The 144179-nt window shown below is 41.0% G+C and overlaps 1 protein-coding gene, 1 non-coding gene and 1 pseudogene across 5 annotated transcripts; all 3 read right to left on the bottom strand.

Annotated features, from left to right (window-relative positions):
• Positions 1–14533: 14533 nt before the first annotated feature.
• On the bottom strand, positions 14534–20684 carry LOC114691873 (annotated as a pseudogene).
• A 41580-nt stretch (positions 20685–62264) lies between these two features.
• LOC114691794 (ATP-binding cassette sub-family G member 3-like) lies at positions 62265–131799 on the bottom strand. 4 transcript variants are annotated; one of them, XM_037209245.1, is made up of 17 exons: positions 131470–131798; positions 129270–129340; positions 113508–113729; positions 111376–111432; positions 110559–110673; positions 109882–110034; positions 104121–104257; positions 98834–98985; positions 95239–95340; positions 94054–94304; positions 90877–90959; positions 81867–81956; positions 79837–79958; positions 72794–72942; positions 66581–66670; positions 65712–65797; positions 62265–63434 (listed from the first exon to the last, which is right to left on the bottom strand). In XM_037209245.1, exons 3-17 carry the CDS (start codon positions 113708–113710, stop codon positions 63260–63262), a joined length of 1965 nt encoding a protein of 654 aa, XP_037065140.1. In that variant the 5' UTR covers positions 113711–113729; positions 129270–129340; positions 131470–131798; the 3' UTR covers positions 62265–63259. The 4 variants fall into 4 exon arrangements, with proteins under 4 accessions (XP_037065140.1, XP_037065142.1, XP_037065141.1 ...); XM_037209247.1 differs by lacking the exon at positions 81867–81956 and having other exon boundaries at positions 131470–131799; XM_037209246.1 differs by lacking the exon at positions 129270–129340.
• LOC114691884 lies at positions 129250–129352 on the bottom strand. The gene has a single exon (XR_003734285.1). It is a non-coding gene; the product is annotated as a U6 spliceosomal RNA (small nuclear RNA).
• Positions 131800–144179: the final 12380 nt, after the last annotated feature.

The following is a 144179-nucleotide window of genomic DNA, read 5'->3' as shown; positions in this document are numbered from 1 at the left end:
GCTGTCTGTTCTCTGACCCCAGATAAATTTATTAAGGTACACAATATTTTGGAGAACACAATACCACCACATTTCCTCTCTTTTTGTCTAAAATTAAAGAAAGCTTATAACTAATACAAGAAAAACTATCCAATAAGTATATACAATATATACAGCCAAAAATTACATTAATGATGTCTAGTCCATTAACATTTGACAGATTCAGATAAAAACTCCATTATATATATTAACAATGTCCAGTCCAGTAACATCTGATAAACTCAGACCAAAAAATTTTCATTACTTATCTTATTTAAAACAAGTAGTTTTTTAAAAGTAGATTCCATAATCTCCCTTTTTATCTTATCATATCTATATTTTCTCTTTTTTCTTTTCATAATAGATTCATTAGTCTACCTTTTGTCATTTTTATATCTTCCCCTTTTTCTTCAGTGTAGATTCAGTGATTTACCTATTTATCCTATTATTTCTTTATCTTTTTTCTCAGAGTAGATTCGATGATCTACCTCATATCTATATTCTCTTTTTCTTTTTGCTTTCTAGGGGTGAAGATATCTTTAGGGAATCTTGAAAAGAAAATTTTTGGGTTAATTGTCAAGTCCTGTATCATTTGTCCATTCTCTGCATAAAAGGAAAGTTCAGGGCTTGTTTCAAGTCCTTGTTCAAGTAGTCTGTCAGGCTGTTTCATCTCAGCTAGTCCTCTCGAAATTGTCCTGACCAGTTTGTAGTCCAAAGTCGATTTTTCCATGGTGTTAATCAGCTTAATGGCTTTATCATAGTCCATGTGGAATCATCGTTGTAGGATCCTGTCATCTTTTTAAAGATTTCAAAGTCACTGTTAGGCGTGGTCATGGTTTCCCACAGACTTTTTTTTTTTTTTTTTTTTTTTTGCCTCCTCTGTGGTTTGGAGCAATCACAGTCTGATAAATGTCTGTCTCTCGGAACCATGAACATTCTTCCCTAGAACAGAAAATCTTCACAGCAATTTCTCCCCACCATTTGTCTTGCCAAACTTTTCCAAATTGACCTTTGCCGATGCTTTCTTGTAACACGATGGTCCTGGCAATTCTTCTCTGAACCAGCAGCAGTAAACCCTTCGTCCCAGGTAGCAGCATCACCGCAGTCACCAACACGATGAGAAGGAGCTGGCAACGTGGAGCAGTAGCCACTGCTTCCATGGTCCCACCACTGTTTGTGGCTCAGTCCAGGCCAAAGCTTCTCCTAAGCCTCCTAGGCCGGCCTCAAACTTGGGATCCTCCTGCCTCTGTCTCCTTCAGCAAATCCTACTGGTGTACGCCACGACAACTGACTGAGTGTAGTTTGGGCCTGAGCTGGGGCTCACAAGGCCACAGGCAAACAACTTTTTCATGAATTCGTAACACGAACGTTGGGTGCCAGATGTAGCAGGATCTTTAAAGTTCTTATTAATAAAATCAAACTCGAGCCGAGTTATTGGGGTCCATGCTGGTAGATCAGAGAGACAGGACAAGCCACAGCTATCTCACCTCACCGGATCCTCAGCTGGTCTTGTCTCCTCAGACTGGAGGCTTCTGAGTCCTCATCCCAATGGCTTTCAGCTGAATTACTGCTCAAAAGCCTGAATGCTTAACCAGCCAAAATCTTAACCAGCCAAATGCTTCTAGTTTCTGGTTCTCACGCCTTATATATCTTTCTGCTTTCTACCACCACTCCCTGGGATTAAAGGCTGGCTTTCTGGGATTAAAGGCGTGTCACCATGCTTGGCTATTTCCAGTGTGGCCTTGAACTCACAGAGATCCAGAGGGATTTCTATCTCTGTAATGCTAGGATTAAAGGTGTGAGTGCCACCATTTTCTAGCCTTTGTATCTAGTGGCTGTCTGTTCTCTGACCCCAGATAAATTTATTAAGGTACACAATATTTTGGAGAACACAATACCACCACAATGGTAGATCATTGTATATACTAGTAAACAAATTTAGTAAAATAGCAACCTTAGATAATTTGCATTGTAATTTGTACTGTTATGGATTCTTACATGTTGATACAAATGTAAACTATTTTTATATTCCTGTTTAAGGTAATTTGTACATTGATACAAATACAGAACTATATTTGTTATAATGTACATATATTTCTACTCTTATTTGAAATATTTTTATATTGATACAAATGTAAATTTATATCTGTCATACTTTATGTATGTTCTACTTCTTTTTAGGATATTGTGTATATTGATATATATTTAAGATTATTGTCATATTGCATATCACACTATATATTCCTACCTCTGTTATAAATATCTTGTCTATTGTCACAATTTTGAAGTCATCGTTCTTTACCATACATTTGCTTATAGACTGTTTACCTTGTTTACGTGAAGCCTTAGTCCTTAGGTTATTTCGGTAAATAAGACTTATAGATTTATAGTCACCTATGCCTGTCATCTCTATAGTTACGTCAGTTAAGTTATCCAGATTTACAGATACATAGGTCAGATGGACAGGTAATCTTCAAACACTTCATAGACCTAGAGAATATGGCAATTAAATAACTTAGAATTCTGTTGACATGAGACACAATTGCTCCTGGCTGCACCAATTTGATCCTGAGAGAATGTTGGGTTTCTAAGACATTTCCATTTGGAACTTTGTCTTCTTGGCCCAAAATGCCCTACTGGGCAAAGAACTGCCCTTGTCTTGATGGCTGATGGTATGAATGCAATGCTGTCCTTTCTGGACAAGCGGGATACGAGGAAAGCAACCACTGTACTCTGCCAAGACAGGGTTAGATGGTCTTTCAGAATTCCTGCTTCTGAAAATGGTCTGTCAGATACTCTAGGCCTATAGCCAATTGAATGCACCAACAATGCTGAGAAACATTAGGTGACTGTCCAGGCTGCCAGCTGTCTTGGTCTACTCTTCCAAGATTCCTGAAAGTTGCTTGCATCCATCTACCATTTCTCAGGTACCATTATGTTCCTTCTTGGGTCTTTGATGGAATTGAAGACTAGCAGTTATAGTTACAACTTAGTATATATAATATCTTAGATAGAACATATTAAGTATTAGATTCTGGTTCTTTAGGATAGGACATCTTTTGGAATGATCTTTATAACATGCCATTTACCTATACTTCTCTGGATTTTAGTATGTGTTTCTTGCTTGATATTGTTTGCATTGGTTGTAGTTCCATCTTATCTAAGTCACTATGCCTCATTATTCCTGGACAATATTTGATAACCATCCCTTTGTATATAGTCTTATATTAGTTTAGAACCTTCTTATTTAGACAAAAAGGGGGAGATGTAGTGGGTAGCCATTCCAGCTTTGGTCTGGAAGTTCCAACCCCCATTGAGACTCTGGCAACTATCATGCCTACAAGACAGGGCCAGGGGAGGCACCTGGAGACCCGAGATCTGGATGGGTGGGCGCACTCTGTTCTTGGACCCTGAAAGGTGGAGGTGGACCAAGCAGAGCTCCAAAGAACACTGCTGGACTGCGATACACCTTCCCCAGGCCCCGCAACCTAACTATTCCTTAATTTGTAAGTTATGCCATTAAATAAATATCCTTTTAACTACGTGGAGTGGCCTTAATAATTTCACTGATAGTATGTAGAACATTTCTGTGTCTCTAGAATGAAGCCAGCTCAATCATGATGAAGAATTGTTTTTACGTGTTCTTGAAATCAGTTTGCAGGTATTTTATCAAGAATGTATCTATGGTCACCCATCATTTGATATTGTTGTGCCTTTGTCTGGTTTTAGTTTCAGGGTAACACTAGCTTCATAAAATGACTTGGGAATTATTCCTTCCTTTTCTACTTTAGGGAATCTCTTGAGAAAACAAACTTATCTACTTTGAAGGCCTTGTAGAATTCTACAGACTCTATCTGAGCTTGGACTTTTGGAGCTGTTGTATTACCACTTCTATCCCATTTATATTCTTTACCTCCTCTGTATATAACTTTGCTAGGTCGTAAATGTCTAGAAATTAATTAATAACTTTTGGAATTTTTCTACTTAGGAGAATATAAGTTTATAAGATATGCCCTTAAGATTTTCCAGATTTTATTAGTGTTTGAAGTAATATCTCCTCTTGGTTTATAATTTTATTAACTTTAATTGTCTCTCCATTTCCTTTGGCTAGTTGAGCTAAGGAGTCATTGACCTTGCTTATCTTTTCACACAACAGCTCTTCATTTCATTGTTTGCTGTTGTAGTATTTTATTTTCTGTTTCATTTCACTAATTTCTACCCTGATTGTGTTTCTTTACATCTGTTTCTGCTGGGCTTGACATGTCCTTGTTTGCCCAAGGACATAAAAGGTGCATAATCAAGCATTACTTTAAAAATAAAGACAGAGGAAAGCATATAGCAAGGAAAGGGGGATTCAGAGTTTAGATCAAATGTCATGTCAACAGCATATAACCATGTCTCACATGAAGAACATATAATATATTCCCAGACAATGACATTTTTCACTATATCAACATTACCTCATAATTGGGAGAATGAAATTCAACTCTGACCTAACAGTTGGAGTTTTTCAAGTCCTTGTATTTAAGTTTTTGCTGAAACTTGTATCACATTAAATAAATGAGTTTTTATTACAAGTAACTAATGAAAATCTACTGTAATTCTTAGTGAGCTTTTCCGTGGGGTCCAGTGAGGAATGGAAGGGGATGATAATCAGCAGGCAACTCTAGACACCCAACACCTATTGATACAGGTTCCTGAGTGTGTCTTTAACCTCCTCTGCAGACTCCAAGGATAAACATTGTTGAGGCACTTACTCCATTCCTCTACTCTGTATTACAGGATGAAGTGATTGACAAGGTCAGGACCACAGAAGGCCACAGAGTCATGACAGGACACACAGCGATCACTTCCTTCCAATGCTGAGGCTGTGGGAGATTCTACTTTCAATGTTGCTCTCCTGGGATTTTGGTTCTCACACCTGTTCTCCAGCCAATCATCCAGGAAAAAAGAACAGGACAGCTGAGAAGAGGGAGAGAGAGGGAGAGAGAGAGACAGAGAGAGAGACAGAGAGAGAGAGAGAGAGAGACAGAGAGAGAGACAGAGAGACAGAGAGAGAGAGAGAGAGAGAGAGAGAGAGAGAGAGAGAGAGAGAGAGAGAGCATGCCTGCTGGGGTCACAGAACAACTTTGTGCACATGGTTTTCTCTTTCCTCCTTTATACATGTTCTGGGATCAAACCTGGCTTTTGTAGCATGTGTTTTTACTCACTGAGTTATCTCAACAGCTCTGGTTCTGCTTTGTTTTTGTTTTTGTTTTTGTATTACAACTTATGGTCTTTTAGGACTTAGAAGGCATTCATCGCTCCAAGCTCTTCTGGGTTTCAAAACTTCCAAAATTTCCATTAAGAAATCAGCCATTGTTCTAGTGGATTTTCCTTCCTATGTGACTTGTGTTTATTCTCTTGCAGTTTTCGGGGCACTCTCTTTGTTGTGTGTACTTAGTGTTTTAACTATGATAGGCTGTCGGGAGTCTCTTTTCTGGCCTTGTCTCTTTGGTGTTCTGTGTACTTCTTGTGTTTGTATGGGTGTGTCTTTCCTTAGTGTGGGGCTGGAGAGATCGATGTCTCACTGCTAAGAGCATTGGCTGCTCTTCCAGAGGTCCTGAGTTTAATTCCTAGCAACCACATGGTGGAACACAGCCATCTATAACGGGATCAATTCCCTCTTCTGGCATGTAAGTATACATGCAGACAGGGAACACACACACAGAGAGACCAATCTCAGTGTGCTTTTATATACAGATAGTTATCAAACTATAAGGAAATTACATCCGTCCTTATATACTCACAGTAATCACCCCAAAATGGACCTAACCTAAAAGACATCTGACTCAATTTTTTCCTTTTTTATTAATTTTTTCATACACTAGGCATAGTGGCACACACCTTTAAACCCAGCATTGTGGAGGCAGAGACAGGTGGATCTCTATACAGATTCATTTATATATGTGTTACTATCTAAAGTCCTGAAGATTTTGAAAAAGATGCTATATATTCTCAAGTACCTTACTGTGTAGGTGTTCAAGCAGTGATAAGACCTAACATGATTAGCTAATGCGTAACTGTTACATCAGTTACTTTTGCTTCAAAATGGTCTGTAGCTAGAGTTTTCCTGCCTTGCCCACAGTCAGGACAAATCTCTGTCTACCACCAGTCCCACAGCCTCTCAGACCCAACCAAGTAAACACAGAGACTTATATTGCTTACAAACTGTATGGTTGTGGCAGGCTTCTTGCTAACTGTTCTTATAGCTTAAATTAACCCATTTCCATAAATCTATACCTTACCACGTGGCTTGTGGCTTACCGGCATCTTCACATGCTGCTTGTCATGGTGGCGGCTGGCAGTGACTCTCTCTGCCTTCCTGTTCTCTCAATTCTCCTCTCTGTTAGTCCCGCCTATACTTCCTGCCTGGCCACTGGCCAATGAATGTTTTATTTATTGACCAATCAGAGTAATTTGACATACAGGCCATCCCACAGCACTTCCCCTTTTCTTTTTTTTTTAAAAAAAGAGGAAGGTTTTAACTTTTACACATCTCCAAAGCCAACTTGGTATATTTGGGAATTTGGGCATAGCTTCTCTTACTACTTCCTGCTGGAGGGGGGTCACTGTATCTTATGGGGACACAAAGAAAATTTTAGGACTATGGAGTAGTCCGTGAGGGTGTATTGTCTGAGCCAGTTGCCTTGAAATTGTTCTGGATGTTGGATCATCTGGGCCTTAGTGTCATCAGAGACTTTTCAGGGGGTTTTGGCTGGTCAAACCTGATGTATCTTAATCTGGAACAAATCCATAGCCTCTGGATTTCTGTGGAAACAAAAGCAGAGCCTCTTTTCCAAAGCAACATATCCTTATATCCAAATTTTGAAGTCAAGGTACCTTTAAAACATACATTTTGGCATAACTCAACAGCTTTTGAAATCAAATGTTTTTCTTCAGTTACAGATATCAAAGAGAACATAATCCAGATTCTCTGTGTGGTAGCCATCTTTACGTGGCTTATTTTTTATATTACCTTGAGCCTATTGCTTTAAATGCAGCCTTCTAAGCCTGAAACGGCGCTGGCACTGTGGCTGCTGGCTCTGCCCACTTCAGCTTCCCAAAATGGTGGTGGTACATTTTCCGCCAGCCCTAGGAGCCATCAACTCTCAGAAATAGTGGGTCTATACTTCTATCAAAGCAGCGTGCAGCCCAGAAACCTCTTTTTGTTTTATATGAGCAAAGACTAAGTCCACCATGCAGCTTAATGTGACACTTGCAGAGGACTCATTCCCACCATACTGCAGGTCAAGCACACCAGGAACCCACCATAGTAGATAATAGCTCAAACATGCACACTGCCTCTAACTTGAAAGAGACAACTAGGAACTGTTTATAGCTCCGTTTTATAATCTTTTTACTCAGATTTTAGGTGGAAACTCTTGCCAACACATTGGGCACCATTTGTAGCTAGAGTTTTCCTGCCTTGCCCACAGTCAGGAGACATCTCTGTCACCTGCCAGTCCCACAGCTGCTCAGACCCAACCAAGTAAACACAGAGACTTATATTGCTTACAAACTGTATGGTTGTGGCAGGCTTCTTGCTAACTGTTCTTATAGCTTAAATTAATCCATTTCCATAAATCTATACCTTGCCACGTGGCTTGTGGCTTACTGGCATCTTCACATGCTGCTGGTCATGGCGGCAGCTGGCAGTGACTCCTTCCACCTTCTTGTTCTTTCTTTTCTTCTCTCTGTTAGTCCCGCCTATACTTCCTGCCTGGCCACTGGCTAATCAATGTTTTATTTATTGACCAATCAGAGTAATTTGACATACAGACCATCCAACCGCAATGGTCCATTAAACTTAGTGACTTAAGGTAACAGTTATTTCCTTATCTAGCAATTCTGAGGTGAGGGTGTCAGTGGGGTGGTTTTTCTGCTGGTCTGGCTCAGGCATGTAGCTGCATTTTGGTGATGGTTTAGCCTGCTCTCTCTCCTGATTGTAACATGAATCTTAAAAGGTCTTATTAATAAAAACAAACCAGGTGCCAGTTATTGGGGTGAACACTGAAAGATCAGAGAAGTAGAACAAGCCACATCCAGCCTCACCTTGCCAAGTTCTCAGCTGATTTTGTTTCCTCAGACTAAAAGCCTCTGAGTCCTTATATGAATGGATCTCAGCTGTACTGCTGCTCAAAAGCTTCAAGCTTAACAAAAAGGCTCTAGTTCCCTGGTCCTTATACCTTAAATACCTTTCTGCTTCCTGTCATCACTTCCTGGGATTAAAGGCATGTGTCACCATGCCTGGCTGTTTCCATTGTGGCTTTGAACTCACAGAGATCCAGACAGATCTCTGCCTCCTGAATGCTAGGATTAAAGGCATGTACTACTACTGCCTAAAACTATGTTTAGTATAGTGGCTTTTCTGTTCTCTGACATCAGATAAGTTTATTAAGGTGCACAATATATTGGGGGACATAATATCACCATACCTGATTTTACTTTTTTGTAGGATATTGAGTCACTTCCCCCTTTTATTTGTGGCTACATTAACTGACTTATAATTCACTGTGGACTATCATCCCTACTTCTTATAGAGTGCTAACTCCATCTGAGAAGGAAGAAGGAATCTATTTGGCATCCAGCACCAGGTTTTTTCATATCCATGTTGAGTTAATAATATCAACTATGATTGAAACACCGTGGGTTGAGCATTTAGGAGTAACCAATCACTTTTCCACTGGATGTAACACCTACTCAATGAGATGGAACCCATACATGACACTACTAAAGTGACCAAGAACCTGACTTATTTTGCCATGGCCCTGGGGGAAAACCAGATACTACCACTCTGCCAAAGGAACATCGCAATAAAATGGTTCCTTATGACATACTGCAATACCCATGGTTCAGAGCTTTGATCAATCCATACAAGAGAAGCTTTCTCTTACAGTAGATGGAAAGTGACACAGAGTCCCACAACTGGACAATGTGCAGAATGAGGGACTTTGGAACCCTCAGTACTACATGGATGTCTTCATCAAACCCCTCACCTCAGGGTTCAGGGAGCTATGTGGAAGAGGAAGCAGAAAAAGTGCAATAACCAGAGATGATGGATGACTCCAAGGACTCAGTATCCTCCAGACACAGCAGGAGTGACACACAGAAAAACTCACAGAGACCATGACAGCACTAACAAGGCCTGCACAGGTTCAAGCCAGACAGCGTCACAGTACTGAGAGGGGGCAGTGGACACTGGTCCCCACCCCCACCAAGAAGCTATCTGCAATTGACACCCACTTGTAAAGGAAAATCAGTTTTCTTTAGTGGATACAAACCACACTTAAAGGTAGGCCCCATGCTCAGCAGTGGATGGTCCACACAAACAAACTCAATGGTGTCTTTGTGCTTTTTGTCTGATATTGCTTTGCTTGAGCATTTTTTTTTTATCTTATTGGGCTTTTTGTTTATTGTGGTTCCTGGCTTTTTGTTTTTATAGAGTGTTTGTGTGTGTTTATTACGGCTTTGTTTGCTTGTTTACTTGTGTTTGTTTTCTAAAAACAGAGAGGAAGAAGAGGCATGGGTTTGTGGGTGGGGAGATGGGCAGGAGCTGGAAGGAATTGGGGAAAGGAAAGCTTGATCAGAATATGTTGTATGGAAAAAAGTTTTCAATGAAAATATTTTTTAAAATAGAAAGTGCTACAATTTTCAGTGAGCATGATGAACTTCATGATGTAATCTCAGCTACCCTCACAGAGGGTTCTGAGTTTTCTATTTATGCACCTATAGAGAAGATGATCAAAGAGACATAGAAAATGATTGTAGACTCAGAAGCACAGAGGTGATTTACCTGCAAGGTGGGGTGGCAGCCATCATCAGTTGTAAGGTTTTACTCCACATTGCTTACAAGTCAGAACACAGGCCTCATTTTGGCGTCTAGATCATTACCTCTGTATATTCCCCCAGCATCCCTCATCTGTAGGCATCTAGCCCTTGTATTTCCCCAGCATCCCTCATCTATATTAAACTAAATACAACAAACAGAAAAGACAGATCATCCTCAACATACATGTCCTGAGACTACACTCAGCCTTTTGCTCCATCTTATTCCTGGCATCCTGAGTGTCCCAATCCCCTTCTTCACAGAATATTTTAGGGCCTGTTTCTTCTTCCTCTGCTGTTTCTCTTCTTTTGTTGTTTAAGTCTTTTCAAGTTTTTATGTTCTTATTTATGGCACCACCCTCTCCGAGGTATGTCAGAAGATTTTATAAACATTAGTACAATCCTTTTTATCAAGAATTTTCAAGTTGTGTTTTAAAATAATAAGCTTCTGATTTTGCCTTTTTATTATATGTAGACAAATTTCTAAACAATCTTGTTAAATAAGAAACACAGAGCCAAATACAGAGGTGAAAGCCATAGAGATCAGAGAAACAGTGAGAGCCTTCAGCTAACCTTAGCTCACTATGCCACCGTAGCTTCCCAAGGGAACCAGCAACTTCCTGTCTAACCTGTGCTTTTATTGCCTGTTCTGCCTTCTCATTGGCTCTTAGCCCAGCCACCTCTCTTCTTTGTCACTGCCTGTCTATACATACCTCCAGGTCTCTATGGTTGGTACTGGGATTAAAGGTGTGTGTCACCATGCTTGGCTGTGTCCTTGAACACACAGAAATTCTGCCTGCCATGTGATCAGATTAAGTGTGTGTGCTACCACCACCTGACTTCTGTTTATGGCTGGCTATGACCACTGACCTCTAGGCAAACTTTATTTATTAACATACAAATACAACAACACCACATTTCCCCTTTTTTCTAATAAAAATAAAAAAGAATTAAAAGTTATAACTAATATATGAAAAACTATATACAATAAGTGCAATAACTATATATAATAGATGCACGCAATAAATATCTCAACAATGTCTAGTCCATTTGCATTTGACAAACTCAGAGAAAATATAACTATCTAATCTTCAACTCCTTCAGAGACCCAAGATGGAAATATGACTTAATAAAACAGGAAGTGCACGCAAGCAGCTTCCAAAAAAATGTGAGTTGACAGAAACAACCAGCTGCCTGGACAGTCACCCAAGGTTTCTCCTCAACATTGGGGCATCATCTTCAGTCTATAGGCTTAGCATATCTGACAGACTCATTTGTGAAGTAAGATGTACACAAGGCCTACAATTTGACCTCACATTCAGTGCCAGTATTCCATGTACCAGAAACACATGAGTCCCACTAGTGTCGTGTCATGATTCAGGATTTTAAAATCTGGAAATTGTTGGTATTTTTGCAATTCAGCTTTCCACTCTTCTTGGCTTGTGGGTGGCTTCATCTCAGCATCCCATTTTTCTCAGCTTGTGGGTGTTTTCATCTTGGTTATTAAATGCCAGTCTACCATTGAGAGGTTAGACTCTGTCAACATAGTTACTCTTTCAAGAATAACTATTTCAATTACTGCTCTGCTGCACACCAGAAGCCATCGGTCCACTGCCTATTCACCTGCCTTAGAAGAAAGGGGCACTGTATGTTTTATGGATTTCAAAGCCACTTCTGGGATGGTGCTGTATTGTCCTAGCCTCAGAGGAAACCTGTTGCTAAAGCCACAACTACACCTATCTTGGCAAGGACCAGTAGTCCTTTGTTTTGTGTCCTGTCTGTCCATTTTGGATAGCATACTGTCAGCAGTCAATTCAGGGGTACTTTGTTGCCCGGTGGCTAACTTTTGCCACAGTAAAAGTTAACTCCATATGCAGTTTCTTCAATGCCCATATCTTCTCTGAAATAGATTAGTGCTGCCAGGAGTCAACATGTCTCTTAGTCATAAAAAAAAAAAGAAAAAATTCTAAGTTATTAAAACATTTTAAATGCCATATTCTGTAGATCTCTGAAGGGTTTGAAGATGACTTTTCTAATATATATCTCTGCTTAGCCTTGAAACCATACCTAATATGACTACAAGCTTGACTATAATGTCTTAGTACTAACTTTCATTTGTTTATATCCTAATAGTTGGGAATAATAACATTCAAGGATTAGCAAGTTGCATTACATTGTTAAATGAACTGTATAAGTACAATATCCTGAACAAGATTAGAAATATATGTACAGCATTTTCTAACAATATCAATCTCAATATATATAATTTATATACAATATATAAAAATCAAATCCAATGTAAAGTATTTAAAACTAGTAATTGTCTTTTAAAAGTAGATTCAATAATCTACCTTTTTATCTATATAGTATATAACCTCTCTACTTTTCAGAGTAGATTCAATAATCTACCCTTTACTTTATCATTCCTATACCTCTCTTTTTTTTCTTCAATTCTTTTCCTTTTTTCTTTTTATTAGAAAAAAATGGGAAATGTGGTGATATTTTATTTGTATGTTAATAAATAAAGTTTACCTAGAGATCAGAGGTCATAGCCAGCCATAAACTGAAGTCAAGTAGTGGTAGCACACACACTTAATCTGATCACATGGCAGACAGAGTTTCTGTGTGTTCAAGGACACAGCCAAGTGTGGTGACACACACCTTTAATCCCATTACCAACCATAGAGACCTGGAGGTCTGTACAGACAGACAGTGACGAGGAAGTGAGGTGGCTGGGCTAAGAGCCAATGAGAAGGCAGAACAGGCAATAAAAGTGCAGGTTAGACAGGAAGTTGCTGGTTCCATGGGAAGCTATGGTGGCATGGTGAGCTAAGATTAGCTGATGGCTCTCATTGTTTCTCTGATCTCCGGGCTTTCACCCCTGTATTTGGCTCTCTGTTTCTTATTCAACAAGACTGTTTAGAAATTTGTCTACAACTATGTTTTCCCAGTGGCTGTTTTATGACAGGTGACAGGGAGGCTGTGGGAGAGCACGGACAGTTGAAAATAACACAGCTCCCATGATTTCAGAAGCCCTGTGGAGACATGCACCATGGAGGGTAGTGGAGACAGCAGACTTTAAGGGACACATTGACCGTTGTGAGGCTTTGGTGAAGTTCCCAGCCAAAACCACTGGCCATGAAAAGAAGCTGTTCTAGGCTGTGAAACATAGATATGCCCTTGGGAATATGTGGTTTCTAAATATGTTCCACAATTGTACACCGGAGTGTGGAAACATGCATCGATCTGTAGAGCCCTTGCCATTCAAGCATGAATGCCTGAGTTTGAATCCCCAGAATCCATGGGAAAGCTCATGCTGTTTTGTGCATATGCTGTCTCAGTGCTAGTGTGGCAAGGCAAGTGGCAGAGACAGAACAATACCCAGAAACCTGTGGGCCAGCTTGCACAACTTATAACAAACAACATGGGGAGCACGGACCTCCACAGCAACGTGGCACACACGACCTTCCCTTACACACATAGACAAGCACTCACACAAACACGGACACACACATCATGAGAGAGACAGACAGTTTTTAAAAAACAAGAAAACTGCAATAGGGCTAAGTGGGTTAATTGCCTGTGTACTTTAGTTTTGTAGTTGCAAACCTCTTTAGAGCTGAAAAGAAACTGCTTTCCTGTTTTGCTAAAAGGAAATGAGTTCCTAGAAATGCCCCAGTTACAGAAAAGGTTCAGCTACTTTCAGTTTCCACCAGAGTTACATGCCAGAAAATGCCTTTTCAGGGGTGGGCTTTGGCAGCTAGAAGTACATTCAGTTTGGAGGGAAAACCCTCAAAGGTCAGATCCCCAGACACACCCACCCTTTCTTGCTGCCTTTCATAGCAGGATAAGGCTCTCTTTTAAAATCTTTCTGTGATCAGACTGCATGTAGAAGGGCCTGCTACCATGGCCAGACAGAAATGCTAAGAAAAGCTAATCAACATTTTTTAATGTCTCCAATATGGTGGCATAAAAGAAAAAAAAAAAAGAATCATACCACCTGCTCAGAAATCTTAACCACTTTCTATTGCCCCGGATAAATACCATCTGTCTGCACACCGCGCTCTGTGACATCTTATGCACTCTGACCCCTGTGGCCCTGTTCTAAGCCTTGTTTAACTCTGGGCAGAATTTCACTCAAGACAACTAGACACCTGCACACACATGCACATACACATGCACACACATGAAAGGTTGATCTAGAGTGGGATGTTTGGACAGCATTGCAAGGCTCTGATTTTGATCTCCAACACTGAAAAGGAGCTAAGGTGCCTTTATTTCCTCAGGCTTTATTATTCCTTTCAAGTGGTGCAGCATGCTGACACCCATGAGACTCCTCCTCATGCTCTCCTCAGAATTCCCTGCTCCTCACCTTCATCCCTTTCCTATGCCCCCTGTTCCTCACCCTCACCCCTGTCCTGTGCTCCCTGCTCCTCACCCTCACCCCTGCCCTGTGCTCCCAGCTCTTCTCCTTCACCCCTTTCACGGACACCCACTAATAGTCATGCTCAGTCTTCTCTAGAGTGACCTCCAGCATGGAAAACATGGAGGCTGACAAACTTTCTGTTAGAGCCTCCAAAGCCGAGTCAGCTCTCCAGCAGTATTTCACAGGGGTCTCTTCATTCTTCTGCACAAATCCCCTTCTTTGCTATGGATTTCTGCAAGGAAAATGTGCAGAGATGTGACCAAATGGGAAGAACAGAGAAACTTTCAAAGAACCCAGTAGGAAGTCAGTTTGACTATTTCTCATGAGGAGAGTATTGTGATGTAAGACCTGAAATAAGTCAAAAATCAGAAAACTTGACTTATTCCCGACTAAGAGGAGAGCACTGGCTTCCTCCTCACAGGCTGTGTGCACACCCAGCAGGTCCTGGAGCGTGTCTGTGGGGAGCCTCAGTCGCTGGGCCATCTGCTCACTGTAGTGGTCAGCTGCCTTCTGCACAGCTGCTGAGTTCTCACACTGGGCCAGAGTTGTCACCGCGTCATCCAGACAAGGCACAGCTCCACTGTTGATGGCATCCACGTAGGTCGTCACCAGAGTCCCCAGTCCTTCACGAATCAGGAGTTTTAGGGGATAAATATGAAGTTGTAAGTGAATGGGATCCAAGATTTTATGACTCCATTTCTGAATCTCTTACAGCTACACATGCACACTCATACACACACACACACACACACACACACACACACCTCCTTCAGCAAGCCAGCAATTTCTTTTTGTATTGTCCCTTTGTTTTTGTGGCTTTCTAGTTCACAATGTTAAAAATTAATATCAATCATCACCTAATAAATTCAGATATCTATGAAAAATATAATTATGCATTTAAATCTTTAAAGGAAAATTGATTATATCAACAAGGAAAACAGATTGTATAACAAGGAAAAATATATCATATTATTTCTTAAAAGTATAGATTTGCATAATTTAAACACTACTGTTTATGTAGAAACTATTTCAATTTCTAAATTACATTTCGCATTGTCATTCCAAAGAATAATTACTATACAAGACATCCCCTATGAAAATAGAATATATCAGCTTTAGTGATTTGAACACTGATTTTATAGTTGATTAAGTACCTTTTCACTGGTGACTTTATTATCAGTCATGAATTTTATGTAGGTATGTTACAGTCATATACTAGTGATGAAATCTGCATTTCTAAAGGATTTATAATCTATAATTAATTATAAAACTTGTTCAGAGTAGAGACACAAAGATTGTTCAGAGTAGAGACACAAGCACATTATCGTTGTATAGATAATTTTTAAAAACATACAAATGCTAGTAAGTTCAGCATATACTGCTCTATACAGAAGTGTGTTTAAAAAAAACCACTCACGGTTCCCAGTGACCTTAATTCCCTCTCTGAGGGTCTTGATCTTTGCATAGGTAAAGATGTAAGAAACAAAGGCCCTCATTTGTTCCTGGAACTTAGGCTCCAGTTGGTCTTCTGAGATAGTCTCAATTTTTCGTAAGAGTTCTTTGTCATTCGTTGGCTGGTCAAAGACAAAACACTTCCTTTTAGGAAAGAAATGTCTGATGCACTCCGTGGGCAAATTGGATGCTTGGACTCTGGGATGGTTGCCTAATGTCGGGGGAAACAGAAAGCAATGGGAATAGTCTTAGAGCAGACAGCAAATGATGGAGGCTGTGAAGTGTTCTGCACTCACAGGTCTCTTTACCATAAACATGCAACACTTCTTTGCATGTCAAAAGTATAGCAAGTTTGTACTTGGTAGAAGTCTGGTGAAATATTTCAGGAGACACTTGACTCCACTGGAAGAGCATATGGCTGAAATCCACAACCTGAACATGGTATCAAGTAGTGGTGTGTCCTGTTGACCGAATGGCAAAAGGCTTAATGTGATTTCTGGCCCAATCATTTTTAGTAAAGGAGATGTGGGACCTAAAAGAAGAGCCACAAATAAAGGGTAATAGAGTATTAGAAATAGAAACAGTGGCATTTCTAAGAATGATGCCATGGTTAATGAAGGAAAACTACTTTGACTCTAAAAGAATTCATTTTTTTGTGAATTCCAAATATGCACTCATCGAAAACAAAAGTGTTCTTCACAGCTGGGGAGGGAAGGTGGGAATCTGAACATATGGAGGATATGTGAGTGTAGAGATCTGATGTGCAACATTCAGACAGTACTTCAGGAAACTGCCATATTGGGGATTTTCTCCCTTTCTCTCATATAGATATGTGTGGTGTTTGTATGCATGTTTGCCTGTGTCTGGGTATATGTGTGTGAGAGGACACATGCATGTGTCTGTATGGGGAAGTCAGATGTTGTCTTTAGTAGTCTTTTTCAGCCACTTTCCACCTTTTCAATGAAGCAGGATTTCTCACGTCAAACTGGAACTCTCCAGTACAGCCAGTTTGTCTAGCCAGCATGCTTCAGCGCTATCCTATGTCCTCGGCCTATGCACTGGATTGGAGGTAGACTATCCTACACACCCAGTGTGGGAGCCCATTTTCAGGTTCTTAGTGGCTTTACCAGCAGGTCTGCATAGAGAGGATGATTGGACCATGGGCCTGAGTGCAGGTGTTTGAGATGGTCTGCACTTGGTTGTGCTGGGGGAAGGCCTTTTGCTCCACCCCTTGGTGTCTCTATAAATACCCTAGGTCAGAAACAGGGCCAGTTGGAATAGGTTCCAGGCCCTCTCAAGGCTATCCTGTATTTTCCATCTGTTTATTTCCACACTCTAGATCCTTCTATCTAATATTTTCTACTACTCTCACTCAAGAAAACTCTGGGGTAGTGCCCCACAACCCAGCATTTATCTAAATTCTGGAGATCGTACCTCCAGTCCTCACACTTGGGTGACACATGCTTTAAGCACCAAGTCATCTCCCCAGCTCATGCATTAGGAATTTTTATTGAATCCATTTTGGCTGTTCATTTCATGAAAATTAACAATGTGAGAAGATAGATGTGCCATCTGCTTCATAGGAGTAACCGCCCTAGTACCTACATGTGTTCTAACTCATCCAGTTACAACATTCAAGTACAACAATAAATGTTTTCTGAAAATTGCATACAGTACTGTCAACCTTTTATCAAAAATTATGGAAGAGGATCTCAATGAGTTTGAAGATATGTCTATAGGGCATTCCAGGCAAGCAAAATCTACACTGTGAGATCTTGTCTCAAAAAGATCAAACAAAAAATCAAACAAACAAATAAACCAAATTTGTATGAAAGGAAGGAAGGAAGGAAGGAAGGAAGGAAGGAAGGAAGGAAGAAAGAAAGAAGGAAAGAAGGAAAGAAGGAAAGAAGGAAAGAAAGAAAGAGAAAACAGAAAATGAGAGGAAAGCTGGGTGGTAACATACACCTTTAATCCCAGAACATGGGAGGCAAATTCAGAAGAAACTGAATTCCAGGCTAGCCTAGACCGGGCTACATAGTGAATACCAGGCTGGCTAAAGGCTACATTGTGATATCTTGTTTAAAAATAAGCAATAATAGAAGATCATAGTGAAAGGACTCTGGCCAGTGTGGTGAGCATGGCTCTGGCAGGCCTTGCCCTTCCCCCATTCCTTCTACCTTGCTAAAGATCTTCAGACTACATTCTTAAAGCTAGCTACCGGGGTCTATTCCCTATTTTGGCCATTTGCTTCTCCTGAATGACCAACTACCAAGGTCCAGCTATCAATGTATTGAAGCCCAACAATCAAAAGCCCCCTTTGGCTCACCTAATTAACATGCTCAATTAAAATTAAACACCTCATCCTAATATGGGGGTTCCCCTTTTACCTTTATAAACTCATTTGTCTATGGGTCATGTCTCTCTCCCCTCTATGCAGAAGTATCGAGGTTTTGGGGGGTCCAGGCCCTCAAAAGCCCCCTCCCAGGGTCTGGGAAGAATCTACAACCAGCTGATAATCTAATCTTTATTGATATTAAATGACTCTATGCACACAAAATTCTTTAGTCCATACACTTTATTCTTCTGAGTTAGTTCTCACTTAACTCCTTTCTTGCCTGATCCTCTCTACAGCTTTCTGCTAGTTTCTCTATGTGCTATCTGAATTCCTTCATCTTAGTTCTGCCTCATCTTGGTCTTTCTCATTTGTCTAGTTCATTCCCATCTAGCTCCTCACCAGTCACCTTCTCCCTCATCTTGTGCTTCCCCATCTGGCTCTTCCTCATCTTCCATCTCATTCCTCTAGTACTCTCTTCTAGCATTTTAAGCTAGTTCTTCTCTAATCTAGTTCTCTTCTATCTGGTTCTTCCCCATCTCAGTTCATTCCTCTCCAGTTCTCACCCATCTCCATTCTCTTTGTTCTTCTCTGCCCTTGCTCTGAAAATAAAACTGCCTTTTATCCCTTTGGCCTTTATCCCTCCAAACTATCTTTGCTCCTGCAGTTTCTGGCAAGGCAGGAGAAGTGTGCTTAGTCACTAGGCAACTTGGCTAGGCAACTTTCACTACAGCTAGATGTACCTGTAAGTAGGAACACTTTAGTTCTGAGTTAATTGTTAAGGGTGGATCTAAAACTAGAGATAAGACTTTGGAAAGGAGAAAGTTAAGCTTAATTAGCACATCCACCAGGCCTTCTCAAACAGATAGTCTGGATGCTTAAGTCTATTCTTAGAGAGTATAGAGGTATCTCTGATAAGATACTTTGTCTGTTTGGGGATGGACCTGGCCACATGCTGCTAATGATGATAATTACAGAAAGGTCTGAAATTATGGATTCTGGCTGCATTACTACACAAAAGGTTATCTAAGTATTCCTTTAGTAAAGGGGAAATAGTGCCCAATAAGTGATGGAAAAGCTACAATAGCACATGAGAAATTCATAGCAGGAAACGACTGATAATCAAAAGCCAATATCACCAAGGCTCCTTGAGCCTCAGCTTGACTTCTGGAAAGCCCTTGGCTTCTTCCAGGTATTAGCTTGTCATAGTCAGCTGAAATCCTACTTCATATTGTTGCAGCCTGTGTCACAGAGGCGGTCCTGTGTCCTCTGGAACAAGTGTCCCTTCCCCCTCTCCCTTGTCCCTTCCCTTTCTCACTCATCCTCTGTTTCCTGTCTTTGTCTCTTATTCTTGCCCTTTGTCATTCTGAAGCAAATAAATCTCTTTTGTGCTGAGAATTTGGTCTTGGGGTGTCCTGGGCTGGATACTTTTCTTTTCAGATGTAGCTTTAGGCCTGTGAGTACTGGTTTCACAGGCTGCTTTCCCACCTACTATGTTCTTTATGTTTTCAGACAGCAAAGACAGAAAAATGAAAGCAGTGAACAAATCAGAATTGCTATTCCTCACAAGGCTTCATCAGCTTCACACCCGGGATAATAATGTCCATGCAAATAGTTTATAGACGGTTAGTATCACTGATCCTGACACTGTAGCATGAATAAAAATGGATTGTTGTGATGAATTATGATGGATACTGAGAAGGCATAAACCAAAAAGACACATCTGTCAGTTTACTTAGAACACAGCTGTTTTGAAGACAACAATACCAATCCATCATTTAAAAGATCTATGTTCCTTTTTGTGAGTAATAATTGTGTTGCCATCTATTTCTTAAAGGAAGGCAGACACATAAACAGGCAATACAAATGTCTGGACTTGGAGACGTTTAGAAGCTTTATACTCCAGATGCTAAAGTATAACTGTAAAGAACTTGGCTTTGAATAATTTTGCTGTGCTCTAAGCTCTAATTTTCTCAACAGAAATTAAACACCAGTTCCCAGACATAATCATCCAATGACCTATTAGAGTTCATGGAGATCTCCATCCCACTGCAAATAAAAAAGGACCCCACAGAGCATGGGAGCAGCTCATCAGATCCCAGCCCTTCCCAGCCCCCCACCCCAGCATTCCCTATACCTGGGATCAGCTTCAGTTCATTCTCCAGGTACTGGTCCTCTGTGATGTCTTCTCCATTTAACTTCTACTGCAGCATGAAATCCCGAACAGTCCAGATGAAGTCTGGAAAGAAACTCACAAACTCTGAAGAATTCTTTATTCCGTCAGGATTTGGGGAAGACTTTGCCCTGATCAGCTTAGTGAGTTCTGTAACATAACTGGCATTCAGTTAAGGAAAAGTGAATTCATACGCACATTCTCATGATTCTCTTATTAAAAATAAACCGCAATAAACACTCTTTTCTTCCCCAGGTCTGCTCTGCCCCACCAAAAGCCGCACAGCAACAGGGCATGTCAGTGCCTCCATATGCATTCCGGAGCACTCAATGAAACATGGCGGCTCAGGTCCTGCAAGGATACTGCAGCTGCTCCAGGGCCTGGTGGTTGATGGTGTTCATGCTGTTGTAGACAAAGGTGCAGCTCAGAAGCACAGCCAGGGCAAAGATCCAGGAGTCATTCTTAGGGTCACCCTGGAAGACACATGAGGGCAGAGGGATGAGGAGAGCACTCCTCAGGAGTCTATCTGGACTGGCTCAGGGGCCTTGTTATCCCAGGAAAATTGAAGGTCAAAGCAGGGGCAGCAAGAGTGCTTTTTCTGCCTTGAAGAAGAATCCAAGTTCAGCCTGAGAAACTTAGTGAATCCATATCGCTCTGCATTGTAGTGGTAATCTAATTGTACTGAAATGTGATTTTGATTGTATGTTAATAAATAAAGTTGTCCGGGGGTCAGAGCTATTAGAGCCATAGCAAGAGTGTGGCGGTGGTGGCACACGCCTTTAATCCCATAGATCTCTGTGTGTTCAGGGATACAGCCAGCATTGGAGACATATACCTTTAAGACCTAGGGCTGTACATTCAGACAGTGACGAGGCAGTCATGTGTTTGGATTTACAACCAATGAGAAGGCAGAACAACATACTATAAAAAAAAAACGAACAGACAGGAAGTAGCCCTCTTTCGGGCAGCTGGAACACCACAGGCAGAAGGGTGAGATTTTAGCTCTGAGCTCTGACCTCTTGGCTTTCTCTTTTGCATTGTTTCTGTGTTTCTTATTTAATAAGACGGTTGGTTACATCTATATCTGGTGCCCAACCTGAGCCCCAGCTCAGGCCCAAGCTACACTCAGCCGGTTGTGGTGGCGCACGCAGGTTGGATTTGCTGAAGGAGGCAGAGGCAGGAGGATCCCGAGTTTGAGGCCGACCTAGGAGGTTTGGGAGAAGCTTTGGCCCAGACTGAGCCATAAACAGTGGTGGGACCATGGAAGCAGTGGCTACTGCTCCACGTTGCCAGCTCCTTCTCATCATGTTGGTGACTGCAGTGATGCTGCTACCTGGGACGAAGGGTTACTGCTGCTGGTTCAGAGAAGAATTGCCAGGGCCATTGTGTTACAAGAAAGCATCGGCAAAGGTCAGTTTGGAAAAGTTTGGCAAGACAAATGGTGGGGAGAAATTGTTGTGAAGATTTTCTGTTCTAGGGAAGAATGTTCATGGTTCCGAGAGACAGACATTTATCAGACTGTGATTGCTCCAAACCACAGAGGAGGCAAAAAAAAAAAAAAAATCCGCAGGAAACCATGACTATGCCTAACAGTGACTTTGAAATCTTCAAAAAGATGACAGGATCCTACAATGATGATTCCACATGGACTATGATAAAGCCATTAAGCCGATTAACACCATGGAAAAATCGACTTTGGACTACAAACTGGTCAGGACAATTTCGAGAGGACTAACTGAGATGATCCAGCCTGACAGACTACTTGAACAAGGGCTTGAAACAAGCCCTGAACTTTCCTATTATGCAGAGACTGGACAAATGATACAGGACTTGATGATTAACCCAAAAATTTTCTTTTCAAGATTCCCTAAAGATATCTTCACCCCTAGAAAGCAAAAAAAAAAAAAAGAGAGAGAGAATATAGATATGAGATAGATCATTGAATCTACTCTGAGAAAAAAGATAAAGAAATAATAGGATGAATAGGTAGATCACTGAATCTACACTGAAGAAAAGGGGAAGATATAAAAATGACAAAAGGTAGACTAATGAATCTATTATGAAAAGAAAAGAGAAAGAATATGGATATGATAAGATAAAAAGGGAGATTATGGAATCTACTTTTAAAAAGGAACTACTTGTTTTAAATAAGATAAGTAATGAAAATTTTTTGGTCTGAGTTTATCAGATGTTACTGGACTGGACATTGTTAATATATATAATGGAGTTTTTTGTCTGGATCTGTCAAATGTTAAGGGACTAGACATTCTTAATGTAATCTTGACTGTATATTGCATATACTTATTGAAGATAGTTTTTCTTGTATTAGTTATAAGCTTCTTTAATTTTAGACAAAAAGAGAGGAAATGTGGTGGTATTGTGTTCCCCAAAATATTGTGTACTCTAATAAATTTATCTGGGGTCAGAGAACAGACAGCCACTAGGTACAAAGGCTAGAAAATGGTGGCACTCACACCTTTAATCCTAGCATTTCAGAGATAGAAATCCCTCTGGATCTCTGTGAGTTCAAGGCCACATTGGAAATAGCCAAGCATGGTGACACACACCTTTAATCCCAGAAAGCCAGCCTTTAATCCCAGGGAGTGGTGGTAGAAAGCAGAAAGATATATAAGGCGTGAGGACCAGAAACTAGAAGCTTTTGGCTGGTTAAGCATTTGGCCTGGTTAAGCTTCAGGCTTTTGAGCAGTAATTCAGCTGAGACCCATTCCAGATGAGGACTCAGAGGCCTCCAGTCTGAGGAGACAAGACCAGCTGAGGATCTGGCCAGGTGAGGTGAGATAGCTGTGGCTTGTTCTGTGTCTCTGATCTACCAGCATGGACCCCAATAACTGGCCTCAGGTTTGATTTTATGAATAAGAACTTTTAAAATTCCTGCTACACTGCGTAGAACAGAGCTCTAAGTGGAGCAAGGACCTTGGTGTAAGAATCAGACACCCTGAATCACATAGAAGAGAGGGTAGGGAATAGGCTTGAAGTCATTTGCTCAGGAAAAGACTTTCTGATTAATTAATAAATAATTAATAAATGGGATCTCATGAATAGTAAATAGTCTGTAACAGTTACACATCTGCCAGATTGTCAGTATTCAGAATATATAAAGAACTAAAAACAAAAACAAACACAAAAACTGAACATCAAGAAAACAGATAGCCTGATTTAAAAATTTGGATAGAGAACTAAACAGAGAGCTCTCAAACAGTGAAACAAAAAAGGCTAAGAAACACCTAAAAAAAGGTTCAGCATTCTCAGCCACTGGGGAACTGCAATTAAAACTGCTTTGCGATTTCATTCTATGACAGTCAGAATGGCCAAGGGCAATAGAACAAACGGTAGCACATGCTGATACACACATGATCTCACAGAGACTATGGCAGCACACACAGGGTCTGCACAGGTTCAGAGTAGACAAAGTCCCAGCTGAGAAGAGAAATAGACAAAGTCCTAACAGAACATTAGTTTCAAAAATATGATTGTTGCTTCACAGATGGCTTCAAAGTACTTACAAATGTGCCAATGACATCTTTATAACAAAAAATCCTAAAATTCACATGAAATCACAAAAATACCCTCTTTAACCAGATTAATCTTAAGCAAGAACAGCAGAACACATCAGTAGCTAGTGTTTTCCTGGTCCTGCCTGGCACATGGTCAGGAAAAATCTCTCTTACCCTCCAATCCTGCAGCCGCTCAGACCCACCCAAGTAAACACACAGAGACTTATATTTTTTATAAACTGAATGGCCATGGCAGGCTTTTTGTTAACCGTTCTTATATCTTAAATCAATCCATTTTTATTAATCTATAAGTTGCCACGTGGTTTGTGGCTTACCGGTATCTTATCATCTGTTTCTCATCATGGCAGCTGGCAGTGTCTCCTGACTCAGCTTTCCTGTTCCCAGGATTTTCTTTTCTCTTTGTCCCACCTATACTTCCTGCCTGGCTACCAGCCAATCAGTATTTTATATATTAACCAATCAGAGCAACACATTTAACATACAGAACATCCCACAGTACACATCCTGATTTGAAACCAATTACTGGGTGATAGTAATCAGAACAGTAGGGTTTATTCAAAACCCTTTTACAAAGTGCGGTTAACAGATACCATAAGAAGACAAAAGGAGGTGACAATGCTGCAACACGAATCTAAAAGGTCCTATTTATTAAAAAACTCAGAGCCAGATATTGGGATGAATGCTGAAAGATCAGAGAGACAGAACAAGCCAGCCACAAGTTCTTACCTCTACAAAATCCTCAGCCTCAAGAGCATGGGTTCCTGTTTCCTCACACCCGATATACCTTTCTGTGTCCTGTCACCTTACTTCCTGGGATTAAAGGTGTGTGTGCTTCCCAAACAAAGGCATGAGATCTCAAGTGTTGGGATTAAAGGTATGTGCCACCATGCCTGCTCTGTTCCCAATGTGGCCTTGAACTCAAAGAGGAAATGCTGAGGGATGTCTTCCTGTATGCTCTGAATGTAAGTTGTCCCTATTGGTTAATAAATAAGCTGCTTTGGCCTGTGGCAAGGCAGCCTAGAGGTAGGCAGGAGAGAAGAGAGACAGGAAAGGGAAAGGCAGAGTCTAGGAAGACACAAGCCAGCTGCCCAATGAGCAACATATAATGGATTATGCCATGTTTCAGCTAAAGCCATGAAACATGTGGCAAAACATAGATAAATAGAAATGGGTTAAATTATAAGAGCTTGCTGGTGAGAAGCTTGAGCCATATGCCATCCAGTTTATAAATAATATAAGCCTCTGGGTGTTTACTTGGGGCTAAGCAGCTGTGGACTGCAGGGCCAGGCAAGACTGGAAAAAACTTCCAGATACATTTGGCTGCCCAATGTGTTGGTTCGACTTTCTACCTAAAACTTGAGAGAACTTAAAAAGAAGTTCTAAAATTGAGCTAAGAACAGCTTTCTACTTCATGTCTCATGTGGGCTGAGGTATAGAATCACCAAGGTACCGAGACACCAGATCTCTGTCTTCCAAATGATAGGATTAAGGGTGTGTGCCACCACTGTCTGGCCTCTATGTCTAATGTAGTGACTGATTCAGTCCTCTGATTCCCAGATAAGTTTTATTGGGGTGCACAATATATAACCACACAATGGACAGTGTCAGTCTCAGAATATCATGGTGAATCCCATTAATTTATATAATTAACCTGTGTCAATGAGTATTCTTAAAGTCTGATAATAATAAAACAAGTATATAAACCAATGGGACAGAGTAAGAGGCTCAGAAATAAATCCATGAATTAACTATCAATTGATCAATTGACAGCCAAGGCTGTCAAGAACACACAAGCAGGAAGATGGTGTCTTCAAGAAATAGTTCTGGGGAAACAGGGCATCCACATGTGGAAAAGCAGAGTTAGATCCTATGCACACTCTACACAAAAGTCAGCCAATGATATAGAGTCAAGTGTGAAGATGTGAAACTGGATAGAGATCCCACCAGTGTGCATGTGCAAAGGCAATCTGACCAGCATAGGAAGGATTAGTGCAGGGTTCAACGCCAAGGCAGGGGCTCAAGCTGGAGAGATGGATGGACAAAGAAAACATGCTGTACATTTGCAATGGACTCTGATACAGACATACAAAAAAGAAATCCTGTGATATAAACATGTAGATGAACATGGCATGGATTTAGGAAAGTGGAATGACCAGTCATAGAAAGACAAATGCCATGAAGAACCCACACACATACAAATCTAAAAAAGTTGAATGGAAATAGCAGAATGCTGGTTACCAGTGTCTGGAGGAGGGGATACTTCAGAAGAGATTGGACAAAATTCATGGAATTTCAGTTACTAAAGAAATGAACAGAAAGCATAAAACCATGAGAAGAAAATTTAGTTTCTAAACATAAATCTGGACAATGGCATTTTTAGCTATGACACAAAAAGTACAAGAAACAAAATTAAAATTAGACAAGTAGGGTGGAATCCAACTAAAAGAAGCTCCATGCCAGAAATAGAAATAACCAAGAAAAAATACAAAACAGAATGGGAGATCAATGTTTGCAAACTACATGTTTTCTAGGAGATATTCAAAATATATATATATATAATCATGCAACTCAACAGAAAAACAAATTCAATATGCAATTAAATATGAGAAAGAACTTAAATATGCATTTCTAAAATAAAATCACACAAGTAGCTAATATGTTGATGGATATTGAACATCACTGATCTTTAGGAAACTGGAAGTCAAAATTGAAATGGAGTATAATCACATGTTTTAGGGTGACTATCAGCAAAAAGGCACAGCCATGTCTAAATGCTGCTAAGAATGTACTCTTATCTTGGACATATGCCCAACTAAAACCTCCATTATTTTAGAGGCAGGAGAAAACAGACCTGGTGGGAATATTTAAATATATATCCTGAAATTTGTATACCCAGAGTCTCACCAACACCTAACAGACAGCTAAATCCAAGGTTCATAACATTAGCTTGGCCCTCCAGATGTCATCTGGGTGGAAAGCATGGTCTACGAGAGGAGGGCAAGAAGTCTGACCTCCCATCATTCCTCACAGACAAGACAGTTCTGACAACAGCCTCGGGAAGAATTCAGGAAGATTTTTTAAAGAAAAATTCAGAAGGATTTTTTAAAAATTTAACAAGAATGCATAAATCAATGACAGTACAACTTATGTTTTCCTTTAAGCCTAAAAGTACCCAGTACTAACTCTAAGAAGTCACAGAAAACAAGAGTAATATGAACAGTTGATACCTATAGATTATTAAAACTATTCGGTTATTAATAAAATTCCTTACTTCCACAAGCATGTTGATGTCTACACACAGTAAAAATAAGAAATGATAAATCTGAGAAAGATAAATATGTCTCTTCTGCTTTTGTGTTACCCCTGTCTATAAAGGTTAAACTATGTAATACAACATACATGGGCTAAGTGTGGCTACTCGTGCGTGCATGCATGCGTGTGTACACACACACACACACACACACAATTTTAAAGTGAATACAGTTTATCCAAATGAAGTTCAGGAACTTTTATGTCCGTTCTTGAAACCAAGTGTCAGGTCATCTTGGCTACGATGAAACTGTGAAGTGATAAGGTCACAGTGAGACTGCTGTCTAGGTGGAGAGGCCTTTAGAAAATGTATAAGGTGTGTGTGCATGTGTGCCTGTGTGCCTGTGTGCCTGTGTGCCTGTGTGCCTGTGTGCCTGTGTGCCTGTGTGCCTGTGTGCCTGTGTGTATGTGTGCCTGTGTGCCTGTGTGCCTGTGTGCATGTGTACCTGTGTGCATGTGTGCCTGTGTGCATGTGTGCATGTGTGTATGTGTGCCTGTGTGCATCTGTGCCTGTGTGCCTGTGTGCATGTGTGCATGTGTGCATGTGTGCCTGTGTGCCTGTGTGCATGTGTGCATGTGTGCCTGTGTGTATGTGTGCATGTGTGCCTGTGTGCCTGTGTGCATGTGTGCCTGTGTGCCTGTGTGCCTGTGTGCCTGTGTGTATGTGTGCCTGTGTGCATGTGTGCCTGTGTGCATGTGTGTATGTGTGCCTGTGTGCATGTGTGCCTGTGTGCCTGTGTGTATGTGTGCCTGTGTGCATGTGTGCCTGTGTGCCTGTGTGCCTGTGTGTGCATGTGTGCCTGTGTGTATGTGTGCCTGTGTGCCTGTGTGCCTGTGTGCCTGTGTGCCTGTGTGCCTGTGTGCCTGTGTGCCTGTGAGCCTGTGAGCCTGTGTGCCTGTGTGCCTGTGTGCCTGTGTGCCTGTGAGCCTGTGTGCCTGTGTGCCTGTGTGCCTGTGTGCCTGTGTGCCTGTGTGCCTGTGTGCCTGTGTGTATGGATACAAGGAAGAGTGATAACTTTCTATTTCCTCTTCATCTCCATGAAAGCATTTTCCACAGAAGACTGCTAATGGCCTCTTACCAGTTTACTGAGACCCCCACACACCCTTCAATATTTAATATAGTGTCACTTATTCATAAGAACCTCTCACCTGACTAGGAAAGGCCTGCTTGTCGCTGGGGGCGTGTGACATGGCACTCTCATGGCAAGCAGCTGGGTCTCCTGTCAGGGATAAGTTTGCAGAGCCTCTGAAACCAGATGCCCAGGAAAAGCAAAAACACAGAAAATTATCCTTAAAAAAACATAAAAAAATAAGATTTATGTAGGAAGCAGATACGTTTACTAAAAGGTAAAAATGTGGTACCTTCTGAAGTTTAAATCTTGAACATAACAACTTACTATATAATCACTCACTACCAAAGAACAAATCATGCTAAACGCCCAACCACAGAATCTTACAGAACCCTACCCTTTCCTAAAGCAGGAAGATAAAGTCTGTCATATAAACATGAGTGCTCTGGTTCCCAGTGGCAGCATAAGAAACATCTTTCCCAAACTGAAGCCAAGCAATCTGGAAAGTGAACTCAGCTGGCCAGAAGCCAATGGACATTGAACTTATGGTTAGACCTCTGTTAAACAATACTGCAAGTCGGAGAAAGAGGTGCCAGGTCCAATAACCCCCTCCCTCCTAGTGGGTGGGCCACACCCCATGTGGATTAAAGGCTGGTGTTGACTGAGGACAAGGGGCTCCGGAGTGAAGCCATGTTGACTGACATGGGTGTGTCGGGGCCACAGATAGACTAGTTACTTGCTCATTGTTGTATGCTGTTGCCTTCAGGTATCTACATTTCATGACACAGGAAGTAGATGGCAGATTAATTATACAGCTCTTTGCTAATAAAGTTCTGTGATTAGGCTCTGCCTTTCCCTGTTTCTCTAAACACTGTTTGTCTTAAATTACAAGTTACATTTTCTGGGAGTCATTAATCTCTCTAATTCATTTCTTTCCATCCAGAGATCCATAAATAAATGGACCCCACCAATAAGCAACCCAAACAGATGGTGGTGATTCTAATGATCCATTTGTAGTGGTTTTTCATAGGTGGGGCCTACAGGAAATCTCCAAATTACTAGGTCTACCTCTATTTAAAAGAAAGATAAGTGCTACTAATATAGGAACACCATGTTAGTGGAGTTAAGGAAAGGAAAGTGAATGCCATTGTCTTGTCAACTTGGCACAATCTAGAATCAACTGGGAAGAGTCTCAATGAAGGCTTTCTCATGGGCTGGTCTGTGGGGGGGTTGTCACAGTTATGTTCATTGATGTGGGAAAATCCAGGCTAAAAGTGGGTGATGTCATTTCCTAGGTTTGGGTCCTGAACAAGCATGGAGGAAGCTAGATGAACCGGAAAGCATGCATGCCTGTGCGTTCATTCTTCTCAGCTCTTGACTCTGGGAGTGATGTGACATTTGAAGTTCCTGCTGCCTTAACTGCCATGTTGTGATGGACTGCAGCCTGTTATTGGGAGTGAAAATAAACCCTTCGTGCCCCTAATTTTCTTTTAGTCACCTTTATCATAGCAACAGAAACTAGACTAGGGCAGTGGAGTTATGTACTAGATTATTAAATATTTATATATAACATTTCTATTAATTTTAGAGTAGGTATCTTAGTTAGGGTTTCTATAGCTGTGAAGAAACACCATGACTATGGCAACTTTTATAAAGGAAAATCATTTAATTGGGGTGGCTTACATTTTCAGAGGTTTATTATCATCATGGTACTACAAGGTGACATGCAGGTAGACACAGTGCTGGAGAAGTAGCTGAGTTGTCCTACATCTTGACTTGCAGGCAATAGTAACTGCTCTGTCTCATTGGGCGTGGCTTGTGCATATATGAGACCTCAAAGCCTATCTCCACAGTGACACACTTCCTCGAATAAGACCACATCTACTCCAACAAGGTCACACCTCCTAATAGTGCCACTCCCTTTGAGGGCCATTTTCTTTCAAACCACTATTACTATTTCTTTTACCATTTATTATAATATAAAACTAGGGGACAAATGTAAGATAAAAACCTGAGACAGTCACCATGGCCATGACACACCTGCCACTGTTCACCTCCCAGCTCCAAAACGGCTGTGCTACCTTCTGACCCCTACCCTTCTTTTTCAGGACCATTCTTTATCTCATCCTGAGTCTTCCAAGGACTCTGTGACCCATTCTGACCAGCCGAATGGGAACCCCACCTCTTGAACCAAATGCTCTATTCAATTGGACATTATACCACAACATAAACAAAATTCCGGTAACATTTCCCCCTTTTCTTTTAATTAAAAAGGAAGGCTTTAATTTTAACATAGTAAAATTATATATAACGAAAACAGTTATCAAGTAAGAATTACAGTTACAATATTATGGTGATATTTTATTTGTATTGAAATGTGATTTTATTTGTATGTTAATAAATAAAGTTGCTTGGGGATCAGAGCTAATAGCAAGCCATAGCAGAAGCCAGGCAGTGGTGGCGCATGCCTTTAATCCCAATCACATGACAGGCAGATCTCTGTGTTCAAGAATACAGCCAGCATGGAGACACATGCCTTTAATCTCAATACCAACCATAGAAGACCTGGAGGTCTGTATAGACAGGCAGTGACAAGGAGGTCATATGGTTGGGTTTACAACCAATGAGAAGGCAGAACAGAAAGTCAATAAAAAGACAGACCCACAGGAAGTACGTCTCTTTCTGAGGGGAAGGACAGCAGCGGCAGTGAAGGGTAAGAAAGGGTTTTTAGCTCTTAACTACTGCTCTGACCTCTTGGGCTTTCAACTCTGCATTTGGCTCTGTGTTTCTTATTTTAAAAAGACTGTTACACCTACACAATATCCAGTTAATTTGTATTTGGTAAAACAGGAGAAAATATTTTATTATCTATTTTATCTTTGTGAATCTAAAGTTTTATACCTAATTTACTTTTTATCATAACTAAAGAAAACTATAAGTTTAGTTATTTGTCTTTAACTCCATCAAAGACTTCAGAAGGGTGTAATGTTACCTAACAATAGGGAATTCTGGCTGCCTGGACAGTTACCCCAAGTTTTTCTGTAATATTGGGTCATCCAACTTTGGAATATAGACCTAGTATATCTGACAGACATTTTTGAGAAGCAGGAAATTTTGAAGAACTTTCTTACCTAGTCTTGGCAAAGTTTGGTGGTTGTTTTTTGTTGTTGCTGTTGTTGTTTGTTTTGTTTTGTTTTGTTTGTTTTTTTGCATCCTCCTGGTCCAGTTTTGCCATAAAGAAAACAAAATCCATATGGAGTTTCTTTGATGCCCATCATCTTCCCTGAAGTAGATTGGTGCTGCCAGGAGCACACATGTCTCACTGTCATGAAAAGTGTTAGCTTATTAAACATATTAAATGCCATATTCTGTAGGCCTTGAAGTGTTTGAAGACCATCTATATATCTAAATAGATCTGTGTGTGACCTTGAAAATGTACCTAGCAGGATTATAAGTTTGATTATTGTAGATGACTATTAATTTGTATTTCTTAATTATATATTACATTTTAAAATGATCTGCATAAACACAATACCCTCAACAAGAGTAGAAACATACATATAGCATAAAAACTTAACTTTAAATTTGTATCAATATACCAGAATCCATACCAATGTAAAATATTTTGATATTAATTGTTGTTTTTTGGATTAAAGTAGATTCAATAATCTATACTTTTATCTCATCATTTCTATATCATATCCCCCTTTTTCCTTTAGAAAGAGATCTTTGATTTAACTCTTTTGTTTAGCTTTTTTGCTAAACTATGAACAATAACAACTTGTAACCAATGATTTTAAATGATAAACATCTATAATCAATCTTTTGGGAATGTGGGCATTGTTTTCTCTAGACTGCTTCCTGTTGTCTGGGGCCCTGAAATCATTGGGGGAACCTTCAGAAAATCAGGAGAATTGGTAAGTCTTGGCTGGAGTAGTCTGTGAAGGCGGGATCATCTCAGCCAGCAGCCTTGAAGCTGTTCTGGATGTTGTTGGATCATCTTGGCCATCTGTTTTTATTGGTGTTTAGTCTCCTTGTTCTGAAAACATAAACTTTTAAAGGTAATATACATTTTTGTATTCATACAACTATCGGCTGTATGTTGTACACAAGTTAGCCAAAGATGATTTTTTTGTTGTTGTTTTATGTTTGAGTAGGTAAAATATATGTTACATGTTTTGTAATTTTTCTAGGTTTATTATGTCTGTAGTCAGGATTTTCAGGGTGTCTTCCCTGATCAAACTTGATCCATATCAACCTGGAATGAATCCACAGCCTCTCAATTCCTGTGGAAATAAAAGTCGACCTCTTCCCCAGAGTAAGATAACTTTTGACTTATATTTTGAAGTCAAGATATTTTAAAAATCCAGCAGTTTTCAAAATCCATTGTGTTTTAGCAGCTGTCATTCCCTCATTAGCAATCAGAAAATCTAAAGACAACATAATAACATACAGGATGCAGACTCTCTGTATGTGTCCCATCTTTACATGGCTTTTTCCTCTTAATATTATTTTTTGTCTTTAAAGACTTTATTATTTTTAAACTATTTTTTCTGTGACTGTCTATACCATTCCCTTTTATCTCCCTACCCTATGTACATGTTTAAACACACCGTAACCCATCTGGATCTATCTTTACTGCATATCATGCGGCTTAATTCATGGCCTGCTAATGGGGCAGTGCTCACACCAGTGACTCAAGCCTACCGGTAGCAGCTGGGAGATGTGTCTCTGTACCACAGCTGGCATGAGAGACATGGGACTAGGAAGCCACATTTGGCTCTGTTTTGGGGTAATTAGAAACTTTTTTAAAGCTTTCTCGGGTCTTCTATGAATGTAGGTGCAGGACATTCGGGCTCCATTTGTTGTGATTTCTGTTACCATTTATGGCCAGCTAAATGTGAACCCCAACTCTTGAACCAAGTGCTCTATTCAACTGGACAACCAGACCACAACATAAACAAAATTCTCATAACAAACCACCACTGTAGACATAGTAGAAACTAAACTGTGGGTCTTCATGTAGGTTTCCTGGCAATCTGTACCTAAAAATGCCAATAACTTCAATTAGAAGGGTTTTTTTTATCTTCATATGTCTTTATTTTGCAATTCTATCAACAGAAAATTTATCGGTGCAAAATCTTTTAAAGATATTTTTAAATCAAGTAGTTTCCAATTTCATGTCCATAAATATTGATATTTGATCATTATAACATAGACACGTGTTGTGTTAATATTTCTATACATTGAGTACAAAATAAATGCATCTTTTTAATTTTAAAATTTTAACCTCTTCCAAAATCTTTATATTAGTAATATAGAAATATCTAGTTGTATGATTTTTAAGGCTAGATTTTAGATCCTCACAGCAATATTTATTAAGCATCCATTATTGCCAGCTAGTGGGGTATTAGGATCTCAAAGCAGAGATAATCTTCTGGGGGCAGGAAGAAGCTGGAGAGCTGTCTCAACAGTTCAGAGTACTGGCTGCTGTTCTAGAGGACTCACATAGTGACTCATAACCATCTCTTAGTCCAGTTCGAGGGGATCCGATTCCTTGTTCTGGTCTCCATGGGCACTAGCCTTCTTCTGACATTCAAAGGCACCAGTCATTAATGGGTTGTACAGACATATATGCAGCCAAAACATCCATACAAATAAGTAAAAATAACATTTAAAATCTACTGGGGGACACAGACTTGAGATAATAAGACATTCATATGGTCAATGTGCACTTTAAGCAATAGAATAAACACTGTAATCAGTTTAGTAATTCATGGGCTTCATTTTTGTGAAACATAAACATTTACACTAGCCACAGGGCCCCGTAGGTCTGTGGATCGGGCCATCGCATCAGTACCACAGTGTCTGTTTCCCCCTCCATCTCTCAGCTTCCCTGTTTTTGGAATGGCATTCTTCTGCAGAAGATATATTTCAACAATTCCAAATTCACTGTCACAGGAACAGGAACATCAACTCATTAGTTCCTGCAAATGTCAGGGTTGGCTCTGGTTAACCGTTCATAAGTCACATGTCCACTTTCCATCGTCAGCGCCGTGGGATCGGTGACACACCATTCTCAGTGGCTCTCTGCTTTTGTGGACTGAGCTAGGGATGGGTGAATCTCTAAGAAGCAATGAGGTGCCAGTGGCTGAAGAAACAGAACAAGTCTCTCACGTGGGACCATCAATTCTGTTAAATAGCAAGAGCTCCCAGGAGGGCTTGTCGGATGACTTTTTGGTTGTACAAATTTCTACTTTATACCAAATGCAACCAAAACTGCATTTTACAAGGAAAGATCTACACTACCTTATTTGAGATGAGCAAACAGGATCCCTCTAAGGAAACTAATGCCCATCAAAGACCTGAGCAGTATTTGTATACCACTGAAAAGCTCAAGGCAGGAAAAATACACGGTGAAAAACAAGAGACTGGTTTCAGAGGATTAGTGTCAAAATGTAAGGTGGGAAAAAGAAAGCACTGTTCAAAAGAATTGTAAAGAAAATAAGAAGATTGATGGTGGAATCAGTGGTGTTCACTCCCAAATTCTGCAACTGATCATCTGAAGCTCTCTGTCGCCAGCTGTAGAGATGCCTCACCAGCACAGAAACATAAGTGACTAGTGTAGAGGTGGAGGAGATGCTGAAGAGATGGCCCAGGCGGTAAGAGTGTGTGCAGCACAAGCATGAGAACCTGAGCTCAGATCCCCAGCATCCACATAAAAATTGAGGCCTGGCAGTGTGCTCATCTGGAACCCCAGTCTTGTAGGGGATGTAAACAGGAAGATGCCTGAGACTTGCAGGTCTCCAGCCTGGCTCCAGGTTCAGCAGAGACCATGTCTCAAGGAAATAGGTGTAGAGTGGTAGAGAGGACACTGGACATCTTCTTTTGGTCTCTCTGTGTGTACAGGAACAAGCAAGTACATCTCCACACACACAGATATACATTGCAATGGCTAATCTTGCTTGTTGACTGGACACATCTTAAAAGAGGGAATCGTAACTGAGGAATTGTTTCGATCAAGTTGGCCTGCGACCATGTCTATAAGAGACTTGGTTGCTAACTGATGTAGCAGAGCCCACTGTAGGCAGTACCATCCCTAGGCAGGTGAGCTTTGGCCATATAGGAAAGGTAGCTGAACATGATTCTGGAAGTGAACCAGTTTGCAGTGGTTCTTGCTTCCATGGCTTCTAGTGGTTTCTGCTACCATTTCAAAGACTGGAATATTATTGCAAATATAATAAAATAATATTGCAAAGGTGAGAAATGAAGGGAGAAACGGGCACTGAATTACTGGTTAATGTTCTGCTCTGACTTCTCTCAATGATGGGCAGTGACCTGATAGCAAAACTTTCCGCCCAAAGTTACTTTTAGGTGTATTTATCACCGCAATGGAGAGCAGACTACTGAGCACATGTGCACACTTGCACGCACACCAACATTTAATATAATAATAAGTTACCTTGATTTCTAAGTGCAGTGATTAAAAGTTTCCAAGCACAAAGAAATGTTTTATGGCTTTCATATTTTTGTCTTGTATAAATAAACCCATAAAATAACAAATAATTTTTAATTGGAATTCATTCCTTCTTTGAGAAAAACATTTACTATTTTGGAAAACAACTTTCCTCATTTTTTTTTTGGAAATATTACTTAAATAGTCTTTAACAGGGCAGGTCAGCTACATAAGCAGGAAATAAATTATCAGTAAACACATAACTGTGTTTTTCTACCAGACCAAGATGTTCCAATGGTTTCCTAGAATATGAGTTTGCTTTATTGAAATATATTTCCATAAACCAGAGGCCATTGCCAGTCACTGACACCACAAGTGTGCCATAAATAAATCAAAACAGAGGCACATTGAGAGAATACTATAATAGAAATCCAAGCTTACAACAGTCATACAACAAAAGTGAAGGATACCATCTTTTGTGAGTTCACAGATCTTTCCAGTGTGGAGACAGCCTAGTGCTTATATTAAAACCTAGCTGTTTCCCTGTGTTTACAACATTTGTGTGTCTGTTACAGCCTTCATGTTACATTCTCATAAAATTTCTTATGCCCACCTTCTCGTGGAAGATTTATGACAGTTGGCATTGGTGTGTTTTCATGTCTGCCTTTATACCTAGACTCTGAGCTCAGTAAGGACAGAGACTAAGGCACATTTATCTTTCTATCCCTAAACACTGTGAGTAACACCTGCTAAATACTGAGTGAAGTAAAAAAACAAAAACAAACAAACAAACAAAAACCCTAACAGATTCTTCTACCTATGACTTCCCAAAGTCCTGATGATCATCTTTGTTAGATTCCTGTGTTAAGTTCCTCTGAGCTCAGTTTTACATTAATCAGCCCCCAAGTAATAAGCCTGCTTGCAGAATTAGATGATGAGTCATTAAGAGGGTGGCAGGGATGGCAACTTGAAACCAGATATAGTTGGCAATGTCTGCTGTATTCCCCAGATAAACTTGGGGGAAAAACCAAACCAAACAAACAAAAAGCTCTGTTGGTAAAAGACATAGATGGGGGCGTCTACTAGGGGTAGAAAGGAATCACTACGATGGAAGAGGTTGGTAATGGAGACTTAGGAGGAAGCAAATATGATCAAAGTGTGTTATATACATGTATGAAAACAACACAGTGAAGCTCATTAGTTTGAATAATTAACATACACTAAAAAGGCAGCTCTATCTTCTCTTGGGTGTTGACCTATACCAATATGTTTGGCAAATTCTTGGCTCTCCTCTAAGGATGTTTTAGGGAGGAAGGGGGCTCTGATATCTTCTGAGAAAGAGAATTAATTCCAAAGGAAAAAATAATCCAGTATGACAAATCATGCCAACTATGTCTTCTTAACTGTGGTCCCAAAGGGGATTCCATGGTCAATCATGGCGACCACTGGGTCTACTCTGCCAGTCCTACTAGAAGGCCATGGGAGGCCATGCTTTCCTAAACACTGTCTGACATGGAGGTGTGGAGTAGAGAACCTTGGGGTCCCTCCTGTGGAACATACAATAAAGCTGGGTCAAGTGGCCACCTCCACCTGCCTCACAGCACTTTATCCCATTCAACCCAGGGGGAAGAAATTCCTGGCCCCAGCTTCTCTTCAGAGACCATAGGATTCCTGACCTTCTTCCCTTGGAGCAGTGGCTTTTGATGGAATCTCCCAGCATCTCTGCCAAGAGCATACCTGTTTCCTTGGGAAGCCCAAAGGAGCAGCTTTGACAGACAAGACTGCTCCTGCCCATATCTCTTACTCTTTATGCTCAACACTGGCACCCACTTTTCAAAGCTTTCTCTGTGTCCTTGTGATAAAGCACAAAAGAGGTGAGCTGACCTCTGACCTTTGTATTCTGGCCAACCAGGAGTAGATCTGGTGAGACAGGCCTGTGATCCCCTTTTACCTGACTGAGGGATGACTTTGTTTGAAAGTCCCTTTATCTCTGATTCTTCGAGTCCATACCAGCCTACAGATAGCTCCATATGCCTAACATTAATGGGGATGCTGTGTCACATTTTGGCTTTTGGTCCAAATTACATCCCCAGTTCATACTTCCCATAGTTTATGAGGCCTTTGGACACTTGGCCAGTTAGCTAATACATCTGATTTCTGATAACTCTGCATGTGGCCATCTATTAGCTATTGTAAGATGAATTGCTAATTGCTACAAAAACACGGAGCCAAGTATTGGGGTGAATGCTAAAAGATCAGAGAAGCAAAACAATTCACAGCCAACCTCACCTTGACAACTCCCCATCTGATCATGTTTCCACAAATCCTCAGACTGAAAGCTTCTGAGTCTTTACCCAAATGGATCTCAGCTGAATTGCTGCTAAAAGTTTAAAAGCCTCTAGTTCCTGGTCCTCATGCCTTATGCCTTATATACCTTTCTGCTTCCTGCTATCACTCTCTGGAATTAAAGATGTGTGTCCTTCCCAAGCAAAGACATAAGATCTCAAGTGCTGTGATTAAAGGTGTGTGCCACCATGCCTGGTTTTGTTCCCAGTGTGGCCTTGAACTCACAGAGATCCAGATGGATCTCTGCTTCCCAAGTAATAGAATTAAAGGCATGTGTGCCACCACCATGTCTGGCCTCTATGTCTAATCTAGTGGCTGTTCTCTTCCCTGACCCCAGATAAGTTTTACTAGGGTAAATATATATATATATATATATATATATATATATATATATATATATATATATATATGAGAGAGAGAGATTGGGAGACACAATATCTCACCACAAGCTATCAGTTCCTTGAGTCTGTGCTAACTGTTGGAATCAGGATGGATCATAGCCCATCTTCCACACAGGAAAGCACCTCTCTAACACTGCAGAGGTACTGAGAATTCTGAGATGTGTCCAACATGGCAGTGGCACAGTAATGCCATGTACCCTCCCAGCAAGCCTGGTAGACTTGATACACTGATGAAGCACCAAGCACTCACTACCTGCTGGAGACACAGGAGAGGCCATAGAGGTTCCTGAGCAAGATAGAGCAGCAGTGTCCTGCATACATCTGTCCTGATTACTTGTGTGAGAAAGAGATGGTGCTAGGGACTCTGGGAAATATTGGACAACGCTTCACTTGGTCCTTTAGTACCTTTCCCTTTCAGGGACCAAAAAAAAAAAAAAACAAAAAAACAAAAAAAAAACACGATCAAAAGTGACTAATAGGTGAAAGAGCTTATTTGGGCTTACCGTTCTAAAGAGAGAATCCATCATGGTGGGTAAGGCGTGGCAGCAGGTGGCAGCAGCCGAGCTGTGGTGACCACATCTTATCTATGCACAGGAAGCAGAAAGCAAGCAGAGTAAATCTCTAAACCCTCAGATCCCACCCCCAGTGACTTACTTCCTCCAGCAAGACTCTGCCTCCCAGAGGTTCCATAATCTCCCCAAACAGTGCCACAGCTGGGGACCACGTGTTAAAACATAGGGAGCCTGTGGGGGACATTTCTCATTCAAACCACCACACCTGACTACTGAGCTGCATTGTTAGATGAAGCCAATAAAAATGAAACAACTGTTCTAAGCAAACTCATCCATTTTTACAAGCTACAGGATGTATTTTCATTCTCAATCTGAGAGTGAAAATGGGGCTGGATTAATTTATTCAAAGGGTGTCCTGTCCATTTCACATATTGCTGTCTAAAGAATATTAGTTGAAATAAGAAAGCTGCTGTTGTGACAAGTACTAATATGCTAGTGGAAGTGTGTGTGTGTGTGTGTGTGTGTGTGTGTGTGCGCGCACGCATTTCTGTGAACCCAGAATTTTGAATATGATAAAAGATAAACCTACAAGTCAGAAGTGATTACTTACTCCTTAAATCATTTTTCAAAGATGATGACCTTATCTAATGCATTTTCTCTGTCACGAAGAAATTCTCTTTGCAGATCAAAACTGCTTCTGTTCAAAGTGAATTTACTTCAGTGATTATTTCAAAAGATAATGCCAAATCCACATGCAGTTTATACTTAAAAACTGTTGTAAAAATGAATGCCACTAAGCACTCTTTTAAAAATTGGACTCAGTCCCTAAAATATGAAAATTGGCACATTACTACATAGCTTCTATTCTGTAATAAATAAACCTCTCCATCTACAAATATTTCTCCATCTACAAATAGATATTTCTCAAGTTTTATCATTTATTTCTGTAGCAAACAATTACTCATTTTCTTCCAGGTAGTAGAAATATTTATTCCCCATTTTTTTTTTTTTTTTTTTTTTTTTTTTGGTTTTTCGAGACAGGGTTTCTCTGTGTAGCTTTGCGCCTTTCCTGGGACTCACTTGGTAGCCCAGGCTGGCCTCGAACTCACAGAGATCCACCTGGCTCTGCCTCCCGAGTGCTGGGATTAAAGGCGTGCGCCACCACCGCCCGGCTTATTCCCCATTTTCTGAGTTATTTATATACCTGTGAAGAGTTACTTTTCTAAGGATGGGAAACTGCAAGCAGCTACTTTTTCACCCTTCTGAGAGTCACTTGCTCCTTTCCAGTAAAAAGCTGAACTTCGAGATGAATGAGTGTCTCCAGTGGCCTAGGTACCTTGGCAGTCATTCTGAAGTCTGTTGGTATGTCCACTGGATGGTATGTTAGGGACATGGCCCTATCTCAGAAAGGCTGTCTGCGGTTTGAGAAAATGAAGATTTTTTTCTGTCATTTCCAAACCCCTGCATGAAGCTAAATTCATTCTAGAGAAGCTTGGGTGTATGGATTGTCACTAGTCACTCCATTACTGGGAAAGGTGCTGTTCTAGAAACACAGTTAATTATCAGATTTGTGCCAGAGATTTAAAAAAAATGTAAATTAGATTTATATCTTTATAACTTTTAATGTTGGATAAAAGAAAACACAAATAAATTCAAGAATATGTAAATTATGAAGCACAAGAAAACCCAGCCCCAGGTGAGGAGCTAAACTACGTGCTGCCATGACACCATGTGCACCCCCTTCTGTCTCCTCTATTCCCTCCAACCTTTGCACACAGAAGACTAACTCCTCTGTGTTGTTGTCCACTGTGTGGATTTCTTCGAACTGCTCTTTCTGAAAAGATGGATCACTATTAATAATTAGTGTGCTATTAAATGCTACCTGGTGTTTGGGCATCACAGTATCATTTGCTTCACTCTGCATTATGTTTCGTCCTTCCAATGTTATGTTTCTGAGATTTATCTAGGTCTTAGAATGTAACTTAGTTCTGGGCCACATGCTTAACTGTGTGAGGTCCTGGGGTTAATTCCCAGCACCATATATAGATAAATCCACAAATTAAATTTTGGAGGAGGGAGATTTTGAGACAGGGACTCTAGAACCTTTCTCTCTTGCTTAGGAATAGAATTATTCTAAGACGGAACTCTAGTCTCCAACTGAAGCGAGAAATGTTATAGGAAGAATGAAGAGCATATTTTTACAATTATGAGAACACCAGGTCAGCCTTAGAGCATTAATTAAACTTTTTACTTGACCTCCCATTCTTCTTCAAAAAGTAGATTTAATAAAACAGAAAAATTTCTCCCTGCAGATCTTTTAGTTTTGATTATCTTTTATCTTCTATATATGAATTTATTAACTAGTTTGAATTCATATCCAGAAAATTGCCTTGCTTTTTAAATTTTTATCTATGTTTGCAAATCGTTAGCTGTCTTGTAATTTTATTTGAGAAACTGTTCATGAGGAGAAAATGTTTATTTTGTAAAGCCTTTGGCAGTTGGGAGGAGAACTCAATGGTGGGCACGTGCCTGTAATTGCTGTGGTAAGGAGGCTGTGCCTGTAATTGCTGTGGTAAGGAGGCTGAGGCAGCGTCATTGGGTTGGAAGCCAAAGTCCTGAGGAGATAAAAAAGGATGAGATGATTAGAGGCAATCCACCCAAGTTCAGAACCCAGCACTTTCGTTGACTTTGTGTGTAAGTTATTTGAGCAAGTTCCCCTCTGTTCCCTCATCTGTATAACATAGACGTGAGGAGCATTAAGCAAATTGGCGTAGATAAGTACATGTACTGGAACCAGATGTTGAGCCAAGGCTCAACTCATTTAAGTTCTTGTACACATAACTGTGACCTTTTATATGTTGCTACATGTTTTACTAAATAACAACACATGACATCCTTCATACTGTCTAGCTACCTAAGACCATATTTTTTTCTTTTTGCTTATAAATATAAGTAAAGCAGTATCTGTTTTCCTGCTTGGGGGACTACATTCCCAACATAACTTTCCACAAAGCTTCCATAGTTGGCCAATGCGATGCAGTACCTGAAGCATCACACCAAGTTGGTACGTGGGTATCAGCCATTATGATATACTCTACTAAGGAAAGGTTGTCTAGGTACCATTATTTGAGATGTCTTATCTTTCTATTGAAAGTGGATTTGATTTTTCCACACATACGGTGTGATTTATGGAGTCTCAAAGATCTTATACTAAAGTTTGCTGATGGCATTTTTCATGAAAGAGATAAGAATTCAGATCATATCACATTTGCAATTTTAGCTTCTCCTTCAGCAAAAAATGTAAACAGATTTCCCCCCTTGTTTACCAAAGAAGCAAACTGCTCTTGGTACTGCTTTTCAAAAATAAATGTTAAATAAAATAAATCCAGACACTTCCATTTTCAGACCATTTAATGTGTACTTTCTTTGGCGAAGTATAACTAATTACACACTTAAGAAACTTCCTGGGAAGAGGATATCCCTTTGCAAACCAACCCTCAGATGCCAAAACATCTGAGGCCATCAGCGCACAACAGTGCTGTTTTCACTGATCAAGTTCCTTCCATACAACTTAGGATGCACTCTGCCATTTTCTCAAGCCATAAGCTTGATGCAGTTTGTCATTTCAAATAACATTATCACATGTAGGAGTGTTTCCTGTGTTCATTTGCTTCCACAACTAATTCTAAGCCCTTGAATCATGACGAAGCACATACTACTCATAACCTTTTCATGGGGACCGCAAAAACCCTAAGGCTATAATATTTGTTAAGTCAATATTGACTGATCTATCAGTTGAAAGCCATATAAGCAGGCAGTGGTGGCCTAAACCTATAATCCCAATATTTACGAGGCAAAGATAGAATAGGGCAGCCTATGCTACACTGTGAAATTTAAGACCAGCCTGGGCTACACAGCAAGGTCTTATGTTAAGTAACCAAAGGCTGGAGATGCACGGCTCAGTGGTAGCCCTGGGTTCAACCACCAGTGGTATAAAAGCAAAGAAAAACAAACAAAACCCAATGACAGCTCACTCTAGAGCCCAAAGAGACAAGACCCATATGTCCTCCAAATGAACTGAGACCTCACAGAAGAAGGGTTTTCACTTTTTCTTGACTAGATCCAGAGGCTTCTCTGACCCACTGGGACCTGCAGACACAGCAGTCCGTGGAGAAGAAGCTCTGATAGGTCTGAGGTGTTTGGACTGCAGTTCCAAATGTGAGCAAGAACTTTGACCTCTCAGCACCTCAGGGTGTTTTCATCCATAAAATGGGGGGCAGGTGTCTGCGTTTATAAACGAAAGACTGGAGAAAATGTTTCATACAAAATACCCAGCCTTGTTAGGATGCAAAAAATGGCATCCTGTTAAACTCCTGTTTCGGTATGGGTGGTGATTTGATATTTGCTGCTGGGTTCCTGGAAGCCTCCCACTCCATCTAAAATCAAGTTTATATGACCTTTTCCATCCCCAAACCCAGGGAATTCACCTGCAGGGAGGATGACACCATCCGTCTCATTACACAAACCAAATTCTCTGCCTGTCTCATTTCCTCCTCTCTACTTCCCATTTCCAGACCCACTCAAACTCGGGTCCCTCTGAGCCCCCACCCCCACTACCCACAACCACCATATTTGCAGATTTCTTTTCTCAGGCTGACATATTACAAACAACTGAGCTTCCTACATCCTCATGCCTGGCTCCAACCTGCTCAGAATACAAGAGCAACTTACATTGGAGAATATGGATCTGATCATGCCATCCTTTGCTGTCTATCACTTTTAGAAAAACTGATAACTGGATCTTTCGCTTGGCCAGTGGAATCTGCTTCCTATCATGCAGGATATTCTCCATCACCTTAAGATCCACTCTGACCTTCTCCACCCTGCTCTCTGCCCTAGGGAGAGGTAGGGTATTATACTATATAATTTCCTCCTGGACCTCCCTCTGCTGTGGAGCCTCAGACTGGGTCCAAGTCTTTACAGAAGGCCACAATTACTGCGAAGTAAATTATGTCTGTAACTATCTTCTCATTGGCATCCCTGCCTTCCACAATGGTACCCAGGCATGGCTGTAGCTTTTCATTCTTGTTGCACTGGGTACTGTACATCCCTTGTTGATTACTCTTAACCATTTAGACACCACAATAAAGAGCCCTTTAATTAAACTGTCCTCAGATGGCCTGAGTGTTTCTGGCTGGGATCCTGGCAGACTGGACATCTCCCTCCTTGGGCTAATCTTGTTTTTCTCACACTCCACATTTCCTTCTACCTCTGCCTAGATAGTCGCTACTCACCCTTAAAGTCTCAGCTCAAATCTCACTCCCCATTGAAGATCTCCTGCCTCCACACAGGCGGGGTGACTGCAGCATGCCTTCCTAAGTCTGCTTAATTTTCCATGTCCTTTGTGACACGATAACAAATATGAAGCTAGTTGTTTAATTATGAATGTAACCTCACACCAGTCCCTAACAGGGGGCATGTACATGTGAAGGTTAGAACATATGTGACACTTAATTTGCTGGTCCTTAACCTTAACTAACCAAGTAGGCTAGTTGTAAGTGTAATCTGGTATTGGCAGTATTTATTATTTTGTAGGGTAGTGTCACACAGGCTAATTATATTTTGAGCAAATTACTTTGGTTTTTGTTTGTTTGTTTGTTATTTTGAGACAGGGTCTTTAACAAATAGTTTTCCTTTTCCAATATTTTTAGTTGTAACTTAGGACACCTTTCCACCTCAAAATCCTTGTAGCTGAATTCTTCACCTTCTTCAAGGTTTTGCTCAAAAATTTGTTTGGTGAAGCCTAAGCCAAACCCGCCATGCCTTGCCCTGCTTTTCAGTGACCTCACCATCCATCGTTGCTTTCTGAGTTACTGTACTCTCCTGACTGTCTGTAAAACCTGTGTACACAAGCGCTCATACTAGTGCCTGGTGTACAGCAAGCCTTTGGACACAGTGTCTCAGAGGAAGTAATTCGACTTCCTGTTCTCAACCCTGGGTTAGGCTACAGCCCTTCATTCACTTCCAGTGTTTTTCTACAAACTGAAAGATTCAAAGACACTCGCTTGCTTATTCTTTTACCTATCTAGATGAAACTTTAAAAAATAATATTGAGTGTGTGTGTGTGTGTGTGTGTGTGTGTGTGTGTGTGTGTGTGTGTGCATGCACGTGTGTGCCATGACATGTGTGTGGAGGTCAGAGGACACCCTACAGAAGTTGGTTCTGCTCCTCCCCCTCTATGCAGTTCCCAGGGATTTAATTCAACTCAGGTCTTCAGGCTTGGCAGCAAGCATCCACTAAGCCATCTCGCTGGTCCTGAGTAAAACTTGCAATGTCAAAACGTTAAGAGAATTTCATGAAACTTGAAGGCAATGTCCTTTTATACATATTTCTTAAATTCTTAAATAGGCAACATGAACACAGAGTCAATATCATTTTGAGATTAAATGCCTAGGACTTGGTAAATATTTTCTCATGAGAGTAATAATAACGTGGGCAGGTGATAATGGCTGTCCATAAGGGTGTGAGTGAACTACTAACTTCTAGTTTCCAAGCAGCTAATTTCTACCTCTGTATTACCTGCAAGTCACTTTAGAAATGGGACATGAAAAGCAGATTCATTATGGAATCTAACAGAAGGGACCTCTCATGAACTCACACTCTGGGCGTTCTGTGTTATTTTCATTATTTATATACAAAATGATTAGTCAAGGCTCATTCTAAAATTGTTCAACATCATAAATAATGTTTGAGGTCCATATTTATTGCCAACTGTTTATCCATACCCTTACTATATGATTAGTCTTTAGTAACTGAAACATCCCAACCAACCAAGCCACAGAAAATGTCTGGAGTACAGTTAGCCCAGCATTGTTTTTTAAGCAGGACATTGGACTCACGGACATGGTAGATGCTTGACATCTGAAAATGTGGTTATTTAGATGACACTGAGGCCTGGTTGTCACCCCTGGGAGTCCCCACACCTCTAGGACACCGTCTCTCTCTGATTTGTTCTTCTCATGATTATTCATGGGGAAAGTTTGCTTGTTTTCCTCCTTTAGCTGAGACAGGTCAGAAGTTTGTATGTGAAACACTCATGTCCTCTTTGCTCTCTCTTTACACTGGGTTTAATAAAAGACAATTAGGTCTGGGGATGAGGGGGATCATTTCCTGTATTTCATCACTAAAATGAAACACTTAATTTTAAAACAAATGTATTTTTAATTTTTTTTACACAGACCATGTACAGAGAGATAAGAAATGTCAATAATGTTGAACTAGAAAAAAAGAACAGCCAACCCTATAAAAGTTACATCTAAGCCGGGCATTGGTGGCGCACGCCTTTAATCCCAGCACTCGGGAGGCAGAGCCAGGCGGATCTCTGTGAGTTCGAGGTCAGCCTGGACTACCAAGTGAGTCCCAGGAAAGGCACAAAGCTACACAGAGAAACCCTGTCTCGAAAGAAAAAAAAAAAAAAAAGTTACATCTAATAAAAATCATACCCAAAAGGCTTTCAAAAAGTGAATGAGTGCAAACCTAGCCACTAGGGTAAACATTAACAACTGAAGTGTCATTTCTACCTGCTGGGAGAGGGGAAATCAGTGTTCTCCCATGGAGTGACACTGGGTACATCAGCCACTCCAGAGCAGGCCTGGTGTTCAGCAGTACCTGACAACAGATAACAGACTCCAGAGATTTTGGTTTTTTAATGAGCTTTTATTTGGTTATAGTTTGGGGAGTTTTTGTTTGTTTCTTTTTGGGTGTTGTTTTATTGTGTTTATTTGGTTGCGGGTTGATGTATTTTTTAATTTTTTTTTATGAGGAAGAATGAAGTTGCGTGGTTAGTGAGGGGAGAGGATCTGGAAGGACTTAGGAGAGGGGAAGAATATGATCAAAATACATTCAAATTTTAAAAATTGTTTTACATAAAAAAATATAATAAGCCGGGCAGTGGTGGCGCACGCCTTTAATCCCAGCACTCGGGAGGCAGAGGCAAGTGGATCTCTATGAGTTCGAGGCCAGCCTGGTCTACCAAGTGAGTTCCAGGAAAGGTGCAAAGCTACACAGAGAAACCCTGTCTCGAAAAACAAAAAAAAAAAAAAAAAATATATATATATATATATATATATATATATATATATATAATAAAAAAGAAATAACACTAAGACAGAACCAGTATTTTAAAATAACTTAGAGTACATAATCCATTCCTTTGTTGTAAAAAATATTCCCCTCTTGCCTCCTTTCTTTAGTCATATAATACGTTAGCTATCCACTAGGGTTAAGGTTAACAACAAAACTGTCATTTAGAGTCCATGATTTGCTTCCCCCTAAACTGAGAACTTTCAGGGAAATTAGTTTATGATCCCAGGCAGCTTTGCCCGGGGGAGGGTGCCCAGTTGGCCCTAATTATTGCATTTGTTTTACAGTCCCACTGAAACAGCTGACCTTTTGCTTGTTCTCTCCCTAAATGGCCTTCTGTGTGTAGATAATGACCCCACTCTCCTGAATGGGGTCTCTCTCTATGTGTTGCAGCTAAATGCATCACTGGGGAAACAAAGCCAAGAGAAATTGCAGTAAAATGCTGCACAGACCTCCTGCCTGGGTGGGCTTGCCTACTCCCTTCCAGTCCCTTCTCCCATATTTTCCCTCCGCACAGACACTGCAGAACACAGGGTGGGGGCTGGTGTGTGTGTGTGAGAGTTAAACACAAGAGCTGTCGGGGTTGGTTGCTGCTGGGTCTGCTGGGCTCACTTCCCCAGGGGACTGAGTCGGCACCAGCCTAGACCCTGTGTCCCAGGCTCTCAAGGTCATGTTTTCCCGTGCTCTGTTTCTGTGGAATCTGGCTTTCCCGTGTCCATGAGCCTGAGCAGCCTGGACACAAAGAAAGCTCTCGAAACCCCACCGCCTAGTGCCACTTCATAGGTCTTTTGCCCCCTCCCTCGATAATAGGATTTCTCCACCGACACAGTAAGCCAAATCAAACCGAACTGAAAAAGTGTAACAACAGGTTTATTCGAGCAAAGCAACTCCTGGGTGGGTTCTCTAGTCCCAGAGATAGAGGCCAGAGGAGCCGCACCCACAAACAAAAACATGGAAACTTTCTAGGTTGTAGGCAAGGAGTGATGGTGTGTCTGCCACTAGCTGGGTTTGTTCCCAAGTATGGTCAAAAGCTGAGCACTTTGGGCAGGGACTTAGGCTGCTGGGAACTTCAGGGGAGGAGCTGCCATAGCCGCCAAGTATGTGGAACTGGGCTTTTTGGTGCCTTTCCTTTGTTTGGAGACTATGAGTGGGTAGGATTTGGAGAGAGAGACAGGAATGGGCTTCCTGGATCATGCAGGGTGTAAGCTGGAGGTTCCAACCAAACAGGTCCAAACTGAGAAAAATCAAAATAAACTTGTTTTCCCACAGTATATCAGAAATAACGATGCCAAAGGTGGAGAGTGGGCCCCCTATTTTACTATTCTAGGTATCACTGTAGTCTTCATGGTTTTATTATCTCAGGTTAACAAGGCAATTTTATGACCTAAAGCCCTGGCCTTGAGTATTAGTGAAACCTTCCTATCCAAGCCAATTTGTTACCAGATATGGGGATCACAGCCTGTGCCCCAGCAAGACAGGGTTGACCACCTGTCCTCTATCAGCCAGTTAAAGGAGCCGTTTGTGTGTGTGTGTGTGTGTGTGTGTGTGTGTGTGTGTGTGTGTGTGTTTAAAAAAGAAGAAGAAAACAAGATTTATTCAGTATGGCCACATTGGGAAGAGGGAAAATAAAGTTCAGTGGCCCTCCTAAGTCCATCTTCAGGGGTCCTGACATGAGATAGGGTGAACTAGAAGGAAAGAGATGTGCATAAATAAGCAGCCCATCAAAGAGGGGTCCACTGCCTACCCTGGTCTCAGCTCCAAGTCTCTCCTTCAAGATCACCTGACAACTTGTGAATCTTTGTCCAGAAGACAAGTTCCTCCTCTGGTTGCCCCCAGGGCATCAACCATTTCCTCTACACAGGAGATCTCTGGGGGTACAGTCTAATGCCCCCCCTTACACACACACACACACACACACACACACACACACACAGGGTTTCTCTGTGTAACAGCCCCTGGTTGTCCTGGAATTTACTCTGTAGACCAAGCTGGCCGTGAACTCACAGAAATCTGCCTACCTCTGCCTCCTGAGTGCTGGGATTAAAGGTGTGTGCTACAACACCCCACCAAGATTCTAATTTCTTAAAGTCCACTGTTCCAAAAGTCTGATAGCCAGAGAAGGGAACACAATTGTCTCTTTAGAACATATTGGCCCATTTCATATCTCTACTCTTTGTTTTAACACCTCAGTCTACAGGGGAAATGTGTGTGTGTGTGTGTGTGTGTGTGTGTGTGTGTGTGTGTGTGTGTGTGTGTAACAAATATGAAGCGTCCAATTCCCATGCACACGAACCATTTCTACTTCACCTCTTGGCTTTTAGTTACTTCGGAAGAGCTGTCACAAGCCACTTGAGCGTGTTGGTTCGAGGCAGGCTCTCATCATGAAGCTACCTTTAAACCTGCTTTTTAAAGTTTACCTTTTAAGCCTGCTTTAAACTTTGTCCTTCTCCGGGTTTCCAAGCACTGGGATTACAGCCAAGCACTAGCGCGTCCAGCATTGGCTTCAGTGCAACTCTGACAACTCCCTGCCCTGTCCGTGAGTAATCGTTTCTGAAGACATCATGACTTAGAGCTGGCGGTTCGTTCAGTGTCCCTTGTAGCTGGGATCAGGTTTTGTCCCCACTGGTCTGATTGTATCCCATATTTCGGGGAGGGAAACGACACTTGCCAAGGTGTTAGTGGCAATAAACTCCTTCGGCCCAAGTGTAAACCAGTACAAGGTATAGAAGGAACGGCCCTTCTGCCAGGCACGACTCAAGTCCAGTCTATGCGCCCTGTGAGCAATGTCCCAGATTCTCAAAAATATCTTCCGGGTTCCTACGTCAGAAGCCTGGCTTCTGTAGCATGTTGACGATTAGTTACATTTACAAAAGCAACCAATGAGGGTAAAGTTAATTTGAAAGTCAAGCCAACAGATTTATAAACAGATTTATATCAGTCTTTTGAAGGCTTATATAGTACTAGAGACATCTGTATGTATAAAAGTGCCAATAATCATTACCCTCCTTACACAGAACTATGTAGAAGCCTGTCGTATATTGTTAGTTTCTACTTCTAAAGCAATATTTAGAGTCTTTGGATTGGTAAGCTAAGTCCATAGTACCAATTTTTAAATATTACATTAATTCAAAAACAGTGTTAGTTACTACAAGCAGATAATGCACAAGTGGATTGCACACATACAATAACACTGTGTCCATGCTGCCAGCAGCACGTGGTCCATGGACTAAACAGCCTGAATAACCAAGTGCTGTTATGATCAAAAGTGCCTTCTTTAGTATCACTTTGACTACAAGAACTTTTGTGAATTTGCATAAAGAAAAGAGAGAGACAACCTATCTATAATAATCAATGGGGTTGGAGAGGCAGCTTAGCCATTAAGGCTAGGCTGACAACCAAAACTTCAAAGTATGAACTCATGAGTCTGAGGGGGTTACTGTCACAAGTTTTGCTGCAGTCATCTTATTAGCTTTACTTCCCTGCTCTGTGACCCTCAAACTTAGTGGGTTAAAATAGCAAATATTTTGTAGCCAACATAAAATTAACATTTTTTATATTTTTTAAAGAAACAGAATGATATTGGAAGAGGAGACATGAAAAGAAAAATTTTTATATGGCCATCTAAGGGTAATAACAGAAGAAGGTGCCTTCAATATTTTCTTCTTCTTCTTAGTTTCACATTGCAAGAAATACAAATGAAGTGTAGTCTCTTTTTAAGGATTTACCACAAGTTCCAGAAAAAGTTCTCAGCTTGGTGTGCCTCTCTCGCTGTCTCTCTGTCTCTGTCTGTCTCTGTCTCTGTTTCTCTGTCTCTGTCTCTCTGTCTCTGTCTCTCTCTCACAGACACACACACACACACACTAGACTCCTGGCCTTTCTCTTCTGAGCGTTCATTTTAGAATTTACAAACACAGCCTCTTCCCATTCTCAAGGCAGTTGCAATTATCCCCATGGTCAGGTTCTGAGTCTCTTGTGTTAAAATCTCTATGACCCTCCATGTCACTAAAGAAGAACCCTCAAGTCCTCCTCAGAACCTACCAAGTCCTAGAGTGGAAGCTCAGAGGAGCATTCTGGCCCCTGATTATTGGAGCCCTGAGAAATGACTGGGCATGCACATTCTGGACCCATCCCAGACGTAAAGTCAGAGTGTTAGGATCCAAGTGAATTTCAAGCAAGGCCCTGTCAGATGCACACGTTCTCCTCATTGAATTTCCTGCTCTCAGTTATGGTGTTTGCCGTCTTTTTCAGCCCTACTACTCATTCTCCCTCCCCAGGATGCTGCTTCTTCTGACTCAAATCATCCCTTCACAGAAACCCAGGAATTGAATTCTTCCTTTGAAATGTTATTTCACCAATGTGACTAACCAGTAAAGGGCTTCCTCAAGCATGTTATTATTTTTAATTTCTTCTTAATATTTTACATCTGTTCTACCTCACATTGATTTTGCAATTTTACCTCGATTATATTTTTTCCTAATAAAATTCAAAACATCTTCTGATTCTGGATTCTTTGCGTGACAACCTGGACTCCTCTGCAGCTGCCACTATGTCCATGCTGTTCTGTACGTCTACACAAGGCCCGAGAAACACCTGCGGGAGGCTCTTCATGACAAGTCATGTGTTTTATGTCACTCCACGCAGTTTTTTAATTTTAGATTTTAATGTAGCAACAGATACCACTCAAAAATGAAGGTCTTGTGTTCCTGTTCAATGTCACATGAAGTCCTGTGGATGGTGAACTCCCATGTTCTATATTCTGGAGCATGGCTAACCTTACAGTCTAAGAAGAGACACTTTTCCTTCCACAATGTAGAGAGATAAGACAGAGGTTACTGGAATGAACAGTATATTCTACCATGAGGTATTTTTCCTCAGTAGACTACTGATTAGTTCCTAGATTTCAGAGGAGAAAAATCCAGCTCCCTGCCCAAGATGGGCACATAACTGGTCATGGGTTGGAAGAACAGTTTCAGGACACAGGAAAGAAAACTGCATCTGTTCCCATGACATTGGTATTAGGTCATATAGATATGATATTTAAAATCAATATTAGTATCCTCATTTTTAAATCTGAACAGATTAGTTCCTCAATAAAGTAGGGAAACTTTCTAACTCACTCCAGCAATGTAGAAGTCTTTCTAAACAACTCTCATGCCAAGTTAATGTTGGAATGTTTGACATAGAAGCCAAGCAAGGAGCTTTAATTCAATCTTATTGTAACATAAGGGATTGATTGAGAAAAAGTCATGGCTTAAATGCAGACACTCTCTATAGAACATCAATGCCCATATTCAGTGCAGTATTTAAAATTGCATTTAAGCATATTTAGGGTGTTTCGTTAATGATGTGAAATTAAATTTAAGAAACAACATGGTCTTCTTATTAAATGCAGAAAAAGCCTTTGACAAAATCCAACATCCCTTCATGATAAAAATCCTGGAGAGATCAGGGATACATACATAAACATAATAAAGACAATTTACAGCAAGCCTATTGCAACATCAAATTAAATGGAGGGAAATTCAAAACAGCTCCAATAAAATCAGGAAAATAAGACAAGATTATCTACCCTCTCCTTATCTTTTCAATACTGTATTTGAACTTTTAGCTAGAGAAATAAGACAACTGAAAGATATCAAGGGGATACAAATTGGAAAGGAAAAAAATCAAAGTATCATTAACTGCAGATGATATGTATACCTTAGTAACCCTAAAAATTCTACCAGAGAACTCCTACAACTGATAAACACTTTCAGCAAAGTGGCTGGATACAAGATTAACTCAAAAAAGTCAGTGGACCTCTTATATAGAAAGGATGAATTGACTGACAAATCCTAGAAACCACATCTTTCACAATAGTCTCAAATTATATAAAAAATCTTGAGGTAACTCTAACAAAGAAAGTAAAAGACTTGTATGATACAAACTTCAAGTATTTGAAGAAAGAAATTGAAGAAGATGGAAAGCAATCCACAGATTCAATTCAATCCCCATTAAAAAATCCCAATTATTTACAATTGAAAGAACAATTCTCAACTTCATATGGAATAATAGAACAAAACCAACCAACCAACCAACAAACAAACAAACAAACAAAGAATAGCTAAAATGATCCTGAATAATAAAAGAAGTACTGGGGCTATCACCATGCCGCTTTCAAGTTGTATTACAGAGCTACAGGAAATATCAGTTGCACTTTATTGCCATAAAAAATATTTTGTAGCCAAGCATAGTGGCACAAGCCTTTAATCCTAGCACTTGGAAAGCAGAAGCAGGCGGATCTCTGTGAATTTGAGACCTGCCTGCTCTACATAGTGAGTTCCAAGACAACCAGAGCTACATAGTGAGATGTTGTCTTGAAAAAATATATAATAAAATATTTCATCTTACCTAATGATTTCATAATTATGTTAGTCAGAAATTAGGATAATGATTCAGTCAGCAACACAAAGGAGTTGTCACCAGGGCCCCATTCTCGACTCCTCACGGCTTCATGGCTCTGGGACCTGCAGTGACGAAGGTCAGATGGGACAAAGAACGTGGTGTCGAGGACGGGCACCAGTTTGTTGCCCAGTAGAAGGGAACCACTCTGCAGGGGAGAGCTGAGGGACCCAAGGTGTTAGCACTTGACCGTGTTTGCCCTCAAGGCAGACTTCATCCTGCTCTGAAAGTCTGCAGAACAGGTAGTGTTGTCTGGGAACCTGTTTCTGTACACAAGATTGACAGGTCCTGTGGGACTTATGCCTGTGGGAGGGCCAGAGCGCACTGATTGAAGAGGCTGTGGAGACAGCCCTTCACAGAGCTGAAGCTCACATTCTCTCCAGACCCTTCTGAGTGACTAGCTTGAGGAATTCATGGAAGGCATCAACCATGCTCCTACCTAGACAAGCAGCAGCTCAGGAACACCAGACAAGTGTTCAGCCTAGTTACGTTTTCTTCTACTGATTTTTTTCTATGCACATACTCTTGGAAAGTACTGAAGTTGTCAACCTGGATATCAAAACACATTAAATGCCAGATGAATATACACTAAAAAAAGATATATATCATAATATATAATTGTGTTTTATGTTATATATACATATATATGTATATATATACATATATACATTATAACTGGATGCTTTTTTCTCAATTGCACTGCACCTTATTCTTTGAGTCAGGACCCCTTATTGATCCTGAAACTTATTGATTCAGCTAGACTAGCTGCCCAGTGAGCTCCATGATCCTCCAGCATCTCTGCTCCATTACAGACATGCACCATCATTCTGGCTTTTCTGTGGGTGCTGGGGATCTGAACTCAAGGCCTCCTGATGTACAGTGGGCACATTGCCAATGGAGCTGTCTCCCAAGTGCCCATTTACTCCATTTTAAAGTGTACAAGTCAGTGATGTACTCACGATGCTGCACAATACCACCATGATGCATTACTAACTAAAGTTTTCCAGAATCTTAAATGAAGTCTCATGTTCTTAATTATCACATTCTCTTTCCTCCCCTGTCCAAGTCTGTGGTACTCTTAACTCCACTTTGTCCATGAATGATGACTCTAAAGGCATCATGTAAGGAAAATCATACTATTGTCCTTTTGTGTTGTACCCACCTCACTTGGTATAATGTTTTCAGTGTTCTTGCCATACCACATATGTAAGATATTCTATATCTTTTAGGGTGAAATAATATTCCATTGTATGCTGTCATCACATTGTATCGTCCATTCATCTACTAGTCTTCCTTTTTTTTTTTTTTAAAGATTTTATTTATTTATTATGTATACAGCATGTATGCCTGCAGGCCAGAAGAGGGCACCAGATCTCATTACAGATGGTTGTGAGCCACCATGTGGTTGCTGGGAATTGAACTCAGGACCTCTGGAAGAGCAGTCAGTGCTCTTAACCGCTGAGTCATCTCTCCAGCCCATCTTCCCTTTCTTATAGCTTTCCAAATTTATCCAACTTAACAGGGCCATGGACCAGCTGTCTACAATAATATCTCAGTGTGCCACAGACCCCTTTGGTTTCTCAATGGAAAAAAATATATAATGTACACACACAGACACATGCACCTCACTCAGTATATAGCACACACACACACACACACACACACACACACACACACACACACAAAAATAAAATTGGGAAAGTGGTAAATTTTATGCTATGTATTTACCTATTACGGAAAGAAGGGGATTGTATCTTCCCTTTCTCACTGAGCCCCACCCCCAGCACAGCAATTTCTGTTTTATTATGCAGGAAGCATGCCCATGTCATGACAAGAGCTGCTCTCAGGGTGGAGACCACAGCAGCAGACTGAGCATGGCCTCCATCTCCTGTTGTTTACATCTCACATGACCATTAGAACAGCAAACCAGCCCCTTGCTGTGCACTTGAGGATGTCTGGGAGAAGTTGGCACAGGTGTCTAGCTCATGAAAGAGGATGGACAAGGACTCAAGGAGCTTCTATGAGAAGCTTTGCTGTGACTGAGGCATCTGAAGAGAAAGCCAAGGTTCCAGTCTCTGTGAATAAACACACTTCCTCCCTGTTTCACAAAGAAAACTGAGAAAGGGAGTAGGGTCGGGAAACACACCAAGGTGTGTGTGGGAGGGGGGGGGATGGGTAAGAAGCCAAACAGACAAGTTTCTAGAATAATAAATGCATTGGAACCGAACTCTAGAGACCTGAGACACCTAGCAAATTTGACAAAGATGTTGAAAAACACCCATATTACTGATGAGTACTATCCTGCTGTGGAAAAAGACTGAATCAAGGACTTGTGAATTTAAATTATAGAAACATAAGGGAAATAATGACCTGTGACGGCACAGATACAACAGCTACAAAACCATAGTCTGTAATCTCTAGGAATGCAAAAGTTCTTGGGAACCAGCAGATCTAGGAGTGGGCAATTATTCCAAGAGGCAGTTTCCACAGATACTGATGTGCAAGGCAGGGCCCCAACATCTGTGTCTCAGCAATGTTCCTCAGGAGAGCCTCTTGCCAAATTCATATCCACTGAGTTAAGCTGTAACTTAAGGACTTTCTGATCAGAGTCCCCCTGAAATGTCACAAGAGCCATTTCATATCACAAGAACCCTGTCTTTACTGCAAATATAGCCAAAGCCCCCAGTCAAGACTCCTCAGCCACTACATCACCACCGAGCAGTATCCAGCTGTTCTGGCTGGTTTTATGACAAGTTAACCCAAGCTAGAGTCATCAGAGAAGAAAGAGCCTCAGTTAAGAAAATGCCTTCATAAGATCTAACTGTAAGGCATTTTCTTAATAAGTGTTCAGTAGGGAGAGACCAGTCATTGTGTGTGGGGCTACCTCTGGGCTGCTAATCCTGGATTCTATAACAAAAAGGCTGAAGGAAGCATGTGAAGTAAACCAGTAAGCAGCACCCCTCCTTGGCCTCTGCATCAGTTCCTTCCTCCAGGTTCCTGCCCTGGCTTTCTGTAGTGATGAAGAATGATATAGAAGAATAAGCCAAATAAACTCTTTCCTCCCCAACTTACTTTTTGGTCATTGTGTTTCATTAAAGCAATAGAAACTCTAACTAAGACCCCATCCATAAATCTTATTTAATAAGCTCATCAATGATGTTTTATGGTCACTAATTATGTGTGTGTGTGTGTGTGTGTGTGTGTGTGTGTGTGTGTGTGTGTGTGTGTGTTAGTTTTTTTTTTTGTTTTGAGGTTGTGTCTTTTCTAGACCAGGGTAGTGTCAAACATACCAAACTACCTGTGGATGACCTTGAACTCCTAATCTTTCCATTTCCCAAGTGAAGACACTGTATGCATGCACCACTATCAAGTTCATTGATTTTTTTTTAAACTTAGAAGTAACATAGGTTTTTATAACATATTTTAGAACCATGCTTTTAAAACGGAATCAATACAATTTTAATGGGCCAGAAAATGGCCAATGATGGATTCATTCGCTATTATATTTGGTGGATGATTACTTATGTTCTCACTGTAAAGATGAAGATGTAAAAATGTAAAGAATGTAGGATTTTTTAGGACAAAATTTTTCTTTTCCAGGTAAAAGAAATTTGATTGATTGCCTCTCATGATTGTTGAGACAAACTAATATGCAATAGTTAATAACATTACCTTGAAGCTTAGATTCTTTTACATATAATCTAGTTGGTGAACTTAAAAAAAATTAACCATTGCTGATTTACAGTATAACAGAAACCAAATTTAAAAAATTTTCATTAGATACTGTTCTTTTATATATTTGTAATCTTTATTTAAAAGTTTTTGACAACTCCACATGTGCACATAGTAATTTCAGCCATCCTCCCTCCCACCTTTATTGTTTCCCTTCCAATCCCTCAAATGCCCCTCTTTACAAGTCCCTTTCTCACGGTCATATCTTTGGGTTTTATCTTGTGACCCATAGTTTAACCAGAGCTATTTGTGCGACCCTGGGTTTTAGAATATCCTCTGGAGCCTAGATGGCTCTCCTGAGAGTATGTATGTGAGATCAATGACTGCCTCTACCCATAATCTACCAGTAGCAATAGTTCAGCAGAATGGAGTACTGTCCTGTTGAGTCCCTCTCTGACACTTGCTGTGCTGATGAGGAACCCAGTCTTGTGCAGGCAGCTGTAGATGTTGTGAGACAGACCAGGGTGGTAATGACTATGTGTGTCTTGCCCACAATATAGCATTTCCAACCTTTCTTCTCATCTTCTGGCCCCTGTTCTCTTTTCACCCTCTTCCACACTGTCCTAAGCTTTAGAGGAGATGGTATAGGTGTCCTGTTTAGGGTTAAGTGCTCAAGTGTCACTTACTCTGGTACCTTGAGCAGCCATGAGTCTCTGCTTTCACCACAGTTCATTACCATGAGAATCTTTTCTGGGTAAAGATAGCTGTAGCATTTGTCCATGTGTATAAGTATATAGATGTAACCGTCTTGTTAAATAAGAAACACAGAGCCAATGCAGAGATGAAAGCCTAAGAGATCAGAGCAATAGCTAAGAGCTAAAAACCTTACCCTTCACTGCCACTGCTGTCCTCCTCAGCAAGAGACCTACTTCCTATGTGTTTGTCCTTTTTATTGACTTTCTATTCTGCCTTCTCATTGGTGGTAAACACAACCACATGACTTCCTTGTCACTGCTCATCTATACAGACCTCCAGGTCTGCTATGGTTGATATTGAGATTAAAGGTGTGTGTCTCCATGCTAGCTGTATCCTTGAACACACAGAGATCTACCTAGTTCTGCCTACCAAGTGCTAGGATTAAAGGTGTGCACCACCACTGCCCAGCTTCTGCTATGGCTTGCTATTTAGCTCTGACCCCCAGGCAACTTTATTTATTAACATACAAATAAAATCATTTTTCAGTACAAATAAAATATCACCATATTTCCCCTTCTCTATTTTAATAAAAAGAAAAAAAGGAAAAAAAGTTTAACTAATATAAGAAAAACTATATACAAAAGTACAATAACTATATACCATATATAAAAGCAATGAATACCTAAACAATGTCTAGTTCATTTGTATTTGACAAGTTCAGAGAAAATAATTACATTATCTATCCTGTTTTGGTAAGTCCAAAATGTACCTAATTCACTTTCTATCCTAACTAATCTGCAACTATAACTAACTAATCTTCAACTATAACTAACTAATCTTCAACTCCCTCAGAGACCCAAAAAGGAAATAATATTACCTAATAAAAAAAATAAAAACAGGAAGTGCACGCAAGCAGCTTCCAAAAAAAAAAAAAATGTGAGTTGACAGAAACAGCCAGCTGCCTGGACAGTCACCGAAGGTTCCCCACAGTGTTGGGTATCATCTTCAGCCTATAGGCTTAGTGTATCTGACAGACTCATTTGTGAAGTAGGATGTACACAAGGTCAACAGTTTGACCTCACATTTGATGAGAGCAATCCATGTACCAGAAACACCTGAATTCCACTAGTGTCCTGTCATGTTTCAGGATCTTAAATTCTGGAAATTGTTGATGTTATTTTTAAATTCAGCTCTCCATTCTTTTTGGCTGTGTATATATGGCTTCATCTCAGCATCCTGTTCTTCTCCACATCCTTCTACTAAATGCCAGTCTACTATTGAGAGGTGTGAGCTTAGTTACTCTTCAAGAATAACTGTATCAGCTGCTGTTCCACCGCACATCAGAAGCCATCGGCCCACTGCCTGTTCAGCTGCCTTCAAAGAAAAGGGCACTGTACCTTTTCCAGATTGCAAAGGCCACTTCAGGAATGGTGCCATATTGTCCTGGCCTCAGAAGATGCCTTTTGATAAAGCCACAACCACACTTGTTTTGGCAAGAATCAGTAGTCCTTTGTTTCATGTCCTGTCTGTCCACAGTTGATTCGAGGATACTTTGTTGTCCAGTGGCTAATTTTTGCCACAATGAAAGTTAACTCCATATGCAGTTTCTTCAAGGACCATATTTTCTCTGAAGTAGATTGGTACTGCCAGGAGCCGACATGTCTCATAGTCATAACAAAACAGAAAAATTTTCTAAGTTATTAAAACAATTTAAATGTCAATTTCTGTAGATCTCTGAAGGGTTTGAAGATGACCTGTCTATCTAAAATATATCTGCTCAATCTTGAAAACATACCTAATATGACCACAAGTTCTATTGTAATGTCTAACTACTAACTTTCATTTCTTTATATCCTAATACTTGGTAATAATAACATTCAAGAATCAGCAATAGCATTACATTGTTAAATGAACAATAAAGTACAATTAGAAATATACATATAGTATTTTCTAACAATATCAATCTTAATATATATATAATTTGTATACAATATAAAAAAATCCAATCCAATGTAAAGTATTTGAAACTAGTAATTGTCTTTTTCTTTTTTCTTTTTTTTAAACAAGAACCTTAAATCTAATCTCCTTTGCTTAGCCCTTTTCCTAACCCTTAACAACAACTTGTAATTAACCCTCCTAAGCAATGAAAATTATCCCAGACCCAAAACACATTAAAAGACCAAACAACCACCCTCCCCACGCCACCTCTTTGGGAATGTGGGAGTGATAGTCTTGAAATTGCTTCCTGCTGGGTATGGGTGAAGATATCTTTATTCTGAAAAGAAAAATTTTGGGTTAATCGTCAAAGTCTAGAAAGGTAACTATATCCTTTGTTGTCCAGTTTGAGCATAATGCCAAAAGTTCAGAGTTTATCTCAAGTCCTTATTCAAGTAGTCTTTGAAACTGGATCATTTCAGCTAACCCTCTCAAAATTGCTCTGAGCACTTTGTATCTAAGGCTGATCTGTAGATGATATTTGTCAGCTTAGTGATATTATTATTGTCCACGTTGAATTGTTGTTGTTGTGGGGCCCCATCTTCTTCCTGGAGACTTCAGCTGATGTTAGGCCTGGCTGTGATTTCCTGCAGAAAACTGATAAGGGACTCTAACACAAAGACATACATATGCAGCTAATTGAAGCTTTTTTTCTAGAATTGGTTAGTACTCTATAGGACCATTCATATCTTAACAAAGTTTAAAATGTATGTACATATATATATATATTAATCTTGTAAATTTGATATAAAATTCATGCTTTAAGAAAAGTTTAAAGAATCAGTATAGAATCAAAGAATTGAGATTAGTAGTAATAGAATAGTCCGTTAATTAATTTGTTTTTTTCTCCTCTCCCATATCAGAAGATGGTTCTTTTCTTCTGGCATGATATAGGCAGTTTGCATTTTCTGAGTTGAGCCTGGGCTCTGGCTTCCTTAAGCTCTGACCATGTGCATTGGCGTTTCAGCCAAAAGCTGTGTGTAGCTCCTGCAATTAGCGGTAGCTCTGGCAAGGCAGGCCTGAGTTGTTTGTAGCACCAGCTTTAAGCAAGTAGTTCCAGCTGTGGGTAACTGCTTGTAGTTACAGTCCATCGGGCCTGCAGCCTAGACAGAGCTAGGCCTGAGCTGGGGAGCCAGGGAGTCAGTGCCGCCAAGCAGCCATAACCGGCTTTGTGTAGCTCAGGTATGGCAGGCCACAGGCAAGCAGCTGTGCGTACCATGAATGTTGGGTACCCGATGTAGATGTAAACCATCTTGTTAAATAAGAAACACAGAGCCAATGCAGAGATGAAAGCCCAAGAGGTCAGAGCAGTAGCTAAGAGCTAAAAACCTTACCCTTCACTTCCACTGCTGTCCTCCTCAGAAAGAGACCTACTTCCTGTGTGTCTGTCTTTTTATTGATTTTCTGTTCTGCCTTCTCATTGGTGGTAAACCCAACCATATGACCTCCTCGTCACTGCCTGTCTGTACAGACCTCCAGGTCTTCTATGGTTGGTATTGAGATTAAAGGCACGTGTCTCCATGCTGGCTGTGTCCTTGAACACACAGAGATTTGCCTAGGTCTGCCTCCCATGTGCTGAGATTAAAGGCATGCACCACCGCCCAGCTTCTGCTATAGCTCGCTATTAGCTCTGACCCCCAGGCAACTTTATTTATTAACATACAAATAAAATCACTTTTCAGTACAAATAAAATATCACCATATAAGTATAAATATTTGAAAGCAGTTTACAATCACACTTCTTTAAATAACTGTAAAAAAACTTTCTACCAAAGAACCTAAGACCCTGATTGTTGGTTTTTAGGCTGTATTTGCAAAACAACAACAGCAAATTAAGTTTTGCTGCTGTAGAAAGCAGCCTTCAGCACCCCAGGAATTGAAGGGGAGCCACAGAGTCTGTGGAATAATCACTCCATTGACTTTTCTATCTGAGGGAGTAAAACTTATTTCTCTTGGGCCAAAAAAAAGGGGGAAACAAACATTAACACTAACACACACACACACACACCCCTCCAACATGTCAGGTTCTCACCTAGGGTGTTGATGGGTGGCAGCCTTCAGCAGGTCAGAGAAACTGAAGAGGAGATGCAGAGCAAGTGAGCTAACAGACAGACAAACAGACACACTAGGACTTTTCTGAGGGTCAAAGCTTAGATCTTCATTTTATTATTGTTTCCATTGCTTGTTCTACTCTATCGTTTTTCTGTCTGTTCTTCTACCCTGACATTTCCTTCTTTCTCTTTCCTAGTGACTTCCTTCTACTTCCTGATGACTTCCTTCTCACTACTTCCTGATGACTTCCTTCTCATTACTTCCTGATGTCTTCCTTCAAACTTCTTTATTTTTTCCCTTACAGCTTATAAACCCCAGTAGAATCTTTCAAGCAATATAAAAATTACAATGTCATTACATTCTATTTTTAAGTAAATGATTACAATGAATACCAGTAAAAAAAAATGAGTAAACATTTTACATATTACAGGTGAAAAACAAATAGTCCCAAAGTACTCACATACAGTTAACCATTTATCTTTTAGAATTCTCATAGATCAGGAGCCTTTCAGCCATAACTGTTATAAAGGCAGTAGTTTTTATAATTGCAAGAAATATGGGTTTAAATTTTAAGAGTTCTTCCCAATTATCTTAACTAACTATCCAACTTTTTTTTTCTAGTTACATGAAGTATTATTTAAAGCTTTGTTTTAGCTATGATGCACTCCAAAATCCATGAACACATTTCCCAATATCAAAAAGAACTTAAGCTAATTCCTGGGTCTTGATTGTTTTTCTTAATCATTCACCTAAACCATAGTCTATAGGACTCCTCAAGAGAAACTCATAAGTCTTAGCTGCATGACACTTCCTTGGTCCAAATTCCTATCAATGCAGTCCCTGCTTCATTGGGGGAAGAGGGGGGACAACACTATATCTTATATTTACCTATAATAAATTTCCCACTAAACTCACCTCTATCATAACCCCTTACTACATGTGTTAAAAACCCTTCGTCAAAATTCTATTTAAACTACCACTATTACTGTATAAAACCATTACTTCAGTTAAACAGTACAGCTTAAGAAGAAATCATCTTCATAATAATCTACAGGAAAAATGCCCAGTAGAATGGGATATTTCCACAAGATAAGCATACAACATTAAAGGCAGTGGGTATTCTCCCAACCCCCATTCACATAATTCATTCCAGAAAAAAAAAATGGCAGCAGCAAACATGTGAAGGCACAGCAGTAGCAAGAGACATTCAGAAGCTCAATCCCTCCAGGTCTTGCCTATCAGAGATTCACCCATCAGTGCCTTGCACTCTGGTGACTTTCCTGAAGCTTCAGTGCCACCTGCTGCTCCTCTGACACAGCCACACACAGGGAAAGTTTTAATTTCTTTTCAATGTCAGATGAATTCAAAGAAAGTGGAGGAGTGATTTTAAAAATGTCTTTTTCTTAATAACTAATAATTGCACATAGGTAACTGATAAGAAGATAATCATTATACAAGCTAAGGCCACATGATTCTTCCAGAAGCCCCATGATGAGAGATCGATGCCCTGGATCGTCAAGAATTCTTCACCAGTACATCTGTAATTCAATACACACAAAAATAGTGTCAAAGTTTATTCAGTACATTCATTGTTGCTTCCTTTTAAAAACTCAGTTTCTACACATCATTAAAATTTTCTTCTTTATATTTAATTGATATTATTAATGATGTATTTACTATTTTGTGATATATTATGTCAATCTAAACTACCTGAATCAGGTTCCTTTGTTAATTTCAAAAACCATCCAAAGAGGCATAGCTATCACATCTATTTAAAACCATAGAGGAAGTCGGCTCAGTAATCTAGGCCGAGTTTAGAGAGTCACACACTAAGATCCAACTTTGTAGTGTTCACTGTACCATTCATTTCTAAATCTGCAATTCTGCCCTCTCCTCAAAGGACAAAGGCATGGATGAAGTACTTGTTTCTCCTGAAGTGGAAAACCTCAGCTTCCTAATGACACACAGACTCTCTAAAGTCAATCTTTGTGCAGTTCTGCTGACTCAGTACACAGTTGTGTAAAAGAACACAGCATCAAATTCTAGAACCAGGATCAGAGGAGACCAGGGATTTCTGGCAGGAGTCAGTCAATTCCTGTCAGATCCTTTACTAAAAGAGCAGTGACAACCAGGGATGCTCAGCTATGGAACATCCCCAGCAGCCCATGGCTACAGATAGAGCCTGGGTAGCAGTTGGAGCACAGCAGGATTCAGGGGTCCAGACACAGGTTAGAAAAGCAGCTGCTGCTAAAAGTTCTGGATACACTACAATCACCACCTGTGTGTCTCCATCCCTGTGTGCCTCCATCCCTGTGTGTCTCCATATCTGTGTCTCCATCCCCTGTATCTCTTAGGATTTAATAGTTTTTAAATCCACTGAAATTTCTTCCTCTTGTGAGGTCTGTGGATGACCCACCTCTGGTTTCACTTTACCCATATGTTTGTGGAATATTATTTTAACATGTGTTACCTTTGTTTGTGGAACATCTGTTTAATGATGCAAAGATGCAATGCATTCTTTTATGCTGCATTTGTTTAACTTTGTGAAACTGTTATTTTGCCTGTCTAAAACACCTGATGGTCTAATAAAGAGCTGCCATGCCAATAGTGAGGAAGGAGAAAGGATAGGTAGGCCTGGCATACAGAGAGAATAAATAGGAGAAATATGGGGGGAAAAGGAAAAAGCACAAGAGAGCAAGGAGAGGATGTTGCTAAGGGCCAGCCACACAGCCACACAGCTAGCCACAGAGTAAGATTGAAAGTAAGATATACAAAATAAGAAAAGGAAAAAGCCCAGAGGCAAAAGATAGATGGGATAATTTAAAGTTAAGAAAAGCTGGCAAGAAACAAGTCAAGCTAATGATGGGCTTTAATTATTAAGTATACGCCTCTGTGTATGATTTATTTGGGAGCTGGGTGGGGGCCCCCTAAAAGAGTAAAAACAACCAACAACACTTTCCACATTCTTCTGACAAGAAGCTAGTAAGGAACTTCTATTAGGATACAGAACACACCAGGAGAAACGAGATATGGGAAATAAGATACTCCCTCATACTTGTTTTCTTATCAGTAGTTCAAACATAATTGGGTTACTATTATTCAGTATTATTTTGAATATAAGGAGAGATTGAGCATATCAGCATGTTCCTCTCTCATTTATACATCAAAATCAAATCAATGAGAGCAATTGTAGAAAGGGAAGATATTGAAACTTTAAAACAATACACTTTAATTTTATTTAAAAAATTGTTTCTATTTTCATGGTATTAGACAAAAATAATATCTCCTTCTCAATACACTGAAATACGTGTTTCTTTCATTGCAGGTCATATCCTCTGGTAAGATATTTTACACACACACACACACACACACACACCAGTCTTTGATTTCGTGAAGTCCTCTAGAATGCAAGGCAAAGGAAGGCCCTGAAATCTGACAGGTAAAACTCACTCACTTTAGTCCTTGCTACCCTGATGTTCTTGGGCTCTGCTCACAGGTACCATAGTCTATACATGTAGAAACTGTACACCCTTGTTAACTATCTGAGTAGCCTAGGTCAAACTCAAGTGTTCTGAATCAAGGAACTCAAATCCACAATCAAGACACCAAAATCATTTTTAAATGCCCCCAAAGAACCCTTTCTGTACATTCTACACCATAGAACAGTAGGATCAAAACACATCCATGTGTGCACTGGTTACAGTGATTCTCTCTGGGGAACCAGGAGAGGACAGTGTTAATCCTGAAAGGATGGGTTTCCCCTCCAAGTCTAGGAGCATTCTCTGTCCCCATTATGACACTGAACTCAAGCTTACATTACATAGTTCTGACATCTACTGACTTCTGCTGCGTTATGTTCTGGACAGAAGTTTTGTTCCAGGAATTCACTGTGCTGCAAAGCCTGTAACACAAACAAAATCAGAGAAAGGCAAAGAGTTCAATATTTCCATAAGTTTCTAAAGAATAATTACAGCTATAAATTCAAGATCAGTCTGGACTGTAATTTCCAAAAATATTTTTAAATGAACAACCTCCACCAAGTTCAGTCTGCCCAGCAAAGCAGTGCTTTGGATTGAAATGATGGTGCTTCCCAACTACTAAGAGGTGGACTCTCCAACTAGATTACCTCAAGCACCTCTTTCTCTGCCCAGTCCATAACCATGTAGACACTGATATTAAAACAATACTATTGATTCATAGTAACAATATTTCTTGTTTCTTTTCATCAAAACCAGTTGAGATTATGGGAGTAAGAAAGTCTGTTAAGACACACTTTACTGCAGAGAAAGCTTGGCATAGCCAATATGGCTATGGTTATCACATGATTTTTATTCTTTTAATTTCCTGATATAAACTATATATCTTAGTCCCGGATCCTTTCATTATTCCTTATTGGGTAGAATCACAATTGTATGCTTTTCATCATATCAACTATCTTCTCTCTTTACCCTGAGATTTTTCTCACCCTTCATGTCTCTCAAATAACATATGACTGTGGAAAATCCCAGATGACTCACTGACCTTTGGCTAGAATTAACATGAAAGTTCTCATCTTTTGCTCCTGGAAGGAAAATCCCAGGCAGCTGCTGGTTAGAGATTACATCTGGGGAAAGGGCTGGGTTGGGATTCATTTCAGTTGCTACAGTTGGAGACCCCAAGTACAGTGACAGACAGGACAACTTACTGTAAATCCATAATGAGGAATGCTGAAGTACTGAATCCATGAGAGGTCTTGCAAGAAGTTCGTGTAAAATAGTGATAGACCTGAGATAAACTACAAAGAAAAGAAACAACAATTAGAACCAGTCCAGTGACTAAGAATTCTAGACAAGATCCTCATGCTTCAAGAGTTTTTTCTTCTCAGACCAGCTCTTTAAAACATTCTTTCAATAAACTCCAAACAGAATTCTTCTCTCTTCGCAAAGGCAAGGGTCTCCATGGTTTTTAAAATAAAGACCTGCCACCCCACTCTACAGGAGCCAAACCCTCAGATGCTTGTGTTGTTTGTCTTTAAAAGGGGCATGTAACCTATGCGTACCCTTTAAACTTCAAATATATCCATCCTTCATATTTAAAAGATTAATAAGTTCATTATAATATCTAGCTTATGTAGATATTATAATGATGAACAAGTGTGAGCCAGGGACAGCTCTGAAGTTCACATAAACCTTGTCCTATCCACTCTCAAGTACAGTAGAATATGCAAAACAATGACTGTGTGTGCATGCAGACTGCACCTGACCAAATGCTTCTACAGAAAATACAACAATTGGCATCAAAACTAGTTTTCAAACTTTATACAATAACCAGTTGTCTTAGTTCCTTTCCTGTGGCTGTGATAAAACACCATGACAAACAGACAAGTCGGGAGATTTTCTAAGTACAAATTACAAACATAATGGGAAAGAAAAGAGGAAAATAGTCTCATTCACAAAAACCCCAAAGAAGAGGGTGAGTGGATGGGAGGGGAATCTTGGAATAAATCTAACCAAATGAAATACTTGTACAATAAAAAGTTCAACACATTGAAAGGAAAACTGAAGTTACTAGACAACAGACCTCCCGTGCTTAAAGATCGGTACAATAAAAAATTTGAAAATATCAATCTTACCAAAAGCAATCAACAGATTCAATGCAATCCTCATCAAAATTATAATACAGTTCATATAAATTGAAAAAAACAATACTAAATTTCACATGGAAATACAAAAGTCCCACATTAGCAAAACAAGCCTGAACAACAAAACTGTCAGAGGTATCATCACCCATTGGTGAAAGAATCCATCCCCCTTTTGTGTGAGGAATAATTCATCTTCTCTATGGATAAGAGGATTCCAGTGGACCTGTCTGCACATCTGGGAATGAGAGCAACAGACTCTGGCAACCTTCAGCACCCCATGTGTCCCTCTCTCATAAAGAGGTCAATATGCCATTTGCTCTGGTAGGGCCATGGTCCCATTCAAAGGAAAAGGACACTTGAGCCCAGGGATGTCCTGCCACACAATTGTAGCAATCCCTCCTTGGGCACATGTGCTGTGCTGTGCAGTGAACACGGTTTACCTAAGTATTCAATTCTCTACATCAGTTTTATAAGTACATTTATAAAAAGTATAAACAAAGTGAACCCTACAAACATGTACTTTAGGTAATGAGGTATTGTTAGGTTCCTTTTCAGAATTAATTTTAAAGAATGCCTGAATGATCCAAAGGGAACAATTTGGGACATATGTACTTGTCCATCCAGGAAAGCTTCCTGACTATATTTTTTTTTAAGTAAGTGTAAGACTAGACACTCATCAAATTGATCTTTTAACAGAAAAACTGTTTGAGTTACATTAACAAGTTTTTATTATCATTTAAAAATTAATAAATAATACTTTCAAATCTTAATTTTAATGATTTTTCCTTGTGCTGAGATTGTGCGTTTCCCCTGGGCAATGATGTCAGCAGCCTTTCTCTTGGGTGTAAAGTGTCCCACCTCTTCAACCTTCTGGACTGTGCTCTCAGTTAAAGTCACAGGAAGGGGCCTCCCAGGTCTCTTTCAATTTTTTTTTTTTTTTCAGATTTTTAGCAGCATGTGGTCCCCAGCAAGAAACTGTGGGCTGTTAATTTTAGCAGAGGAGTCTGGGTAAAAACTTTGTAGCCTAAGAGAAAGCAAGGTGGAGGAGAGCTCCTCAACACAATTGATGAGAAACTGATTTTAGTTTCCCTGGTGGTAAGGCCTGTGGACTCCCTAAGATAGGAGACACATGTAACATTCATGTGGAGAGAGGTCCCCAGCCCTTCTGAGAAAAATTCTAATCTTAAACAAATCTCTTTCATTCTGAGTTACTCTAAGGTAGTCTCCATCATACCAGCAGCAGCATGGGGAAGGACGGAGGCCTCTATCCATCTGAGGAGGTGTGCATTCCTACCAGTGCATATTAATGTGTTCTTTTATTTATTTACTTGTTTCTCTGGTATTTGTGTAATTTCATCTGGATTCTAACCAAAGGCCAATCTAGTTCATAGAATGTAGGGAGACTTCCAGGAGCCAGTTTATCATCATAATATCCCATGTACTCCTTCTGAAATTTCCACCCATATATTCTCTCAAATAAACTTACTCTTTTATGAACCTATATTCCCTCTTAAATATATAATCACAGGTGGGAAGTGAAAAGAGGAGGGGGTCACATAGGCCTCACCCATCTTACTTATATATACACATTTAATCCTCTTTAACCCTCCACCAAAGCACTGCAGTCACTGTAGAACCGCATTTCACTTTTTAAAATCTTCTGTAACAATGCTCAGGCAGTCCTGGGCTCTGGAAGGTGTCTAGGCTTCCCTTCTACACTCTGGGGTAGAATGACCAGAACCAACAATGGGCAGAACTCCTTGACATGGTCCCTTGGCCTTGTTCTTTCCTCTGTGTTGTGGGATCCTTGCTCTGGGATGGCAGCAGAGCCAATCTCCTACAGATGAAATGGTCCATAAGTGCCATGATTATCTACTGCTCCATGCCCTGAGAGTCTAGTACCCCAGTAATGAGGGAGGTGAAAACACCATCACTATACCCCAACAGGAGTGCCCAAGGATGTTTCAGACTTTTAATTCTCAGAATCAAAATGCCAAGGCTTCCTTTATAGAAACTAGTCTACAGTCCAGGCTAGCAGCCATAGAAGAGGACTCTGAGTCCAATTCTGAATAGGATGGGGCAGAATATTCCATCAGTTTCTATTTGTCTCCTGTCTGTGGTGACTTGCATCTTGATTGGGTGTTGTCACTATAGGCAGTGACCTAGAAATGCTGAATTATTGGAGAGGGGTCCCAGGAGACATGAGGTGAAGTTACAAGTATACTCAAGGACAGTGACCACACCACCTGGCTCCTTTCTGCTTTTCTTTTTCTTGGGGGAAAGAAGTACACAGGGGACACTGGACAGACAACTACAATGGCAGTGACCATCCATTCATTTCTGATTGTATTTATGGCCTGCTCTATGAGATGGAAATCATGTCTGACACTGTGGCTAGTGGGGTCCCAGGTCCCAGAGGAGAATCTACTGTTGTTCTTCTGAATGGATGTGGTATTAAACTGACTTCTAATGAGTTGTTTTGACACCTATATATTAGCACATCTCAGACTTTCATCAGAGAAGCTTCCTTTTGCAGGAGACAGTGATTAACACAGACTCACCAGAGGTCAACACACAGAGAAGAGAGACTACAGAGGATCCAGCCCTGAATGAGACATCTGTGTATCACACCCCTCCTCCCAAGGATCAAGGATCAGGATGTAAGAGGCTAGAGGGATTGTAAGAGCCAGAAGCTGTGGACAACTACAACAAAACAGGGTTCTCCTGTCACTATTGGGCAATGACACCTAGGAATGCAGTGCAGTGTGACAACATGGGGACACATGTACAAGATCAAGTCAGAGAAGATCCCTGCATGGAGGGGAGAGGTGGACATGACCTCCTACCCCTACCTGAGGAGCTACTGGCAGTTGATGGCTGCTGGGGGGGGGAGCGAGTTTTCTTTAAGGATGTGGCCCCCGAGAGCCTACCCATGCTGCAGTAGATGGCCCTAAACAGAGGCACATGTGGGCAGTGCTTAGTAGACCCAGGGATTTACAAAAAGCCAAACAAAGGATGAGTCATGGAGAAGAGAGTGGAGAGAGTGACAGGAAATGCAGCTGTTACTTTCCTGTTGCTGTGATACAGCACCATGATCAGGGAACTTGTAGAAGAGAGAATTCCTTTGGCCTCATGTTTCCAGAGTGACAAGAGGCCATCCTGGCAGGGAGGCATGGCAGCAGGCAGCAGGCTAGGAAGTGGGAGAGGAAGCTGAATGCTCACATCCTCACGTGACAGTGCAAAGATGAGAGGGAAGAGGAAGGGGACAGGACTATAAACACCCAAGACCCTCCCCCACCCAGGGACAGACTCTCCCATAGACGGATTTCTAAATAGTCTTATTAAATAAAAAACACGGAGCCAGAAATTGGGGTAAAGGCAAGATGGTCCTTCAGGTTCCTGCTTCACAGAAGAAACTGTCAGACATTCTACAGGACACAGAGAGAAGTGACTTGAGACTCAAAACCTATGGGCTGAAGATGGATGCCCCAACTTTACAGAGGAACTTTGGGAAACTCTCCAGACAGGCAGTTGTCTCTGTCACTCTAGATTTTTGGAAGTTGCTTAAATGTTCTTCCTCCTTACTTAGGTAATATTATATGTTTCTGGGGTCTTTGATGTAGTTGAAGGCTGGATAGTTACAATTATAATTTTCCTTGATTATGATAAAAGATAAATTAGATATAAAACTTTAGACTCAGAAATATAGGATAGATAGAATATTGTCTTTAATTTTGCCAAATACAAATAAACTAGATGTTATAACTGTAATTCTTGCTTGATAACTGTTTTTGTTATATATAATTTTACTGTGTTAAAGTTAAAATCTTCCTTTTTGATTAGACAGAAAAGGGATTTCATTCTGTATGCTGTGAATATGTGTTGCTCTGATTGGTGGATAAATAAAACACTGACTGGCTAGTAGCCAGTCAGGAAGGATAGGCAGGGTGAGCAGGTGAGGAGAATTCTGGGAAGATGAAGGACTGAGTCAGGACTCGCCAGCCAGATGTAGAGGAAGCAAGATGTGAATGTCTAACTGAGAAAAGGTAACAAGCCACATGGCTAAACATAGATAAGAATTATGGGTTAATTTAAATTTAAGAGCTAGTCAGTATTAAACTTGAGCTAATGGCCAAGCAGTTATAATTAATATAAACTTCTGAGTGATTATTTTATAAGCAGGCCACAAGACTGTGGGGGCATAGTGGGACCAGAGAAACCATCTGACTACACTTTTCCCATCAAGTCTCCACCTCCCAGTGATCCCAGAACCTCTCCAACAGCACTACCAACTATAAAACAAGTGTTCAAGTCCCTGAGCGTTAGAGGACATTTCTCATTCAAAATTCCACAGGGAAGGATTTGGGAGGGAGAAAATAGCATGGACTTCATCAGAACACTTTATATGTATTTAAGAATCTCTCAAAGAAAAATTAATTAATAACATATTTATTGAAGATTTACATTACTGGATGTCATATATATATGGCCATATAAAGAGGAAATATAAACAAAACTTAGCACTTTCTCAATGACATGCATCTGCCATTGTCAAGCTACAGTATGCTCTTACACTAGCAGAAAAAAAAATATGACTATGAAGATACTAAAAAATAGTTTTATTTACTTGATATGCTTTTTGGGAAATGGGGGATCTGGTTCCATTAATCAGTTGATTCATTTACATTAAGTGTGTAACTCATGGGCATGAAAGACTAAGACTGAATAACCAATTACAGACAGATGAGAATTATGCTAATTCAGGAGACTGATTACTACTTAGGAGTCTGGAATCTTCCACTATTTCTAACACTTTTCAGAACACAAATGAACTCTGAGATATACTCCTCCCACTGTACACGACCTTTGATCTCCCACTGAAGCTACTAAATAAACCAAATCACCTCTGCTGTGGTTAAAACAGCAGGCAAGTCTCTCACACCAGCATGAAAGAAATGCAGCCATCTGTCTTGCTGTGGGGGAAATTAGCCAATCATACCACTTTCTTGAAGTTCCAATTTATTACGGTTTGTAATATGATCCCAATAAATGTCTGGTAAGAGCTCACTAGAAAGGGCATGTTAACTACATCACAGAACTGACATCAGAGCAGGATCCACAAAGCCTAGGAGGAACGGCGGCTCCCTCTCTCCTACAGATGACAATAATCTTTAGCATAAGACCTCATGTCCCAAGTACTGATGTGTCAAGCATGTACATGTGCAAGAAGGAACACAAGGAAAATTTTCCTCTCAGAAAAACACAATTCACACTCACCAGCATGAGCATAAAGTAGATGATTTGTATTGGTACAGTTGGTCCATTCATCACTGCTCCTAAAGACAGCAACAGAGAACTGGCAGAACAAGCCAACATCATGACAGTAAGTATCATAGCGAAGAAACCATTCACATCTGTTTTTCCTCCTTAGAAAGAAAACAAGTGGGGTCAGTTCAGCTACCAAAGTCCAGACCATTGTACAGTTTTCAAATAATACTTCAATCACCAAAACATCTAGTAACAATTTTACAGCTACCCTACTGTTCTGGGTCTCTAATTTAATTGTTTCCTTCCATGTGACTACATAAAATTGTCTTTATTTAAAGGTTTATTTGATTTTTATTTATGTGTATCTTGTGTGTTGTGGGAATGTATGCCATATGTGTGTAGTTGCCTTTGGAGGCCAGAAGAGGGCACCAGATCTTCAAAAGGTGCAGTTACGGGCAAATGAAAGCTGTCTGATAATGTGGGTGCTTGGAACCAAATCTGGGGAGTTTGGAGGAGCAGCTTGTGCTCTTAACCAAAGAACCATCTCTCCAGCCTCATCATATGGCTTTATTTTTATACTTTCCATGAAATACCTTTCTATATAATGCCTATTCTCTTTTCTACATAATTATGACCAATTATGAGATCCTAACATGTACAACTGGCCAAAACTCTATTGCATTCCCTCACAAGAGAATCAACAATAGAAGATGTTCACATCCACATTTCCCTGTGTTTATTATAATTGCATTAGTTTAAAAAAAATTGGCCAGGTGGTGGTGGCACATGCCTTTAATCCCAGCACTCAGGAGGCAGAGGCAGGAGGATCTCTGTGAGTTCGAGGTCAGCCTGGTCTACAGAGTGAGATCCAGGACAGGCACAAAGCTACACAGAGAAACCCTGTCTCAAAAAAAAAAAAAAAAAAAAAAAAATGGGATCAGGACTGTGCCAGTTAGTTTTTTGTCAACTTAACACAAGCTAAGGTCTTATGGGAAGAATAATCTCGTTAAGCAAATGCTTGGACTACTAACAATAGTGGAGAGGGTGCCTGAACTGGTCCATCCCAGTAATCAGATCGGTGAATACCCTGTCATCATAGAGCCTTCATCCAGTAACTGATGGAAGCAGATGCAGAGATCCATAGCCAAGCACCAGGCTGAGCTCTGAGAGTCCAGCTGGAGAGAGAGAAGAGGGATTCTATGAGCAAGGGCATCAAGATCATGATGGGGAAGCATACAGAGACACCAAGCCAAACCAGTGGGAATTCATGGGACTGGACTAGGCCCTCTGCATAGCAAAACAGTTGTGTAGCTTGTTCTGTTTAAGGGATCCCTGGCAGTGAGATCAGGATCTATCCCTGGTGCATGTGTGGGCTTTTTAGAGCCCAGTGCCTCTGGTGAGACACTTTGCACAGCCTTGGTGCAAGGGAAGGGCCTTGGACCTGCCTCAACTGAATGTACCAGGCTCTGCTGGCCTCCCATGGGAAACCTTGCCTTGGAGGAGCTGGGAATGGGAGTTGGCTTGGGAGGAGCTTGGGGGCAAAAGGAGGGAGGGATCTGTGGTTGGTAATGTAAAATGAATAGATAATTTCTTAACAATAAAAAAGAATAACAAAAAGAAAGAAAATGCTTCCATAGATTGGCCTGTAGGCAAGCCTGTGGGGAATTTTCTTCATGAATTATTTATGTGGGAGGTCTTAGACAACTGTGGATGATGCCATCCCTGGGCAGGTGGTTCTGGGTTCTATGAGAAAGCAGGCTGAGGAAGCCATTAGGAGAAAGCCAGTAAGCATGACTCCTCCATGGCCTCTGCTTCACTTCCTGCTCCAGGTTCCTGTCCTGAGTTCCTGCCCTGACTTCCCTTCTAGAAGTACATTGAACTGTAAGATGAAATAAACCCTTTCCTATCAGAGTTGGTTCTGATCATCATGTTCATCGCAAGGCTAGAAACCTAACTAAGGCAAGAATTAAACAACCTTGCAGTGGTTTTAATATCTAGAGGACAGGAATTGCCTCCAACTTTAGTTTTCCCTAGGAAATCATCATGTAACTGCTATGAAGGAAGGCAATGGGTTCCATAAGCTGATTTGTAATCTTAAGGAGCTAAGGCCATGAGTCATACACAGTCCTGTGTTTTCATAATAGTCACAAGGACACAGAGTCTGGGGGAACTGAGTTCCATAGCTAATTGTTTTCTAAGTTGTTGTTATGATTAAGATGGTGTTCATAGCATTATGTATGGGTATAGTTGTACGTTTATCATGATGTATACATGCCGTGGTGTTCATGTGCCATGGTATGTATGTGTCATGGTCATAGTGTATATGTTGAGTTGAAGGAAGGACATCTTTCTGGAGTGATTCATTCTTCCACTGTGGATTCTGAGGATCAAATTCAGGTTGTCAGATTTTTTGGACAAGCACATTTCCCATAATCACCCCATGGCTTAAATGACTGGTTCTGAATGATAAATCTTTTATAAAGCAAAGTCTAAGCTGTATCAGTGCTTATCGTTGAAAGTGTGAGTGTGTGTCTGTGTGTCCGTATGTGTATGTGTATATGCCTGTGTGTGTCTGTGTAAGGATGTGTTCATGTCTCTGTATGTGTGTATTTGTCTGTCTATGTTGGTGTGCCTGTGTATATGTATGTGTTTGTATGTGTGTGTGTGTGTGTGTGTGTGCATGTGTGTTTGTGTATGTATGGAAATTACAGAATCTAAACAGTCTAGGATGAAGCCTAACCATATGCACAGATGAGTCTGTGCACATATTTTAAATAACATTTATATAATTTCTACAAACCCCAAATTCACTGTCCTCTCTTTGTAAGATGGTAGAGGCAGACAATGTATACATTTAAATATTTTACACACTTGTAAATATGCAAGAGATATTATCCACTTTTCTATATTGTATTTACATATAGAGACACTTACACAGAAACACAGAGAAAATGTGCAGCTGGGCTAGAGAGATGGCTCACTGATTAAAGCATGTACTGTTATTACAGAAGCCCTGGATTCTGTTCCCAGCAAGCTCTTGGTGGCTCACATTCTGTAACTCCAGTTCAAGGGGGATCTGATGTCCTCTTCTGGCCTCCCAAAGTACTACATTTACTCAGGGCACACATACACAGACACACACCCACACAAACACACAAATAAGCCAAAAAATAAATCTTTTACAATACCTATGGATAGATATCTAGTAATTGATCTTGCTCCATTGACACTTTCTCAAATGTATAACTTAGTTATTAATAATTATAATACACAGAATCTCTTAGTAAAATCACAGCTTTATAAACAGATTTTGTGAACAAGACTTGGAGACTTTCCTTACACTGAACACCTGTTTTAGATGGCACACAGTGGAGACGTGCTTTTCTACTTCAGGCTTGCCACAGTTGTACAAATCAAAACACACTCCCCCAAGATTAAAAACACATTCTCTTGCTTTGTCTCTTATGGGAACCCACAGAAGTTTCCCTGTGAGATCTGAGTTTGCCTGAGAGGGCAGAGCTGCATAAGGGGATGATTTGACCAGGGACAAGGTTGCCAGGTGGTTGAAAGGATCTGCCCTCAGCTGTGCCTGGGTAGAGGTCTTTTGTTCCTCCCTTTGGCATACCAAGCCCTTTGGCAGAGACAGTCAGGGCCTGAAGGATGAGGATCCAGGCCCTCCTGAGGATATTCTGTTTCTCTCTCCAGCTATATTTCTATCTGATATCCCCTGCTGCTCCTGCTCAGGAATACCCTGGGGAAAAGTAGGGGTGGGATGGCCCCCCCACAGATGGTGCCAGTGAACAGGGACAAAGACAAAGACTAAAAAGACAAAAAAATCCAGGGACTTGGCAAAAGTGGAAGTTAGGTCCTGCAAGAAAGCAGTTGGATCCACCTGGTTTTGTAGTAAAAAAAAAAAAGAAAAAAAAAAAAATGTGGCAGGGGATAAAGGGAGCCGAGTGGGGCAGGAAACTGCTGGCTTGGAGGAAGCAATGAAGCCGAGCCTTTTGGTTAGGGCAGCCGCTGTGGCATCAGGGACTTTGTTTCTCAGTGGGCATCTGTCAGAATCGAAAAGTCGCTCATAATCTCCCTAGCACAAAGATACCCTGAAGCAATGCAAACCCTCTCTGTTAGCATTCTATCTCCGCTTCTAACTAGCAAATGAGAAACAATTAGCAAGGGGCCAGAGAGCCAGCACCTCTGCATTTGAGTGCATTCCGGGAATACTAAGATTCCTGCAGAGGTCAGGCAGCGTCAAGAGAAGCAGTGCTGAACCAGGAAAAGCTGAGGCAGAATCCGGACAGAAGCCCCTACCTTCAGAAGCAGTTAGCAGAGGAACAAAGCCGCTGCAGTGGCTCTGGAGACTGTTTCTGGGGGAGGGGGATGAGCTGGAACCAAGCCGGGAGCTGTCTGGGAGGGAGTCTCTCTGAAGGAGCTGTGGGAAAGCTTTGTTTTGAGTGCCTTCATTTCTTTTCACTGACTGGCTGGGCAGATGAGCAAGCCCCAGGGAAATTTTGGTATCAGGGTGCCTCCTGCCTCAATGCCAATTGGGGCCGGTATCAGATAAAAGAAAAACACCTATTAATGCCAGCTTAAGGATAACAGAACTCTTTTGACTCAAGAAACCTCCCATAGTGAAGAAAAAAGTTTGTGTGCTCTTGATTGTTAATACGAAAACAAGCCTGGTAAAGAGGACTGGATGATAGACCTGAAAGGAATTAAGGGAAATGTAGTTTTTTGCTAAAAATGGCAGTACTGCCAGAAACTGGTTTTTTTTTTTTCAGCTCAAAATGAAGTTTCTTCCCTAAGCACTGCTAGAAAGCTTAGATTTACTTCCCAAAACTCTGAGAGTGAACAAACAGCTTGCCTCACAGGAAATAATTAAATCGCTAATACTGTTCATCAATAAGTCATTTAAAACCCTTTAGAAAACAAGGGAAAATGGTCCTTACACTGGGAGATGGGTTCAGGTGTGAAAAAAGCTTATGAGATTGAGTTGTGCCTAAGATTCAAGAGAGAAACATTGACATTATTTTAAAAATGCTCATGGTAAACTTAAAACAGTTTTAAAATATTAAGAAGGGGGAAAATTGTCTGAGCACTTGGTAAGGAACATGGAACGGAGGAAGGTCAGCTCCAATGATGCTCCTCTAGAGGAACTGGAATGAAAGTAGCTGAACCAATATTCCTGATATTTGAGGTTCCCTCCTGCAGTCTGGAGAAGACAGGAGACTTGGGGGACCCTCAGACTGCTGAGGAGTTAGGGACAGAGGTTTCATCACTGGTTAATACAAACTGAAAGGAAACAGAGCTTGGAGCTGCACCGATTTTGACCAGTGGCAGATGGATCCATACAGGCTCCTTTAAGAAAGTGCCTTATATTGCCTAATAGCTGCACAGAGTTTTTTGTTTGTTTGTTGTTTGTTTGTTTGTTTGTTTGTTTGTTTGTTTGAATTCAGTAGTCTCGACCTCGCCCTAAAGCAGGTTTTTTTTTGTTTTTTTGGTTTTTTTTTTTACGGTAGCTGGGTGAAGATAGCAATGGCGGTCTGAAGTGTGTAGATGGGGGAACGGTGATAAGCTTGGGGAAAATGACAGTCCCTAGTTAAGAAGCCATCTACTGCAGGGTACTTCTCTGCTGGTTCCGGAATGGCTGAGAGAACCTGGTGGGAAAGGTGAGTGGGGAAAAATAGCTTTACTCTAAGGATTACAGACTTAACAATGACATTATATCGTACAAAGAGCTACATGTAAGGGCAGTGAAGTCACTTAGAAATACATTCTGGGAGGGGAACCTGCTGAATAATATAGATTTGGAACCCCATTCCAACTTAGACCAGCATGGAAAAATGACTGTTGTACAATTGCTACCTGAGCAATTCAGAAAGAGAATGCCCTTTAGGAGGTTTTTCTTCTCATTCCCTTTTCTTCCTTTTTGGGTTTGATAACTAACAGACAGTTTATTCTTATTTCTATTTCCTAAATAAAGTCCAGAGAAAATTACTCTGTGTCTTGTTGGAAGATAATGTAAATAGTTCAGTTAAGAAATTCCTTTTAGGTATTGGTTAGAAAAAGTTAGTTCTGCCAAGAAGTTCTTTCTAGTGTAAGTAAATTCTCTTAAGAAATTCTAATACTTCTATAGAGTTTCTTCTTCAATACAGTTCTTCTAAGAGATCTCTTGTAGATAAGTGCTGATGTTGAAGGTGAGTTTAAAAGAAATGTACATGTTAAATGTAAGTCTAAATGCTTAATGTAAGCTAGCAAAAAAAGTGTAAATATGTATATCGGTAATAGTTCAATTAATAGAGTTTTAAATATGTATAATGATGTTTATACCAGAATTATGTTGATGCTAATGAACCAGAGTTTGGTAAAAAGCTAAGGGAATCTTTTAGTTGGATGTAGTTTATTGGATGCAGTTTGCATCGGAGTTCAAGTTGAAAAGGGGCTTGGCACAGCTAAAACTGTTTTGGACATCTTAAGACCCATCCAAAAAAGATATGCCATCTCTGTCATCCTCTACTCCTGTGCTGGGAGGTGTGGCAGCTATGGAGATCACTGTGGATGTTTGTAAGCTTAGTGGAAACGTGGGCAGAACTGAGATAAGCTTAGTATCCCCTCCTGCCAGAGGCTGAGTACCCAGGAAGACAGATCTCAATCTACCTGAAGGGTCTGGGGGGTTCTTTAAAAAATTAAGAGGGGGGGGCCTGTAGGAGCCCACAGAAATTTCCTTGTCAGATCTGAGTTTGTCTGACATAGCAGAGCTGCATAAGGGGATGATTTGACCACAGGCAAGGTTGCCAGGTGGTTAGAAGGGTCTGCACTTGGCTGTGCCTGGGTGGAATCCTTTTGCTCCTCCCTTTGGCATTCCTTTAAAAGCCCTTTGGCAGAGACAGTCGGGGTTCGATGGATAAGGATCCAGGCCCTCATGAGACTATTCTATGTTTCTGTCTGTCTCTCTCTCTCCAGCTATATTTCTACCTAATATTTCCTACTGCTCTTGCTCAAGAGTACCCTGGAGAAAATTGGGGGTGGGATGGCCCCCCTGAGTTACTTACCTGCTATAATGAATACTATAATAGTAAATATAGTACTTGGCAATAGCCTCCTGGGTACCAGCTCAGCCAACTTCCCAAGGAAATATGGTGACACTCTGTAGTATCCACTGGTATGCTCATGTCTACAGAGAAAAGATGACATTATACATCCTTAGATTAGTCCAGAAGGCACAGGTTTGATGCTGGCTACCCTGACTTCTGCCTTGACAGGGAGCCTAACAGGACAGTGTCCCCTGTGCTCCAGGCTGACTCCCATACACGTCCCCATCTTAGGGACCAGCATCCCCAGGCCAGCATCCTGATGACATTCTCACTAGGATTCTCCCCATCAGAGAACTCTCCCCTGTTATACCCACTCTGGCCATACTACAGCCCCTCCAGGGAAACAGCCCCTCCAGGGAAACAGCCCCTCCAGGGAAACAGCCCCTCCAGGGAAACAGCCCAATGTGTCCACTATCCTCAGAGTCTCTGCCCTCTGAAGCTGGCTCCCTGAGGAGCAGCTCATTCCTACCTCACCTCAGACAGTGGTCATGGAGACTTCTCTCCTTCCAGTTCTCATGAAGAAGGTGACACTGTCACCCTGAGGTCACAGTGCAGCTTCAGGACACTACATCCTTCTCTCCAGCTACTCTCACTTTAGGACAGATCTCTCTTCACAACTGTGAATCTTTACCAGATACTAAATCTAATCCTTTCCCTTCCAGCCCTTCAAGATCCCAAGCCCTTTTCCTCCCAGTGTCTTCATTTCATCTCTGATCCTTTTTTGATACAAGATCACCAGTGCTGACTGGCCTTAAATTCCATATGTACCCAAGAATGACCAGCCTCCTGTGTTGGGGAATATTATTTTAAGGTGTGTTACCTTTGTTTACATTGTATTTGTTTAACTCTGTGAAGCTGTGTTACTGTGCCTGTCTAAACACCTGATAGTCTAATAAAAAACTGAATGACCAATAGCAAGACAGGAGACAGGATAGGATGGGCTGACAGGCAGAGGAAATATACAGAAGGAGAAATCTGGGAGAAAGAAGTAGCCAGAGAAGGAGGAGAACGCCAGAGGCCAGCCACCCAGCTACACAGCAAGCCATGGAGTAAGAGTAAGATTTATAGAAGTAAGAGAATGGGAAGAGCCCATAGGCAAAAGGTAGATGGGATAAATTAAGAAAAGCTAAGGCAGGGCATTCATAATTAAGAATAAGCCTCCCATGAATGATTTATTTGTGAGCTGGGTGGCAGGCCTCTCAAAAGAGTAAAAACAACCAACAAAACTCCTGCCTCCCCCCAACTTTTGGGATGACAGAAATACAGCCATTCTCAGGTTTATGTGTGTGGTACTGTGAATCTAACACAGGATTTCAGGCACACAAAGCAAGCACTCTACCAACTGAGTGAGGCCCTCAGCTCCTCTCTGATGACCCTCTCTTTGGTGTGCACTTGGAGGCAAATCTTGGCATTCTTTGAGAGCAGTGAATCCTAAGCATAGGCCACAAGGGAAAGGTTCTTCCATGTTTTAAAAACACAGGAGAAGAACAGCTCTCTTACACTCAGCTGCTGTCTGGCTCTTTCCAGCCCCCATCAAGAGGAGACTCTCATTCTTGTGCAGCTGTACTATGCAACCCCAATGTGCTGCTGCTAAACCCTCTATACTTGAGCTCTGTGGAACCCCTGACATCTTTATTTGGGAAAGGTTTCATGAATTTCTGGTTATTTTCAGCCCCCTACTACTGTGTCGTCTGCAGCACTGAGATCTGGTGACCACACCCCAAATCTGAAGCTTTCTCTGAGCAGCAGATATCTCTGCTCCTGATTTCCCATCCATTTTTCATTGATATTAGTAATCTTTTTACATACTTCAAAACCTGGGTCCACAACAATGATGAACACAAACTTTCATAGTTTGTTTACTTTTCAACTAAACAAATAAGAAAAGGAAAAATACTGGTATTTCATAACATCCTAGGGCCAACTATGAATGTAATCAACTTGATCACCAGCCCCTGATTTCTGCTTCTGGAGAAGGGGTTACTCACAGAAAGCAATCCCTTTTGATCATAACATGCTCCGAGTAAAACAAGCCTGTCATACATCCAAAGCCTGTGAGCACGAGGAGCAAGATGGCTCTGTAGGGAGAGAATGGAGGCAAAAGCAAACAGCAGATTCAACATTAGAATTAGAATGATTTTTCCGCCAACACAACTTGTTCCATAGACTAAATAACATAACAGAGTTTTTTTTTTTTTTTTTAAAGGCAGGACTAGAGAGATGGCTCAGCAGTAAAGAGTGCTTGTTGCAATGGGAAATTGTTCCTTTCATGACCTTGCACTAACTGGCCTGATAAAGGTCATGCTTCTTTCCTGTCTATGTAAGCTCTTAAAAGGGAAAGGGGAGGGGTTTCTGAGCTCTCTATTGGACTGGAAGGCTTCTTGGTGCATGGTCCTGGTGCATGGATCAGGCAGTGTGAAACAGTCATATACATCCATGAAGAAAATAACCATACATATAAAAATAAAATATGATTAAAAAGGAAGGAAAATGAAGAACTGTTCTCATTAAAAAGATCAGGAAGTATGAATTCCATGAGTTATTTTTATCTCTGTCTCCGTAGCAGCATCTATTAATTATTGTGCCCTCTAAAATCCAACAATTGGATAATGACCCTTAATGTAATGATCCCAGAGAATATAATTTAGAAGTTAATTGGTTTTAGATGAAATCATGAGAGTCGAGCCCCATAATGTCATCTGTGTCCTCATCATGGGAAGAAACAGCAATGCAGTGTCTGCCAGGAGAGGACTGAGAGAAGGTGGCCAGACAGGAAGAGCCTGGGAGAGAATCCTCACCTCAGGCTCTCCCACTGCAGTGTGGAGACACATTTACTTTTAAATCCACTGAGTCTGTGATATTTAGTCATGGCAGCCCAACCCATCACTTCAATCTAACCAACAAAGTTGGTAAGCATCATTCCTAATGTATAAGGAGAGAAACAAAGATTAATAAAACTCCAAGGAGTTTTCATATTCAGTTGGCTGTGCTGATTTACAGAAGAGTAAGAATGAAAACATGAAACAGTGGAGGGGATCTCAACTCAATAGCTTACTACAGACATGGACTGTATAGATATCTTTAAAGACTTGATGGTTATCCACAAAATAGGCCAACAGCTTCCTGCATGGTTTCCAAAGAGCTCAAAAAATAATTCAGTCATGCTTATTTATGAAGAAATAATTTGTGCTGGTGTGGTAGGGTAAGGTAAGCACGAAGAAGGGGAATAAAAGACCCTCTGCGGTTATCTGTTTCCTGGACACACATATCAGGTTCCTCTAGACAGATGCGTGATTGAGTCCTAACAACCTGCTACATAACACCTTCTCAACTGACAGTCAGAGGTCAGTGACTCTCTTTATTTAGGTACACAGTGGTGCTTGGAGATCCAGATCAGATGAGGGGGGGAACCTCAGTAGAGAATAGTTTCCTTCTACACTAAAGAAAAATTCTATTTTACAGCCCACCAAAGGCCAGATTAAAGAAAAAGGTTGAAAAAAAAAACAAAACATTTGAACAAGTAAGACTCTGAGAAGGGCAGCAAGAAAGACCTCCAAACTCCTGGACTTGGGAGACAGAGGCATGAGGACTGCTGCAGACTGAGACCAACCTGGGCTACATGACAAGTTCTGGGCTTGTAAGGTCACAACTGTGGCCCAGCCTCAAAGGTTTAAACAGAGTAGAGTACCTAGGCACCCAGTGACCAACCATAGAACCCAGGACCTGGGCACCCCATGACCAAACAGAGCAGAGGACTTGGGATTCCCCTCTTCTCCTAATGAGCCAATCTTGTTTTCAAGGCTCATCTGTTTAACTTTACTAAATGTACAACTTTTTCTCTCCACTCTATTCCCACACACAACCATTCTTTGGTACTCAGGGCATTTTCTCTCTATCTCCAATAAGTTGTCCTCAAGTTCTGTTTGTGTTTACTTTCATATATTTTATCAACAAATCCAAGTACTTAGAAAGGGAACCTTATGGCCCTGGCTATACTTAACCATATATACTACATCTACTTTCTCATCTGGCTTTTTAGATAAATAATTGTAGATTGACAACCTATAGCTACACATTTAAGGTCTAACCTAATATGTTCCATCCTGGGATCATCTGTAACAGTCATCTCACTGAAGACTAACTTCTGATCCACACAGAAGGCAATTCATAGAAGAACTGACTTTTATGTTTATTCTTTCCTTCAAAACTAGTCAGTGTTTCCACACATCAAGACAGATTTGTAGAGCTGTGGAGCTGGCTCATTCAGGAAAGTATTTCCATGCAGCCATAAGGACATGAGTTCAGACCCTAGGACCTATGGTGATATTTTATTTGTGCTGAAATGTGATTTTATTTATATGTTAATAAATACAGTTGCCTGGGGGTCAGGGCTAATAGCAAGCCATTTAGCAGAAGTCTGGCAGTGGTAGCACATGCCCTTAATCCGATCACATGGCAGGCAGAGTCTGTGTGTTTAAGGACATAGCCAGCTTTGAGACACATGCCTTTAATCTCAATACCAACCATAGAGACCTGGATATCTGTATAGACAGTCAGTGACGAAGAAGTCATGTGGATGTGTTTAGAACCAATGAAAAGGCAGAACAGAAAGTCAATAAAAATACAGACACACAGGAAGTATGTCTCTTTCTGAGGGGAAGGATGGCAGCAGCTGGTAAGCTAAAGGCTATTCGCTAGTGCTCTGACCTCTTAGGCTTTTAACTCTGCATTTGGCTCTGTGTTTCTTATTTAATAAGACAGCTCAGAATTACATCTACAAGGACCCATGTAAAAGTACACAGGCACCGATTTTCTCTTCTGTAATTCCAGTGATGAAGGGTACAGAGTGGATGATTGGAGCTCATTGACCAGCCAGCCTAGCCAAGTCAATGAGCTCGAGATCCAGTGAGGGACCTGCCTTGAAAAAGAAAGTGGAGGGTCACAAGGAAAACCTGGCATCAACCTCTGACCTCCATATGCAGACATGTGCATGCTCACCAACATACACCTGTGTACACATCCACATAAACATGATTGAACCCCACACAAACCTGGGCATATAACACACAACACTACATACACATATACACACAAACACCAAGTAGCAGAACTTCCATGGAACACCAAGTAGCAGAACTTCCATGGTCAAGTCTCTCTGGCCATTTGGAGGTACTCTAAGGCTGTGGGTGTCAATCACAGAATCCAGTTGAGCAAAGAATGGTGTGCCATATATAAATTACAATGAAAATTGTGATCCTGATGAGAAGCAATGTTCGGAACATGCTATAGTCATTAAAAAGGTTTACCTTGAAAGCATATGGTTAAAGCCACATTATAGCTCAAACTAGACAAGGACCACAAAGGTAACATCTATAAGACAAGTCAGGAAAAACCGAATCCCATCCGATTACCCGACACTCACATTCAAAGAAATCTAATATATTCAAGAAAATTGGTACCAAAGCAACAAAAGAATAAATAGGTAAACTAAAAACATTTATGTACAAAAGGCATTATCAACAGAATAAAAGGCAACACACAGAAGGGAAGAAGTATATGTGGATCATGTGTCTGCTGGAGGACTCACATCTCAAAAACAAAAATCACTGTAACTCAACAGCAAGGAAAGATTAAGGGGCCAATGAGATAGCTCAGCAGGTAAGATGACTGCCACCAAGCTTGATGACCTTGAGGATAATCCTGAAACCCATGTGGTGGAGGGATCAGCTCTTGTAAACTGTCCTCTGACCCCCATGTACATGCTGTGGGACACGCATGCCCTCACGCTAATATACACTAAGTAAAAAAAATAAATAATTTTGGAGTGGAAAGGAAACATTCCAATTTAAAATGGGAAAATAGGTTCTACAGACACTTCATAAACTATCCAATGTATTGTAATTTATTTTTTCTTAGACATCTTATTCAAAACAAGAAATAACATAAGTTTGGGTGAGGATGTGGACGTATTGGAGCCCTTGTATTATGCTGGTAAGGATATAAAATAGTATAGTGGAGTTGGAGGCAGGGTAGCAGTTCCTCAAACAATTAACACAATGGCCCATGATTTGGCAACTCAAGCTTTCTACCTTAAAGAGCAAAAGTCCGGGGCTCAAACCAATGTACTTGCACACTCAGCAACATCATTCATAGCAGCCAAAGGTGAGAGCAAACCACATTTCCAGCCACAAATGAATGGGAAGCAACACAGCACACACACACAATGGGCTATTATTCTGCCTTACTGTTGTTCAAATCTTAGATGTCTTTCGGTAAAAAGAAATCCAGAGCCAAATATTAGGGTAAAAGCAATCAAGGTAATGGCACTTTCTTGCCCAGTGGCTAACTTGCCACAATGAAAGTAAAATCCATAAGAAATTTCTTCAATGCCTTTCATCTTCTCTGAAGTAGATTGGTGCTGCCAGGACCAGACATGTCTCATTGTCACAACAAAAAGAAAAAAACTATGTTATTAAAACAGCTTAAATTCCATATCCTGTAAATCTCTGAAATGTTTGAAGATGACTTGTTTATCTAAAATATATTTCTGTTTGACCTTGAAAACTTACCTAATATGACTACAAGTTCGATTGCAATGACTAACTACTAACTTGCATTTCTTTATATCCTAATTAGTTGGTAATAATAGCTTTCAATGGCTACCAATTTGCATTACATTGTTAAATGAACTGTATAGGTACAATACCTTGAACAAGATTAGAAATATATGTACAGTATTTTCTAACAAAATCAATCTCAAATTTGTATCAATATACACAAATTGTATACAATACACAAAAATCCAATCCAATGTAAAATATTTAAAAATGGCAGTTGCTTTTTAAAAGTAGATTCAATAATCTACCTTTTTTGGTTTTTTGGTTTTTGTTTTCTCTTCAGTGCTGAGGACCAAACAAAGGGCCTTGCACTTGCTAGGCAAGCACTCTAGCACTGAGCTAAATCCCCAACTCCAATAATCTACCTTTTTATCTTATCATAACCATATTCTCTTTTTATTTTCAGAGTAGATTCAATAATCTACCCTTTATCCATGATTTCAGTATCTTATTTTTCAGAGTATATTCAATACTCTACCTTTTATCTTATTATCTATATCCTCTTTTTTCTTTTTACACAAGAATCCTAAATCCAGTCTCCTTTGTTTAGCCTTTTTCCTGACCATTAACAATTAACAACTTGTAACCAACCATCCTAAACAATGACAATTATCCATACCCCATTGAATGCCCAAAAACCACCCACCCCACCACTTAGGAATGTGGGTGTCATGTTCTTAAAATTACTTCCTATTGTCTGGGGAGGAAGGCATATTAAGGGGATCCTGAAAAGAAAATTTTGGGTTTGTCAGGTCCTGGGAGAGGTAGCTGTATCATTTGTTGTCCAGTCTCTGCATAATGGGAAAGTGCAGGACTTATCTCAAGTCCTTGAGTACTCTGTGAGGCCAGATCATCTCAGCTAGCCATCTTGAAACTGTCCTGAGCAGTTTGTAATCCAAACTAAGACAATTTTTCTGGATGATTTTCCTTTTTCTTCAGCTGTCTCATTTGTCCAATGTTCTTGAGATTCGTTAGCCTTCATTTTCCTGAAAGATAAACTAAACCCTTCCCCAATCCTAACTTTGGGGAGGATTACTTTCTAATCTTTACCACTTTTAATTTATGGTTTCTCCTGAATTTTTTCTTCTCTCTTCTATAGCTGTAATATCACCCCAAGCAGTTTAGTTTTTTACAATAGGTATTAGGTTATCTAGCTGCTCTTGGAAGGGGTTTCTTACATGATGGTAGGGAAGGACTGAACTGATTTTGTCATGGGGGCCTGGTAAGAGGCCCCTCAGGGAGTTTCTCAACAGCAAAGGATTACCTTGTCTGTCCCTTGTTGATCTACATTCGTTAGTCCAATGTTTGTCTTCTGCATAATAATAATTCTGTTGGGATTATTCCTTGAAAAAGCATTGTGTCTAAGAATGCCCTGTTTACATTCTCTTTTAAGTGACATTGTTTACCATATATGAAACATCTGACATTACTATTTTTCTTCAGACCTCTGGAAATCACCTCTCCTATCCAAGTGTCATTATGGTCATGAGATTCAATATTAATTTTATCTCAAATCCATTCTTCCAAAGGTGCTGATCTTGCCTTTAACAGCCTAATTATCCTTTTGCATTGTGCATTGGCATTTTCAAAAAATTGAATTATTATCTGGCTAGCTTCTGAATTTAGTATCATTATATTTACTGCTAAAGACAGCCTTTATAAGGAATCTGTGAAGGTTTCTTTTGGGCCTTGTATAACTTTTGTAAATGACTCAATTTTCTTTTCTACTTCTTCAATTCTGTCCCAAGCATTCAAGGCTGCCATTTGGCATGGAGCTAGTGTGTAGTCATCACATAGAGATTCCCTTTTTATATTACCATAATTTCCCTCTTCCAAGAAGTTGGTCTTGGGAGATTTCCATACCTCTAGCCCTACCTCATTGTTCAATGGTCTTAGCCTCATCCTTCCACCAGGTCCTCCATAAGAATTGTGACTCAGCCTCCAAGACAACAATAATCAAATCTCTCCAGTCTTGAGGGATAATTCTATTACTAGTTGACCACAAGTTTAACATCTGCTTCACAAACAGGGAATACATACCATATGACACTATAGCGTCTTTGAATCTCCTCAAATCTAACATTTGCACAGGATTCTAGTTAGCTCTTACACAGCCTTGAGCATTTGGCAGTTCCTGTAGGGTTACTGGATAGATTAAGATTGGCTGTTTGAAAGCCTTAGGCTGTTTCTCTGTAACCTTATAATGCAATGCTGAGATAGCTTCACCTTTAAATTCTTCTATCTGGATCTGAATTTCTCTAAGATTTGTTTTAACAAGGTTTTCTAAAACTTTTATCTTGGCACTCACATTAACCAACTTTTTTTTTTTTGAGACAGGGTTTCTCTGTGTAGCTTTGTGCCTTTCCTGGAACTCACTCTGTAGACCAGGCTGGCCTCGAACTCACAGAGATCCACCTGGCTCTGCCTCCAGAGTTCTGGGATTAAAGGCGTGTGCCACCACCGCCCGGCTTTAAAGGATTTTTTAATTCTTTTTTTATACGTAATTTATTCTATGGACATTGGTGTTTTGCCTGCATGTATATCTGTATGAAGGTGTCAGATCTCTGAAACTGGAGTTACAAACAGTTATGAGCTGCCATATGGGTGCTAGGAATTGAACCCGGGTCCTCTGGAAGAGCAGCCAATTCTCTTAACCACTGGGCCATCTCTCCAGGCCCTCCAACTTTTTTAATGATAAAACAAAAATGATCAAACAAATAGTATTTATATTTGACATTACATAAATCCCATCTATATTAATTATCCTCTCATTTAATTGTTCCATTTTCAGACTGCTTAATGTCTAGTCAAATAAAGACCAAACACCCTTCATTGTAAAAATGTTTCCCATTTTTAATGTGGGAAAAATTTTTTTGTTGTTGTTTTTTGTTTTTTCAAGACAGGGTTTCTCTGTGTAGCTTTGTGCCTTTCCTGGATCTCGCTCTGTAGACCAGGCTGGCCTCGAACTCACAAAGATCCGCCTGCCTCTACCTCCCGAGTGCTGGGATTAAAGGCATGTGCCACCACCGCCTGGCCGGGAAAATTTTTTTAACTAATTTCTTCCTTTAAGAAATCCCAATTGTCTCACCAAATCTGCTGACAATGACAATTCAGATGTGAGGCTGACTGCTTCTTGTGTAGAACAGTAGAAGCTGGAGTGAGTTTCAAGGCAGCTACCTAGTATGGTAGCAGCCCAAGTTGGAGATCCAGGGAGAGCCCACAACTCACCAGGAGAGAAGAGTCAAAAATCCAGCCATCTGCATGAGGGAATTCAAGAAAGCAGCTAACTTCTATGGTTTTTGGAGTTTGCTGCAAAGAGACTGCAACAAAAACTTTGCCAGTAGGTTAGAGACTCCAGCCTACATGGGGTGCATACTCCGACTGCATGCAGCTTGGGCCTGAGCAAGAGTCTGCAAGGCCACAGGCAAGTGGTTCCCACCCCCCACCCCCACCCCTACCCTCATGAATTCATGCACCACAAATCGGATGCCAGATGTTGTTCGAATCTTAGATAGTCTTTTAATAAAAACCCAGAGCCAGATATCAGGGTGAAAGCTGAAAGATCAGAGAGGCAGAATAGCCAGGCACTAATTCTTACCTCTACCAAATCCTCAGCCTACAGAGAGTGAATTTCTGTTCTTTCACGCCTTATATACCTTTCTCTGCCCAGCCATCACTCCCTGGGATTAAAGGCTTGAGTGCTTTCCAAGAAAAGGCATGAGATCCCAAGGGCTAGAATTAAAGGTATGCACCACCACTGCCTGACCTCTATCCAATCTAGTGACTGGCTCTGTCCTCTGATCCTCAGGTGAGTTTATTAGGGTACACAATATATCACCACACCCTACAGACCCAAGAAATACACACACACATGCCACACTTTGATGAGCCTTGAGGATATCACACCAAGAAAACAAGACAACAAAAACAAAAACAAAACAACAGCGAAACACAGATAATTTGACTCTAATTCAGGGTTCCCACTTTAGTCACATTCAATGACAGAGAGTAGGATGGTTGATGCCAGGAATCGGGAGTGGGTAGTATGGAGAGTTTTCTTTCAGAGCTATGGGATTCCATTCAGGAAGATGAAAAAAATGCCCTATATTTAGACTGTGGTGATAGTTGTACAACATTAATCTACCCCATACCCCAAAACTGGAAAAATGTGAATGTATGGTGTGTATGATTTCATGCTATCTACACACAAACATATGTGGAAAAGTGAGTTCTTTCACTCAGCCTTCAATGTACCAACACACTCTATCACATGATAAAATGTTAACTTTGTTCTTGTCACAGATTCCAATTCTTAATGGGTTTATATAAGCTTGAACAAAGTGAGAGCATTTTCTCAAAATCAAGATCAAGGTTTGCTTACCTTATCTGGACTGCATGACAATCATTTTGTAGGAAACGTAAAGCACTGCCGATAATCACAGATAGTAGGACTGCAACAATTGCCTTTAAAAATGGGGGAAAAAACTAATTCTCATTAGGAATAGAAAGTATTTTACGCATTGTCCATTATTTTAAGATATGTGGTTTCGGGCTGGAGAGATGGCTCAGCAGTTAAGAACACTAGCTGTTCTTCCAGAGGTCCTGAGTTCAATTCCCAGCAACCACATGGTGGCTCACAACCATCTGTAAGGAGAAGGAGATCTGGTGCCCTCTTCTGGCCTGCAAGGATACATGCAGACATTACACTGTATAATAAATAAATAAATAAATAAATCTTTAAAAAAAAAAAAAAGATATGTGGTTTCATAGTCAGATCTCTCCCATGAGATAAACACTATATTTTGACCAGAGTCCATAGAAGAATATAAAACATACATGTTAATAGACTGCTTGTATGTTAAACTGAAAATTAAGGTCTCTGCAGTCTGAGGCTCTGACAATACAGACCCTGGAAAAGCTAAGACTTCTCTCAGTGCTCCACCAGGAACAGCCAGTGAAGGGCTCAGTTCAGGTTCTGAAACATGGATGACACAGGGTGGAGAGAATGCAGGCACCTGGGGAGGTTACGGGACAAACCAAAGTAAGAGACAGAAGTGTTCACCTAAACTGAGCTCTCAACTCTGGTGCAGTGAACATGTGCAGTTTCTACTTCAAGTGGTTTGAAGAACTCGGTCTTTCTTTACTCTTTAGTTAGAAACAAGTTCACCCCAGGCCAGGGGACAGCTCAGTGGCAGAGCCCTGCACAGCATACACTAGACCTAGCCCTGATCCCCTCAACTGCAAACCAAATAACAAAACTGAAAATGACTCACAACCCAGTTCCTGGCTGTGGGATTTTGTGTGTTAAGAAGGGGTGAGCTGGTCCTCACCTGTGTCTCCTCTGGGACGTCTGTGCCTGTCTGGGAACGAGCACTATTGCTGTCACCACAGTGTTCAGACAGCGTCCTCTGGGTCACCTGATGCCCCATTGCCCCTCATCTCTGTCACTGCTGCTCCATCAACCTCAGTCAGAGCGGCCTGTGCTCAAGTCTCATCTAAGCTGCCAACTCCTCCAGACCCTCATCTACCTCCATCTACTCAGTCCATGCAGACAGTCACCAGGACCTGCACTGCTTTGGTTTGGGGTTAAAAGGGCTTAAAAAAGTGCTTCACTTAGGAAAGGAGTAAGGCTACATAATGCTGTAACTTATTTGAAGGAGTCTAACTATTATTCCTCTGATGATGTTTTAAAAGTAGAATATTATGATCTAAGGGAAAGCATCCTACCATGTAACTTGATAAATTATAAACCAGATTCCCGGGGCTTGGGGTTAAGGCTCAGCAGTTAAGAGCACTAGCTGCTCTTGCAGAGGACCTGGGATTCAGTTCCCAGCACCCAAATGGCCCCTAACAACCTTCTGTAATTCCAAGTTCCAGGGGATCTGATGTCTTCTCCTGGCCTCAATGGACATGCCTATGATGCATAAATATAGATGCAGACAAAACAGATATACATAATAAATAAATAATTTAAAAAGTTAGTCCTTAATTACTAGCATTGCTAACACACACACACAGACAGACAAACAGACACACACACACACACACAACTTACCTCATGATACTGCCTCACTGTTGAACAATGAGTAGCCCAATTTGATGAATGTAACTCACTTTTTCCCAATCATATTGAATCTTTTTTTCCCAAAAACAATGGACATAATAATGCCTCTTTTATGACACAAGTGCCCAAGTAAATGACTAAAGCATTTGGAGCAACAGACAGTATAATTCAAATGGTAAGAATATTCACATACATACAGGGAAGGAAGCAACATTGAAATATGAAAAGGGCAGCACACATGTTAGGAAGTAAGTGGTGTTTCATTACAGCCAACAACACAGGAACTTTCAGTATTCAACAGAAACTAAATCCCTAAGAATAAAGTAACAACACACTAACAGCCGAACTGAGTATAAGGTCTGTTTTACAAGGACAGAGATGTAGGTCCATGGTAGAGTGATTGCCTTCTCATGGCAGAGGCACTAACAGAGCAAAATCATCAACATCATGAATAAATATAAATGAATAAGTGATGGCCCAATGAGCTGGAAGAGCCACATTTCTGTGTGACATTCATATTAAAATAACAGAGATTCCTTTTTTTTTTTTTGGTGTCCCCCCCAAGACAGGATTTCTCTTTGTAGCTTTGAGCCTTTCCTGGATCTCCCTCTGTAGACCAGGCTGGCCTCGAACTCACAAAGATCTACCTGGCTCTGCCTCCCGAGTGCTGGGATTAAAGGCATGTGCCACCACCGCCTGGCTAAATAACAGAAATTCTTAAGGCATGATGATCCTTGTTACAAAGCCAGTTTAAAGAAAAGTGGAACCTCACTTCCTCCCAGTTCCCAGCCAGCTGACAGGGAAGAGCACTGTTCAGTCCCGTCATTATCTGTGTGTGAACTGCACTCTGAGTGGCTTCTGCTTTCACCCTGGACTCCAATAAGGAACAGCACTCTGCAATGGGCTCATCTCTCAGGCAGTGCATGCACAGGCTTCCTCAGAAGGGATCAATGGCCCTGTTTCCTCATCCCATGATTTCAACTATAGATCAACCCCCTTTCCCTCCCCAGTCACCTCCACCCTTCCTACTTAAATTTTCTCCAAAGTCCATTTTGTCATCTGACATGCTACAATTGTATCTGTTTATTCAGTTACCATCCATCCACCCACATGAAAAGTTACATCAGAACAAAAGCCTTTGACTCCCTTACTCATTCCTGGACTTTGAAATTGTAGGATGCACTGGTGAATTAAAGTAGACAGGTATGAGGAACTCCCAGGTGTGCTGAATTTCTTGTTACCTTCCCTGAATTAAATTTTCTACTGGGATTAGTCATTATAGTTCCTCTAAATACAAAACAACCACTAAAAAATGTTTTCTTTAAGTAAAAAGTTAATCACGTTCTACTTGCTTTATTGACTATATGCCGAGTGGAGATGACAAATATATGGAACAGAGTAGAAGATAAATGTGACCTGAAATAGACTGACTCAGAAACAAATTGTTCCCACTTGAGTTTTTCACAATATAATTAAAATAATTCATCACATTACCTGAATCATAGTGACTTGTTGAAAATTCTTTAAATTTTTGAATGAACGATGGATAATCCACCCAAGCTGATTCCAGAAAGGGGTGACACACGTGATCTCCTCCAAGGCTGAGCTCCTCTCTGCCCTCTGTTCCCCCAAGAGTGAATCCAGTTCAGTTCTTGTTTCTCTGTATAAGGAGGACTGGGCATACATATTGGCTAATTTTTGGGGGATTTGGTGCCATCTCTGAGAATGCTCTTTATACTTGTCAGCTTTCGGATAAAAGTGGATAAACACAAGAAACAGACAATAATTTAACTGATTTTTCTGAGACACTTTTCATGAATAATATAAATTATGTATCAGTTCTTCTTTGAGACAGTCTCATGTACCCTAGACTGGCTTCAAAGTTGCTATGAAGCCAAGGGTGATCTCAACTTCTGCAGGTCCTCCTGTGTCTGTCTCAGGTGCTGTGATGACAGGCATAGACTTCACACACAGTTATGCACTGCTAGGAACCAAACTCAAGACTTTGTGCGGGGCAAGGACGCTACCAGCTGAACTACATCTTCAACCCACCAAATTTTGAGAATAAAAAAATAAATTACCCCTGTGTAATTCCTTACAGATTAGAAGAGTGTCCCTAACTGACCTGACTACTGCCATTATCCTATGGACACAGAAAACTGAATGACCTCTTCCCATCTGGACCCCAAGTCTTAAAGTCTTCCTTCCCTATAGATCTATACTTCTTAAAATAAAAGTCTGGTCCCTGCTTTTTGATACATGAGAATGTATATGCAAATGTATAAACTGCCAAGTATCTTGTTTTTAAAATGTTATAAATAAAGCCAAACATGGTGACATATCTCTGTAATACCTACACTTGTTAGGTGAGGTAGAAAGAGCACATATTCAAATCTAGTCTGACTACATGAGCAAACTCTATCTAAAATAAAAACAAGAATAATATGACAAATAATAAGTACATTTACTTTTTAACAGAAATTTCTCTTGTGACAATATCATATAAATGTTCTTTTATAAGTTAAATAAAAAAATACCCAGCACTAACTTACAGCAATGGCTATTAGCAAACTTTAAGACAGTTATTTAACATAACAAATTATATTCTAATGAGACTCATCGTTGTGTTTTCATGAAATCAGTTAAACAAAAACCTGTGTCTCTAGAAGACTCACATACCATCTTGGCCTTCTTCCTCTGTGTCTAATATACCAGAGAAACCTCCATTAATGATGTCCAGGAAGAAGTCTGCAGGGTTGTTGTGGGAATCATATTCATAACCTACAAAGAAGTTGGCCAAGAACACAAACCTGAGGACCCTCTTTCAGAGAGTGGGATGAGGAGGGGAGACAAAATCTAACAACTTCTATTGGGGAATGTTATTTTAAGCTGTGTTACTTTTGTTTATGTTTCATTTGTTTAACTCTGTGAAGCTGTGTTTAGTGTGCCCGTGTAAAACACCTGATTGGTCTAATAAAGAGCTAAATGGTCAATAGTGAGGCAGGAGAGAGAAGAAGGCAGGGCTGGCAAGCAGAGAGTGTATATAATGGGAAGAAAGAAATGGAAGGGGGAGAAGAGAGCTAGGAGCCAGAGAAGGAGGAGGACTCCAGGGGCCTGCCACCCAGCTACAAGGTCAACCCACAGAGTAAGAGTAAGATTTACAGAAGTAAGAGAACAGGAGAAGCCCAGAAGAAAAAGGTAGACGGGATAATTTAAATTAAGAAAAGCTGGCTAGAAACCTAGCCAAGCTATGGCTGGGCATTCATAATTAAGAAGAAGCCTCCCTTTGTGATTTATTTGGGAGCTGGGTGGCAGGCCTTCCAAAAGAACAAAAACAAACAACAACAATTTGTGGCTGCATTCCTGCTGAGCCCCTGGCCTGGCTCCAAAGAGCAGCACCTGGCCCTAACCTTCCTTTGTTTAACCACACCTTTTGTTTTTTATCTTGTTCATAGATATGTGAACTCTTCCTGTGATAGAATCATTTGAATTTGGTTTATAGACCTATGTGAATCTTGTCTGAGAGTCAAAGTTCACAGACTCTCCCAAGGATCAAAGGCTTATGTAAAACTTGGTTCAGAAAACCCAGAAAACCATGGTACCTGAGAAGTCAAGTCATATGCACTCGGCATTTTATCTCTAGGAGTTCCTTTCAGGTTGCTTTGAAGATACAGAATTTAACTGGCTAAACTGTAATTAGAGAGAAATAAAAATGCCCTGGGCAGAGGGAAAGTGCTTCAGTCCTTCTAGGCTGGATCCCCCTACAGCCGTGAAAGGCTAGATTCATTCTTAAGATGCCTCTGAGTCTTCTTTCCCTGGAGTTATATAAACACATACACCTGTGTCTTTACACACAGCGACAACAATTTGGAGCCCAACATGAAGTATAGCCCAATTTTGAGAAACAGAGGGTTAATCATGAGCAGGAATGAACCTCATTTCTTTTTACTATAACATGGCTGTAAGAGATCAATATCCTCTCAGGACCCCCACGATTGAGTTCTCAGCACAAAGAAGATTCATTTGCCCCAGAAAAGGGAAGGTAACAACAAGGGAGAAGAGAAAAGGGGCAAGAGAGAAAGGGAAGGGGTATTTAGAGGAACAAAGAACTGTCTTTGGATAGAGAGGAGACAGGCATGGCTCATGGGCAAAAAGTGGCTTATAAAGGCAAAAGGGGACCCTCCTGTTAGAACGAGATATTTAATTTTAACTGAGGATGTTAGTTAAGTGAGCCAAAGGGAGCTTTTGATTGCTAGACTTCAATATTTTGATAGCTGGACCTTGGTAGTCAACTTCAGGAGGAGGAAGTAGCCAAATAAGGGAATTATAGACCTTGCTGCCTACATTTAGGAATGTAGTTTAAAGGCTTTTTGGTGTTCTTTTTAAAATTATTGCTGCCTTTTAAGCCACAGCTATCCAAATCAGCAACTGCAACTCCACCACTAGCAGCAGCGGTTAGGCTCCAAGGGCATAATCAGAAGGAATTCTCTTCCCTCTGGCTCTGGCTTTTGCAAGGGTAGGAAGGAAATTTAACTAATCCTCTGTCCCTCTAAAGAAAGTATTCAAAGGTTAAGGTGGAATTCTGCCCTTCATAGAGGCTGAATAGCAAGTAGCTCACCTCCTCTCCTTGCTCTCTTCCTCCAAAAAGCCTTGATGCTTCTCCTTGCCCCTCCTTATAAATCCTTTCTCACCTGGCTCCTCTCTACCACTTCCTGTCAGCTAGTTGCTGACTCAGCCTTCTGACTGCAGGTGAATTTTCTTTAATCAAACACATCTTTGCATCATTAAACAAATGTTCCAGAATGAAAAAGTAACATATCTTGAAATAATATTCTACAACAAAATTGTTCCTCTTTTTGTCCCTCCCCCACTAATTTACCCTTTCCTATTTTATATATATATATATGCCCATAATATTTCAGCAATCTCTGCTTCACTGACTATTGTATATGTGTGTGTTTATATTGGTGATATACATACATATACACATAAGCATACACAATGCATAGACATAGAATAGACATAGCCTAGACATAGACAAAGACAACTAGATAGACACATAGACTAAACATAGGAATAGACTAGACACAGATATGGTCATAGACAAATCTAGACATGGGCACAGAATAGACCTAGACTGGACATAGACATGACATAGGCATAGACATAGATATGTGAACTCTTCCTGTGAAAGACTCATTTGAAATTGGTTTAACTTTTTATTGGACTTCATAGACTCACAAATGTTTGCACATTTTTAGATGACAAAGATTAACCAAAAACAAAGAGTATTGTACAGCAAATATTAAAACCTATATTTGTAGTCAAAGAGAATCTTCCATAACTATATTCATATTTCTCTAAGATGAAGCTGACAGCATGAACCATTGCAAAATATGTCATCATCCAATCTGACTCTGAACAAACCGGGTAGATGAAAAACATGACATGAGTCCACAGAAGCCAGAGTCAAGCCACTCTAGCCCCTGAGCATTGCCTAAACCAGAAATGCAAAGTTACAACTGACTTAAGTAACATCTCCACAGCTCCTCAGAGTCAGATCACACTAGGGGAAAACTGAAAAACACCATCTGCTACCTGAGCAAGAACAGGATGATGCTGGGCTTTCTGTGGGAGCCCGTTCTGGGGTTCTTCGTGGCTTTACCCAGCAGGTTCGAATAGAGGATGATCAGGACCTGAGTGCAGGTGTCTGAGATGGCCTGCACTTGGCTATGCTGGGGGAGGAGGTCTTTTGCTCCACCCTTTGGCGTCTCTATAAAAACCCTGGACCAGAGACAGTCGGCCCATTGGAATAGGTTCCAGGCCCTCTCGAGGCTATCCTTTATTTTCTATCTGTTTATCTCCGCTATAAATCCTTCTATCTAATATTTCCTGCTGATCGCACTCAAGAAAACTCTGGGAAGCTGTGGGGGTGGTGGGTAAACGCCCCACAGCTTTCTAAAGCTGTTCCAGTGACAGATAACTGGGCTTGAGGCCAGCATGTTAATTAAGAGGGTCACCACAACCGGGAAGCAGGACAAGAAGCTCAGGAAAAATACTGTGACCCAGGCGTGACACAGGACGGCAGAAAGAAAAGAGAGCTGAACCACAACCTGTGCTGCACAGCTAACAGAATCCTGTCACCAAACTAACCAAAGGTATTTAAAATGGAGAAAACACACACAGTAAGTCTGCACCAGGGTCAAGCAGCACTCCCTGTTCTCTTCCCAGATTCCATGAATGAAGGAGCTCTCACAGCAAATGCCAGCCATACCTTTGGATGTGAAGTACTCCAGTGCCTCTTGTGCAGGGCCATGATACATGACTTTTCCTGAGGCCACTAAGGTGAGGCTATCAAAAGTTCTGAAGATGGAGTACTGGGGCTGATTAATGGAGAAGATGATTGTCCGTCCCCTCATAGACATCCTGAGTTCAAAGAGGGGAAAGTCATAAGTCACATAGACAACATAGAATAGACATAGCCTAGACATAGACAAAGACAACTGGACAAGAGAACCTTGAGATTCTTGACAAAATATTTTATTCCTGAAGTTATACTCTTTGTATGCATTTCAGCTTGAATTCTCCTTAAAAACACTTCATCTCACTTGTATTATGCATCCGATAGAGAAACCAAGCTCCAAACATTTAGTTAAAAGATTAGGACTTCTAAAATGTGGGACATCAGTAGTTCAGGTTCCACACAAGTGTTACTATGTAGATTCCTGCACAGTCTTCTTGACACTGAATCGGAATATCTGGGAGTCAGTGTAAAGAATCCATGTCATGAACAGGAAGCCTAGATGATCAGCAGGTTAACTCAAGCTTGAGAACCCATGACAGAGCAAACATTACAACTATGATTGTATGCACAATTCGCTTCAATCATTTACATATTCTACCTCACCAGGAATTGGTTTTAATGTTCTGATAATGTGATTCACATTACTAACCATTGTTTTCCCTGATAAACACTTCAGCAAGAACCTCATCTCAATTTTTACAGTATCAGCATGAAGCAATTTTAATACAATTTCCCCTTTCTGTTGATAAAGCTTAAAAGATCAAGCAGCAGGCCAAGGGGTCATAGTTAATGAGGGGCAAACCTGGAATTTGATCATTGGTTTAATTCCACAATAGGAAAAAATAAGCTGAACTACCATTTCAGGAAGTCATATCTTCTGTTAGGAGAACCAATAACCCCAAAACACTGTTTAAAACATCTTTGAAAATATGTTTACAAAAGCTGGATATGGTGACATATGTATCCTGGACTGACCAGCTCATCTACCACCCAGGCACACATCCAGGGCTTTGAGTTTGCCCAACCCATCATCTACCCCATCTGTGACCTGCTGTAGCACATGTAGGGAATAGTGATCCTGCAGATCCATAGCTGCAGGATCTCCATGACTCAGGGTAGCAGCAGGATATCCCAGAGGAGTTTCAGTGAGGGTCCTGCATTGATGGTGTACCAGAAGCCAGAGGCCTTGAACCTCACCAACAACTAGTTACACAAGTAAAGCTGTGTGGACAGAAGGGTCTGCTCCATGATGTGCTGCAGCTCCCAGTGCCACTAATACACATGAAGGGGTGATGGGGAGGCAGGAGACAGAGGAGTGAAGTGTTTGTTTTTCTTTTGTTCTGTTGTTTCAGTTGTTACTGTCTTTCTTTTGTATTCTTTTGTTTGTTTAAATTTAATTAATATTTTTATTTTCTTATTTTTCTTTTTAAATTTTTCTTTAGGGGGTGCTATGAGGGTGAACTGTGAATATGGGGCAACAGACTGGGAGTTGGGTGGGATTTGGGAGCATGATGTAGAATTCCCAAAGAACCAATAAAGGATTATGTTTCTTTTAAAAGCTGGGTATGGAGGCATATCTGTAATGTACCAATACTTGGGAGGATCAGGAGTTCAAGGACCACCTAGGTTGCATGAGACTCTGTTTCATTAGGACAAACAGAAAGACTGGGCGGTGGTGGTGCACGCCTTTAATCCCAGCACTCTGGAAGCAGAGCCAGGCGGATCTCTGTGAGTTTGAGGCCAGCCTGGACTACCAAGTGAGTTCCAGGAAAGGCGCAAAGCTACACAGAGAAACCCTGTCTCGAAAAACAAAACAACAAAACAAAACAAAACAACAACAAAAAAGAAAAACAGAAAAAAAAAGAGAGTGAGGGAGGAAGGAATTAAAGAAGGAAGGTAGGAAGAAAAGAAGAAAGGAAAGGAGGGAGGGAAAGAAAAAGGGAGTGAAAGAGCTGGGCATGATAGTGCACACCTTGAACTCCAGCAGGACAACTGGTTGGTGGAGACGAGATGGGGCAGACTAATGACATAATAGCCGACTGTTTTCCCAGACAGACTATTCATAAGTCACAGAGGAAAAGCTACAATTTCATATAATATAACCAGCAAGCACCAGCATGATCCCATGATCAAGACTCAAGCCAGGCAAGCAAGATGGCTCAGTAGACAATGGCACTTGATGCCAAGTCTAAAGACCTGAGTTCACTTGGTGGCAGGAGAAAACAAAGTCCCTTGAGTTTTCTTATGACCTATACATGCATGCTACACACACACACACACACACACACACACACACACACACACACTAAATAAATAAAATTTAAAAAATTAAAATGATTGTACCACTAGGATGCACTTCCAGGAGTGTTGGGGACCAAGGAGAACACAGCATATCAGGCCTGAGTCTGTTCCAGAACACTGGGAGGAACCACACTTAGGATGACCCATGCGATGCACTAAGACTAGCCATGGCGTGAGACACAGGGACAGAGAGAAGCGTTCCATACTGAAGATGACAAGAACTTGATCTTAGAGTGTCCTGAAGCAGACAGGAGAGGGGACAGACAGGGAGGGTGTGACACCTGAGGAGTCTACAGACTGGAAGGTGACAAGGACCCAGGTGCTGACTTCCTCACTGGGAAGGTGCAATGGTGGATGATGTGGTTCTTGGAGGGACGGGCAGGAGTGTTTAGGATGATGGACCATGATGTCAGAACAAAACAAAGAACAAGGGGAAGGAAGGACAGACAGAGAGTGCAGTAGAGTTCAACAGCCAGGAGCCCAGGTCATGGGAATGGGACAGTCCTTATACGGTTCTTGGGGTTATTCAGTCAGTGTGAAACTCTTACTAATTTTTAAAATGAAAAAAATCTAACCCTTACACTTTTTTCTATAAATATTTCAGCTGCAGACTTCTTTCTTGAGAGAAGGAAACATCACTTCTTTTATTTCATTCTTCCCCGGGTGAAGGACTTAGATCCTGGGAATCATTCCCTCAGCCACCACACCCAGGGTCCCAGATGCTGTGGATATCGCTCTATATAAATAAAACACTGATGGCCAGTGACCAGACAGGAAGTATAGGCGGGACAAGGAGAGAAGAGAATTGGTGAAACAGGAAGAAGGGGGAGGGACACTGCAGCCACTGCCAGGACAAGCAGCATGTAAAGATGCCGGTAAGCCATCAGCCACATGGCAAGGTATAGATTTATAGAAATGGGTTAATTTAAGATAAAAGAACAGTTAGCAAGAAGCCTGCCACAGCCATACAGTTTATAAGTAATATAAGCGTCTGAGTGATTTATATGTGGATTGTGGGACTGCGGGGCTTGATGGAACCTGGAGAGAAGCCCTCCAGCAACACCCAGAGATAATTCTATTTATTCCATCTTCAAAGCACCCCAGAATACACCATTTCCTAGCTAAGGAACCCCCACACCTCAGCCTCCTGCTGACACCTTTACATCCCCATGATGTAGCTGCACAACCTTCTCTATGGTGCATGCTCTGCTCTAAACTCAGAAGACTTCCCACATTCCCTGCCATGGAAACCTCTGTCCTTACAGGGGGTCTAGGCAATCTACATCCAACCCAAACACCCTCTTATTCCAGTTGTGAGTATGGAGGGCTGAATTCTGTCCATCCAAAGACTCATTTCTTGACGTCCACACATCTAAGAACTTAGAATGTGGTTATAATTGGAGACAGAGTCTTTTAAAAAGTAATTGAGTTTAAATGAGAATACCTGTATGTCAGGAGCCATTATCATGAGCTATTGCTGGCTGCAAGAGTATGCAATGAGACCTCAGCTCTTATTTAGAACATCAACCTAGTAGAAACATGGATATTTTGATGGAGGATTAAACCAACTCCCAAGGCATAGTGGAATAATTGCCTTTTGAATGAATTGGCTGATTTCTTATTGCAGATGTCTTGTGTGAAGCCATAGCTCCTTCCCTCCTATTACAAGTTAGGGATTTCTTCCCACAGCTTAGCAGTGTATTAATCATTTATTGGGCACAATTTCTACTATGCACTGGTATATTGGATAACTTCCCCCAGTAATGTGTGAAAGTAGGTCATACATTCAAACCTTTGTTCCATTTCCCAATATAAACTTAGAAGTCTGCTTTCCTGAAATTATCTTTATTGGCAGACAGTTGGTCAATATTAGTGTCCAGGCAAAAGAATCTCATTTGAGACATTCACAGATGCCCAATGACATAGAATGTCTGAATTTGTTGATTGACAACCCTCATATAGACAGAGAACAAGCGTGCCCTGGACTCACCCTGCCAGTAGATAAGAAAGTGCTGCCTTGAGCTAACCCTGCACTAATCTTAAACAAATTCTTAACTCCTTACACTTACTTTCACATCCATTCATTGATTAGCTTATTATCTAGTCATACTTAGGAATGTAGTAATACACTCGAATTTCCCTCTTCTCTTCCTGGACTTCCCTATTGATTTAAGACCTCTCTCCCTTTCATTTGACCCCATTCTCTTTAGTGTTCACTGGGGCTTTTACAAGTCACTCCCACCTTGAGTCATAAAGAAAGCCTGACAGTCACTGCCTGGGGCATTTCTCATTGGCCTTTAAGACCCTGAAAGAATTCAAGCCTTGGGACTTTACTTTGGCCAGAGAATTGCTGATTGTATGTGTATATAAACTGGAAACTTTGGAGAACAAGAAACATGCCTAGAAAGAGTACACTGTGAGGGGACTCATTCCTTCACCCTGAGATCATTGGATTTTCCTCACTTGTAGCATCTTTTTTGTACTCTGAAAGAGACCTTTAGGGCTGGCACCTAAAGGTCCTCATTACTAGTATGTCCTAATGTAACTTGGTTCCATTTAAGATCAGGGCATAGATACATAAAGAGAAAGGAGACACCATCCACAGCTCAGTGAGACAGGCCTCGGAAGACACATCAAACATGCTTTGCCTCAGAACAAATGCATTTTCCCTCTGTACAGCCCTCTCTTCAGATCTCACTCACTCATCCTCAGCTCACTTGTCACTTGCTTGAGGGCTGTGGGGACATTTATGTAAAGCAGTGCTCCACCTTCCCCACAGCCATCTTTCCCTATGCTCTTGTCTCATTGTCTTGATGTGTGTTCCTTGTTAACTGAAGTTTCCCTCCAATAAACAAGGAAGAAATTCTGTGGCTTACTTCTGAGTATCCTGCACCAAAAATGCACACAAGTGATCAGGTATTGAGTGAATAAAATTTAATGTTCCTTCAGCACTTACCTTCTCAGGACTGAGATGACATCAGTTGTAGTCCTCAAGTCTAAGCCAGTGGTGGGATCATCCAAGAACAGAATGGGATGCTCGATGACCAGCTCCATTGCTATACTGGTCCTTTTCCTGAGCTCCTTAGATCTAGGCTAAAGCATCAATGACCACCATTATCAACAAGAACACCCACAGGCATTGTCATTTGATGAACTAGGCTGTTCCAGCAATAAAAGATTTTGTTATGTCTTTATCCTGAGGAGCATAGTATGGGCACCTGGAAGAAGAAGGTTTTTCTTTTCCAAGTGAGTAGACAGAGGCTCAGGTCAGAGTTGATATGAAGCCCATGCTAATGACAGTTATTGTTTGTTCTTTATCAAGTCTTGTGTTCTAGGATAATGAGTTATCACACTCCAAGACTATCCCAGAGAGATCTCTGTCTAAGGAAGAAGGAAGATGGGACATGAGAAGGTGAAGTACCTCTAGTAATTTAGTCATCATTTAACACGCTCCCAACACACACATATATACACACAGACACACACAGATACAGATCCACACACCAGACACACAAAAACACACACACACACACTGCTTTTTATCAAAAATTTCTCATTCCTTATTAGGGCCTTTTCAACTTCCTTAAGAGTTCATGAATTGATGCATTTACTCGGTACAGCATTACAGAATTCAGGACTCATAGTTTTAGACAAATCTAAAAGGTGGTATAGTCAACAGGTCAAACTGGCACAGTCTTGGACCATTCAATGTCATTGTGTAAGGTGAGAGGGAATAGCAAGATTCATGGGGACACATAAGTAGGGAACAATTCTCCCCAAACATGATAACCAAAACCATGACCAAGCCCTACTGACAACATACAACAAAGAATGTTTGGGGAATATGGATGAGTGTGTTCATGACATGGCTGAGAATATAAAGGAATTATTCATTTTGGTAGTTAAGAATAGAGTTTATAGGTAAATGACATCCTTATTTTTATGGATGAAAAGTATTTAAATACATTGCAGGAAGATACCACCTAATGTTCTTTTAAAATGCTTCAGTGAGAAACAGCTTTAGTGAATATGCCGTTGTAAACACTATGAAGCCCAGGATATGGTGGTATTTTATTTGTACTGAAATGTGATTTTATTTGTATGTTAATAAATAAAGTTGCCTGGGGGTCAGAGCTAATAACAAGCCATAGTAGAAGCTGGGTGGTGGTGGTGCACACCTTTAATTCCAGCACTTAGGAGGCAGAGTTAGGTAGATCTCTGTGAGTTCAAGGACATAGCCAGCATGGAGACACATGCCTTTAATCTCCATACCAACCATAGAAGACCTGGAGGTCTGCATAGACAGGCAGTGACAAGGAGGTCATGTGGTTGGGTTTACAACCAATGAAAAGGCAGAACAGAAAGTCAACAAAAGGACAGACAGATAGGAAGTAGGGCTCTTGCTGAGAGGAAGGACAGCAGTGGCAGTAGGGTAAGAAAGGGTTTTTAGCTCTTAGCTCTGACCTTTTGGGCTTTTAACTCTGCAATTGGCTCTGTGTTTCTTATTTAATAAGATGGTTACATCTACACCAGGAGGCTGGTATTAGCAGTGTACTATTGTACTGGCTATATAATAGTCAAACTTTACAGTAACCACATATTACCTCTACATTTCTTTATTTTATTTTATTTTATTTTATTTTATTTTATTTTATTTTATTTTATTTTACAATACCATTCAGTTCTACATATCAGCCATGGGTTCCCCTATTCTCCCCCCTCCCACCCCCTCCCCTTACCCCAGCCCACGCCCTATTCCCACCTCCTCCAGGGCAAATCCTCCCCCGAGGACTGCGATCAACCTGGTAGACTCAGTCCAGGCAGGTCCAGTATCCTCCTCCCAGACTGAGACAAGTGCCCCTGCATAAGCCCCAGGTTTCAAACAGCCAACTCATGCAATGAGCACAGGACTTGGTCCCACTGCCTAGTTGCCTCTCAAACAGATCAAGCCAATCAACTGTCTCACCTATTCAGAGGGCCTGATCCATCTGGGGGCCCCTCAGCCTTTGATTCATAGTTCATGTGTTTCCATTCATTTGGCTATTTTTTTTTTCAATAATTGAGTAAAACCGAAATTTATTATAAGCCACAGTCGTCCTATGGACCTCAATGCTATATATATAGCCTTCATGGTTCTATGGGTTGTGGTCTGATTGATCTTTATTTTATATTAGAATCCACTTATGAGTGAGTACATACCATGACTGTCTTTCTGGGTTTGGGTTACCTCACTCAGGATTTTTTCTAGTTCCATCCATTTGCCTGCAAATTTCATGCTTTCATTGTTTTTCTCTGCTGAGTAGTACTCCATTGTGTATATGTACCACATTTTTTTCATTCATTCCCCGACTGAGATCAGCCTCTACATTTCTTAATCAAAATCTTATAAAAGGCTGAAGAGAAGTTTTAGCAGGTAAAAGCAATTGCCATAGAAGCCTGAACACTGGGTTCAATCCCTGAAACTCACATATAAAGCTATATGTGGAGGAATGCATCTACAGTTCCATCACGATGTAATTACAGTGAGATGGGAGGCGGGTCAGGAGCATCAGGAACATCAGGTATACTTGTAGAGCATCAGCAGAATAAACAGAGCCTGACTTAAAATCAAGATGGGAAGAGAGAATGGACCCATGACAAAGGTGTCCTATGACTTCCATGTGTGTGTTATGGCATTCAGGTAGACACTGACACACACACACACACATACACACACATACATGCATGCATACACAACTTTTTTGAAAGCTATCATTAAAATATTATATGAAAATTCTTGTAATCTATTACATTTCATGACTTTCAAGAAGGTAATTAATATCTTTCTATGCTGTCTCTTACAATGTAAGTAAGGAACTTAGGGTGATGACTAACTATTGTTAAAAAAAAAAGTACCTTGCTGTAAACATAAAACCATGTAAATAAACAGAGCCAAAGCAAACAAAATTCCATCACTCAGGAAAAAAGAAACTGTGGCAAACATCAGCTTTTCTATTATTCTTCCCCAAAAGACAAACATCTCATAAATGACTGTGGAGAAGTATTGTGAGAATCGACAGTCAGTACCTTCCTAATCCTCACTGCCTCTAAGGAGGAGCCACTGTAGCAGGAATCTTAGAGAGTCTTATTACTAAAATCAAACCTGAGGCCAGTTATTGCTGAATGCTGGAAGATCAGAAAGACAGAACAAGCCACAGCTACCTCACCTTGCCAGTTCCTCAACTGATCCTGTTTCCTCAGACTGGATGCCTCTGAGTCCTCATCCAGAATGAATCTCAGCTGAACTGCTCCTCGAAAGCCTGAAAGCTTAACCAGCAAAATGCTTCTAGTTTCTGGTCCTCACGCCTTATTACCTTTCTGCTTTCTGACTCACTCCCTGGGATTAAAGGCGTGAGTCACCATGCTTGGCTGTATCCTTGAACACACAGAGATCCAGAGGGATTTCTGCCTCTGGAATGCTAGGATTAAAGGTGCCTATCCTCTATATTTAATATCATCCTGTCGTGTTCTCTGACCCCAGATAAGTTTATTAGCATGCACAATATTTTGGGGAACACAATACCACCACAAGCCACCACAAGAGTTAATCCATGAGAATCATATTCTGGGGAGCCCATTTCCATCCATACCACCAGATGTCTGCTCTGCAAACATCTATATGTAATCGTCTCAATGAGTTGATGTCACTGTGAGAGACAGGATGGTTTGGAAGACACAAGAAGAGGGAAACAAGCCTAATGGTGAAAACTCTGGGCATATAATAAATTAAATGCCTGCAGGTTCTATAGACAATGTAATCATAAACATTTGGGGACTGCAAATGGTTATAGACCTGACAGGCTGAGGATATCAAGATTTTATTCATTTTGATAGTCAAGAATGGAATTGTTGGCCGGGCGGTGGTGGCACACGCCTTTAATCCCAGCACTCGGGAGGCAGAGCCAGGTGGATCTCTGTGAGTTCGAAGCCAGCCTGGACTACCAAGTGAGTTCCAGGAAAAGGCGCAAAGCTACACAGAGAAACCCTGTCTCGAAAAACAAAACAAAACAAAACAAAAAGAATGGAATTGTTAAATCAGCAGATATAACTAATTTTTAAAGATTAAGAATAGTTAAGTATTTATGAATGAAGTATTACATAATAGTCTTTTAAAATATGTTAGTAGAAACTATTTAGCTATGACATAGTTAGCTGTGAAGTTCACCACTTATCTATTTCCCCTCCTGATTCTGCACAAATCTTCATAGGAGTCACCAGGTCCACTCTTTGTTGCTCTTGCTCAAGTTTGTACCATTGAAACCTAACATAGAAGCTGGGAATGAATATTGACAGAAGATAAGGAAGAAGGGAGCAGGGACAAAAGGCTATCCTAGATTTCCATCCAATTACTAAGATAAAACAATCTTGCAAAAAGTAAACAAGGAGTGAAAGGTTTATTTCAGCATAAATTTGAAAGTACAGTCGACCATTGCAGGGAAGTCAAGGCAGGAAGCCGATGAAGCCGGTTACATCCAGTCAAGAGCACAGAGAGGATGAATGCATGCAAGCCTGTCAGTGTTCAACACACTTTCCCCATTCTCATGACACCCAGGACCAAAACCCATAGAATGGTGCTGCCTGAGTGGGCTGGGTCTTTCCACATCACTTAACTCCATCAAGACAGTCACCTACAGAAATGCCCACAAGCCAACTGACTACAGTTCCTCATTGAGACTCTCTTCTAGATGATTCCAGGTAGCTAAAGACTGTGCCATCCTGTGGAATGTTCTGTATGTCAAATGTATTGCTCTGGTTAATAAATAAAACACTAATTGGCCAGTAGCCAGGCAGGAAGTATAGGCGGGACAAGCAGAAAGGAGAATTGAGAGAACAGGAAGGCAGAGAGAGAGAGACACTGCCAGTCGCTGCCATGACAAGTGAGATGTAAGGTACCGGTAAGCCACGGGCCACGTGGCAAAGTATAGATGAATAGAAATGGGTTAATTTAAGATAGAAGAACTAGATAACAAGAAGCCTGCCACGGCCATACAGTTTGTAAGCAATATTAGTCTCTGTGTGTTTACTTGGTTGGGTCTGAGCAGCTGCGGGACTGGCGGGTGAGAGAGATTTGTCCTGACTGTGGGCCAGGCAGGAAAACTCTAGCTACAGTGTCAAAGTGACAGTTAACACTAGCCACCATAGACAGGATGAGATAAAAACACAGAAAGGCTACAGAAAATAATGAGCACTGAACAAGTCAGAAGGAAATGCTAAAGAGACCACGTACAACCCTGGAGGAAATAAATGCAGAGTGAAAACACAGAGCCAGAGTCCTCAATCCCATGTCATATGTCAGTCCAGAAAACATTCTGAAACAACAAAGGGACAAGTCCTCGGGGAAGAGACAATAAACAGAAGAAAGCACTTGTCAGATTCTCCATGAGTCAAGAGTTTAAGGCTGAGGAGGAGGAGGCTCTTGTGAGTAACTTGGAAATGGCCATGTGAGGAACACTTTTCCCTTCTGGATCACACTCCATTCCCAGGTTTAACCATTGCTAAGAAAGCTTCTGAGCTCAATCTCCACTGTACATCATGTAACCAGTCACTTACTCATTAATACAGAGAGCAGCCACCTGGACAACACACATTGGAGGAAACTGATGACTGAGGGTCATGTTGTCCACACAGGGATTTTTTTTTTTTTGCTCTGAGTCTTTCAAGGTTTCTCTTCACATTACCTTGACATTTGCCACTTCATCCAGATGCAGAAGTTCAAGGACCTCATCAATTCTCCTTCTTCTTTCATCTTTTGTTACAGTCATTGGAAGTCGAAGAGCTGCTGAGAACTCTATATTGTCTCTCACAGTCACTGTGCGCATCACCACATCTTTCTTAAGGATAAATAGTATTTCAATTAAATACAGTTATCACTAAGACAATCATTTTAACAAATGTAACCTAATCCTCATATAAACCACACACAATGTAATACTCTACTGAAAGATAAGCTTCCAGTGTTACTAATCTCAATCCAGAGCCTGAAGCAATCATTTTACACAGACACACCCTCCCATTTGCCTTCCAAGAGATTTAGGTGACTGCTACCTGCAATTATTTGCAGAAAACAACTTCTAAGCAGTGGAGAAAGATGAAGGAACAGCAAAGTCAGACAACAGTAGTCTTTGTAGAATTAAATCACAGATGCAATTACAAATACTGTGCTGTAGATGCTATACTCCAATCCCTCCCCCTTCTTCCTATTTAATAATGCCAGTCTCAGGCTAATGAGTCCTTAGGAAAAGCTGGGACTATAAATGTATCATATACTTAAATGGAAACACACAAATCGATAAGCTGAGCATCTAACCATACACAAGCAGGGGAAATCTACAATTATAAACCCACCAACACTTACTCGTGGTACATAACCAGAAATACATTTGAAATTAGCAGGTCGAGGTTTCCCATTTATCAAAATATCTCCTGATAATCCACGTGGATCTTTCCTTGCAGCTAAGACATCCAATAACCTACAAAGGGTTATATATGTTGTGTAGTTTACTTTCTCCCTTCAGTAAAAGCTATCACCTTTTAGCTACTCAAAAAATAAATATTCTGCATATCAAAAGTTGAACTGAAATCACACACACACATACACACACACACACACACACACACACACACACACACTGCTTTCTGCTCATTGTGTGCTCTAACAAAGCCCAGAATTATGAATGCAAGATGTGATCCACATGACCATCCCTCCCTGCCATCTGACCTGGGGACTCAAACTCGTAATGAGCTGCTGGATTTTGAGAATTGGACCTAGTGATGATTTCTTGTTCCCAGAAAACTTTGCTCCATCTTCTAATTTTAATATTATTTTCCCACATTAGATAATATGACCCAACTCCATATGCCCATCACTCTATCACTTCCTAACAGTAAAGTGGACCTAGTAAGACTTTCTGTTCTGGGTAGAAAATTGAATGCACCCTCCTGCACATTATACACAGCACATGGGACCAGACTCACACATGGATACTCACACAATACTTACAGACTCACACATATATACTCACAGATATATCACACATATATACTAACAGATATACTCACAAATATATATTCACAGATGCACTCACACAATACATAAATAACCCCTGTGGAAGTGATTTTACAGCACAGAAACTGGATACAAAGGGCTCAGATGTGCTTTCCGTTACACTCACCAAGATCTGCTCCGATCAGTTCCCATGATGGCATTGAGGCCAGGTCTCATGATCCCACTGTAAACACAAAGTCATACTGATTGATTTTCTATTTAAAGAAAGTTATATTAGCTTAGTGTCTACACTGAATATTCTATTGAAATTGGATGGAATTGTACACACATAATAAGTACAAACTCACAGGAAATTTTAATATTAACAGAGGTTTATTGTTTATGAGAGATGCTGAATGCTAGTGGGGACTCACAAGGAAAATGCCTCAGATATCACAAAATCCATTTGTTTATTATTTGAAGGACTTGTCTTTTTAAAACATGGTGCAGCTAAGTTCAGTGTTCCTTGAAGCAAGCAGCAGGTTCTCATGAAGTCTCTATTACACATATGGCCTTTATGTATCAAGTACACAACAGCTTCTTGTTCATGTTTGATGATCAGTGTCTTCATATTGCCCTGCTTGCTGCCTTGTAAACCTCATCACAACAAACCAATGATTCATGGGATATCAGTGGCAGTGACATTACTGTTAAAATAGGATCAAACCAAAATCAATGCATCTTGAATAGAAACCAAAAGACTATAAAGAATCTCTCCAGAGGACAGGAGAGCATTGCCAAGCTTAACATTCAAAACAAAACAAATTGCCACCTTAATCAAAATAGAAAAGCTAAATACAAACCCACAAAATGTTTTCCTTTCCAAATAAAGCAATTAGAATACTCTCAGTTTAGAATTGGGAGATATCCTTCAGGTAGAGGACATTCATCATTGATGTATATGTACAGCACAAACACAAGGTACTGATTGATTGACAGTAGTGAATATCCAGATTGAAAAAAGGCATATTTTTATAGAAAACTTAGCTACGTTCCCATTTCTTTTTTCAATCCAGACAATGTGTCAATCCTTTGCCCTGCCCATTCCCCTTAGTAAGAAAATGATGGAAGTTCTGGTGGAAGAGCAGAAATGACCAGTGCCCAAGAACAGGGGCCATGGTTGGGGTTGGGAGGAAGAGTCTATACAGACTGAGCGGGGGAATCTTGGTGTGTGTGCTCTGTCCCCAGAATTTAGTCAGAAGCACAGCTTCTCTATGTTGTGGAACAATGTGTGGAATGTTGGTTTTAGCTCTTCTTAGCTCTTAATGAATTTTGAGCAAATACATGAGGCCCTGGAACTTCTGCTGTTGGGATTTCCTCATTGCTTCCATCTCATCACTTGTAACTGACCCAGACAGCTTGTAAGAAACCCTCAGTTCAGTTATGAGAGTGCATGTGCAGACAGACACATATACAATTCCTTTATATATTCAAATTTTTAATATTTTAATTAAATTTTCAATATTCCCTCATCATATGTTGATTTTAATAGTGTGTCTTTGGTGTTATATTTTCATACCTAACTTTACTGAATTAAAATCATTTCTCAGGGTGTTTTTGGTGTGTAATATGTCTAAGGGAGTGTCCGGCTTCGTTGTGTTTTCAAAGAACCAACTTTTGGTGCCATTAAACCATTAAGTTGTTCTTTTAGTCCCCATCTCATTAATTTCACTGTGATCGTGAACCTATCTGTATGTATGGCAAGGTGAGGCTGGGGGATGGTTCAATGGGTGAATCATTTGCTGTGTGAGGGTGAGGACCTAAGTTCAACATCTGGAATTCACATGACATTGGGTGCAGTAGGGGGCACCTGTAACTCCATGCTCTGTGGAGAGATGGAGACAAACAGGAGAATCCCAGGACTCTTGCAGGCTGCTAGCCTGGCATACCCAGCAGTGAACAGTGAGAGACTCTGTCTGCAACATGGTAGAAGGTGAAGATCAGTGCTCAAGGTTGTCCTGTGATGGCCTTGTGCCACGGGTGTGTCATAGTATCCTTTCATCTGCACATGTGAACACATACACACACATATACTTATAGACACATGTAAACAGAAATACATACATTTATACACACATGTCAACACTTATACACACATATAAACATATATATATATATACATGTACACATATATACTTAAACACACACTAAACAGATATATACACTGAACACAGACAAATACACACACAGCTTATTGATAATAGACAATTTGTTGAAAAAGTTGTTCAATGTTGTGGTCTCTTTAGTTCATGTACATACTTGATATTTGATAGTGTTTCTTTCTCCTCTGTTTTTTTACAAAATGGAAAGCTGCTCTGCACTGTCTCTCGATAGCTGATGTTATGAAAACTCAACACAGCCTCTCCAGTCAATGTGTCTGGGTCACTGGTGTCCATTCCAGGAAGGTCATTGGGATTTTTTTCTATCATCGGGATTGCAACAGGGTCATTATTGGAAGACATCTCCAAAGGTTCTTCCTTCCTGTAGAAGGAACAGCAATAGTGAGTTGATGGTACACACACACATCATTATTACATGGAATAGCACACTTCAGTATTGTTCTAAATTGTGCAGTCATAGGCAGATTCCTTCCTGATTAACAGTCCATATCTATGTGATTACCTAAGGACCCAATGAGAAGTAGACATATCTGAGTACATAAGACTACCTTAGACATCAAATTTCTAAGAAACAAATGAGCCTTAATGCGTAGAGTATAAATGTTATTCATAATTCATAATATAAGAAGGGGACAGATGAGGGGGCAGATTTGTCTTACTTCAAGAGCATATTGTGATACAATGTAAGTTCAGATGCAGACTACATGACCACCATTAACACATGTCCTGTGTGTGCATGTGTTTGTGTGTATGTGTATATGTGTGGGTGTGTGATTATGGAATATAACATGGTTATAAGTTGGACATGCACAGCGATCAGGAGAAATTTCTGGTATTTCCAGCTTCAGACTGTACCTCTGGTCATCAGGCATCTTCAGATTCCAAGAAGATGAACTGCTGACAATGACATCAACATTGCTGGAATGGGAATGTCGAAATTCTAGCAAGACTTAGATTTTAAGATGACAATAATTAGGGACACCAAATCAGTAGCTAATCAGCTTAAGACTTTTAAGGAAAAAGAATACAAATGAACTTTTTTTTTTTTTTTTTTTTTTGGTTTTTTCAAGACAGGGTTTCTCTGTGTAGCTTTGCGCCTTTCCTGGGACTCGCTTTGTAGACTAGGCTGGCCTCGAACTCACAGAGATCCACCTGCCTCTGCCTCCCGAGTGCTGGGATTAAAAGCGTGCGCCACCACCGCCCAGCTACAAATGAACTTTAAATGTCTCTTTTCACAAGTTATTAATGTCTGCTTTAAAGTAAGACCTTTGGTGAACTGAGCTTGTAAAACAGTTTAAAATATCATCTTTGACACAGCTAGTTTTCCATTCTAGGAGCTGACATCTTGGTGGTGAGCTCCTGCCTGTGAGGGACCAGCCGCTCAGGCAAGGCTCCTCCAGGAGCCACCTTAAAGCAGACAGGTTGGGAGCAGCTGTGTGAAGAGCTCTGATGACACCAACCAGAGCAGCCAGGGCTGAGGGACAGCAGCACTGGAGCCAACCCAGCCCCCTCCTGCCTTCCCTCCTGCCATGAGCACCTAAACCCTCAAAAGTACAGGGCGACTCCAGGAAAGGCAGGAAAACAAAACCTGCTGAACACATCTGTCAGATGCCCTGTTACTCTGTGGAAACTATTAGCAATCTGTCACCAGGCAAACCTGGATCCTCAGAACAATGGCATGCTCTAAACCCTGTGACTTGAGGTCCAGAGGGCTGAGGCGTTGGGAATTCAGACAAAGCAAACTATGGGGCCAAGCCTCTGCCACATTAGTGTGCTGTACACAGACATTGCTGGAAGAATGTTAAATTTCTCCTGCTCAAAAAATGTTATCCAAAATTTCAATAGCAAATTTCTAGGCATGCCAGTAAACATGATCAAATATCCCTAAAGTGAGAACATAGAAAGAGGTTCACAAGTAATCCAGACTGAGATTAGCAATCATTAATAATATGGCGATTCATTGTTACACTCAAAGATAGAAAGGAATTATAGATTTCTTATCACAAGACACAAAATCTATTTTAAAAACCATCATAATTAAAATTTCAGAAATACATTTAGCAACCACTTAAACACTGATAGATTAAGAAGGAGAACTGGAAAAATACACAACTGATATAGAAATGAAATCCATTCTGAATGAGAATTATCATAGGAAAAAAGAAGCTCCAAGTTGGAAAGACAGAGAGCTACATGAGAGCATAAGTCTGCAGGACTTGACATCAGGGTCTGAAGTAATTGAACAAGATCTCCTGTGAGGAGGAATCTGCGGAAGACAACCAGCACAGAGAGAATCACTGGCCTGGGCCTGAGAGGACAGGTCAGTGCATGTGCAGCCTGTGTGAGGCCAGGGCAGCAACTCCAAGGTCAAAGAGGCTGCCCTGGTGACAACAGGCTGTCAGGAGGAACCCATCACTCTCATGAGCCGAAATCCAGCTCGGGTATTCCACCTGACACTGTCTCCCCCTGCATGGCAGAGCAGTGCTGGGATAAATCATTGAACCAGTCACTGTCATGGGGATGCCATGGGAAAAACATGCATGGATATACTTATGTCGTTCACATGTCAGATTATTGAAGAGCAATGCATTCACAAGCTGCATCAACTTTCTTGCCTTTCATTTCTCAGGCACTTTTATTTTTTTTTTCCTGAGGCTTCTGCTTTTGGCAAGTGTAAACTGGTTCCTTCCCATCTGAGTGACCAATATTTTCTCTCAGATCACAGACTGTATTGAACACAGTGATACACAGTATCAAGAAATGTTGCAGTGGTGCAAGGTTAAAGCAGAGTTGTGGAAGGAAAAACACAGTTGATAAATGTGCAGCAGAGAGAGCTATTCTGGAACAGGGTGGCCAATAAATACTCAGTTGGTTCAAGGCACAGTGTCAGTTCAAGATCCAGAGAGGGTTCAAGGACAGATTGCTCCATAGCACAGAGCTGACTCCAGGTGTAAGGGGTCTGAACAAATGGGAGCTCAAGTGAGCCACTTCCATTAGGGCTGGTCATGGTGAGCAGAAGTCCTGGGATAGAGTAGAGAGTCTGTTGCCTTTTGCAAGTGGCCTAATGATGGCTCTGTGGGTGTGATCCAAGTGAGGGCATGACAGCGCTCATTGCTCTAGTGTTTTCAACAAACACACAAGCTTGGTTTTTTGGGCAAGGTCTTCAAATATCATGGGTCTAGGTGTTCCTGGTTTGATATGTTTATAGGTAGGAATAGTTTATCTGTATTTCGTTATTTATCCACCTATGTCTTACTCTCTGTGCTGGACATTTGCACACATAAGGTACAGAGTCATTTTGCATTAGCATTTGTTTTCAAAATGAAGCAAACCACTGCTGTATAAAATGGAATCACTCAGGGCAAGGCACACTCTGAAAACCACTGTTCTATACAATGCAAAGGAACACAGATGGGCACAGACCAAGCTCCACACACTGAGTCTCACGGTGCTAGAACTAGGAGCTTCTATTCTCTGAGTTTGAGCTGTGGTGGGGATCCAAAACCATCAAGCACATGTCATGGTGCCCTGGGATGCACTGGGTGGTGGGCAGCCATGAGGCACAGCCGTGCAGGTGGGAGTGACTGACAGACACACTCCAGGCTCAGGCTGTGGAGGCCTGAGGACAGGCAGCCCTGCCTCCTGTACCGGGAATGACATGGTTCCTGTGGATGACTGCTGAGCCTGAGAGTTCTGAGCGGGTGGCTGGAAGATTATTTGGTTTGTGAAACTGCCTCTTGCTGCAATTTGTGTGCAGCAGACAGGGGCTAAGAACTCGGAACCTGAGTGAAAGGATTACTCAATTTCCACAGCTTCTTCCTTCTTACATGGTGGTTTGCTGCTGGATAGGATCTGAAAATGCTTAGGTACACAGCTCAGGACTCCTCTCTATTGTGGAACTCAATGCTCTCTTTAGCATTCCCACTTCCCCTAAAGCATCCAGTAAACAAGGCTTTCTTTAGGCAAACCCATAAACGGAAGTGCCTACCTGGAATACAGGCTACAAAGACCTCTAGGAGTCAGTGGCAAAGAACATACAAAGAAGGTCTTTAATGGGAATGATGCTCTGGAACTATATTGTTTTTAATCTCTTGCTCTCTTCTCTTTTTCTTTTCTTTGTTCTAATCTTACTTTCTATGCCTTTTTGTTGTTGTTGTTTATTTGAGATAGAGTTTCTCTGGGAAGCCCTATCTGTATGGAACTCACTGGGCATAGTAGGCTGGCCGTGAACTCAGAGATCCACCTGCCTCTGCCTCCTGAGTGCTGGGATTAAAAGTATGCATCACCACCTCCTATCCATTATTTCATTATTGTGGGAGGTTTGTGCTGGTATTATTACTGTGGTTTGTTTTCTGCACTATGACCAGTGCTGGGGATTAAGTCCTCTCTAGAAGGAAGCTTAACAATAAATCCTCACATTGATGTGTAAAATAGATTCCCTCCCACAGGTGCACAAACCACAACAACAAAACACAAGAATGCAAGGAAACAACACTTGCTCAAAAGATCATAACACGACAGCAACAGAATGGAAACATTTAATTAGGTAAAGTGCTGAAGAAATCATCAAGAGTTAACATTTAAAAGGATTGCAACTTCAAAAAGATCAACAGCTGAAGGAAATACTCAAAACAATATAGGATATGAGTGATAAGAGAAATTTTAAAAATGAAAATTTTGGAAAACTTTGCAAATAAATGTTTAAAATTCAGGAGAAGGCATCACCAACAGACTAAGTTAACTGAAAGAAAAATATCAGGGCCTCAAAAGTTAATGAGTTATTGATTTCAGAGAGAAATAAAGAAAAAAACATGATGACCTCCAGGACATAACAGACAAACCAAACAGAAACATTATTTTATTAGAATAGAATGATGAAGTACAGACTAAAGATATAGAAAACCTATTCATTCAAGCAATATCATAAAATGTTCTCTATCTATTGAAAGATTAGGATGTCCAGGTACAGAAGTAATTTAGACCACCACATAAATATGATCAGAAAATAATCTTGTCATACCATACTCTTGGTAAAATGCAGAGAGTTCAGAACAAGAACAGAATGCTGGAAGTTACTAAGAGAAGAGCCAAGTTACTAACAAAGTACCTGATTGGCAAACCAGTCAGAACAGCACATTTCTTGACAGAAATGCTAAAGGCCAGAGTGTAGAACCATGTATTTTGAGCACTCAAAGAAAAGAACTGACAACCAGTGTGACTACAGCAAATCTGTCCTTTGTAAAGACCTTCAGGACGAACATAACTAAAGCAATGCTGACCACTGAGGCTGCAGTGAGGAAGACACTCACAGGAAAATAAAAACACAAAGGAAGAAGACAGAAAGCTACAATCCCAAGAGCTCAGGAGAAAAATAACTCCTGCAGTTCTCAGGAATTGACAGTATTGACTCAGTAAGTGTGTTGGCTAGCTTTTTGTCAACTTGATACACACTGGAGTCATTTGGGAAGAATCCTCAGCTGAGGAATTGCCTCCATCAGATTGGCAAGTCTGTGGAGCATTTTCTTGACTGATGATTGATGTGGGATGGCCAAACCCACTATCAGGTCCTGGGATGTTTAAGAAAGCAGGCTGAGCAAGCCATGAGGAGTAACTAGTGAGATGTGTTCCTCCAGCATCTCTGATTCACTTCCTGCCTGAGTTCCCACCTGATTTCTTTCTGTGGTGGATTGTAATGTGAAAGTTTAAGTCAAATAAAATTTTTCCTCCCCAAGTAGCTTTTGTTCATGATGGTTTCTCACTGCAATAGGAAGTAAACTGCCAGTGAGTCAGGAAACATCTAAGATGAGAGAAAAAAGAAAAGCACACATAGCAGTTGAAGACAAAATGGAGAATCAAAAGATGAACAGAAACCTGCTAAATTATAGATTTCATTCAGTACAAACATTTCAACTCTAACCTAAATATAAATGGTCTCAATTCTGGAGTAAAAGATGCACCTGCCAGGCTGAATTGAAAAGCAGAAAACAACAGCCAATTGCTTATTGCAGCAGGAAACTCAACCAGCTGGCAACTCATATGAAGACTGAAAGGGTGGAAAGCTGCATTTTAAGCAAACTGCAAAAGCAAACAGGAGTAGCTATGCTTCTACCTGACAGAGCAGATATCCAGCCAAAGTTAGGAAAAGTAAAGATAACTACATATTAATAATTGGAGCAATTCACCACAAATGAATATAAAATATATATAATGAAAATTAGTATAGCAGACTACATAAATCAAACCGTACTGGACAAACACAGCTAGATAAAATAATGGTGGGTGACCTTGGTTTCTTATTGGTACTTTAATATTCTTTAATAGTATACATTTATTGAGGGAAGTCATATCTGTGGATGAATATTTGCTGTTCTGTGCTCTAAGCGCTGATGCTTTCTCTGCAGTGTGTGAAGAGTACTCAGTGGTCTGTCTCTAATCCAGACAGCTTGGTATAGGCTTAGATTTGCCATCATAGAGGAAGTGTGTGTGTGTGTGTGTGTGTGTGTGTGTGTGTGTGTGTACATTTAGGTCTTTGTGTGTCTGTGTGTAAGAGTGTATTTGGGTCTTTGTGTGTCTGTGTCTGTGTCAGTGTGTATTTGGATCTGTGTGTGTCTGTGTGTCTCTAAGTGTGTATATGTCTGTGTGTGTCTATATATGTGTGTGTGTGTGTGTGTGTGTGTGTGTTATTATTTGCTTTGCTTTTTCCATCTCTTTCCTTTTCACTCTTATGTAATTATGGTAAAAGTGGTTGTCTCTGCTGTAGTTATTTCAATGGTGGGTGCTACAGTTTTTATTTCTTTGTACATTTATTTTATTATTTTATGTGTAAAAGTGTTTGCCTCCACATATGTCTGCATATCACATGCATCTCTGGTGCTCATGGAGACCAAAAAGAGGATGTCAGGTCCCCTAGAACCAGAGTCACAACAGTTGTGAGCTGCCACATGGGTGCTGAGAATTGAACCTTGGTTCTCTGGAAATGCAGTCATTGTACTGAACCATTTCTCTAGCTCCTGGAGTTTCTTTCTTCTTGTTAGTAATGTATATATTCTGTAATCTATGTTTTGGAAAACAGTACTTAGTAAATTTAGGAGGCAGGTAGTTGCTTATGAAGTTACTCTGACTAACTCATGAGAGTTGAATGCTGAAATTTCCACATTTTTCCCTGTACCCTAGTGTGGGAATCCTAGCTATGCATGTGATGTGTGTGCTATTCCTTGAGTGGTTCAGCACACATGACACTGCTTGAGTATGCTCCCCCTTCTGGATGCTTACGGGACCATGCACACCCTGGGTTCTGTTACTTATCTGAGTGACTGCTAAAATGAACAAAGCATGCTTGCTACACTGCCAGGATTATGGTGGGATTAGGAAGACTAATGCTATCAAGCTCAGGACTCTGACCCTAAGACCCCAAACTTGGAGCTTTTGAGAAGGGAATGGTTAGTGAAGGTTACTGTCTCCTTTTTCCTCTTTGTGCGTTGATAGCCCCAACCCCTGACAGTTTTGCCATAAAATCTTCTAGAACTTTCAGATTCTCATATTTAATAGGAACATATTTCAAGTCCAGTGATATCTATGTTGATATTTTTTATGCTTTAAGATTTGATGCCTCAGCATTTTACTAAGAAAAGTGCTCTTAAACAACATGAGTGACTGGTCTCCTGGCCAGAGTGCCCCAATCTCCAGTCCCCAGGCCCCAGGGCACATCCCATGTGCCTCGCCCTTCCATGTCAGCCCCAGCAGCTGCTCAGCAAGTAGGACTCCTACAGGCAGGCCACTCCACCAATACAATCACCCATTGGACTCTGTAACCTACAAGACATACCCCACCGCCCAAACCTACCTAAACCACCGTCCTCCCCCTGACCAAACATCCCCTGTGGCATCAGTGACCCCCACAGGCACAGACACCACTGCACCAATCAAAGGAAGAGCCCCAGCAGCAGGTCAGCGGTGACACCTGGAGGCACAGGCACCACTGCACCAATGGAAAGAAGAGCAGCCCTGGAGGAACAAGCACCACCCATATCAGTTGGAAAAGCAGGCACAGGCAAAACCTACACCACTTGGGATAACAGACTCCATAGGAACAAGGAAAACCCACACCAGCCAGAAGAACTGTTCCATAGCTGAATCTAGGTATCCAAATCCACAAACTCCAGCTGAGATAACTCTACTCGACATGGCAACCAGCCAATCACCAGAACCTCTGGCCATTCAGGACAAAAGACAATAAAGAAAACAGACAGTAAAGGAACAAAAAACCCATTCAAGAAAGACATTACAAAAATCAACACCTGTACCTATAATTACCCAAACCCAGATGGGTAGACAGAAGTGTAAGAATACATTCAACAACATCAAAGACCTCACCATAAATCCAGTTACACTAAACCTGATAAAAGCAAAAGTGGGAAGTAGCCTCAAAATGCATTGGCACAGGAGACTACTTCCTAAATATAATATCAGCAGCAGACACTGAGATCAGCAACTAATAAATGGGACCTCCTGAAACTGAAAAGCTTCTGTAAGGCAAAGAACATGGCCAATTCAGCCTACAAAATGGGAAAAGATCTTTACCAACCCCACATCTGACAGTGGGCTGGTCTCCAAAATATATAAAGAACTCAAGAAACAAGACATCAAAATACCAAATAATCCAATTTAAAAATGGGTACAGATCTAAACAGGGAATTCTCAACAGAAGAATCTCAAATGGCCGAAAGACATTTAAGGAATTGCTCAACATCCTTAGTCATCACAGAATTGCAAATCAAAACAACTCTGAGATACCATCTTACACCTATCAGAATGGCTAAGATCAAAAACAGTGATGACAGCTTATTTTGGAGAGGATGTGGAGTAAGGGGAACACTCCTCCACTGCTGGTGGGAGTGCAAACTTGTACAGTCACAGTATGGTGGTTTCTCTGAAAATTGAGAGTCAATCTACCTCAGGACCCAGTGATACCATTCTTGAGCATAAACCCAAAGGATGCTCAATCATACCACAAGGATACTTGCTCAACTATGTTCATAGCAGCATTATTTGTAATAGCCAGAACCTGGAAACAACCTATATGCCCCTCAACCAAAGAATGGATAAAGAAAATATGGTATATTACACAATGGAGTATTACTCAGTGGTTTAAAAAATCATGAAATCTGTAGGCAAATGGATGGAACTAGAAAAAAAAAAAATCATCCTGAGTGAGGTAACCCAAACCCAGAAAGACAAACATGGTATGAATTCACTCATAAGTGGATATTAGATGTAAAACAAAGGATAACTAGGATAAAATTCACAGCCCCAGAGAAGCTAGGTAACAAGGAGGACTCTAAGAGGGACACATGGATTGCCCTCGAAGGGGAAATAGATGAGATCTCCTGGGTAAACTAGGGGTAGGGGAGGGTAGAGGGGAAGGGATGGGGGATGGGAACATGAGGGAATAGGGTGGTCCAGTGCAGGGAGAGACAGAGTGAGGGAGCAATAAAAGAGAAATCTTGATAGATGGGGCCATTATGGGGTTAGGGAGAAACCTGGTGCCAGAGATACTCCCAGGAATCCACAATGATGACTCCTAGCAATAGTGGAGAAGGTGCCTGAACTGGCCTTCTCCTGTAATCAGATTGGTGACTACCCTAATTGTCATCATAGAGCCTTCATCCAGTAACTGAGGGAAGCAGATACAGACATCCACAGCCAAAGCCTGGGTCAAGTTCCCAGGAATCCAGTGAAAGAGAGGGAGGAGGGATTATATGAGCAAAGAGGGTCAAGATGATGATGAGGAAACCCACAGAGACAGCTGGCCCAATGCACTGTGAGCTCATGGACTCTAGACTGACAGCTAGGGAGCCTGCATGGGACCAACCTAGGCCCTCTGCATGAAGGTGACAGTTGTGTGCCTTGATCTATTTGTGGGGCCCCTAGCAGTGGTGCCAGGATCTGTCCCTGGCTAAAGAGCTGGATTTTTAGAACCCATTTCCTATGATGGGTGCCTTGTTCAGCCTTGAGGCCGGGAGGAGGAGCTTGGTCCTCCCTCCACTTGATATGCCGGATGTTGTTGACTCCCATGGGAGGTCTTACCCTTTCTGAGGAGTGAGTGGGGGGCTGGTAGAAAGGAGGTGGAGGGGAGGGAATGAGAGGAGACGAGGGAGGGGCAATTGTGGTTGGTATGTAAAATAAATTTTAAAAAAAGATTTAATGCCTCTACTTTTTATTAAGAAATGTGCTCTTTTGCTTGTCTTCTGTTTCTTTGCAATAGGTAATAGAAAGAATAGTCATAAAAGTCACAGGTTTTGGTAACTGAACCACATGACATTCTATGGCCAATAAACCTTGGCTTCTGCATGTGCTGACATATGTAGACTGGTACCTCAGCTCCCAGGTGGCCGCTGAGAGCACACAGGCTGGGGAGGACAAGGACACAGCTCTCCTGCAGGCATTTCTAGGCAGCCTTTGCCTTAGTGTGCTGGGAATCAAGGGTGTTCTGCTATACATGGAAACCTAACCCTCTTTTCCAGAGCTTTGTACTTTTTTTCATGAAATAGTTTAAATATTTTCTCCCTAAAAAAAAAGGGGGGGAAGGAAGAAATGTGCTGTTAGAGAATATTAGTCTTTAAACATTACTGTAGACTGAAGATTTTTTGGTCCCACCAGTTCCCACCAGGGCTGCAGCTGTTTATATATATATATATATATATATATATATATATATATATATATATATATATATATATATATATATAATTACTAAGAGGCTTAATATTAATTACACTCTGTCTGGTCTATGGCTCAGGCATATTGGTAGCTAGCTAGCTATTATATCTTAAATTAATCAATTTCTATTAATCTACATTTTGCCTCATGGCTGTGGCATTATCAGCCTGCTGGCATAATGTTCCTTGGTTGGCTGGATGGCACATCTCCCGACTCCACCATTCTCTTTCCTGTCTCTCTCCTTGGATTTCCCACCTGCCTCTAAGCTGCCTTGCCATAGGCCAAAGCAGCTTATTTATTAACCAATGTGAACAACATACATTCACAACACACAGAAAGACGTGCCCCAGCACTTCCCCTTTTCTATCTAATCAAAAAAGAAAGTTTTATCTTTAATATAGTAAAATTATATATAACAAACAGTTATCAAGCAAGAATTACAGTTACAATATCTAGTCTATTTGTATTTGGCAAAATTAAAAAAAAATTTTATCATCTATCCTATATTTGAGAGTCTAAAGTTTCATATCTAATTTATCTTTTATCATAACCAAGGAAAATTATAATAATAACTATCTAGTCTCTAATACATCAATGACCCCAAAAGGATATAATATTACCTAAGTAAACAGGAAGTGCTTTGTAAGAAACTTCTAAAATTCTGAAAATGACAGAGACAACTGCCTGCCTGGACAGTCACCCAAGGTTCCTCTGCAACATTGCGGCATCCATCTTCAGCCTATAGGTCTTCAGTTTTTTAGTCACTTCTCCCTGTGTCCTGTAGAATATCTGGCAGTCTCCTCTGCAGAGTAGGAACCTGAATGACCATCAAGCCTTGTTTGGGCAAAATTTAGTGGTCACTTTCCTATATGTTTAGTTTATATAACATACTGTCAAGCAGTCCAGGCAAGAGCAGTTTCATGCCCAAATGGCTAACTTTTACTATAAAGAAAGTGAATACCATATGCAGTTTCGTCGATAGGCATCATCTTCTTTGAAGTAAATCAGTGCTGCCAGGAACAGACTCACTCTGTCCAGAAAGTCTGTCTCACTGTCCAGAAAGTCTAAGTTTTTAAAACATTTTAAATACCATATTCTGTAGGTTCTTGAAGTGTTTGAAGATTACCTACCTAATTGAAATATATCTTTATATACCTAAAAAACTTAACTACCATGACTATAAATCTGATTATCCTAAAAGACTCATTATTAATCTGTATTTCTTAATTGTACATTACAATTTAAATGAGTTGCATTAACATAATACCTTAAACAAGGGTAGAAATACATATACAGTATAACAAAATTAACTTTAAATTTGTGACAATAAACCAAAATCCATAGCAATGTAAAACATTTCAAACAAATTGTTGCTCTTTAAAAGTAGATTCAGTAATCTATCTTTTCATCTTATCACATCTATAATATCCCCTTTTCTTCTTTAGGAAGAGATTGTATTTATAATCAACCTGCTTTAAATAAAAATAAACATTTATAAACAATATTTTATTTATAATTTTTGGGAATTTGGGTGTAGCTTCTCATACTACTTCCTGCTGGTTGGGGGCACTGGCAATCTTATGGGGATCCTGAGAAAATTAAGAATTATAATTAAATCTTGGCTATAGTAGCCTGTGAAGCTGTATTGACCTTTCAGGGGGTCTTGGCTGATCAAACCATAGTGGCCTGGAAGCAATCCACAGGTTCTCATCTTCTGTGAAAACAAAATTATAACCTCTTTTCCAAAGCAACATATCCTTAGACACAAATTTTGAAGTCAAGATACCTTTAAAATATATTTATTGGTTTAACTTAGTAGCCTTTACAATCAAATGTCTCTCTGCAGTTAAAAATCCCAAAGACAATATAATCCAGACTTTCTGTGTGATTTCCATCTTTATGTGGCTTAACTTTTATATTACTTTTATTGCCTCTTTAAAGACTTTATTTTGTAAAACCATCTATTTTTTATATAACTGCATATACTCTTTTCCCTCTTTCTTCTAAGCCTACCTACATTTTACATACACTGTAAACTGTTTAGTTTTATTCCATCTGAATCTGTCTCATTGTGAATCTATCGTCCTTCTCTTATCAGGAGAGATTTTTATACTGCTAAACTGCATGGCTAGGACCAACACAGAGGCCTTGGCTGCAGGCTCCACCCATCTCAGCTGCCCAACACAGCAGAGATACACCTGCCGCCAACTCCAAGAAAGTTCTATGCCTCCAAAAAGCGGTGTGTAGCCCAGAAACCTTTTTTTTCCTTTTCCTTTTTTTTTTTTTTTTCCTATACTAGCAAAAGCTAAATCCATAATGGAGTGTGCTGCATGGATTGGAGATGTCTCTGCATACTGTGGTGGGAATCAGCCATGCTGTAGGTCAAGCCTACATGCAATGAACCTGCCATACTCTAGTTCACAGTTTGTCTGAGAGACACAACTAGGAAGCTGTTTTAAGCTCTGTTTTAGAATCTCTTCTCAAGTTTTCTCAGGTTTTAGGTGGAAACTTGAGCCAACACATTGGGCAGCCAAAAGTAGACTAGAAGTTTTTCAGTCCTGCCAGGTCCCACCAGAGCAGCAGCTGTTTTTATAAAATAATCACTCAGAGGTTTAAGGTTTAATATTAATTATAAACTGTCTGGTCTGTGGCTCAGGCTTATTGGTAGCTAGCTAGCTATTTATCTTAAATTAACCCATTTCTATTCATCTATATTTTGCCATGTGGCCGTGGCATTATCAGTGTTCTGGGAACTTGTTGCTTGGGCAGCTGGATGGTGTCTCTCCTGACTCTGCCTTTCTCTTTCTTGTCTCTCTCCTTGGATTTGCAACCTTCCTCTAAGCTGCCTTGCCATTGGCCAAAGCAGCTTATTTATTTATTAACCAATGTGACAACACATATTCATAGCATACAGAAAGACATCCCCCAGCCCTTTACCAACTATCACTTTGCTGACTTATTTTGTTGTTGTTATTTTGAAATTGTGTTTTAATTACAACATTTCTCCTTCCCTTTCCTCCCTCCAAACCCTCCCATAAATCCCTCCCTGCTCTCCTTAAAATGCATGGGCTCTTGTTCCTAAATTGGTACTGTGTTATGTATGTGTGTGTGTACATATATAGTATTTCCAAATATAACCTGTTGAGTACATATAATGTTACCTGTATGCATGTTTTTCAGGGCTGACCATTTGGCTCTGGACAAACAATTGGTGTGCTCTTACATGGATAAGACTGCCCCTCCTGCTCCCAACTTTCCTCAGTTGCCTGTAGTTCTTTTTGTAGAGCTGAGACCTCCTGGACTTTTCTCCACGCAGTTGGGATGTTCACAGCTGTCCTCTTTAGCCCATGTTTGGGTAGTTGTGTTGATGAGACTTTATGGGTGTAGTTAGTAGGACTTTCTTGTCAGACTTTCTTGGAATGACAGCCCCCAAATAATGACATAGACTTAATATTAATTATGAAAGCTTGGCCTTTAGATTAGGTTTGTCCCCAGTTAGCTCTGATAACTTAAATTAACCTGTTTCTAGCAATCTACAATCTGCCACATGGCTTTTTACCTCTCTTCCATTCTGTATGTCTGACTTGCTCAGTGTCTCTCTAGTGTCTCTTGCTCACCTACATTCATAACTCTGAATTCCTCTCTCTACCCAGAAGTCCAGCCTACTCTCTCCTGCCTAGCTGGTGGTCATTCAGCCTTTATTAAACCAATCAGAAGGAGCCTTTAACACAGCCTGATGAAACATCCCGCATCATCACAGCAAACTCCCTGACGCTCTTCCTCTTACACTCTTTCTGTTTGCTTGGTCTTCCACAGTGTTCCCTGAGCCTTGGGGGAGAGAGTGTTTTGTAGATGCTTCCATTGGAACTGTGTCCCCAAACTGCATTTTGACTGGTTGTGGTTTTGGGCAATGGTCTCTATACATTGCAAAGAGAAGTCTCCTTGATGATAGGTAGACTACACTTATGGGTGTAAGTGGGACTACACTATGGGACTTACACTATGGGACTGACACTATGGGACTGACACTATGGGACTTACACTACTGGTGTAAGGACAAGTGTTTACAGGGTGTTGTTAAGGATTGTGCTGGTTTAGTAAATTAGAGGTTATAGGTTCTCCTCCAATAACTGTGACTTCACTAGCACTGGTTAGTTATCTAGGTTTCCAGTACCAAACTCAACTAGAGAGACTGCCTTAGTTAGGGTTTCTATTATTGTGAAGAGACACCATGACCATGGCAACTATTATAAAGGAAAAGCATTTAATTGGGTGGCTCACAGTTCAGAGATTTGGTCCATTATCATAGTGTGACATGGCAGCATGCAGGCAGACATTTTCTAGAGAAGTAGCTGAAAGTTCTGCATCTTGCCTGTGCAACAGGAAGTGGTCTGTCTCACTGGGTGTGCCTTCAGCATATTTGAGGCCTCAAAGGCCACCTCCACAGTGACACACTTCCTCCAACAAGACCATACCTACCTCAACAAGTCCGCACCACCTAATAGTGCCAATTCCTTTGAGGGACATTTTCTCTCAAACCACCACAGTTACTGGCAGGGCTTGTGTACCACTACTTCACCCACAGGGCTACTGGACAGGTCATCACTGATGTGGTTCATGATGTCATTGCTAGGGAGGACTGCTGTGTCTCTCTCCTTTGGAAGCTTTCATGTGCCTTCTAGTACCAGGAAAGATAGTCCTCAGGGCAGGAGGGGGGCATCCAAGTCAGTAAAAGCTCAGGGGCCTCTGTGCCCTGTGTCTGAAGTACATGGTGTCTCCAGCAATGGGGAATTACCTTCCACCTCCAGGGGATAACTAAGGGCAATAGCAATAGACTGTATGTTTTAGGAGTCTCTTAGGCAGCCCTGGCAACAACTCACAAGAGGGCTTCTCATATCCAGTATTTGTTTTTGTTTTTTGTTAAGTGGTCTTTGGGATTTCTATCAGCCTAGATAAGAAGGGTTCATTAAACTATATATGTGTATGTATACACTGAATTGTGGGCACTATAGGTTTTATTATTTTAGGTAAATAGTTAATAGTGTGTTTCCTTTTTCATCAATCCATATTGTTATTTTACATGCTTCTCTCCTTCTCCTGTATTTACCTCCCTCCCCCTTTCCAAAGGAGAATGCTTTTCTCTATCAAATCAATTTTATCTTAAAAATATGGAATACTTCACCAATGTGTGTGTCATCCTTACACAGGGGCCATGTTAATCTTCTCTGTATCATTCCAGGAAATGTATATGTGCTGCCAAAGCAAGTATAGAGGTTAACTTTAATACCCCACTCACATCAATAGGTTCTCCAGATGCCCACAAGTGAACAAACATCAGAGTTAAACTGTGCCATAGAGCAAATGGACTCACAAGACTTATACAGAATGTTCTATACAATCACTGAAGTCACATCCTCCTCAGCAGCTCATGGGTCTTTTGCCACAGCCCTGAACAAACCAGGAAAAGAAAGCTTACACCTGCACACAATAAAGGCCACTGTGATAATCCTACCAACAGCATTGTACTGGATATACCCATAGCCACAGAATTGTGCACTGTAAATTGGTGAGGATTATGATGTCAGTTATACTACAATAAAGCCATTCCTGAAGAGAAAACGTGAAGCCAAAGTCATCTAGATTATTAATTTTTGTTTCACATCCTGAAGTGAGCTGGGCAATAATCTTTGTGGAGAAGAAATTTTAATTTTCTATGTACCAGCGTAGCTTGTGTGTGTGTGTGTGTGTGTGTGTGTGTGTGTGTGTGTGTGTGTGTGTGTGTGACCGTGTGTGTGCATGTACAAGGTAGATTTTCCAGTTCTCTAATTTTCATAATACATCTTAATCCTAATGATTTCCTCAAGCAGCTGATTCTGAGACTTTCTACTTCATAAGGTTTTCAAATACAACCAAACTTAAATAAAAATAGTCAACAGAATGTCCAGGGTGTCCAGAAACTGACCTAATCATACACTGTGTTCAAATGCACTAAAAAGTCACGTGGTGCTCTCAAAATATATGCAATGTGGCTATAAGGTAGGTATTTACCAAATACTTAACATGAAATTCACATAACCCATATAAAATCTTGGTTTGTCTTTAAGTAAGACCTGTTTATTCATCAAGGGTATCTGTGACAGGGTAAGGAACATAACACCTAGAGTTTCCCTAAGCAGAGGCTCTGCTGCTGGCATTATGGGATGGTTCTAGACACAGCCTTCCTTTGAGTCTCCTCAAATCCCAAATCAACACACACAAGAGATGTTCCCTCAAAGGCAAAGGCCAGGAGAAGCTTCTTTGAAAAGCCACTGTTTCCCCTTCTCGTTCCTGAGCTGTGAGACTGACGGGCCCCCTCTTGTAATGGTCTCAAGGATTCAACTTAGGTTCTGCTCCTGCAGAGGACCTGGGTTCCATTCCCAGCTACCACATGGGGACTTCAACTGTCTGCCACTCCAGTTGGAGGGGATCCAGTGCCCTCTTTGGCCTCCAGGGGCACCAAGTATGCAAGCAGTGCCCTTACATACATGCAAGCAAAACACTCACACACAGTAAATAAAAATGAATAAATCACTTAAAATGTAACTCGATTCAGCTTTGAGGGCCCCTAAATGTGTTGATGTCGTTTCCGATGTTCTTTCTCACAACAATTCTCCATTCTAGTTTGTATTTTTTTCCTCTCATCCTGCCAAATGCTCCACAGATCCTTAGACACAGTTATGTGCAGAAAAGATTCCGCATGTGTGTATATTTTAACACAGGTTGATTGAAGAGAATACACTGTTGGAAAGGCCTGTGTTAACACCATAGGAAGGGCTACTCTGTGCAAATGCCGAGGCCTGGACACATGGTGCTCAATAAATATGTGTGACTATTAAACTTTCTGTGTTTTTAAAACCAGACGAGCAATTAAATCTCTAGTATTACACAAGAAAAGAAGATAGCATTGTAGATACACAGTCACTGAAAGGTTTAAAATCTGGTTATTTTGGCCTTTAATTTTTCTGTCTGTTCAAACTTTTTCCACACTATCTGAGTAAGAGTTGTAAGAAGTTGGTGAATATCTGTATAGCAAACTAGAGATTTTTGGACAAATTTTAAATCGTGAGATTAAAGAAAAAGAATAAATTGTTCTAGTTTCTTGAAAGACCAGTGTTAACAAATTTCTTTTGCACTTGTGGTAACTTCACTGCTTGATAATACTTTACCCACCCAACATCAACTTTATTTACATTCACACATTTGGAGATCAGAGGTTGTACATAATCAGTCTGCCACTGTGGACACCATACCCTCTGCAGACAGATGACATGGTCAGTAGTCTGCATTTCACACTTGCAAATGAAGCTGCAAAGGATTTCCCAGCCCTGCCTGCCCACACTCACCAAGGTCAGATGCAGGGGCCCAGTCTGCTTGTGCACAGGACAGGAGGAGGGCTGCAACTTCTCCCTGAGGCTTTGGCTTCTGCCCCTCAGTGTCCTGGAGCCTCTGCTTCCGGGCCACCTTTGCTGCCCTCCTTCAGGGGCGGTGACCTGGGCGGCTCCCAAAGAGAGGAAAGGAAGTAGCCTGCCAGGACGCCATGGGGTGAGGACAGGGGGGATGGGGAAGGGGTGCCTTAGGGGAGGGGCCCTGTGGGGCCCTGGGATTGGGGCGCCCCAGCTCAGGGCAGGCTTCCAGAGCCAAGGGTCAGGCCCAAACCAGTGCAGCAAGATGAGAAATCAGCATTAGGAATCTCCGAAGAGACAAAACGAAAGTAAACTTTCTGGGGAGCAGGGGAGGAGGTGTTTAGCAGATGGGGGAAAAGAAGCAGGAGGCGAATATCTGCTTAACACAGAAAGGGACAAACACGGGGTCAGGACAGCCCAGGATATGGCTTGTTAAGCGCCCAGGCTGTCAATGTAAATTGATTTTATAGTTTGATTTTATATCTGAAGAGACCAATTGAGAAATAATTCACTGTTCTCGATTGTAATCCCTATAACCAAGAGGTTGAGGCAGGAGGATTTGGGGTTTGGGTGCCTGAGCTAAATATCGAACTCCATCCCTAAAGAACAAGAAAAGGAGGGGGACTAAGTGTAGACTGTGACCCTGCGGTCAGATGGTGCAGTGTGTGCAGTACAGGACACTTCCTAGACCACAAAGTTCAATGTTGAAAACAAGTCAGGTTCATACTCTAATAGTCTCCCTAACATTCCAGCATGAAGGGGGGAGGGTCACAGGAGCCTCCCCCTCCAGCGGAGGAGCTATGGACAGCTGATGACTGCCAGGAGAGGGAAAGTCGGTTTTCTTCAGGAGTGTGGTCCTTGGTGTGTTGACTATCCAGGGGATGATTCTACTCCATGTGTACATGGGCAGCACTGACTGGACTCGGTGGTCTTTGAAGAAGGGGAGGGAGAGGAATGGGGAGGGAGGGAAGGAGCAGGGGAGGGAGGGAGGGAGGGAGGGAAGGAGGGAGGGAGGGAGGGAGGGAGAGAAAGAGGAAGAGAAAGAGAGGATGGGGGAAGAAGTTGTTGGGAGGGGGAGTTTGGAGGGAATTCTGTTGTAAGGTAGCAATAGATGGTAAGTGAGGCTGAGTATGATTAAAATACATCAGATTTATGAAGCTCTCAAAATCGTTAAAGAATAAAGTTGTTAATAAAGTTAACTTTTAGAGTACAAGATACACAGAGAAGTGCAGGCTGGGCAGTGGCCGGACTCTGTAAGCCTGAGGACCTGAGTTCAGATCCCCAGCACCAAGTGAAAATCCTGATAGTGGGAAGGGGAGCCAGGGGGATCCCTGGGGCCTGCTGACCAACCATTCTGTCTGAATCAGAAATCCCTGGTTCATTTCTCAGGTTCAGCGTGAGAGTGAGGATAACATTATTGTTGACCTCCACAGGGATGCACAACTATTTATAGCCACACATGCACATACATACACAATTATAGAAAATCTGACTATACAGCTTGATGTATAGTTACAATGTGACATATTTGTATTTGTGAAGCTCAGAATTTTTTTATAGAACATCCCGAGTACTTCAGAAGGAGGAATAGGAGCACACATCTATAATCTCAGGACTCAGACTGAGGCCCAAGGTTTGCAAGTTGAAGGACAGCCTGTGCTACATAAAGGGTGCTGGTCAGCCTGGGCTACAAAGTGAAACTGCTTCTGCCCTCTACCTTGAAAACAAAGGAGCAGAAAGAAAAGAGAGGAAGGAGGAATGGAGAAGGACAGAGGTGGGGGAGAGGAGGGGGAGGAGAGAGAGCAGCAGTGAGACACACAGGAAAGACAGAGGACCACAGGGCTTCCCTCAAGCTCCATCATGGCTGCCCTTTCCAAAGGTCACCGTGTTCTTCCTTCTGTGCATTTGTTGTCTACTTCTAGTCAGTTTTTACTTCTGTTGTGTAGTAGTGCTGGTACCTAACCCAGGGCTCCAGGCCTGTCCCAGGTATGCCAGAGCCACACCCCCAACTCCCAGGATTTGATAACTGTGTAATCAACTTTCTAGTTGGTTCTCTTCATCCCCTAATCCTAACCTGGCCTTACTGTAAACCCAAGTGGATCTGGAACACCGGCCATACACTTCTGTGGCACCTGGAGCCTCCTGGACCAACAACTCATAAGGAGTTGTGAGAATTTTTTGTTTAAGAACCCATGACTCTGGAAGGAGCATTATCCACTCATACAGGTCACCACCCTTCAAACTCAGTTTTTAAATTACGGTTGTTTAATTGGGTTACAAAATTGTAGATTTCCACATGGCTTTTTCACACAGATCCAGTTTCAGATGAACTACCTTCAACCCCCCTCACCTCCTTCCTCCTCCCTTACCCCCAGATAAACCTTCTTGTGCCAGAGTTCCCTCTCTATTTTCATATAACACACATTTTAGTATCTTGCCTAGCAATGACCCTCTTCACATATCCTGGCCTCTACAGGCATCCAAAGTAAACACAGAAAGCTAAAAATTTCAAAGTAAGACCAACTTTTGTGAGTGAAATTTGTTTTCACAAGCTTGGATTACCTCACTCTACATAGTATTTTCTAGTTCCATCAATTTTCCAGCATTTTCTTTACAACTGAATACAATTCTATCGCACACTTGTACTGAAGTGACTAAGGCAAAGCCATCCTGTCCTGACTCCATTTTGGTCTTCTCAGACTCTTCTCAGCCCTCTACCCCCAACAGTGATGACTGCCTTGGAATCACATTTGGGATTTCCAAGACCACCATGGTCCAGATTTATTAACCAAAGTAATTAGTGATATAAGAACTTAAACTAAAATAACCAAAGAAAGTGTAAGTCAAAATTAATTGTCATGTTGTATTTGAAATATCCATGTTCTGTCAAAACAAATGATGCAAGCATATTTTCTCTCTCATTCAGCATCAATAAAATTGTAGGTTTTGCATTTAAAATGCTGTACCTCTGACCTTCTGCACCAGGAGACTTTGAACCCACTCTTGGTCAATGGCCAAAACTAAAGGACTTTATAGACCTAATTGTCTACATTAGTGTGGTGGTCTGTATCTTCCTCACATGGATTATTTCAGTGCTACATTTCCATTAAGTTCATCACCCCTGCCATCTTATCACTGGACATCTAGACAATTTCCATTTCCTCTAGTGTCTAGAGCAGCAATAAACACAGAGGGGCAAGTATCTCTGTAAGGGGAAACAGAGTCCTTTGGATATATATGGTGGGAGAAAATCCTCACCAGCTACACCCTTGACAGGGGAATAATAGCCAGAATACAGAAGAACCTGAAAACATCAAGTAAGCATGTGATACAATTGGCTATGGAAATAAACAGAGAGTTCTCAACAGAAGAAACACAAAAAAAAGAAAGAAAGAAAAAAGAAACAAAACTCAATGGATAATAAATATTTTTTAAAGTGCTCAAATCCTTACCCATTGGGGACTTGTAAATTAAATGATTTGAGGTCTATCTCACTTCAATCAAAATGGATATCATTGAGAAGACAAATGGCAACAAATGATGGTGGGGATGTGAGGGAGGGGAAGCCCTTCCTCCCTGCTGGTGGCTGTGTAAACCAATAAAGGTGTTGTTGGAATCAGGGAGGAAATTTCTCAGGGACTGAAAATAGAACTACCTTATAAGTGAGTATATCCTGGTCCCCAATTTTATTCCATTGATTTGCATATCTAAAGCTGTGCCATTACTGTACTGTTTCTAATACTATGGCTCTGTTGTATATCTTGAAATCAAGCATGACAATACCTCTAGCATAATTCTAATATTTTTTTCTATTTCTGTGAAGAATGGTGGAATTTAGGTGGAGATTATATTGCACTCATTGACTTTTTTTCTGGAACAGCGATTTTTACAACAGCACTTTTTTATACACTAGGCATAATGGCACACACCTTTAATCCCAGCACTGTGGAGGCAGAGAGAGATGATGTCCATACAAATTCAATTATGTACCTGTTACTATCTAAAGTCTTGAAGATTTTGGAAAAGATGCTGTATATTCTCAAGTATCTTACTGTGTAGGTGCTCAAGCAGTGCTAAGACCTAAGATGATTAGTTAATGAGTAACTATTATATCAGTTACTTTTGCTTCAAAATGGGCCATTAAACCTAGTGGCTTAAGGTAACAGTTATTTCCTTGTCTAGCAATTCTGAGGTGAGGGTGTCAGTGGGGTGATTTTTCTGCTGGTCTGGCTCAAGCATGTAGCTGCAATTTGGTGATGGGTTAGCATGCTCTCTTTCCTGATTGTAACATGAATCCTAAAAGGTCTTATTAATAAAAACAAACCAGGTGCCAGTTATTGGGGTGAACACTGAAAGATCAGAGAAGTAGAACAAGCCACATCCAGCCTCACCTTGCCAAGTTCTCAGCTGATCTTGTTTTCTCAGACTAAAAGCCTCTGAGTTCTTATCCGAATGGATCTCAGCTGTACTGCTGCTCAAAATCCTCAAGCTTAACCATAAGGCTCTAGTTCCTGGTCCTCACACCTTATATACCTTTCTGCTTCCTGCCATCACTTCCTGGGATTAAAGGTGTGAGTCACCATGCCTGGCTGTTTCCATTGTGGCTTTGAACTCACAGAGATCCAGACAGATCTCTGCCTCCTGAATGCTAGGATTAAAGGCATGTACTACTACTGCCTAAAACTATGTTTAGTATAGTGGCTTTTCTGTTCTCTGACATCAGATAAGTTTATTAAGGTGCACAATATATTGGAGGACATAATATCACCATACCTGATTTTACTTTTTTGTAGGATATTGAGTCACTTCCCCCTTTTATTTGTGGCTACATTAACTGACTTATAATTCACTGTGGACTATCATCCCTACTTCTTATAGAGTGCTAACTCCATCTGAGAAGGAAGAAGGAATCTATTTGGCATCCAGCACCAGATTTTTCCATATCCATGTTGAGTTAATATCAACTATGATTGAAACACTGTGGGTTGAGCACTTAGGAGTAACCAATCACTTTTCACTGGATGTCACACCTACTCCATGAGATGGAACCCATGCATGACACTACTAAAGTGACCAAGAACCTGACTTATTTTGCCATGGCCCTGGGGGAAAACCAGATATTAACACTCTGCCAAAGGAACCTAGCAATAAGATGGTTCCTTATGACATACTGCAATACCCATGGTTCAGGGCTTTGTTCAGTCCATACAAGAGAAGCTTTCTCTTACAATAGATGGAAACTGACACAGAGTCCCACAACTGGACAATGTGCAGAGTGAGAGACTTTGGAACCCTCAGTACTACATGGATGTCTTCATCAAACCCCTCACCTCAGAATTCAGGGAGCTATGTAGAAGAGGAAGCAGGGAAAGTGTAAGACCCAGAGATGATGGATGACTCCACAGACTCAGTATCCTCCAGACACAGCAGGAGTGACACACAGAAAAACTCTCAGAGACCATGGCAGCACTAACAAGGCCTGCACAGGTTCAAGCCAGACAGGGTCACAGTAGTGAGAGGGGGCAGTGGACACTGGTCCCCACCCCCACCGAGAAGCTATCTGCACTTGACACACACTTGTAAAGGAAAATCAGTTTTCTCCAGTGGATACAAACCACATGTAAGGGTAGGCCCCCTGCTCAGCAGTGGATGGTCAACACAAACACACCCAATGGTGTCTTTGTGCTTTTTGTCTGATATTGCTTTGTGTGAGTGTTTGTTATCTTATTGGATGTTTTGTTTATTATGGTTTCTGATTTTGTGTTTTTATAGTGTGTGTGTGTGTGTGTGTGTGTGTGTGTGTATGTGTTTATTAGGTTTTGTTTGCTTGCTTTTGTTTGTTTTCTAAAAACAGAGAGGAAGAAAAGTCATGGGTTGGTGGGTGGGGAGATGGGCAGGAGCTGGGAGGAATTGGGGAACAGGAAAGCTTGATCAGAATATATTGTATGGAAAAAAATTTCAGTAAAAGTATTTTTTAAAATACAAAGAAAGTGCTACTATTTTCAATGAGCCTGATGAGCTTTATGATGTAATCTCAGCTCCCCTCACAGAGTGTTCTGAGTTTTCTATTTATGTGCCTGTAGAGAAGATGATCAAAGAGACATAGAAAATGACTGCAGACTCAGAAGCGCAGAGGTGGTTTACCTGCAAGGTGGGGTGGCAGCCATCATCCGTTGTAAGGTTATACTCCACTTTGCTAACAAGTCAGAACAGGGGCCTCCTTTTGGCAACTAGATCATTACCTCTGTATATTTCCCCAGCATCCCTCATCTGTAGGCATCTAGCTCTTGTGTATTTCCCCAGCATCCCTCATCTGTAGGAAACCAAACACAACAAAGAGCAAAGACAGAACATCCTCAGCATACATGTCCTGAGATTACACTCAGCCTTTTGCTCCATCTTATTCCCGGCGTCCTGAGTGTCCCAGTCCCCTTGTTCACAGAATATTTTAGGGCCTGGTTCTTCTTCCTTTGCTGTTTCTCTTCTTCCATTGTTTAGGTCTCTTCTAGTTTTTATATTCTTATTTATGTCCCCACCCCCTCCTAAGTTATGTCAGGAGATTTTATAAACACTAGTACAAGTTTTTTATCAAGAACTTTCAGGTTGTGTTTTAAAATAAAAAAGCTTCTGATTTTGCTTTTTTACTGTTTTCCCGTGGCTGTTCTATGATAGGTAACAAGGAGGCTGTGGGAAAACACGGACAGTTGAAAATAACACAGCTCCCCTGGTTTCAGAAGCCCTGTGGAGACATGTACCATGGAGGGTAGTGGAGACAGCAGACGTTAAGGGACACATTGACCGTTGTGAGGCTTTGGTGAAGTTCCCAGCCAAAACCACTGGCCATGAAAAGAAGCTGTTCTAGACTGTGAAACATAGATATTGCCAGTGGGAAAATGTGGTTTCTAAATAGGTTCCACAAATGTACACTGGGGTGTGGAAACATGACTCGGTCTGTAAAGCCCTTGCCATTCAAGCGTGAGTGCCTGAGTTTGAATCCCCAGAATCCATGGGAAAGCTCATGCTGTTTTGTGCATATGCTGTCTCAGTGCTAGTGTGGCAAGGCAAGTGGCAGAGACAGAACAATACCCAGAAACCTGTGGGCCAGCTTGCACAACTTGTAACAAACAACATGGGGAGCACAGACCTCCACAGCAACGTGGCACACACGACCTTCCCTTACACACATAGACAAGCACTCACACAAACACGAACACACACATTATGAGAGAGACAGAGTTTTTAAAAAACAAGAAAACTGCAACAGGTCTAAGGGGTTTAATTGCCTTTGTGCTTTAATTTTGTAGTTGCAAACCTCTTTAGAGCTGAAAAGAAACCGCTTTCTGTTTGCTAACACAAGAAACAGCTGATTTCTGAGAAATGCTCCAGTTACAGAATACATAGCTGCTTTCAGTTTCCACCAGAGTTACACCCCAGGAAATGCCTTTTCAGGGGCGGGCTTTGGCAGCAATCCTGCAAGGCTGGAAGTGTGTTCAGTGGGGAGGGAGAACCCCATAGGTCAGATCCCGAGACCCACCGCCCTTTCTTGTTGCCTTTCATACAGGTATAAGGCACTGTTTTAAAATCTTTCTGTAATCAGACTATATGTAGACAGGCCTGCTGCCAGGGCCAGGCAAAATGCCAATCAACATTTTTGACTGTCTCCAAATCTTTCTCTGAAAGAGACATGATTGAAAAAAAAATATATGAATCATACCACCTGCTCAGAAATCTTAACCACTTCTATTGCCTGGGATAAGCACCATCTCCACACCACCCTCTGTGGCATCTTATGCACTCTGACCCCTGCTGCCCTGTTCTAAGCCTTGTCTAACTCCGGACAGTCAGACTTTCACTCAAGACAACTAGACTCATGCACACACATGCACATACACATGCACACACATGAAAGGTTGATCTGGGGTGGGATGTTTGGACAGCATTGCAAGGCTCTGATTTTGATCTCCAGCACTGAAAAGGAGCTAAGGTGCCTTGACTTCCTCAGGCTTTATTATTCCTTTCAAGTGTTGCAGCATGCTCACACCCATGAGACTCCTCCTCATGCTCTCCTCAGAGCTCCCTGCTCCTCACCCTCACCCCTGTCCTGTGCTCCCTGCTCCTCACCCTCACCCCTGCCCTGTGCTCCCAGCTCTTCTCCTTCACCCCTTTCACGGACACCCACCAATAGTCATGCTCAGTCTTCTCCTGAGTGACCTCCAGCATGGAAAACATGGAGCCTGACAAACTTTCTGTTAGAGCCTCCAAAGCTGAGTCAGCTCTCCAGCAGTATTTCACAGGGGTCTCTTCATTCTTCTGCACAAATCCCCTTCTTTGCTATGGATTCCTGCAAGGAAAATGTACAGAGATGTGGCCAAATGGGAAGAACAGAGAAACTTTCAAAGAACCCACTAGGAAGTCAGTTTGACTATTTCTCATGAGAAGAGTATTGTGATGTAAGACTTGAAATAAGTCAAAAATCAGAAAACTTGACTTATTCCTGAACTGAGAGCACTGGCTTCCTCCTCACAGGCTGTGTGCACACCCAGCAGCTCCTGGAGCGTGTCTGTGGGGAGACTCAGTCGCTGGGCCATCTGCACACTGTAGTGGTCAGCTGCCTTCTGCACAGCTGCTGAGTTCTTACACTGGGCCAGAGCTGTCACCGCGTCATCCAGACAAGGCACAGCTCCACTGCTGATGGCATCCATGTAGGTCGTCACCAAAGTCCCCAGTCCTTCATGAGCCAGAAAATATACATAAATCTTCAGCTCAGTAAGATCCAAGGTTCTGAGATTATGAGTCTAAGATCACAAACACATCCTACAAATGGAGAAAATGTTCACCATTGTCAAAAACTCATTTCTCAGATTCTACTCACAAGCTGGTGGAGTCAGGATGGGGAGCCTTTTATGAGGTGTGTAAGTGGCAGGTGCAGAGCTCTTGTGACTGGAATTAGTGCTCTTACACAGTGCTCCCCAGACAACTCCCTGGCCCCTTCCACCATGTGAGCGGTGGGCAGTTACCTACCTGAAGTCTCACCAGACACCAGCATGGTGTCACTCTGATCTTAAAGTCCCAGTGTCCAAAGCTAGGAAATGATTTTATGTTGTTTTTTAAGCATATCCTGTTTGTGGTCTTTTTAATCCTAGCACCAAAAAACATCAAAAGAAACATGCCCATACTTACTCTTCCTATCAGAGCCTACATCTTAATATTCTCCCTCTTCTCTGAACTATAACATTAAACATTAAATTATCACCTCTGTTGGTCAGGTCAGATGGAACTTCAGCAAGGAGAGGTGAAGGGGACACACAGCTCCACCCCCAGCTAAGGAGGCACAGCTACTGGGAGAGGGGAGTCAGGGTTTTTTACCTTTAATGTTGCAGCCCCTGGTGAAAGAACCACCCTCCAGTGAACGCTATGAACTCAAGAGTATATGAGTGGCACAAACTGTATTTAATGGGTTTGAAAGTAAAGATATGAAGTTGAGTGGGTCAGGAAGGAAGGATGGATGGATGTATCTGGGAGTGTTGGGTCTGGATGTGATCAAAACACATTGTATGAAAATCTTAGACAACGAATAAAATAATAGAAAATAAATGTTCAACGTTCTGATACCATAAAGGTTGTCCACATACACAAAAAAAAAATACTTTCTGTTAACATAGAACTTAATGGGGGAAGTACTGAGATGGCAGGCTAAGCCTCAGTGTATTTATTTAAAATCACTAAGCATACAAACATTTTCAGTACCTTATAAGTTGGTGTTTCTCTTGGACTGGTTTAAACTCCCACTGGTCTACTTAAGAAACAAGTTCTCAGCCGGGCGGTGGTGGCACACGCCTTTAATCCCAGCACTCGGGAGGCAGAGCCAGGCGGATCTCTGTGAGTTCGAGGCCAGCCTGGGCTACCAAGTGAGCTCCAGGAAAGGCGCAAAGCTACACAGAGAAACCCTGTCTCGAAAAACCAAAAAAAAAAAAAAAAAAAAAAAAAAAAAAGAAACAAGTTCTCTATCAGGGATTCAGAGACAGCCAAAGGTTAAGAGCATGTGCTCTTGCAGAGAACATAGGTTCTGTCTCCAGCAACCACATGGCAGCTTACAACCATCTATAACCCCAGTTCCAGGACATCTGATTTCCTCTACTAGATGCAAAAGGCACAGTGAATGCATGTAGTCTGCATACATATACAGGAAATACATCCATATGCATAAAAGAAAGGCAAATCTAAAATTTGTGTTAAAAAGGAATCCTTTATCTTATATGACTTCACGTAAGAAGATAATGTGCTCTGATAGTATACTGAGTTGATGCTATTTCCTTAAAGATGGGGCCCTTCATACATGTGGAGACACAACACCACCAACATATTTGAGGAAGCTGTGCGCCCTATGGCATGAGCACATAATTATATGAAAAAAAAATATCTTGGGGTAACTCTAACAAAGAAAGTCAAAGACTTGTATGATACAAACTTCAAGTCTTTGAAGAAAGAAATTAAAGATGTCAGAAGATGGAAAGCAATCCACACATTCAATTCAATCCCCATAAAAAAAAATCCCCATTATTTACAATTGAAAGAACAATTCTCAACTTCATATGGAATAATAGAACAAAACCAACCAACCAACCATCCAACAAACAAATAATAGCTAAAATGATGCTGAATAATAAAAGAACTACTGAAGCCGGGCAGTGGTGGCGCACGCCTTTAATCCCAGCACTTGGGAGGCAGAGGCAGGCGGATCTCCGTGAGTTCGAGGCCAGCCTGGTCTCCAAAGCGAGTTCCAGGAAAGGCGCAAAGCTACACAGAGAAACCCTGTCTCGAAAAACCAAAACTAAATAAATAAATAAATAAATAAAATAAATAAAATAAATAAATAAAAGAAGTACTGGAGCTGTCACAATGCTGCTTTCAAGTTGTATTACAGAGCTACAGTAAATATCAGTTGCACTTTATTGCCATAAAAAAATATTTTGTAGCCAAGCATAGTGGCACATGCCTTTAATCCTAGTACTTGGAAAGCAGAAGCAGGCAGATCTCTGTGAATTTGAGACCAACCTGCTCTACATAGTGAGTTCCAAGACAACCAGAGCTACATAGTGAGATGTTGTCTTGAAAAAATATATAATAAAATATTTCATCTTACCTAATGATTTCATAATTATGTTGGTCAGAAATTAGGATAATGATTCAGTCACAAAGGAGTTGTCACCAGGGCCCCATTCTCGACTCCCCACGGCCTCATGGCTCTGTGACCTGCAGTGACGAAGGTCAGGTGGGACAAAGAACCTGGTGTCGAGGACGGGCACCAGTTTGTTGCCCAGTAGAAGAGAACCACTCTGCAGGGGAGAGCTGAAGGACCTAGGGTGTTTGCACTTGACTGTGTTTGCCTTCAAGGCAGGCTTCATCCTGCTCTGAAAGTCTGCAGAACAGGTAGTGTTGTCTGGGAACCTGTTTCCTGTACACAAGATTGACAGGTCGTGTGGGACTTCTGCTGGTGGGAGGGCCAGAGCACACTGATTGAAGAGACTGTGGAGACAGCCCTTCACAGAGCTGAAGCTCACATTCTCCACCAGACCCTTCTGAGTGACTAGCTTGAGGAATTCACAGAAGGCACCAACCATGCTCCTACCTAGACAAGCAGCAGCTTAGGAACATGAGACAAGTTTTCAGTCTAGCACAGATTGGCTGACAGATGCAAACATTCTCATGTATGAACCTCAGGATATTGTTGAAACAAAAAACGCCAATATCCAGTCAAGAAGAAAACCGTTGGAGGCAGATGTAAATACCAAAAACACCTCACATTCAAGTAGAGCCTGGAACTTTGTTTTGGAAACCCTGTGGCTAAAGATGGCAAACGTGAGCAGACATGTACAGCTGTCATTGAACTATTATTCAGTTGAGAGTTCTGGGGTCTTGGTGAAGTTCCAAACCCAACAGCCACACCACTTGCAATAAAATATTTTAGGTCCATGAAATTCAGATGCCTCCAGATAGATGACTGCAGTCTACTGTCTCCAAAGGACATTAGACATGTTGGTTTAATTGTATGAAATATTTGTACAATCTATTATTGTGTCTAGAGTCTTTAAGTTGGGCTCTTCTTTTGCAAGAATAGAAAAGCAGCTGATCTCCTACAAGCATCTCTTTGCTGCTTTCAGTTTCCATCTGACCATGCTGACTGACAGGAAGACTCATTTTAGCAAGTCTGGAATGACCTAAGAAGTTGGTTTTTTTCCAGCTGGAAAATATTTACACTAAATGATTAAAAAGTAACGGCATGTGTAATTTGGAAGGAAGGATAGAAGAAATAAATGTAAGAGTTCCAGGTCCCCTCATTGATTTAAAAAAAAGTTGAAAATGGCATCCAAACTTTAAATATTTCTAGAAATAGCCTGATTATTTTAAGATTCTGTATATGAGCCAGATATGATGTCATAGTCAAGAATCACCTTGATCCATTTCTACTTCATTCTGCTGCAACAGTCACAGCAGAACAAGAGCAGGTTCTAGCCCATGAGAAGAGAAATGTAACTCTTTATCATGTGATAAGCAATTAAAACAGACACAGTTCTAAAGGAAACACATCTGTCTTTATCATGGCTATATAAGAATAACACTTTATAGGTTCATGAATACAAACTTCTCCA

Source organism: Peromyscus leucopus, chromosome 10 (genome assembly GCF_004664715.2).
Source record: "Peromyscus leucopus breed LL Stock chromosome 10, UCI_PerLeu_2.1, whole genome shotgun sequence".
Taxonomy (NCBI): domain Eukaryota; kingdom Metazoa; phylum Chordata; class Mammalia; order Rodentia; family Cricetidae; genus Peromyscus; species Peromyscus leucopus.
This window is presented reverse-complemented; position numbering and strand designations above follow the sequence as displayed.

What these genes read in the sequence shown, in the direction of transcription:
- LOC114691794 (XM_037209245.1), bottom strand. Translation starts at nt 113,710, where the DNA reads ATGTCTTCCAATAATGACCCTGTTGCAATCCCGATGATAGAAAAAAAT. An exon ending in AGAGGAAGAAGGCCAAGATG is followed by an intron (nt 94,305 to 95,238) that starts GTATGTGAGTCT and finishes TTTATCCGAAAG; the next exon opens with CTGACAAGTATAAAGAGCAT. An exon ending in TATAGTATTCATTATAGCAG is followed by an intron (nt 72,943 to 79,836) that starts GTAAGTAACTCA and finishes TTTCTTTCTAAG; the next exon opens with GAGGAAAAACAGATGTGAAT.